Below are 144179 nucleotides of genomic sequence, written 5' to 3' on the forward strand. Positions count from 1 at the left end.
AAACATCAAAGACTAATCATCCCTCACTGCCGTAGATCCAAAACTATGGAAAGATTATAATATTAATCAGGCCCTTGGTAACCGTCTCTCGGGACTGGAATAGGTTGCAGAGCATCCTCTGGTAGCATATACTGTTAAATGCATGTTGAATATGGCCTTTATTCCCTTTACGAAAGTTACGATCAAAACAGCGCTTCTGTGAAATTGTATGAATGAATGAAATTCACCAGCAAATAGTAAACAATCTCATGATCCAGCTGCGGTAATTAGTTTAATATCCTTTATACTTTTATTCAGTGTATGTATCATTTCTAACTTATTTAAATCATATAGGTCTAGTATTTTTACTAACTTAAGAGGTGTTAGTCCTTTTATCTTTTAATTATGCAAATTGACCATACACACACTCTAATCCAAGTAGCAGCAAGCACTTAACAAATGTACAATTGATAAAATTGTGCACCACCATAGTGATAGAGCTTTGATATATGTAAGAACCGTGCTTTGGGATTCTAACGCCGCCTCAAATTGTGCTACTACGGATACTCAATAAAGAGGCTATTTTTGCTACTCACTGATTTCGGTCATTATTTGAAATACGATCCTACAGATATCTACGCAATTTGTGCCAGATCACACCACTCCATCTTGCTTCTCCAAGATGAAGTTATTGATGCATTCTGACAGTAAGGTTTACAAACAAAGGTGACATCTCCCAGGTACTGAGTGCTCTAGACTGCATTGAGAGTACAAGCATATGGACGTACATGGAATAGTGTAGGTTAGATGGGCTTGAGATCGGTATGACAGGTCGGCACAACATTGAGGGCCGAAGGGCCTGTACTGTGCTGTAATGTTCTATGTACCATAAGGCAGACTTCATTAACATTAAAGGGTTCCATTCCATAATATACAAGCCATTTGTGATAGCTCCTTGGAAGCTGCCATGATGCTTATATCCTTCAGAACGCACATTCCCGTCTTGTTTCAAGTTCCGAATACCTTACACAGGTAATGTGTGTAAAGTGATCCTTGTGGCCACAATTACAATGATTGTCAATTAGGCAGGTAATGATGTAAAATAGCAATGCATTTATGCATGAGAGCTAGTACTTGTGAAGTGCTACACCTGTCACTTTCTGTTAAAAGCTCATTTTCTTTTATTTTTCTCCTACAAAGTGTACTGTGAAGGGAAATTCCTGGCTGGCAGCATTCGGCCTGACGCACGACTGGGTTTTAAGTATGGAATCGATAGGTCCTGGCAGTGGTAAGTACTTTCACTGCATAGAGATATGGTACATATGAAGCAAAATGAATTGTGTAAACTTGCATGAGAAAATACTAGAGCTGACCGTCCATTAAACTTCTCTAAAATTATGCGTAGCCAACTTTTAGTATAATTAATGAACTCAATGGGTAGCAGTTACATTTACTGTATCCTTTGCCACACTGACACAATAATTGTTAATGTAGCGACCTCATTCAGAGTTTGTGTGTCTGACTACACATTAGAAAGCAGTATGTTCGAGTTGCCTTGAAGCCAGTTTCCTTCAGCAGACAGGTTCAAAGGGCTACAGACCTACTCCTATTAGTTCCCAAACATTGAGTGATTAGGTTTTTGGTTGCCCCTTCTCCCCAAAGACAGTCACTTTCTTTTTTTAAACCTCATTGTCTGGCCATATTTCATTGTGAACCAGTAAACGATCAAGCTGTAGAGGACAATAGAGCTAAAACTGAACCTATCTTTACCCAGTGTTTCATGTATAGATGCAGTCCTGTACGAATTGATGTGCAGTTATTAGCAACTACAGTTTGTATTTATATAGCACCTTTCACATTGATCATGCCTTGGGCATTTTACAAACAAAATTTGACACCTTGCCACAGAAGGGCATAGTTAGGATAGGTAAACAAAAGCGTGGTTAAACAAATAGGTTTTAAAAGTAATTTTTATTGTGAAAGGTGGAGAATTTTATGAAGGAAATTCCACAGCTTAGGGCTCAGGCTGCTCAAAACATGAACAATGATGCTCTCTCTATCAAAATTAGGAATGTGCAAGAGACCAGTACGTTTTCACTTTATTAATCGAGGATTCTATAAACAACATACTCATTTGGTATGAAACCTGTAATCTATTGGTCGACGCAACACTGAACTGACAATTTTACCTGTGAAGCACTTGATGATATTTGAACATTTAACAGAAGTATCAGAAGATTTACCCCATGTGAAATTCTGTGTTCAACTTGTATTGTTATACCTTTGAATTGTAATGTTAATTGTTCTCCTGTTTAAGGTTATGCCAATATATTACTGAATGGCTTTATCAAAATCCATCTATGTCCAATAAGAAAGCAGGTTAGTATTGAGCAAATTTATAAATGAGATTTTGATTTATTAGAAGCTTTTGAATAATGTTATAACTATTTTGACCATATACTACGCCTAAATATGGTTTTCTACTTGTCACAGCATTTCAATCTCAATATGAAGCTGATTCTCAATACTTTGGACAATATGCGACCAATTTTATGGTTCACTTAATCTGGCTTTGTATTGTACAGGCAGTCCCTGGGTTATGAATGTTCAGAAATTGATTTGTATGCAAGTCTGAACAAAATGCAGGACATTATAAAGTTGCTGCTCAAAAGTACAGGAAACGTTAAATTTGAGAGCCCTGTGCAGCAACCATCATAAATATCATATCACAATATCCAATTCTAATGCATTTAGTTTTGCAATGTACTTTATTGTTCTCCAAAGCTTTAATTAAATAAAATTAAATCAAATATCACAAATAACTTTGTAACAGATTGGCCAGATTTGCCAGCATCAGACTCAAATTAAAATCATACAAAACAGACATCTAATTTACCTAATAGTGAGATACAGAATTATGCATAATAGATTAACAATGATTAAACGTTAAAACTAAGTTAATAGAAATTTCAGGTTATAACAATTTTAAAAAGTTTGTGGTGATCCGAGAAGGCAGTGATTTATAGATCCTATGTTTTCATACATCGTCAGATGTTCTGATTAATAACTTCAATAGAAGCATAAGTATATTGTGATTCAAAGCCATTAGAAATATTTTGCAGACTAGCATCTTTGTCTGCCTACACTGTATCCTCACAATTAACAGTGCACAGAGTTGCATTGCATGATACACTTAAGTACAATTAACGCCATTAACAGGAAAGCACTTTGTTCAGACTGAAATACCAGATAGATTTACTCAGTATGAAACATTTCTGGTGTGAAATACGTAATTGGTTCATGGCACATTGTAAATATTTAACTCATGATTAACCATTACTAAACACATGACACAAACAATTATACAAGAATAACTCAATGCCATCGAGATAATAAGATTCAAATTAAGAATGCTAAATTGCATTTAGAAAGATGGGAAGTTTAGAAATTAATGTTTTTAAAATACCCGTTTGATTCTTAATGACAACTGACTTTTTAAAAATTCTTATCGGAGCAGAAATCCATCTTTCAGATCATCATCATCTTCCACATAAAAACTTGCTGTTCCTGTGTAATGTGCTTGTCCTGATATTTCCACTATAACAGCTTTAAAATCGCCACACTTAGCTTCCTAGGTGGGGATAGAGGGGAGAGAAAAAAAAACTATTCCTATCAGTCTTTTTTATAATATTGCTCATGGTTGGCAGGTAATACACAGCAGTTACCATATAAATAGAACAGGACAGGTTTTGCTGTATTTTGTGTTATACACAAGTATTTAATGTCATGTGGACTCTAATTCTCGTAACTATCAAAAAACCTTTGGTTTTGACCAGCTTTTAATATTTCTTAATAGTTACTTGTCCAAATTAATTCAAAATGCTTTGTTTTTGAAAGAAATAATGGTAGTTTTGTGTTTCTGAATGGAATAGTCTACTTACAATTCTTTAGCTTTTTAATATATAATTCAAGGGAGGTGGACTAAGTCAGAGCTTATTTCCCACTCCTAGCTGCCCTGATGAAAATGCCTTCTTGAACACCCCTGGGGCACAGGAAAGGGAGTTCCAGGATTTTCAGTTAGTGACAATGAAGGACCATTGATATAGTTCCAAGTCAGTGGTGAGTAACTTTAGAGGGCAACTTGCAGATGGTGGTGCTGCCATTCACCTGCATTTCTTGAGCTTCTTATTTGCAGAGGTTGCACAGTTGGAAGGTGCTTTCGAAGTAATTTTGAATTACTGTAGTGCATCTTGTAGATGATATACCCTGCTACCAGTGTACATCAGTGGTGAATGGGTTGGTTGGGCACCATTTGTTAACGCCTCTCTCCTCAGGTGTTATCCCTCTTTTTTTAATCTTCCATCAGCACCTCTTTCCTGAAAAAAACCCCCCTTTAATCCTTTGTTCTGCCATCCATCCCCAAACCCCCTTCTTCAGGCCCTTTTTGTTTCCATTCAGAAATGCTTTCATGCCCAACGGAAGTTTTTTTTTATTTCTCCCATCAGCTGTGTTATTTTTAACCTGTATCCAGTACTACTAAATGCCCGTGTTTTCCAGTTAAATTGCCACATTAATATGGAAAGCCTATCAAGGCCAGTGCAATAATCCAGAAGTGAGGGAAAGGAGGGATGGCAAAATCAAAATGGAATTGCACATATATTGAACCAATTTCAATAAAGAGGGATATTGGAGACACAAATTCTGCTGCATCCCCATTGCAGTGCCCTGACCAATGAGAATCAATAAGCCTGAATGTTAAGATTGACAGCTGTTTCTGCATTTCCTTGCCAATTGTGGCACAAACAATCTCCAACCTCTCTCATGCTGTATAAAATGTGTCTTTTTTATCCCCCAGTTTGTTTCTTGTGGGCTAATTCTGATTAGTGTATAATGGAATGCTTCAAGAAATGAACTTTCTCTCCTGTCCTAAGGCTATGCTATGTTATTCTAATAATGTAGACAGAATCTTACAGTGAAGCACACCATACGCAATAAATTAATAGGAAAAAGAATTTTCCTTTTTTTTAAATCCAAATGTATTTCTTGGTTATATATTAGGAATCAACTTAGACAGAATATCACCGTTAAGTGGTGGAGTGGAAAGACATGTTTTTAAAACTGGAGCTCAGTACAAGGGTGACTAAATGCTGATTAAATTTGAAGGGTTTTTTTTTGAAAAGCAGATATTTGAATTCTCTCTCAACTAATATTCCAAAAGTTAATACTGATAATGATTCTGGGTAGTGCAATGGAAAAGATTCAACCTGCTTGCAGAGCACACAGAGGACATGGAAGGAGACTAGCTCTGGGTGCCACACAGATGGAAACTGCATTTTGTTTAATACCTGAAAAATTGGATCAGTCTGCAAAATGTTTGTATACTTCCTTTACTGTTGATAGTTGAAACCATAGATTTTGAGGAACGTTTAAAATAATTTCAGAAATCAGAAGGATTAATTAGAAAAATTCACAAGCAATTAAAAATGGAATTTCCAATAAACATTATTTTCTGAAGCTCAAGTTAATTTCTACATTTTGTCGTGAATACCATATTGCTATAATTTCCAATTACAGTTGGTATAGATTATTGGCTTTTCATAATGATAGAAAAGGTAAGTAAAGCTAAGCATTATGGCTTGGGTCAAAATAGCTGCATTGGATTTCAGAAAGCAACATTATTTATGTTAATTACCTCTACAGCTTTTGCCGTGAACAGTGAGCTTGTTGGACCGCTCTGAAATGTCCTCGTTTGATTCAGAGGTATCAATCCTTTGTGGTACTGCAGTGAAACACGAGCTGTCACACCTGAGCCACAAGGACTTCTGTCAACCTATTAAAGATACACAAAAAATATTTGAACTGTTTTTTTATTAATGAATCTTATTTGATCGGGGATTGGTTAGCTCAGTTGATTGGACAGCTGGGTTTGCTATGCAGAGTGATGCCAACAGCATGGGTTCAATTCCTGTACTGGCTAAGGTTACCATGAAGAATTCTTCTTCGCCCACCCCTTCCCTTGCCTTAGGTTAAACCACTACTGAGAGAGCAGTCCTATGGTCCAGTAAGATTGCAACTTTTTATTTGATTTCAGCCATCCAACCTGTTGATTTTCCTCAGCTGAAATGATGGAGAGGTTATTTTGATTTTGTAAGCATTAAAAAGTATTTAATATTAGAAAACATTGCAAAGATAGGGGTGGAAGTTCCAACTATCGTCACCATTGTTTAGGTAGTACTCAGCTCATTTTTAATCATAGCTCTTAAAGTTTTCAAGAGTTACCCCAATGCATGTGAAAATTTGCCCTATAATGGATTTTCCTGGTGCTGCCCTCAGTGAGAAAAAATTCAACTGATAGCAAGAAAATGAGACATTTCCAAAATTATCACATTTCAAGAGATCTCATCAATTCCATTTATACAGAAAAGCAAGAACATTTTGAATAAGCCTGGAGGGACACTTTCTTTTTTCTTTATTGCACAAAGCATGTGAGGTACAATTTCATTAGTAAACTTTAATTGTAAGCTGATATTCCTAAAAATAAGAGATAACAAGGTGTTGAGCTCAATGAACACAGCAGGCCAAGCAGCATCAGATGAGCAGAAAAGCTGATGTTTCAGATCTGGATAATAAAATGTGAGGCTGGATGAACACAGCGGGCCAAGCAGCATCTCAGGAGCACAAAAGCTGACATTTCGGGCCTAGACCCTTCATCAGATCTGGACCCTTCTTCAGAAATCCATTTCTGAAGAAGGATCCAGACCAAAAACGTCAGCTTTCCTGCTCCTCGGATGCTGTTTGGACTGCTGTGTTAATCCAACTCTAGACTTTGCTATCTCAGATTCTCCTTCATAGGCAGTTCCTACTATCTCATTCGTAAAAATAGACACGTTTGAGAATTTCAAAACCAAGATTCAAAGATTTTTTTTCAATGCCACCTCATACAAGTTGGGCTAAATGAAATTACTGAAAATCATAATGTTTACTTTAATAAATTTTACTCTGATTTTACCTACCTGAGCATCTGCAAAAACACAAATATTTGCCGTTGGCTCTTCTGAAAATGCGTCTTTTCCATCAGTTAATATAGTCCCGTACAAGAAAGCAAGTTCTTCACTGTCAGGGTGGTGGAGCTTAACCTGTAAAAAAGAAAATTACTCAGCAAGGTTTGATATTAATGTATTGGATCAGCAGTAATAGTTATTAATAGCTGAAAATTTATTCTCAAAGTCAATTATTTTAAAATGTAATAGCTCGTCAGAATCTCAATTTGACAAACAAGCATTAATCAATGTACTATTTGACATGAAAATAGTTAAACTGATAAACAATTAACCTGACTGCAGGAAACGGAGTGTTCGTCACAAAGGGCAACAGTGAATTCTGAGCAAACCATTTGATGGGTAATGCCCACAGTATAAAACTTTTTTGCACGTTAGCTTACTGGATCAGAAGTAAACTAATCAAAGCCAAATAAGTGTCCCCTGTAATACTTATAACAAAGAAGAAAGATAGGTGATTTATTTTCTTAATTTTGGGTTCTCCACCCACCCTGGAGACAGAGGAGGAAAACAGCTGTTAGGGGTTGGAGATATATCCCTCCAGAACTGATTGCCAAAGATATAATCTGTTTACAGTATTGCTTGGTGTAGAAGGAGTTGCTTTATTTGGTGGTCCTCTACAGGGTATTGACGGACACATGTTCCAGTCAGTTGCGAAACAGAATGAATTTGTACAGAGCGGCTGAATTTTCACAAAAAGTACATATCAGTAATAGACTCCACCATCCGTTTTACAGGGTTTTGTTTGGAATTTGGTTTTCCTTGAATCTCAAAAGCACCAACAACTATGTTGTAACCTGTGATTTGATACAGTACAAAATAGATGTCCTGAGTTCTGGAGCTGTTCGAACAACATCTTGTACAAAGAGACACTACTGGCAACCCATACTATCTCACTTATTAGCCACAAAAGGTAAGTGATTATAAATGAAAGAGTACATCATAGAGTTAGATATGGATGCCAATTTGGAAGGGTGAAGGCTTGTCACAATTAAATTCCAGATGCTTGTATTCGTTTAACATGAAAGACATCAATACTGATACAGGAGTGTCACAGAGAAGTAAACTTTTACAGGTTGCAAAGGTTTGTCAGACGTTAGCAAATTATTGGTCAGGATTTTGCATTCTAAATAATGCAAGGGAACACTGACCAATATATTAACTAGGCCAAGGAGATCTGTGTAGAGAAGTTAAAATTAGCAGTTTGAGAAAACTGTTCTGAAATGATACACTGACCTTGAATTATTAATATCATCAACTTTATTTTTACACCTGCTGTGGCTTCAACTGTTATTAATTGGGAGACTGAAAAGAATTGGCAGTGAGAGGGCGGGGTGGGATGTCACTGACGGGGGAGAAGACAAGGGTGGCACGGTGGCTCAGTGATTACTACTGGTACCATACAGCGCCATGGACCCAGGTTCAATTACACCCTTGAGCGACTGTCTGTGTGGAACATTCTCCCCATGTCTGTGCGGGTTTCGTCTGGGTGCTCCGGTTTATTCCCACAGTCCAAAGATGTGCAGGTTAGGTGGAATGACCATGCTAAATGGCTCATAGTGTCCAAGGGTGTGTAAGGTAGGTGCATGAGCCATGGGAAATGCAGGGTTACAGGGAAAGAGTTCAAGGGTAGGTCTGGGCAGGATACTCTTCGGTGGGACAGTGTGGACTTGTTGGGCCAATTGGCCTGTTTTCACCTTGTAGGAAGCCTATGATTCGATGAATTAACCCTGATGCAAATAATGTAATGCACCCCAAACGTGTAAATACCTTCTCTCTTAAGGCTTCGTGGGATTTCAGGAAATATTTTAACCAAATCCTGGGTTATTATCCCAGGTTTGTAACGTTGCCTGCCTGGCAAGTTATGCCAACTCGAAACCAGGTGATAGGTCTGCAGCTGTCAGATCTTCATGTTGAGTTTCCACAACTTTCTGATCTGGGGAGGATGAGTATAAACAGCAGGTTTAAATCTTGTCCAAATGTTCATTAATATCAAAGGGTTTGCCCCTCAGTTAGGTTTGTACGGTATAATTTGCGTAAAATTGTCATCAGGAGCGCACAATGGTATTGTTTAATTTGTTGCACACAACTGGTTGACAAAGGAGGGATCTACTCCTAATCAAAAGAGCAGTATGGTCACATTTCCAGTTGAAATTTGCAGACCTTCCTAGCCTCGGGGGGAAAATGAAGGGACAAGTAGTATTTGAAGTCAGAATACAGAAAGGTGAAATACTGATCAGTCAAAACAATATTTGGCTCATTTACATACATGTGTTTTCACAGTATTAGTGACAGCTACTGCTGCATCTACAAGATCCCGGGTCCTGGAGGAACAAACGTCTAAACCAAAATGATCTGCGCTCACAAATGCATAAAAAGCACCTCCATATGCAATATCCACTGCAATCTTCCCATATCCTTGTACATCAACAGTAACATCTGAAAGAGATGAGTAAACTGGTATTGTATGCTGTTTGAATATACAGGTACAATAGCTCTGAAACTGTCGCACCAGTAAATGCAAAATGTGTGGCTAACGGCATGGAAATCTACAACAAAAAAGGCCCATCAGCCCATTGAGTCTGTGCTGGTCATAAAAACAGCACCTAACTATACTAGAGATAGTAGGAACTGCTGATGCTGGAGAATCTGAGACAACAAGGTGTAGAGCTGGATGAACACAGTAGGCCAAGCAGCATCGGGCTGAAACGTCAGCTGTCCTGCTCCTCTGAAGCTGCTTGGCCTACTGTGTTCGTCCAGCTCTACACCTTGTTGTCTCTCTCTCTCACCTAACTATACTAATCCAGTTTTCTAGCACTTAGCCCTAAGCATTGTATGATTTGACATTGCAAGTGCATATCTAAACACTTCAATGTTATGATGTGCTGGAAGTGTTTCTCAGCACCTTCAGCTAGCTATTTTCTGGGTCTGTAAATTGTTAAGGTGCAAAGCTGGCTTTCAGTAGAGAGATGTATCCTTCCTGTTGGATGTGGGGCATGAGAGAGAGTTTCCATGTTACTGACAATCATGACTGTGGGAAGTTTGTTTGATTGCAAATCCTATAGGATTGCATGGATTGGTTGGAGTGGCAGTTAATGTCAATGAGGAATTGAGAGGAGGTAGGGGGTACGATGGATGGCAGTTGCAGGGACGGAGATACACCAGAGATACAGTCAGGTAGATAGGTAGCCTCCAGGAAAGGTAAGGAAGGGAGGCAGATAGTACAGGAGTCTTCTGTGACTATCCCTATCTCAAATAAGTACACTGTTTTGGAAAACGTACAGGGTGATGGACTCTCCGGGGAATGGAGCACTGACAGCCTGGTTACTGATACTGAGACGGGCTCTTATGTAACGAGGGGTGTGTCAGGTTCCAAGCAATCAATCATGATAGGGGACTCTCTAGTCAGAGGCACAAACAGATGATTCCGTGGCCAACAGTGAGACATCAGAATGGTGTGTTGCCTCCCTGGAGCCAAGATCAAAGCTATTTCACAGCAGGTGCAGATTAGTCTCAAAGGGGAGAGGGACCAGAGGGAGGTCGTTGTGCACATTGGAACTAATGATAAAGGAAGCGAAAAGCATGAGATTCTGAGGAGAAAACTTGGGAAGTTAGGCAGGAATACAAAAAGTAGGTCCTTCATGGTAGTAGTAATATCTGGATTAGTCCCAGTGCCACGACCTACTGAGGGTAGGCATAAGAGGATAGAGGAGATGAATGCATGGCCGAGGAGCTGATACAGTGAACGATTCACATTTTTGGATCACTGGAATCCGTTCCAGGGTAGAGGTGAACTGTATAAGAACGCAACCATGGCAACACGGTGGCTTAGTGGCTTAATGGTTAGCACTATTGTCTTACAGTCACAGGGACCTGGGTTTAATTTCAGCCTGGGGTAACTGTCTGTGTGGAGTTTGTACGTTCTCTCTGTGACTATGTGGGTTTCGTCCAGCTGCTCCGGTTTCCCCCCACAGTCTAAAGATTGCAGGTTAGGTGGATTAGCCATGCTAAATTGCCCATAAAGTCCAGGGATGTGTAAATTAAGTGGATTAGCCTTTGGAAATGCAGGGTTAAAGGGGTAGGACAGGAGATGGGTCTGGGTGGGATGCTGTACGGGGGGGGTTGGTGCGGGCTTGTTGGGTTGAATGGCTTGTTTCTGCACTGTGGGGATTCTATGATGCTGACAGATTGCAGCAGAGTTGGAAAGTGACTAATATACTGGCAGGGAGATTTGCTAGAGCTGCTTGAGAGAATTTAAGCTAGTAAGGGGCGGAGGGGATGGATATAGTTGGGAAAAGGAGTAAGGGCAGGCAGAAAAAATAGACTGAGAGGTAGGACTGAGAAATTTAAACTGTAATTATTTTGATACAAGAGGCCTAATAGCTAAGGCAGATGAACTCAAGGTATGATTGGAAACATGGGACTGGGATATCATAGCAATTACAAATACGTAGCTCATGGATGGACAGTTCTGGCAGCTTAGCATTACAGGATACAGATGCTCTAGGAAGGATTGAAAGGGGAGTGAGAGAGAAGGGGTAGAGTCATTTTTGATTGGGGGTAATATTATGGCTGTGTTTGAGGAGGATATTCCTGCGAGTACATCTGACAGTTTGTTTCGGTGGAACTAAGAAATAAGAAAGGGATGATGACCTTATTGAGATTGTACTATAGACCCCCGAACAGTCAGCAGGAAATTGAGAAACACATTTGTAAGGAGACCGCAGTTATCTGTAAGATTGGTGGGTATGGTAGGAGATTTTAACTTTCTAAATAGATTGAGACTGCCATAGTGTTAAGGGCTTGTACGGACAGGGATTTTTGAGCGTGTACAAGAAAATTTTATGATTCAGTATGTGAATTTACCTACTCTTGGGACATAAGGCAAGGGCAGATGATTGTGATGTCAACGGGGGAGCATCCTGGAGCCAGTGACCATAATTCTATTTGGTTTAAAATAGTGATGGAAAAGGATAGACTGGATCTAAAAGTTAAAGTTCAAAATTGGACGAAGACCAATTTTGACCGTATTAGGCAAGAACATTCAAAAGTTGACGGGAGCAGGTGTTTGCAGGTAAAAGGATGACTGAAAAAATGACAAGCCTTCAAAAATGACATTAGGCAAGACCAGAGACAGTATGTTCCTGTTAGGGAGAAAAACAAGGCAGGTAAGTGCAGGGAATGCCAAATGACTAAAGAAATTGAGGCTTTGGTCAAGAACAAGAAAGAAGTATATCAGATGTAGCTAGCAGAAATCGAGTGATTCCCTGGAAAAGTATACACCAGCTGCCTTTATGCTTGAGGGAAATCGGGAGGGCAAAAAGGGAAGATAAGATAGCTTCGGCAAATAGGGTGAAGGAGAATCCGAAGGAATTCTATAAATATATTAAGGACAAGTGGGTAACTAAGGAGAGAAACAGGGTCCCTTAAAGATCAGCAAGGCCGCCCCTATGGAGAATCACTGGAGATGGGGTAGATACTAAATGAGTATTTCACATCAGGGCTTATTGTGGAGAAGGACATAGAAGACAGAGAACAGGGAGAAATAAGTAGCAACATCATGAAAAATGTCCTTTTTGCAGAAGTAGTGGTGCTGAATGTATTAAAAAGTATAACGGTGGATAGATTCCCGGGACTTGATCAGGTGTATCCTAGAACTCTGTGGGAAGCTAGGGAAGTGATTGCGGGGCTGGGGATTGGTCAATATGGCGCCACTCTTTAAGAAAGGTGATATGGAAAAGCCAGGGAACTATAAACTGGTGATATTAGTGGTGGGCAAGTTGTTGGAGGGAATCCTGAGGAGCAGGATTTACATGTATTTGGAAAGGCAAGGACTGCTTAGGGATAGTCAACATGGCTTTGTGTGGGAAATCAAGTCTCACTAACTTGATTTTCTTGAAGTAACAAACAGGATTGATTAGGGCAGAGTGGTGGACGTGACCTATATGGACTTTGACAAGGCTCCTCATGGTAGACTGGTTAGGAGGGTTAGATCACATGGAATACAGGGAGAACTAGCCATTTGGATACAGAATTTTGTTATCTCTGACTCCAGCATCTGAAGTTCTTGTTATCTTGGTGCCGAGTCCACTGCTTTTTGTGATTTGTATATGAACATAGGTAGTAGGGTTAGTATGTTTGCAGATGACACCAAAATTGGAGGAGTAGTGACAGTGAAAAGTACAATGGAACCTTGGTCAGATGGGCCAATAGGCTGAGCAGTGGCAGATAGAATTTAATTGAAATGAATGTGAAGTACTGCATTTTGGAATGGCAAGTCAAGGCAGGACTTATACACTTAATGGTAAGGTCTTGGGGAGTACTGCTGAACAAAGAGATCTTAATAGTTCATAGTTCCTTCAAAGTGAAGTCACAGGTCGATAGGACAGTGAAGATGATGTTTGGCATGCTTGCTTTAGTAGTTGGTGCACTGAGTATAGGAATTAGGAGGTCATGTTATCAGCTGTATAGGACAGTGGTTAGGCCACTACTGGAATGCTGTGTGCAATTCTGGTCTCCCTATTAATAGGAAGGATGTTATGAAATTGAATCACAGAATCCCTACAGTGTGGAAACAGGCCCCATGGCCCAGCAAGTCCACACCAACTCTCAGGCCATCCCACCCAGACCCATCCCCATATAACCCACCTAATCTACATATCCCTGAACACTATGGGCAATTTAGCATGTCCAATCCACCTGGCCTGCACATCTTTGGACTGTGGGAGGGAACCCACGCAGACACGGAGAATGTGCAAACTCCACACAGACAGTAGCCAGAGGGTGGAATCGAACGCTGGTCACTGGTGCGGTGAGGCAGCAGTGCTGCCCCAACTGAAAGAGTTCAGAAAAGGTTTAAGAATATTGCCAGGCTTGGAGGATTTGAGCTATAGAGAAAGGCTGAATAAAGTAGAGCTAATTTCCCTGGATTGCTGGAGGCTGAAGGGTAACCTTGTAGAGGTTTATAAAATCATAAGGTGCATGGATAGGGTAAATAGACGAGGTCTTTTTCCCAGGCTGGTAGAGGTGAAAATTAGAAGGCATAGGTTTAAAGTGAGGGGATTTAAAAAGGATCTAAGAAACAACTTCTTCATGCAGAGGGTGCTGCACGTACAGAATGAGTTGCTGGAGGAATTGGTGCGTTTACAACATTTAAGAGGCGCCTAGATGGACATGTCATCAATACAAGTCGAGGGGGATTCGGGCTACATGCTGATAAATGGGACTACATTAATTTAGGATATCTGCTTTGCTTCGACGAGTTGGACCAACGCGTTTGCTTCAGTGGTGTCTATCCCTGTGACTCTATAACAGTGCCAACTGGACGATTTCGTTAAAACGTTGAAGGTACGTTGCACGTTTGGAGGGACTGACAAGAGTTCAAGGTGTTTTGTACTGAAGGTCGTTCACCCGAAACGTCAAAACTTGTTCTTTCCGCACGAATACTGTTAGATCAGCTGAGTGTTCTCGGCATTTTTCTTTGTTTAAAACTATTTCAGAGTTGTACCAGAGTTTTTGTTTTGTTTAAATGTTAAACAAATGGATTTAATGTGGGACTTGCAAACCGGACTGACAGTGTAACTAAAGGTTAAAGTGCTGTACCTCAGTGCCCGGCTCCCATCTCTCTCTCACCTGTAGCGAAGACGAAGGCGGGGACGCTGTGGAAGCGGACCCGCCCGCTCTTGCCCTTGTGGTACTGGACGAAAGCCCGGACTAGGCCGCAGGGACAGTGGATATTGACCTGTGTTTCGGGGGAGCTGGGCTCTTTGATCAGCCCGTAGTCCAGGGCGTAGCGGCCGAGGGCCAGCACGGCATGCCCGCACATGGTGCTGTAGCCCTGGTTGTGCATGAAGAGGACTCCGAGGTGAGCGTCCGGCCGCTCGGAGCCCACCAGCAGCGCCCCGTACATGTCCCTGTGGCCGCGGGGCTCGAAGATCAGCCTCCGCCGCAGGCCGTCCAGCCGCTCCCGCACGTAGCGCCGTTTGCTGAGGAGGTCGCCCGCCGGCACCGGGGGGAAGCCGCCGGTGACGATCCGGAGCGGCTCACCACCCGTGTGCATATCCAGTACCGAAAGGACCGATCCTACCCCCGGGGGCCGTCTCGGCAGCTCCATCTCGACCGAGAGCAGTGGGGGCGGGGGTCAAAGCCAGTCCCCGCCCTAACCGGAAGTGAACTGGGAAGGAAGCGGAAGTGTCGTATGATTGGAATGGCGGCGGTTGTTGTTGGATGTGAGCATGGGTAAGGGGCCTAGTTCTTCACAATCTCTTGTGTATGTGCGCTCAGTGATGATGATTGTGAAGAAGATGAAATACTTTAGGAAGCAGAGGTGATCTCATAGGCATTTAAACCACACGGGGTCCTTTGGCAATCTCACCTTGGAGCCTTCGCCAAAGTATCAGGAAACACCAGTCTGGCTCTTGTGTCGCCAAATGTAAAGCAAACAATCCCCCAGGACCAACCCCCCCCTTCGTTTACTCTGTACTCGACTGACAACCGCCCAATCCTTTAGAGTTTATAAAAAAAATCCCCCCCACCCCCACCTTGCGTGCCCATTGGACAAAACAGTTAACCCACGGGGCCACCACTGGACGTTCAAGGCCTTAAATACAAATTTAACATGTATTTAGATAAAGGTAAATCGATAAGGTGTTTTCTTTAAATCTTTAAACATGCCGAAATAATTCCGTGCATCGTTGGTGTCAAAATCGAGCTATTTCTGCGTCAGTGAGAGCCACAACATATCACTGCAGATCTCTCCCAAGATAATAAAATGTGAGGCTGGATGAGCACAGCAGGCCAAGCAGCATCTCAGGAGCACAAAAGCTGACGTTTCGGGCCTAGACCCTTCCTCTCTGATGAAGGGTCTAGGCCCGAAACGTCAGCTTTTGTGCTCCTGAGATGCTGCTTGGCCTGCTGTGCTCATCCAGCCTCACATTTTATTATCTTGGAATTCTCCAGCATCTGCAGTTCCCATTATCTCAGATCTCTCCCAAGACTGGGTTTTCAAAACTGTTAGAAGCTGGTCGTAATTCTCACTTGCATAGTTATAGGCAGTTCTCCCTTAGACTCGTTGAAAATCCTCGTGGAATAATGGGAGTTTTTTTTAAATGTGCATTCTGTTTTCACGGTTACTAGTGATTCAGTGACCACGAATATACTGACAGTAAATGTATTTATATGCATTTCTAAAATTACACACAAATAATTGCTTCCAGTCAGAACATCCACGAAGTAAAGTGATTTGCTTTGTTCAGGACGTTATGTGAATTCAAACTGTTGGAAACAGACTGATTAGGAGATAAATGATCAGTTAATACACGGGCAAAACTCACATGATGTAGCAAATTCTGTTTTGAAGTCGATGTTGACAAAGATTTGCAACAATGCAGATATACTTCACTTTGTATATAATTTGTACTATGCCTGCCCTTGGAATGATTTATGGTGCCACTTATATTAGCTGTAAGAACTGGTGATATTTAGCTGATCACTCAAAAGTCATCAAAATTAAATGTAGCTCATTGGAGAAAGCTTTAGACTTTAAGTAAAATTCCAACTGCAATGACATTAGATTAATTAGAAGAATTTCATAAATACATTATTGTTGTTATTTAATAATTCTTATTTGTAAGAACAATGGAACAGGTTACTATTTTGTAATACCCATCAATGTCTGTATATATTAATTTGAATTGTTAATGTTCAAGTAGTTGCAACTCTCAGACAAGCACAACAACTTTTGCCACCTTAATCTCTTTGGCTTTGTATATTCAAATGATGACTCTTGTCCTTCTCAATGACTGAATTTGCAAAGTTGTGAAGTGCTCACAGTGACTTGGAGTGGATGCATTGCATTATGTACATTTTAGATATGTATGTGATGTCATGGTGATGAAGGGATTATATTAGATCAAGTAGCAGAAATGCTAATCAAACTAATTACTTTATCCTAGATGATGTTGAACCTGTCACATATTGATCTTGACCTCTGTGATATGTAATGCTTATTTGAGATTCAGTATTGGCAGAAATTGCTTCCAGTCAAACATTCGTAAGTTAGTAACGATTTCCTGAAGGTTTCACCATGTACACCATTTTCTGACTCCTTGGATTTTGAAGTTGAGCCAGACAGCTAGCATCCTTGCTATCTGTTTTGACTTCGAGCTAAGCATCCACATCCTCACTGCGTACTTTACTAACTAACCTATTTTCATAACATAATCCTATCTTTGATGCTGTATCATCTCAACTACTGCTGAAACCCATCTGTGACCATTTAACTGCTGGATTCACTCTAGGCTAGTTTCCTACCTTGCATTCTTGTTAAACTTACCTTCTCTTCCTAACTCCTACCAACTTATGTACACACTTCACCTCACTCTCTTACTCACCTATATTGGCTCCTGACTGTACAGCATCTATTTTTCAAATCTTCCTTGTTCTTACTGTCCATACCTCTGTAACCTTCTCCAACCCAACAGTCTTTTGCGATATCTGATTTCCTCCAGTTCTGAACTCTGTCATATTCCTCACTTTCTTCATGTTGCTCAGGATCCAAACACTGGCATTCTGGTATTGCAGAGTATTGTGTGTGCACATACACCAGATGGATTGCAGTAGTTCAAAAAGTTAACTTGCTATAATTTTCTCAAGGGTAACTAGGGATGGGTAATAAGTGCTGGCCCATCTGGCAACTCACATGCTCTGAATGAATAAAATATTTTCTTAGTAAGCTTTTCCACTGCTTTGCCTCTCCTCTTTTACGATACCACTTAAATCTTAACTTTTGATGACTTCTCTTCATATCTCTTTAGATAAATTCATCAGGACTAGGCTACTTGACCCTACTGTGCCGTTAAATAAGATCATGAATTATCTAACTGTGGCCTTACACCATTTTCTCGCCTACATCCTATAACCCTTGAATCCCTTTGATGAAATTTCACTGCAACTCAGCCTTGGATGTATTCAGTATTTTGGTCTCCAATCCTGTCTCTGGAAATAATTTTAAAGACTAAAACTGAGAGGAAAAATTCCTCCTCCTTCTTATTTTGAATGGGAGATCTCCAATTTTTATATTGTGCCTCCATGTTTTAGATTTCCCACAAGAGAAAACATCATCTCAGTAGCTACATTGATATGCACACAAGCAATCCTACAATTTCAGTAAATCACTCTGTCTTCGGAATGTAAACCTTTTCTCATAAGACAATCACTTCATCCCAGGATTCAGCGTATTGAACCTTCTCTCAATGCTAGTTACAATCATAAGCCTGTAAAACCTCCTGTATGTCTCAACATTTAGCTTGATCACCTTCCTTTTGACACTCTCGAGCATTTTACAATTAAAAATGCTACAAACATGCAAATTATTGCATGTGTACCCATCTGAACAAGTGGCTAGAATTCACTTGCACTCTTGACTTCATTCTTGTAAATGCTTTAACAGTTTTGGAGCGAATCGTTAATTGTGACTTGCCCACATCAAACATAACCCTGAATTACATACGTCTTTTACATTTTGTGTAAAACAGATTTTTTTGGGGGAAAAATAAGGCAAAGATGATGGGAATGAAAATTCTGAGAATATAAATTCAGTCACTGGAAAATTCCTGTGTAGATTATACTCTGTTCCAAGAGAAACAACAGAATATTGTCAAGCAACTTCAGACAAGGAAATTTCAAAGGAAGTGATGCAATACAGAAAGTGAATTCTAACCTTGTGTAGTTGCAGTGATAATGGAGGCCAATTACCACTTCAGCAGGAACCACCTTCTGTGACTTGTATCCCAGACTGTAGACAAGATGAGGTAAATAGTAGCAGATCTGGGTAACGAACATGTTTGTCTTTCCCCCTGCCAGGAATATATAAAAGAAGGCGTTTTTAAAAAAAAATTGTAACCTAGATCTGTGTGTGCTAGTCTGGTGTTCTAGTTTTACTGACTTGGTGTGTGCTGCAAAGATCATAGCTAGAGGATATCTATGGGACAGGCAAAAGAAGTAGTCTATCTCCCTCTCTCTCGATTGATTGCTGAAAGCAAGTTGCAAGTCAGCAGAGCCACTGTTGCAGAGGAAATAGGGCATTTTTCTTCAGTTAACTTGCAGAATCGAGAACCTGAGATTAGCAAGGCTGGAACTACTCAATTTAATGGCTCTAGTATCTCACCATTACTACTACTCATGAACAAGACAGACTGATTAGTACCTCATTCCCTTCTTTGACTTTTATGTATTTCCTCACTTCTCATTTCTAATCGTTTTGCATTTTATTACTCTTCCTTGCATTTTAGGAACTTATAAACTTGTTCCTTATTTTAAAACATAAATACGTTGAAATCGGGAGATGTATCTATGACGGAGGGGAACCCTTGTATAATAAAACAGATGTCAGAGCTGTGAAATAAACAGCAACAGAAAATTCTGGAGAAATCTAGCTGGTCTGGCAGTATTTGTGGAGAGGTTTCTGGTTTTGTTTGTTTATGTGATCCCTGCGTTAAGTTAACGTTGGTTTCACCAACTGGGGTGAAGGGTTTGAATAAAGGTGCCACTTACTCCCTCCTTATCCAGGATTGTAATGATTTGGTGATGTCTTATCTGGAATCTTAATGAGACAAAACAATAGTGCAGGAGCTGGAATCCAAGGTAGATAAATGGGCTGCAAGAACACAGTAAGTCAGGCAGCATCCGGAGGAAAGGAGAAGTCAAGGTTTCAGGTATTACCTGTCTTCAGCCCTGAAGATGAGTAATACCCATAACATTGACTTCTCCTTTCCTCCAGATGCTGCCTTGCTTGCTGTGTTCTTGGAATAAGAATTAATTTAGGAGCCTTGCCTGCGGATCAGTGGTAACAATAGTTAATATTGCTGGTCCTGTTCAGCATCTGACCAATAGTGATCCATGTTAGAAGTCTTAATAAAGGCCAAGGAAAGGTGGTTGAGTACTTTGAAATGGTTATTGTCTGCTAAATATTATCTACTATTTCTAAGCCCAAGCCTGAATTTTCAGAAGGTCCTAAAGCAGACCGGCATGGGATGCTTCAAGAAAAGAGTTAAATACTCTGGAAACCTCAGCAAACAACTTCAATCCTGAACTTTGGTGAAATAAGTATAGTGACTTGGCCAGAAACACTTTGCTGAGAAACTCTTGGCGAGATTACCTTGACTGTGATGAGAGTTCTCTGACTCCCAACTACCTTTCATTGTACCGGATGTGTCTTTACCATTAGAATTATTTTCCATTTGATTTTGTTCGGGTTCCATGATGTCACACTCTTGACACTTTGATATCTAGTTAGTTATAAATGGCTTATAATAATTGTTCATTCAAATATTTAAGTTATAATTACATTAAAATTAACTTAACAATCAAAATTTTTTAAATGTTATTCATTTCAGATATTAATTTATTATGTCCTGGTTTATACTGTGGAAAGCCAATAATAGAAAGCAGAAATGACAGTCATCCGCAGTTTGGAGACTGTGGGGTAAGATTTTTTTTATGTTTTTCACTTCTTGTGTAAAATTGACAATGATTAAAGGCAGAATTAGTCTTTGAAGATCGCTCCTTTTGACATGTAAAGGAAGATTCCTTGAGCACAGATTATTTGGTGTTGCATTGACTGGCAACATAGTACTTTGGTCATGCTGAGGGAGTATTAATAATTGTGTTGTGCTTTGATATGATTGCTTAGACATTAGCACTATGTGCGAAACCTTACTTGTACTAAAGAAAATATATAATGAAGTTATTTCCGAAATTGATTTTGAAGGGGATAAAGACTCTTGCTCCAAATTCTAAAGTTTGGGAGCTAGTTTTAGTTGAAATGGAATTGGGAATGTATGTCCGTGACTTCAGTCTGGAAAAATGTGGCACACCAAACGTAATGTAACTTGCTAATGAATATTTTTTTTCACTTTATCTAAAAACACCTCCTCTGTAGGTATGCCCAAGAGGTGAAAGAACAGATAATCTGAAGATTTGTCGTAAATGTGAGGATTCACCAGAACTCTATGACTGGTTGTACCTGGGCTTCATGGCAATGCTGCCTCTGGTTTTGCATTGGTTCTTTATCGAATGGTATTCAGGGAAAAAAAGGTTAGTGTTATTTCAGAACAGTAAACATAAATGGTGGTGTTACTGGGTACTGACTTTTAGATGTGGAGATGTCACGGTAGGTTAAACATTGAGTTTTCTTTGGTAGGAAATGGTTTGGTAGAGACTGAGGGTGTGAAAGTCATCTTTGGTTTCTGCAGGAGGCCCACGTGAAACACAACTGAATATTAGTTCTGTTTATAGTTGACAAAAGACACATTTTCTCAAAATTCTTTGTCTTGCACACATGGGGGTGATTTGTAAGAAACACCAATGTAAAGGTTAAACAACAGTTTATACTCTTAGGGTGCTAATCAATTAATGAGTCGATTTTGATGGGGGGAGGCATTGCTGTGCAGAATTATGTTAAAAAAATGACTCTCGGCTTTGTTTAAATTTTGAATCATGCAGCTTAACTCTGGTGTAGGTCTTGCCCTGAGAAATGAACCAAAGAATTGTTTTCATTTGGCTTTGCTGAAGCAACAGCAGCCATATGTGTGCATGTTCTTTCTGTCTACAGAGAGCAAGGCCCTGTGTATAAAGATATGCATCTTCCAAAATGCACCCATTGCAAGCTGACTAACAATTGTAAATTAGTTGTCATCTTAGCATATTCAGGATTATTTATCAAATGCTGTCCAAATCTTGATTCACATTTCACATTGGACACTGTGATTTGAATTTCTCAAGCACAGGCAGTTGTAAAAAAAAACTGATGGGACATGGTGGTTGTTGTTGGTTAGCCAGCATTTATTGCCTGAGAAGGTGGAAATGAGCTGCTTTCTTGAATAGCTGCAGCCCAGGTGCTTTAGGTTGACCCTCAGCGAAGGAATTCTAGGATTTTGACCCAGTCACAATGAATGAACAGTTTTTATAATTTCCAGGTCAGGATGATGAGTGAACTTGCAGGAGGTGGTGTTGCCATGTATCTGCTGCCCTTGTCCTTCTGAATGGAATTGGTTGTTGGTTTGGAAGGTGCAGTCTAAGGATCTTTAAATTTCTGCAGTGTATCTAGTAGATAGTACACACTTCTGCTACTGACAACTGCTGGTGGAGGGAATGTATGCTTTTAGATGTGGGGCCAGTCAAGTGTGTTGCTTTGTCCTGGATGGTGCCAAGCTTCTTGACTGTTGCTGAAGCTATACTCATTCAGACAAGTGGGGAGTATTCCATTGCACTGCTGATGTGTGCCATGCAGATGGTGGTAAGAATTTGGGGAGCCAGGTGTTGAGTTACCACAGTCTTTGAATCCTTTGACCTGCTCTTGTTGCTGCTTTGTTTATTCTATTGAGTTCAGGTCAATGATAACCTTCCAGGATATTGATAGTGGGTGATTCAGTGATCGTAACACCTTCAAAGGGGCGTGTCATTGCCTGTCATTTGTGAGCTGCAAATGTTACTTGTCAGCCCAAGCTTAGATATTGTTCAGATCTCATTGCATTTGAACACAGGCTGCTTCAGTATATGAGGAGTCGCAAATGATGCAGAATTTTGTGCGATCAATGGTGAACATCCTCACTTCTGACCTGATGATGGAGTGAAGATCATTGATGAAGTAGCTGAAGGTGGTAGGGCTTAGGATATTTTCCCTGAGGAACTCCTGCAGAGATGTCCTAGAGCTGAGATGACTGACCTCCAATAACCACAACTGTCTTCCTATGTCCAGGTATGGTGTGAGCCAGCAGAGAGCTTGCCCTTTGGTACCCATTGATTCCAGTTTTTCTTACAGAGCACACTCGGTTGAATGCAGCCTTGATGTTAAGGGGTATCACTATCACCTCACCTCTGCAGTTCAACTCATTTTTTGTCCATGTTTGCACCAATGCTGTAATGCGATCAGGAGCTGAGTGTTCAGGTGGAACACAAACTGGGCGTCTGCAAGCAAGTGCTACCTAATAGCGCTATGATGACAGCTTCACTTTACTGATAACTGAAAGTGGACGATGGAGGTGGTAATTGGCCAGGTTAGATTTGGCCTGCTTTTTTGTGTATGGGACATACTTGATCAATGTTTCACATTGTTGGGTAGATGCTTATGTTGTAAATGCGGTGCTGCAGCTTGGCTAGGAGCATGGCTTTCAGTATTACTGTTGTCAGAAGATGTAGATGTTGCACTGTCCAGTACTTCCATCCATTTCTTGACATTGTGGAGTGAATTCAATTGGCTGAAGACTGGTATCTTTGATGCTGAGGATCACTGGAGCATGCTGAACAGGATCATTCATTTGGCACATCTGGTTGCAGATTGCCCAAAATGCTTCAACCTTATCTTTTGTCCTGATGTGTTGGGCTCTTCCGTTGTTGAGGATGGAGATATTTGTGGAGCCTCTTCCTCCAGTGAGGCGTTTAATTGTCCACCACTGTTCAAGACTGGTCATGGCAGGACTGCTGAGCTTAGATCTCATTGCCAAGTTGTTGTGGAATCGCTTATGTTGTATGGCATGCAAGTTGTTCTGTTTTGTAACTTCAGGTTGACACCTGATGTTTAAATATGTCTGGTGTTATACCTACTGTGCCCTCCTGCACTCTCCATTGAGTCAGGGTTGAACTACTGCCTTGATAGTAATTGTTCTGTTGGGGACATGCCGGGTCATGAGGTTCCAGATTGTACTGAAGTACGATGCTGCTGTTGATGACTGACAGTGCACAATGGATGCCTAGTCAAATGAAGGCTCCAAAAATCAAAAGTAACCTTGAGAAAGCCCTTGAGTAAAAGCATTTTGATCCCTGAAAGGATTAGCCTATGAGGAAATACCGAATAAATTGCTATGACTTGTCACTTACCAGGTTGAAAGTTCAGAGGGGATTTGAAAGAGCAGATAAAAGCAAACATGAGAATAACCAGCAGTTAACATAAAAGGGAATTCAAAATCTTTGACAGGACTATGAATAGCAAAAACATATACCATAAGGAGTGGGTCTTATTAAGAACTATACATTGGATTTACCTATGGTAGCTGTGGTAGTGGTTGAGATAATAGTACTTTGCATTCATCATTACCAAGATGCTAACTATGTCATAATCAAAAAGAAAATGCTTAAATACTTCTAAAGTTTAACGTTGTCAAGGAAGTGTGTTGGACAGCTATAATGTAGAAGTTGATAAGACACCAGGACCAGATGAGATGCAACAAGGATGCCATAGACACTCGGAGTGAAATTACAAAAGCACTGACAATAATTTTACAGTCAGCAACCCAAGGGGAATGGTGAAGAATTGCAAATGCTTCACCTTTGTTCAAAAATTTATGTAAAGATAAACCCTGAACTGTAGCCAATTTAACCTAAATAGTAGGTGAGCTTTTAGAAGTTATAATTTGGGACAGAATTCAAAGCGACATCGGGAAATACATTTTCATTAAGGAAGGGGAGCAGAGATTTCTTGAGAGGACACACTGCCAAACTAAATTGTTTTGAGATGTTTTGATGTAGGATTAAAGAAGATTTTTCAGTAGAAGTGCTGTAAATGGACTACTAGAAGATATTTGCTAAAGTGGTGAACAACAGACATTTGAATAAAGTTATAGCTCAAGAATTAAAATGAAGAGTGGTAACATGGGATGTAAAATTTTGTCCTGTTACTGAGATAGAGTAGTGTGAGCTTCTAATTGCCTACCACTTCAACTTACTATATGATCATAAGATATAGGAGCATGTCAGAATGGGCACTTGTCTCATTTTCTCTCTGAGCATTGTCTTGTTTTACCTTGGGTTGCTCCTCTCGCACTCTCTATCTATTATTCCATGATCTAGAGCCAGCTCAGTCACTTAAAAAAGCCCATTTCTAATTGTTCCTTTGCATTCCCTCAATTTCTTTAAAATTTCCAGGGCCTAATGAGAGCAGCTTCTATTTGCATTTGCTTACACCATGAAGTAAAATCTTTCGGCAGTATTTGAAAGATCTAAACTTCACCTTAACAAATTCACTAATGTTTTTCCTATAGTTCTAGTGCACTTTTTCAGCATGTGACAGCATTATTGGAATGCACTGCTGCAGCCATTGTTACGTTACTGGTGAATGATCCAATTGGGCGACTGAAAATCCGGTCCTGCCGAGTGAAAATGCTTTCAGACTGGTATACAATGCTTTATAATCCAAGTCCTGATTACATCAACACATTGCACTGCACACAGGAAGCTGTGTTCCCTTTGTAAGTATATGATTTTCAATAAATAGTAACTTTAATTTACTCAATGGTTATGTTAATTTGCAAATTGCCATACATTTCAGACAGGTCAGAGCTCCATCTAGTGTACATTTAAAAGCCATAGTGGAGTGGTAATCTATTATTTGTGTTTAATAATATTCAGATAGTGGGCATTAACTAGGACTTCACTTCAGCACTGACCAATGAAGGCTGTTATGTCACAATTGTAGTGTCCCTACCTTTGCGTCAGGAGGCCTGGGTTCACCTGCTCCAGAGGTGTGTAATATCATTCCTGAAGAGGTTGACTTAAAAAAAAAAGTACTCTTGAGCACCCACCATGGAATCATGCCATTACATGACCAAACAGGTGGATTAAACAGTGGTCCAGATAAGAGTTGTACCAGGTGCACTACTTTTAGATGCGGAGATATCTGCTATGAGACAGGGGTATTGATTAACTTCTCATTATAGTTCACTATGAGGGAATTGTCTGAATGGAAGTACAGTTCTGCACTTCTTAAGGTACCTTGATTTGAATCTTGTGTCAGAACTGCGGAGCTCTAGTTTGTTTGTTAAAAAAAAAGGGTAGAGTGGCAATCTGCACGAGATCATTAATCCTCATAAAATCCTGCCTTTTTTTGTATGTAAAAAGCCACATCAGAATCTTGTGAGAGAGTTTAGTGCCTATACCTCTGAGCCAGAAGGCCAAGATTCAGGTCCCACTCCAGGATTGATGGCTGTGGTGTCATATCCAGATTGTTTTTTTAATAGTATGTTTTTCATTCACTTAGTAAAATGGTTACACTTGTAAAACATTAAAATATTCTAGTCTGTTATGCGAGCGACTGGATTTCAGTGCAGGTTTATTTTGAAAAAATTATCCAGATGTGAAACATTTCACCACTTAAATTACTGTCTTTTGCCCTTGACTGAAGAAAAAACAGGCTGTTTCAACAGATGATATGTTACTTGGTTTCCTCACCTCCCTACATAGTTTTCTTAAAAATAAATGAAAAATCATTTGCAGTGGTAACGTCCCTACCTCTACACAAGGTGTCTGGATTCAAATCGCATCTGTTCCAGAGGTGTGTAAGAACATAAGAACATCTCTGAACAAGTTGATTAGAAAATATTTATGAAGAGATACTCTCCTTCAAGGGTAGGTCTTTATTTAAAAAGCTAATTAGTTTATTTGTTTTCTTTTCCAAAAATATTAAAAGCTACTTATTAAATCTCTATAGAGTGGGGGAGTTAGGAGCTTGTAGTGCTAACTGTGTAAATAATTGAGAACAAAGATCATTCCTGTACTATGCTTCACCAACTGCTTTGCTGAAATGGAACAGTAAATGACATATGTTGCCACTTGTATTAACAAAGAAGAATATACTGTTTTTTGAGCTTATGCTATGCCTTTGACAAGCTGATGGCTAAAAGTAGCGAGTGAATACACACGTTAAGTTGGAAACCAGTGTTTTGAAAATGGGAATCTCAATTTCACTGCTGTTCTTTTTTAATGGTGTTTTCTTTTGATGGTCAGTTTTTTTTCATTTTCAGATACACTATTATCTTCATATACTATGCCTTTTGTCTGGTTTTTATGATGTTGCTTCGTCCACTCCTGGTTAAAAAGATTGCCTGTGGTCTTGGAAAATCTGATCGATTTAAAAGCATTTATGCAGCCCTATACTTCTTCCCAATTCTGACAGTACTTCAGGCAGTTGGTGGAGGCCTGCTTTGTAAGTACATTTTCATGTCTAGATGTTACCTGTGGATTTAGCTACAATTCAAAGCTTTTCTCACAAGGTTTTGCCACAACCTATTTGATTTCAGTGACTATCCAGCAGAATTTCGTTTTTAAAGCTTTTTACAACATGTTTTGAGATTTACAGTATTTAATGAGCATCACTGATCTGTAAAGGAGTTTTGTTTGCTATAATCAATTTTACGTTCTTTCATTACTGATTTCATATTACAAAAGACATTCTGTAAGTCTATAACCAGAGTATGTTATCCCTTCTCCTTATCTTTAACTGTTGCTTGGTGTTCATTGTGAATAATCGTGCCATGCTTTTTCTTTTCTTCTGTTGGTTTCACATATTGTCTAACATTGTACCATTGCAATGCTTTAATTCCTATTTATCTGAATACAACTAGCATCTGGCCAGCAAGGATTTAACCCTGGTTCATTACTTTTTAGTATCTATCTCTTAAATGACATCATCTATTAATATGGGAATCAGTGTCCACTGGTATGCTGTTACTTCCCACTTTGACTTTTCTGCACCTCATTTGATTTCTTGACTGTATTGTGTTGCCAACTGTTTGTTCGTCTAAAGGCCTAGCTTCTTCAAACTCAACTTTGGAAGGACTGAAGTCATTGTCTTTCATCCTTGCCATAAAATATACTCCTTTACCACTGCTCAAACTGTTCGATATTGGCTTTGAGAATTTTCACTTTTATTTTTACAGTACCTCCCGTGTGCAAATGCATGGGTTAGTGTTCTCTGCAAAAGTTTCCTGACTTTGAGCTAGAGTTAGAGATATTGAAGAGTGTTTCAGGACTTAATATTTCCTGGGTAACTGTCATGTTAAGACAGGAAATGACCTATAATTCCTGGGTAATGAATAGCTGCTTAGTAGTACAGAACTTAAACTGTATAAAAAGTTTTGTCTTGGATTCATCAGAACTTGAAACATTATTTACACAGTATGAGAAGAAGGTGCTGTTTGGTTGGAATGTAGTTGGTATTGGATATGTAGCAGGAACTAGTAACTGTCATTAGTTTGTTGAGACTTCAACTCAGACCAGACTGGTCGACTCTGATTGGTCAGGATGTTGCATGGGGCTTACAACAGGGATCAGGAGTCTCCGTAACCCTCATATCAAAGAAAAAGATGCAATGTATAGACAAATTCCTTTGGCCTACAAAGATCAGTGTCCTGTGAGAGAATATATGTAGTTTCTGGTATGCACAAATGAACCCTGCTGCAAACCTGACCCATGACCTTCAGTTGATTGTTGGTGTACTTCTTGGCAAAGTCAGAATTATTAAATAATTATGTCCACAGAATTATATTTAACATTGGGTATTTGCAAGCATGGGGCAGATTGAGTGGCTGGCACACTGCCTGTTGTGGTTGGTCAGAGACATCTGTCATTGCGCCATGTGGCCTACATATCTGGAATCATGAACTACAGGATTAACCTGTTGATAATCTTCTGAATAGGACACAGGCTATTTGCTCACTATATAAGTTTAATGTAACAATGGGGCATACTAAAACTATTCTGCATGAAGATGGATATTGTGATCAGATCATCATTTTGCATAATGCACAAACTCCTCAAAACGCCTATGACTGCCATTTGTGCCATGGAGGGATTCAAACCGAACACACATGTCAGAACATTATCCTGGGATTTTGGTTTATTCGTTTTGAATGACAGTATCAGAATGCTACCTCCCTGTGAGTAGAGCAGCAGGTGAAGTGAGCCACACTGTATGCTCCTTTACAGTGAACACAAGTAACATTCTTGAATATCAGGATGCTGCCATCAAGACAAAAAGACATTTTGGTTGCCATCAGACAACAGTAATATAGTGTGTGAGTTTCACTGGTGGTGTATTGCCAGATATTTTCCATTACAAGACCATGACCAGTCAATGACTACCTGCTGGTCTGAGGTTATTCACCTAACAACAGGGACTGTTAATTGTTAGTTATAGTATCTGTATGCTAATCAGCTCCTCCTCCCTGTGCTGTATAAATTGGTGTTCCATTTCTAAGTATGGTTTCTTGTATGTAAGATGAGTGTCAGTTTTTTGTCTCAATTTAGCAATATTAAAATCCTGGGTGACTACGTGACAGACCCCTCTCCCAAAATACCTCTTCAACCCCCCTCCAGACCTGATCTCCTGGCTACCCATTGTGACCATGCTATGGTGCTCAGGTTCTCCCCTCACCCCTAGCCCAAATCCTCAAACACATTAACCGCAACTTCCCCTCGACAATGCTTGACCATCTTTCTTAACAATGTTGTCCTGACCTGAGCCAGCTAACTCTAACCCACCTTGAGGCTGCAAACCCACTTAACTCACCCAACACTTTAAATTTCGGTTATGGCAGCCAGTACCTTAGAAGGGTGATGCAACCAGGTCCCTCCTCATTCAAAACCGCTGTGCTGAGCTCTTTGATTAAAGAGCAAGAAATTGTGGAGTGATGGTTGGATGGGTAGAAATTCAAATGAAATGTCAATGTGATTATTGCTCCATAATTACAAGTGCTGTTGTTCAATTCGTTTTTGTTTTTAACTTCTTTATTTCATGGAACCCATAAAATTGCATTTGTCTTAAAGTTTATATTTATTCTGCAAATTTATGATCTCTGGAATTTAGGTGAGGCCATGGTGACTCTTTCTACTGTCTTCATTTAGGCTGCTCTTGACCACAGCTCCAAAAGAAATCTTTCAAGGATCTTACATTTTAGCTCCTCCAAAGTAACCTCATTTAAATAAAATTAGCAATTTGCTAATAGCTCTTGCTTGCTATAACGGGTGTAATAGTGAGGAGATGGTGCTTACCCTGTCCTGCCTGATGTTTCCGGTGGTGGTGGCGGTGGCAGGCGGGGTTGGTGGATGTTACAATTGCACAATGACTATTCTTCAGTACCCGTGTATACATCCTTCTGTGCGTATGAGTTTGTTACTGAAAGTGAATTACTGCTGAGTATTTTACCCAAAATGAATTTAAGACCATTTAATGTAGCTGTTAGTTTGCTTGTTTTGCTCAGAAATAATTAAAAGGACAATACAATGCATAAGATTTAAAAAATTCTATTAAATTATAAATTCACCCTTGACGCTGTTTGTAGTTGGTTATAGTACAGCGTGCAGATAATTTTGTAGCCATTATTGACTGTTCCCCTAACTAGTTAGAAGTTATGGTTAAACATGAGAAAGGGACACCTCTAAAGATCAGTTGAAATTTTATCCCACATTTAAATTATTTCATATAGCTCTAGATTTTATCTAATGATCTACCATTTACTTACACCGATACACATGATTGCTTGAAACGTACACAATTTTAAGAATAAGTCAATCAATAATTTACCCTTTGTTTATATTTGCAAAATAAATTTAGTCAGCATTTTAATGTTAAGATATTGTAATGAGAAGCAATTAACTAACTTTTGGTCATTTGTTTTAGATTATGCTTTTCCATACATAATTCTAGTCTTGTCATTGGTAACTTTGGCAGTGTACATGTCTGCTTCAGAAATACAGGTAAGTCGGAATACTCTTAACAAAACAATGAGAGAATCTTTGTTAGAAATTCTGGAATAATGTAGATTTAATGCTGTATAAACCCTCAATGCACCATAGTTTCGGAAACATTTAGTATTTAAATATTTTTAGCTAAATGTGTAATAGAAAATAGTACTGTGACTTAAAACTGATTATCTGCTGCAAAGCTTTTTTGCAATATTTATTCAATTTGTGATAACTCGCTTATGATTCACATGATTCCCTAAAAGTATGTTCAGTTCTGCGCTGTTGGTGAAATCCTAAATTGGGATGGGAGGGATGTACAATGAAGGACCGTTTAAGGGTGTGCATCAGGTGTAGTGTTTTGTAACAGCAACAGGGAATGAATAAAATTTTAAAAATAACTAAAAAAAACCTGTTCTTCATTTATAGACATACAAGGATCTGATCACCAAAAAGAAGAGACTGGTTGTTCTGTTTAGTCATTGGATGTTGCATGCCTATGGAATAATCTCAATTTCAAGATTAGATAAACTGGATCAAGATCTGCCTCTGCTGGCTTTAGTACCAACTCCAGCACTTTTCTACTTGTTAACTGCTAAATATACCGAACCTTCAAAGATATTGTCGGAAGGTGGCAATGGACATTGAAAAGAAGCATGATACTATAGAACAAGGGATGTTTGAAACAGATTCTAGCCATTTGCATAGGAATCTGTATGATTACAGTATACTTACAATTGCTTGTTCAGTTGATGTGCTAACTGCTTTATTTGTATATAAAGTTCTGTTCACACGCTTTGTTTAAAATAGCATTAAAATGCAGATAAACTTTATTTCAATAAGTTGAATACATCTCATAACTTCAGTGGATTATATAAAGTATAGATTTCAGTTTCCTTGTCATCCTGTGGGGGAAAATATAAATGGTGAATCTTTTGCAATGATGCAACGTCCAAACCTAAATCAACATTAATTTTCATTACTGCGTTTCTAAGCTTTGGCTAATGACAGTGTATTGGAAGATATTTTTTGATCTCCCTGAACAGTCTGGTGGTAGTTCACTTCTTGAATATTATAGATTATATTTTAAGTTGCCACACTAATAATTAGTCCACATATTTTCACTGTTATTCTTACCTATCTATTTTCTAATGCAGCTCCTCTGTCTATATCCATTTAGCTTTCTATCATGAAAGGTTTGGAATTAATTTTTTCTTGAGGCAATTTTCTTACATGTAATTAAAACATATAGATTTTAAATGCAAAAACAGGACGAAGTATATTTTTTGTAAATTTCGATAAATGCTTTAAACAAAAAGATCTGGAGAGACTCACAAGGAGAAATGTGTGATATTGCTGGTTAAAAGTCACTAAATATTTTTCAAAACACATGGAATTCAAATTAAAATGTTATTAATGTGGCTTCATGGTATTTTCTTACCTATATAGTGTTAAGTCATTGAGGTGATGTGATTTGTTCCATCATGCATCTTCCCTTTTCTTCTGTGATTCAAAGATAAAATAAAATTTAAAATACGTTTAATCCAACTAAGGAAGTAATTTTAGTCAAAGCCCAAATATAGCCTACCAGTAGGACGTGTGGCTCCCACAAAGGATTGCAATTTACTTAAGTACTGTTTTAGCTGATTACTAATGTAGCCAACTGTTTGTATTCTGTGGTAGATTCTCTGCATCAGCTTCTGTATTGTGTTTAGTACATCCTGTTCACACTCTAAAGACTCCTGCAAAAGAACCATTTGTGAATTCTGCGATAAATATATGCATAAATACAAGTAAAGATCTTTATTACTCACTACCTTTTGAACACTAGAATCCAATGACCAGCTGTTCAGAAGATTATCTAAAAACAAGGGAAAAATAGTATTACATTGCTAGTGTGTGTTAATAGATATATTATTCCTGGTAGAATTAAGTGTAGGTAAACTTGCAGATAGTGACAGGATAGTGCATGCATACTGTTTGCACTTTCAGTGTCAACAATAATGATCGAATTATAGATGCCTTTTGCTTGAGATTGGTATGTAAATATAAAAGAGAAAAAGATGACCAAAAAACTTAAGCATTTAAATTTGAGATTATGTTTTGATTCATGATCACAAATTGAAATATTTTGGGAAATTCAAATCTATTTCGGACTTGGAAAAAATGTTTAACTTGCCATGTGTTAAAGAATATGATTTGACTATGAACACTGACATTTTGGGTCTAGACCCTTCTTCAGAAATGGGGGAGGGGAAAGGGGTTCTGAAATAAATAGGGAGAGGCGGATAGAAGAGAAGATAGGTGGAGAGGAAACAGACAGGTCAAAGAGGCAGGGATGGAGCCGGAGGTAATGGGAACTGCAGATGCTGGACAATCCAAGATAACAGTGTGGAGCTGGATGAACACAGCAGGCCAAACAGCATCTTAGGAGCACAAAAGCTGACGTTTTGGATGTAGACCCTTCATCAGCGAGGCGGATGGGGAGAGGATTCTGAAATAAGTAGGGAGAGAGATGCTGCTTGGCATGCTGTGTTCATCCAGCTCCACACTTTGTTATCTTGGATTCTCCAGCATCTGCAGTTCCCATTATCTCCGATCACAATTTTAACCTCACTGCGAAGCCTCTTCCAGGGATGCCTAACCTGAAGAAGTTACCCTCCTCCCTCCGGACCAACCTCAGGGAATCTCTCTCCCACTGCAACTCTCTTGTTCTCCCTGGACTGACCTATCCTCTCCCTACCTCCCCACCTATCTTCTCCTCTATCGATCTCTGGTTTGCCTCCCCCTCTCTGCGTATTTATTTCAGAACCCTCTCCCCATCCCCCTCTCTGATGAAGGATCTAGGCCCGAAACATCAGCTTTTGTGATCCTAAGGGATGGAGCCAGTAAAGCTGAGTGTAGGTAGGGAGGAGGAGGGTCAGTCCAGGGAGGACAGACAGGTCAAGGGGGTGGGATGAGGTTAGTAGGTAGGAGATGGGGGTGCGGCTTGAGGTGAGAGGAGGGGATAGGTGGGAGGAAGGACAGGTTAGGGAGGTGGGGATGAGCTGGGCTGGTTTTGGGATGCAGTAGGGCGGAGGGGAGAGTTTGAAGCTTGTGAAGTCCACATTGATACCATTGGCCTGCAGGGTTCCCAAGCGGAATATGAGTTGCTGTTCCTGCAGCCTGTGGGTGGCAACGTTGTGGCTCTGCAGGATGCCCAGGATGGACATGTCGTTAGAGGAATGGGAGGGGGAGTTGAAATGGTTCATGACTGGGAGGGGGAGTTGTTTAGTGCGAACTGAACGTAGGTGTTCTGCATAGCGGTCCCCAAGCCTCTGCCTGGTTTCCCCGATGCAGAGGAGGCCCCAACGGGAACAGCGGATGCAGTATATAGATGTGCAGGTGAACATTGCTTGATGTGGAAAGGCTTCTTGGGGCCTGGGATGGGGGTGAAGTGGAGGTGTAGAGGCAGGTGTAGCACTTCCTGCGGTTGCAGGGAAAAGTGCCAGGTGTGGTGGGGCTGGAGGGAAGTGTGGAGTGGACAATGGAGTCCTGGAAAGAGTGCTCCCTCAGGAAAGCGGATATGGGTGGGGAGGGTCAGGTTGCAGATGGTGAAATGTCAGAGGATGATGCATTGGATCCAGAGGTTGGTGGGGTGGTATGTAAGGATGAGGTGGATTCTGTTTTGCTTGTTATTGCGGGGAGGGGGCGTGAGGGATGAGTTGTGGGAAATGCGGGAGACACATTGGAGGGCATTCTCGACCACTGAGGTCAGGGGTGGGGTTGTGGTCCTCGAAATACGAGGACATCTGAAATGTATGGGAGTGGAATGCCTCATCTTGGGAGCAGATGTGGCATAGGCAAAGGAATTGGCAATAGGGGATGACATTTTTGTGGGAAGGTGGGTGGATACTTGGTTTGCATTAAACAACTGCTCTTCCCAGTCATGAACCATTTCAACTCCTCCCATTCCTCAGATGACATGTCCATCCTGGGCCTCCTGCAGAGCCACAACAATGCCAGGGTTGCAGGAACAGCACCTCATATTCCATTTGGCAACCTTGCAGCCCAATGGTATCAACGTGGACTTCACAAGCTTCAAAATCTCCCCTCCCCCTACCGTATCCCAAAACCAGCCCAGCTCATTCCCAACTCCCTAACCTGACTTTCCTCCCACCTATCCCCTCCTCCTACCTCCATCTCCTACCTACTAACCTCATCACGCCCCCTTGACCTGTCAGTCCTCCCTGGACTGACCTAACTCCCCACCTACACTCACCTTTACTGGCTCCAACCCCGCCTCTTTAAGCAGTCTGTCTCGTCTCCACCTATTTTCTCCTCTATCAATCTTCCATCCGCCTCGCCCTCTCTCCCTCTTTATTTCAGAACCTCTTTCCCCTCCCCCATTTCTGAAGAAGGGTCTAGGCCCAAAACGTCAGCCTTCCTGCTCCTCTGATGTTGCTTGGCCTGCTGTGTTCATCCAGCTCTACACCTCGTTATCACAGATTCTCCAGCCTCTGCAGTTCCTACTATCTCTGATTTGAATACGAATATGATCAACTTTGCATCCAAAATATCTGAGATGAGCCAAAGTTTGCACATATAGTAACTAATTTGTTGGTAAAATATTTTGGAGTAAGAACTCACTCAAAACTGTAAACTATATAAGAGATTTGATGTTTAAACATTGATACTAAAAATATTAACTTTTCAAGAAACAGTTTTGATTTCAGATGATGCACCATAGATGATTTGTAGTTCACTATCCTGTTGGTTCTTTGCTGTGTTTTGCTTTTCTCCATCTTCTTTGAGTGAGGCAATGACTCTCAACAGTTGGAATTTGCACTGTTAATGAAAGATGAGGAAAGATTATTTGAAGTACATCGTTATTAATATGGAACAATTTCAATCCAATTAGAGGTGACTGTAGTCCTGCACATTTTTGTAGCAAACTTGCTGAAAGTGTTTAAGAATGGAAATCCAGACCTGATAGCTAAAATTTCTAAGCTAACAGCATTAATAGTAACACCTGAATATCATAGCAGTTTTTGGTAATATTGTTGGTTGAGAAAGAGCAGTGGAGATGCTTTATTTTACTACATGATGCAGAAACATTTCTTCCTTGAAGAAATTCTGCCATATAGATACATGTACATTTGTTTTCAATAGAAGACACTGCATTGCTAAATGATACTTTACTCACCAGTTTCAGTTTGCAGTTTTCTATCTCAACCTGTTCAAGTCTTCTACTTGCTTCATATATATCTACCTCCATGAATTTTAATTGGTCAGCAGTACTTTTAACTTGGTTATAGAGGCTGTTTCGTAGTACAGCTAACAAACGCTTCAGTTGTGTCTGGTGAAAGAAATCAATGCATTTAATGTATTCTGGTATTGGTATTTGCTATTCTTCAATTATTCCAAAATTCACTTCACAAATGTGAGGCTGTTGGATGTGTGAATTGATCGTGGAATGGTGCATTTGGGACTTCCTGAGCATCAAATCCAACAAATTTATTTCTAAAACCATTTCAGTTTATGAATCACCAGTGAACAATGAAAATGGAAACAGAATGAGAAATAAAGGAAAAGAAAAATCCAGCAAACTTCTGGTGTGTAATTGTTCAAATGTTTCCTTGTTTGGTCTCCAGAATTGAGTAGTACAGGCTAAATTCTGGATGAAACTGGACAGTACAACATGAAATATCTGTAAGGAGCTGAATTTGTCTTAACTGCATAAATCAACTAATTCCATAACACAGGAAGGACTCTCTGGAATCAGAAATAACGGAGCTGGAGGAACACAGCAGGCCAGGCAGCATCAGAGGAGCAGGCAAGTTGACATTTTGATTCGGGTCCCTTCTTCAGAAACCTTTTAAACAAATTGGGGTAGCCTGATTTTATTCAGTTTTTGTCAGGCTAGAGTACTGAATGTCATAGCCCCCATTTGTCATAAATTACTGTTTTTGCTTTACATGCTAATGATGGCTGGCATAAGAAACTTGCCAATATTTTTGAGCAAGCTCTTGTTATAGCCTTTTTACCTAACTAGTATAAATGGTTGGCCATTAACTGATAAATTTGAATGATATTCAAACACATTCTCATTTGCTGTTCATTACTTACTTAATATTTTAGATTTGTTTCTTTTAACTAATTTTTATATTCTGTCATGTAATTTGCTCAAAGTTCTTTAAAATAAACCTATCTATTTTGAAAAGAGGATTAAGATCAAAAGAAGGCTAAGTTTCAAAGTATTTATAACTCACTTAGTCAATGTATAGATTTGATGTTGCATAGTTTATCCAATATCAAATGTTAAGATTTCCATGTGGGTTATCCTGAGCTGCTCCTATAATTTCAGCAGGGGGAATTTGTATTTACTGCTTTTCTGACATGTCTGCACTGAGGATAGGTTCAGATGGGAAAACACACACAAATTCTTAGCCATTGAGATTTGTAAATTGCTAAATTAACAACCTTCATGCTATCTAAAAGTCATTGCATCTGACTGGATGAAGTACAGCATCCTTTGGACCAACTTTCATTTATACAATTCTTCTGGAAGGATTTTGGTTTGTAATAATTCTCAGCTTCTGGTTTTGTTCATGGTAGCAGTGTGTATTCTTTCACGTCATGCATCTAAATGATTACAAAATCTACAAATAACATGGTGAATTCTTTGGTGCTGGTCATCAATTTGGATGTTTGATGATCTGTAGCCTGTTTTTCAAAGAAACTGCTCGGGGATTATTCAAATTGACTATGCCAAAAGCTTACACAGCTCTGTAGACTGCAAATTCCTAATCGCTAACAAATGGTACTTTTATTAAAATTGGGAGAGCTGCCTCATAGTTTGGTCAAATAACAATTTAGCACAGTGACACAGAAGCATGTCCGTAAGTTGCTGTATCTCAAAGAAAGTTGACATGCACAGAAAGCAAGCATTTAGGCAGATAAATGACATCAGGTTTTTTTTTATTGTCAGGAGATCAGCATTTGAGAAATTTATTCCAATTAAACAGTGTATTGATCAGGATACACCTGGAGTCCTATGTAGTTTTCATTATGCGCCTTAGAAGGAATACAATGAATGCCCTCTAGACTGGTTCATGGTATGAAGGGACTAATGAGCAGAGATTGAGTAAATTGGACCTGTGTTGACAGGGAAGATACTGAGAAAATGTTTCCTCTTGTTGGGGGAATCTAGAACACAGAGTCATGCTCAGAATATGGATTGGTTGTTCAGCACTACAGTTCTTCATTCAGTTTCTTGGCATGGAGGTTTACTTGTGCCACTGGGCCAGTTCAAATTAGTATGATTGTGAGAATGGTATCCTGAATGACAAGCAAGAAAATTGGAAATAGTGAAAGAAGTTCAAGAAATCAGAGGAAATACACAGTCATCAAAGGAGTTGCTTGGTGATTAGTGGTATATACTTCAGCGCAAGGAGTCGAGTGAATAGGGCAGATGAGCTGAAGGCACTGACGGAATTGCAAGCATGTTATACCTGTTACTGACATGTCACTTAAGGAAGGCCAGGAATGACAATTCGCTTTTTGGACAGAACAGAATGGCTGATTGTTTTTTTCCTAAACGGAAGGTGTTGCAATATTGGTTAAATATTGGGAAGGGATAATATGGCAGATCAAGCATTAACTATGAGCCACTTTGGCTGAATTGAGGAGCACAGCACAGCGGCTCAGTGGTTAGCACTGCTGCCTCACAGTATTAGGGACTCAGGTTCGATTCCAGGCTCAGGAGACTGTGGAGTTTGCACATTCTCCCTGTGTCTGTATGGATTTCTTCCTGGTGCTACAGTTTCCTCCCACATCCAAAAATGGGTTGGTTGGGTGGATTGTCTATGATAAATTGTCCGTCGTGCTCAGGCTGGGTGGATGAGTCATGGAAAATGCAGGGTGACAGGGAGAGGGTAGCGGGGTGGGTCTGAGTGGGATGCTCTTTGGAGGGCCAGTCTGGACTTGATGGTCTGAATGGCCTGCTTCCACACTAGGGATTTGATGAAAAGAATTGGTCATCACACTGCTGGGAGTGTACACTACAAATGTCCAAACATGAAAAAAAATTGTTAAAAAGATAGAAACGAATGGGCAGTAAATACAGGGGAGTTCTTAAAATATATTCAGCAAAGCTCTTTAGCCCGTACATGGCAAAACCAATGATGTAAACGGCACATCTGGTTTTAGTTTTACTTTGGGTAGGTTAAAGGGATGTCATACAGTGTGGAAATAGGCCCTTTGGCCCAACACAAAACCACACCAAACCCCACCCCACCCAATCTACACATCCCTGAACACTATGGGCAATTTAGCATGGCCAATCCACCTAGCATGCACAACTTTGGATTGTGGGAGGAAACCAGAGCACCCAGAGGAAAACCACGCAGACATGGGGAGAATGTGCAAATGCCAAACAGACAGTTGCTTGAGGGTGGAATCAAACCCGGGTCCCTGGTGCTGTGAGGCAGCAGTGCTAACCACTGAGCCACCATGCCGCCCCAAATGAGAGAGCCAAGTATCAATGAGAAAACATATTGGTCATAAGAACAATTCAGTTAGATTTAGACTGGTTATGGAAAAGACTAAGATTAAAGATAAAAGTTTTAAATTGAGGAAAAAACAATTTCATTATACTAAGACGTGAACAGGCAAAACGTGGACTTGAAAGAACTACTTGGAGGCAAACCAGCAGTCAGAGCTGTGGACTGTATTTGGGGATGGGGGGGGAAGTGAAAGAGGGTTAACAATAAATGTGTTCTCAAAATATAAAATGGCTTGACAGCAACATGATGGAAAGTTGCATCGATGGTGCTATTATGTGGCATTTGGCCATCAGTTGACTGCTCACTATTTCTCAGTTTGAGTTTGAACAAGTCTACTTAGTGTTAAAGGCTATTACAGCCTTAGTCCAAATATGGGTAGAAGAGATAAGTTACAGATGTGTGATTACCACTGACATCAAGGAAACCTGTCAAGTTGAAGCTGATAGGGTTGAATGTAAGAACTTTGTATTGGCTTCAGTCATAGCTAGCACAAAGGATGCTGCTTATATTTCTCGAAGGCTGAACGTTTTAACACGAGCATATCAATGTAGGAATCTCAAGGCAGTGCATTTGGTTTGACTATCCTTAGTTGCTTTATCAATAACCTTCCCTCTAACCTGAGTAGATATGCTTGATGATGACTGAACTGCTGTGTTCACTTTCATCAACAATGTTTCAAATAATTAGTACTGGTGAAACTGTTTGTTTACTGTGACTTGATGGTTCTCAGATTGTGGTATCATTCCAGACAAAAGACTCTAAATTTAAATTCTTGTATAAAAGGCATAATACTGATATTCTAGTAACTTAAACCTTTAAGTTAATGGCACATTTTCAATGCTACTCAACCTATATTTACAGTTGTAATATGAAAGTTACCTTAGATGAAAGGACCATTTCAGTTTTTGCCTTTATCTGAGTAATTGCTTTATCAAGTTCATGTTTCTCGTTTTTTTGAACTGTAAAATGAAGAAGTCATGTTTGGTTATAATATTTAATGGTTCAAATCAAGCCTTAATTTCAAGTTCTGGCTAAATATGCTAACTTATGCTCCAACTTGACAAGAATACTATTTTCCATGTTATATTTTCCTCTACGCAGTATGGATACAATATAATTCTTAGTGTATGGGATTTATGAAAGTACAAAATTCATTCTCTATTTCTGGCTCTCTATTGCATTCTATGAACACCTCACACATAGATAGAACATAGAACATTACAGCACAGTACAGGCCCTTCGGCCCTCAATGTTGTGCCGACCTGCCATACCAATCTGAAGCCCATCTAACCTACACTATTCCATGTATGTCCGTATGCTTGTCCAATGACGACTTAAATGTACTTAAGGTTGGCAAATCTACCACCGATTCTAAGATTTTGAATATGAAGTTTTTATTGAAACCATTTGTAAACTCAGTTTGGTTAGTGACTCCTCAAGAGGTCATTATATTAAAACAGGTAACAAGCATAATCTGAAGAGTGTCTGCTAGTATATTGAGAGCAACTAGAGAGAGTAGGCCGTACCTTAAAGATCAAAGAGGTTGTCTTTATGTTGAGCCTCAAGAGATGAAAGAGATATTAAATGAATATTTTGCATCAGATTTCACTGTGAAGAAAAGAAATGGAGGCTGGAGAACTCAGAGATAAATATTGATGTGTTGAAAACAGTTTACATTACAGGAAACGAAGTGTGGAAGTTTTGGAAATATAAATGTGGATAAATCTCCAGGGCCTTAGCTAGCATAACCCAGGAATTGTAGGGCCGCTTGCAGAAATATCTGTATCATCTATCTCTAATTCAGCGGCAGGAGTGGTGAGAGTGCAAGCTGGGGGCAGCTGGGCAAGTGAACTATTATATTCAGGCAGTGGTTAAACCCAAAACACTGCATGTTTAGTGTCTCCCACTCATTCTCCTCCTCTAACCAAAAAAGACTGTGTGGAAGGTCAGTAAGGTAAGCTTTATTTTCTTTAGGCAATCTTGAGTAGAGGGACTGGAATCTGGGGCAGTTGCATGTTCCTCTAGTAGGATGTGGGAGTTAAGGGCCACTACTAGTGTCCGTTGTGACTTCACCTGCAAGAAGTACACCCAACTCCAGCTCCTCACAGACTGCATTATGGAACTGGAGCTGGATGAACTCCGGGTCATTCGGGAGGCTGAGGGTGTGATAGATGAAGAGTTATAGGGAGGTTGTCACACCCAAGTTACAGGATAAAGATAGCTGGGTGACTGTTAGGAGGGGGAAAGGGAATAGGCAGACAGTGCAGGGATCCCCTGTGGCTGTTCCCCTCAATAATAAGAAGTGTACCACTTTGATAAGTATACTGTTGGTGGGGGGGGGTACCTACCAGGGGAAAGCCATAGCGGCCAGGTCTCTGGCTCTGTGGCTCAGAAGGGAAGGGGGAGAAGAATATTAGGGTGATATTGATAGGAGATTCGATTGTTAGGGGAACAGACAGGAAATTCTGTGGTCCCAAGCCAAACTCCTGAATGGTATGTTGCCTCCCGGGTGCCAGGGTCAGGGATGTCTTGGATCGAGTCGCCAGGATTCTTAAGGGTGATGGAGAGCAGCCAGAAGTTGTGGTACACATCGGTACCAATGACGCAGTTAGGAAAGGGATGAGGACCTGAAAAATAAATATCGGGAGTTAGGTTGAAAGGTAAGAGGCAGGACAAACAGAGTAGTAACCTTAGGATTACTACTGGTGCCACGGGCTAGTGAGGCTAGGAATAGAGAGCAACTGCAGCTGAAGATGTGGCTACAGAGCTAGTATAGGAGGGAGGGCTTCAGGTATGTGGATCATTGGGATACCTTTTGGGGAAGATGGGACTTGCGAAAGAAAGACGGCTTGCACCTGAATGGGTGGGGCACCAATATCTAATAGATTTGCTAGAGCTCTTCTGGAGGGCTTAAATTAGTTTGGCAGGGGGATGGGAACCAGAGCTATGGATCAGAGGATGGTATAGCTGGTGTGCAGGCAGGTACAGCATGCAGAGAGGGTTGAAGTGTCTCTATTTTAATGCAAGAAGCGTTAGGAATAAGTGTGACAATCATAGAGCATGGATCAGTACTTGGAGCTACGCTGCTGTGGCCATTACGGAAACTTAGATATCACAGGGGCAGGAATAGTTGTTGGACATGCCGGGATTTAGATGGGGGTGGGGGAGTGGCATTGCTAATTAGAGATGGTATCACAGCTGCAGAAAGGGAGGTTGCTGAGGAGGGTTTGTCTACTGAGTCAGTATGGGTGGAAGTCAGAAACAGGAAGGGAGCAGTCACTCTGTTGGGAGTTTTCTGTAGAAAACTGTGTCCAGGAATGATTTCTGACTCAATATGTGGATAGGCCGACTAAAGGGGAGGCCATATTGGGTTCGGTGCTTGGCAACGAACCAGCCCAGGTGTCAGATCTCTCAGTGGGAGAACATTTTGGTGACTTTTACTATAGTCACGGAGAAGAATAGCAGATGGTATGCGAAAGTATTTAATTGGGGGAGGGGGTATTACAGTGCTATCGGACAAGAACTGCGGAGCATAAATTGGGAACAGATGTTCTCAGGAAAATGCATGTCAGAAATGTGGAGGTTGTTTAGGGAGCACTTGCTATGAATACTGGAAAGGTTTATCCCACCTTGGCAAGGAAGGGATGGTAAAGATGAGGGAACCGTGGATGATGAGACATGTGGAATTTCTAGTCGAGAGGAGGAAGGAAGCTTACTTAAGGTTGAGGAAGCAAGGATCAGACAGAGCTCTAGATGGCTACAGGTAGCCAAGAAGGAACTGAAGAATTTTTTAAAAATTAATTAACAGGATGAGGATGTCAACCACAGAGCTGTGGGTCTCAAGTCAAATGTGGGCCACACCAGGTAAGAATGGCAGTTTTCTTCCCTAAAGGACATTAGTGAACCAGATGGGTTTTTCCGACAATCAACAAATCAATTCATGGTTATCATTAGACTCTTAATTCCAGCTATTTATTGAATTCAAATTCCACCATCTGCTATGATGGGATTTGAACCCAGGTCCCCAGATTAAAAGTCCAGCAATAATACCACTAGGCCATTGCCTCCCCTCAAATTAGGAGAGCTTGACAGGGGCATGTAAAAGCCTTGGCAGGTAGGATTAAGGAAAACCCGAAGGCATTCTGTACTTACGTGAGGAACAAGGGGATGGCCAGAGTGAGGGGAGGGCCGATCAGGGACAGTGGCAGGAAAATTAAGTATAAGAGCCGCAAGGTTATGCTGCAGCTCTATAAAACCCCGATTAGACCACACTTGGAATATTGTGTTCGGTTCTGGTCACCTCATTATAGGAAGGATGTGGAAGCTTCAGAGAGAGTGCAGAGTTTTATCAGGATGCTGCTGGACTGAAGGGCAGGTCTTATGAGGAAAGGTTGAGGGTGTTAGGGCTTTTCTCATTGGAGCGAAGAAAGACGAGCGGTGACGTGATAGAAATGTACAAGATGATGAGAGGCATAGATAGAGTGGATACCCAGAGACTTTTTCCCAGTGTGGAAATGACTATTACAAGGAGGCATAAATTTTAAGATGATTGGACGATTATATAGGGGAGATGTCAGAGGTAGGTTCTTTACACAGAGAGTGATGGTCGCATGGAATGAGCTGCTGGTGGAGGTGGTGAAATCAGGTACATCAGGGACATTTATGTGACTTTCAGATAGGCACATGGATGATAGTAAAATGTAGAGTCTGCGGGGTAGTTTGATCTTAGATTAGGATAATAGGTCAGCACAACATTGTGGGCCGAAGGGCCTGTACAGTGCTGTACTGTCCTCCGTTCCATGTTCTATAAATATGGGTGGGGTGTCAAATGACTGGAGAGTGACTGATATTGTGCCTTTGTTTAAGAAGGGATGTAAGGATAAGCTTGGGAATTATAGAACTGAGAGTCTAACTTTTGGTGGTGCGTAAGTTGTTGGAAGTGATTCTGAAAAATACGATTTATATGCATTTGGAGAGGCAAGGAATGATTAGGGATGGTCAGCATGCTTTAATGCAAGGGAAGTCATCAAACTCGATTAATTTTCTTTGAGGAAGTAACCAAGAAGATTGATGAGCACATAGTGGTAAACATTGTTTACTTGGACTTCAGTAAAGCCTTTGACAAGGTTCAACATGGTAGACTAATTAGTAAAGTTGGATCACATGGGATTCAGGGTGAGCTTGCCATTTGGATGCAAATTGGCTCAATGGCAGGAAAGAGAGTGTGATGGTGGAGGATTGTCTTTCTGATTGGAGGATTGCAACCACTGGTTTGAGGATTGGCACTGGGTCCATTTTTGTTTGTAATTTCTATAAATGACTTAGATGAGAATATTGAAGGTATGGTAAGTTTATAGATGACATAAAGATTGGTAGTATAGCAGACTGTGAAGAAGGTTATCTAATATTACAATATAGATCTTGATCAACTGGGTTTATGGGCTGAAGAGTAGCAAATGAAGTTTAATTTGGATACATGTGAGATATTGTATTTTGGTAAAACAAACAAAGGCAAGACTTATACAATTAAAAATAGGTCCTTGGTCAGTGTTGCAGAACATAGACATCTAGGGATTCAGTTTTAAAGTCTGCATCACATAAAGATAGGGTAGTTAAGAAGGTGTTTAACATGCTTGCTTTCATTGCTCAGACATGTGTAGGAGTGTAGGAGTTCAGACAACATATTAAGGATGTACAGGACTTCTGGAGCATAGTGTCCAGTTCTGTCTCCCTGTTATAGGAAAGAAATTACTGAGCTGGAGAAATTTCAGGAGAGGTTCACTAGGATGTTGCCGGGACTAGAGGATTGAATTATAAGGTGAGCTTGGATTGGCTGGGACTTCTTTCACTGGAGTGTAAGAGCTTGAGAGATGACCTTATAGAGGTTTATGAAGTAATGAGGGGTATAAATAAGGTGAGTGGCAGGTGTCTTTTACCTAGGATGGGAGATTTCTGCACCAGGGGGCATATTTTTAAGGTGAGAGGAGAAAGGCTTAAAAAAGACACGAGGGACAATTTCTTTACACAGAGTGGTTTGTGTGTGGAATGAACTTCCAGAGGAAGTGGTGGATCAGAGTCCAGTTATAACATTTAACAGACATTTAGATATGTACATGTGAAAGAAACAGTGAAAGAATCATCCAAAGGCAGCCTTTACTGAGAATACATGTATTTACAGAGTGAAACTTTACAGATAAATATTTCCTGACTCCACTAAACTCACCTCCGTGTCATTGTGTGTGTGTTCAACTAACTATTCAATCGATGCTCTTCACCTGTTTGTACCTAATTTCAACTAATTAATTCATACCCTTGGAAAAGTGATGAGCCATCTTCTTAAATCATCGTAGTCCATGTGGTGAAGAACTATATATGGAACTGTTAGTTCGAGAATTCTATGATTTTCACCCACTAACTACAGGAATGAAGATATACTGTAGTCAGGAATGGTATATGACTTCAAAGGGAAATTGTCTGCGGCCCTTGTTCTTATAGGGATAATAGTTTGAGGGTTTGGAACATATTGTTGAAGTAGCCTTGGAAATTCACTGCATTGTGTAATGGTACGAGTATAAAAATAGGCATGTTCTTAGGACTGTGTGCAGTTTTGACCTCTCTATGAAGGGATACTTGTGTTGGAAGCAAATCACAAAGTTCATTGCGTTGATTCCTAGGATGTAATGATTACCTCATGAGGAATGATTGAGTAGGTTGGGTTGCATTAATTGGAATTTTGAGGAAGGAGAGGTGATTTTAGTGAAACATGCAAGGTTCTGAAAGGGCTTGGCAGGACAGATGCAGATAGATGGGGGAATTTTGATCTGGAGGGCACAGTTTAAAAACCATGGTCTTCCATTTAAGACTGAGATAATGAGAAATTTCTTCTCTTAGATGCTCATTAATCTTTGGATTTCTTGTAGCAGAAAGCAGTGGAGCATGGACCATTGAACATAGTCAAGACTGAGTTAGAGATTTTTGAACTACAAGGGAGTCAAAGATTATGGTGATTTGGAGTTAAGGCTAAAATCTGATCAACTGTAAATTTACTGAGTGGCTCAGTGGACAGGAAGGGCTATATCTTCTCCTCTTTCCCATATTTTTTGTGATGATAAGCAAGTAGCCACAGTGCACTGATAGTGGAAAGCATGAAAGTTTAAGATGGTGGATAGAGTGCCAATTAAGCATGCTGCTTTCTTCCAGATGGTATAAAACTTTAAGTGTTGTTGGAGCTGTAATCATCCAAGTAAATGTACAATATTCTATCATGTTACTAATTTCTGTGTTATAAATGGTGGATATATTTTGGGGAGCTAGTATGTGAGTTGGCATTGCAAAATGGTCTCTGACCTACTCTTGTATCACTATATTTAAACACGAGTCTGGTTCAGTTTCCAGACAATGGTGACTCCCTTGGATGTTGATGGTGGCATATTCAGTAATGAAAAAGCCTGTGAATGCCATGAGGAGATGCTCAGTTTCTTTCTTGCATCACTTGATTGGTGTCCCATCTACCACCTGAAATCATTCACTCCATTTGGTGGAAACTGCGTGTACGTTATTCAACATGTACTGCAGCAACTACTCAAACCTCCTTCTTGACTCACAAACTTCACCATCCAGAGAACAAAGGCAACAGGTGCACAAAAATACCATATGCAAGTTTTCCTTTGAAGAAGCACACTATTCTGACTTAGAGTCATGGTCACAGAGATGTACAGCACAGAAACAGATGTTTCAGTCCAAACATCCATGCTGAGCATATATCCTAAATTTATCTAGTTCCATTTGCCAGCATTTGGCCCATATTCTTCCAAACCCTTTCTATTTGTGTATCCTTCCAGATGCTTTTCCAGTGTTGCAATTGCAGTAACGTCCACCACTTCCTCTGGCAGCTCATTCTACACACGAGCCTCTGCATGAAAAAGTCACCCCTTAGGGCCCTTTTAAAGTTTTCCCCTCTGACTTTAAACCTATGCCCTCTAGCTTTGGGCTCACCTACTCTGGGAAAGAAGACCTTGGCTATTTACCTTATCCAAGTGTACCACGATTTTATAAACCTCTATAAGGTTACCCCTCAGCCTCTAACGTTCCAGGGAAAATGGCCCCAGCCTATTCAGTCTCTCCCTATAGTTTAAGCACTCCAATTTCAGCAACAGCCTTGTAAATTTTTTATGAACTCTTTCAAGTTTCACAACGTCTTTCCTATAAGCGAGGAGACCAGAAATGAATGCAGTATTTCAAAAGTGGCTTAACCAAGTCTTGTACAGCCTTAATATCAGACCCCAACTTCTTTGCACTGACCAATAAAGGCAAGCTTACCAAATGTCGTCTTCACTGCTCTGTCTGCCTGAAACTCCACTTTCAAGGAACTATGAACTGGCATCCCGAGGTCTCTCCATTCAGCTACACTCCCCAGGATCTTATACACTCAATGGTAAGTCCTGTCCTAATTTTCCTTACCAAAATGTAATACCTCTTATTATCTAAATTAATCTCCATCTGCCAACCCTGAACCTATTGGCCAACTGATCACAAAGTCCTTTATACTCTCTAATAACGTTCCTCATTGTCCACTACTCCACTAATTTTGATGTCATCTGCAAACTTACTGACTATATCTCCTATATTCACATCCAATTCATTTATATAAATGTTAAAAAGCAGTGGACCCAGCATGGATCCTTGTGGCAGACTGCTGGTCACAGGCTTCCAATCCAAAAAACAACCCTCCACCATCTTGTCTCCACCTTTAAGCCAATTCTGTATCCAAATGGCTCTCCCTGGATTCCATGTGACTTAACTTCACTAACCAGTCTGAAATGTGAACCCTGCTGAAGTCCATATAAACAATGTCTACCACTCCGCTTTCTTCAATCCTCTTCATCACTTCTTCAAAAATCTCAAGTTAGTGAGATACAATTTCCCATGCACAAAGCCACGTTGGCTATCCCTAATCAGCCCTTGCCTTTCCAAGGCTTTCCCAGGCTTTTCCTGACCGCCTTTATTAAGTAATGGCACCTTACCACTAACTGCCAATGACGCAAATATCTCAGCAAGGCACCCAGCAATCACTTCCCTGGCTTCCCACAAAGTTCTAGTGTACACCTGATCAGGTCTCTTGGATTTAACCAATTTTATGCATTTTAAGCCATCCAGCATCACCTCCCCCTCTAATATGGACAAGATAGCACTATTTATTTCTCTAAGCTTCCAATTCCTTCTCTACAGTAAAAACTGATGCAAAGTACTCGATCAGTATCTCCTGCAATTCCACACATAGATGATCTAGTTGATTTTTAAGGAGCCTTACTCTCTCCCTAGTTACTCTTTTGTCCTTGATATATTTGTAGAATCTCTTTGGATTCTCCTTAAACCTATTTGCCTTCTTATTGTATCAACATTCTTTCACTGCTATTCAGTCAAAAACCTGGAACTTCCCATCTAACAGCACTGTGGGAGTACCTATACTAGATGGACTGTAATGATTCAAGAAGTCAACTCACCATTGCCTTCTCAAAGGCAAATAAGGATGGATAACAAATGCTGCCCTTGCCAGAAATGCTCAGTCCCATGAAAGAATAAAAACGAATTATTATTGATACTAGCAAAAGCCATAATTACCTTACCTTCACGTTCTTTATGTAGTTCATCACAAGCTGCTGACTCTTCAGCAAGCATGGATTCAAGAGTCTTTTGGGTGGATATTTTTTCCTGTAGTTCCTCTTTCACCTGATTTATAGTTCTATTTAAATTTTCAATTTCATTCTTTTGAAGTGAGAAATAGAAGTTCACAAACATTGCTTATGCTTGTGCTTTACGCACATGTAAGTATACAAACAGGTAAATGGGAACATAGTAAACTTACATTTCAATTGATAATATTGATATTTTAGAATACATTACCAACTGAATTTTTAAAACCAATTGGATTCAAATGTTCAACATGGCATATTTACAGTGGATATACTTGAGTACCAAATTACTGATCCTTGATGTTTCTAAATATATACAGTTACTTACGTCCTTGTGTTGATTTCTACAGGTAAATATTCACCATTTGATAGGTCACAGGTAATAATTCTATAATAGTAATTCTATAAGAATTCTCCTTTTTATTTGTTTAGAATCAGAGAAACATTAAAAAGAACACCAGATGCTAGTTTTTGCAGTCTGTCATGCCTTTCCCTGCTTGTATGAGTGTGCTTCCATTACTGTTTTGTTTTAATTAACAAGCAAAAATTAAAGATGCATACTTGAGTATCCTATGTACACTTTCAAAACATCTAAAAATTGCTAGCTATGTGAATGTATGCAAACCTAGACTGAAATATCCATTTAGAATATGTGGAATAATATGTCAAATAAATTGCAATCAGCAGCCATCAATAAGCACATCCTAAAATTACAAGCAAGATATATTTTACCTTCAGTTGTTTGAATTCTGCTAACAAATGTTCTTCCTTGCTGCTATATGCTGCTTTTTCTTCTGCCAGTTGCTGTTTAAGAGCCACAATCTTCTCAGTATATGTGTTAATCTCCAACTGTATTCTCTTAATCTGATGTTAAGAATAAAAGAGTGGTTAAAAAATAATCACTTTGTCCACAATGATCTTCTAAACAAAGATACATGTTTGTAAGGCACTATTGACCAAATATTGAACTGGAATGGCTATAAACAGGAACAGGTCAAAGGTTAGGGATCCTCTGGTGAGTAACTTGCCATCTGGCTCCTCAAGACCTGTCCACTGTCTATAATGGTAGAAGTCATGAGTGCGGTGGAATTTTCTCCACTTGTCTGGCTGAATACTGCTCCATGAGCACTCGAGGAACTTAGCACTATCACAGATATAGGATTTGTTTAATTGGCACGCTACCTAGTACCTGTAACATTCATCCATTCACCACTAAATTATTGTGGCAGCGCTGTCTACCAACTGCAAGATGCATCAGAGCAACTTAGTCAAGCTCCTTGATTGCATCTTCTTACTCGGTGACTGCTACCACCTTAGAAGGATAAGGGCAGCGTATACATTGGAATATCGCCAGTAAGTTCTCCTCCAAGCCACACACCATCCTGACTTATTACCATTCCTCACTGTTGTTGGGTCAAAATCCTGGAATTCTCTCCCACATCCCATGCACTGCTGTGGTTCAAGAATACAGATCATCACTACCTTCTCAAGGGCAATTAGGAATGGATATTAAATGCTTGCCCAGGCTGCAACCCCCAAATCACTCAATCCATTGCAAACTCTACAGCAAAAGTTGATAATTAATTCCAAGTAACATATTACCATATTCTCACTGCACAACAGTGCACAATTGGTGACAACTACACATGCAAAAACATCACATTGATAGACTTTGGTCTCATTTTTGTCTTCAAGAATAACTATCTTGGCCAAAAATCTGTGTTTTTCTCTTTTTCCTGAAAAGTGTGTGGATCTTTTGAGTATTTGGAGGCATAAACATTAACATAAATTGTATGTTAATCAATTCTGCATTTTTGTTTTAAAATAAATAGACATTTTTCTTTTATCAATGAAACCTCGTTGCTGGGATTTTTCATTCTAAGTCTCATACAAATAAACATATTGGAACTTCAGTACAATATCTATATGTTATGTTACAACCTGTGGAGTAGTGGGATTACAGTGATAGTGCAGTTCCCCCATTTCCCTCACAGCACTAACTAGTCATTTCAATACAATTATACCACTGACAGGTTCCTGAAAAAGTGAAAAATCGACTATGATCTGTCCATAAAAAAGCAGAAGAGATACAACTTTGCCAATTATTGCCCCATCATCATATTCTGATGGAAGGTGTTGTTATCCAGCAGCACTTTTCAACAAGTGCTCACTGAAATGTTCAGTTTGTGCTCTGCTAAGACCATGCAGCTCCAGAGCTCATTGTGGTTTTGGTCCAAAAGTGCAGCGAAGAGCAGAATCCCAGAGATGTGGCACCAGTAAAATTCAAGTCAATGGGAATCAAGGAAGAAGAAATTTCCACTGACTTCAGTCATGCCTAGTGCAAAGAAAGGCCTGAAACACTAACACTACTTATCTCCACAAATGCTGCCCAACTTGCTGAGTATTTCCAGCATTTTGAGTATAAATGTTGATGATTCCATTGTATTCAGTTCAGTTTAATTCAGAGATAGTAGGAACTGCAGATGCTGGATAATCTGAGATTACAAGGGGTAGAGCTGGATGAACACAGCAAGCCAAGCAGTATCAGAGAAGCATCTGAAGAACGGTCTAGGTCTGAAACGTCAGCTTTCCTGCTCCTCGGCCTGCTGTGTTCATCCAGCTCTACACCTCGTTATCTCAGTTTAATTCACAAGTCTTCAGGTAATGGAGTAGTCCTTTCATGCATGCAACAAGATCTAAATAATGTTCAAGCTAAATAATGTTCAAGCCAAATAAGTGGCAATAATATTTGCACCACAAATGCCAAGCAATGAACATCTCCAATAAGAAAGTGCCAAAACACCTTTTCTTGACATTAAACATTATCACCATCGTCCTAATTCTTATTTAACATCATTAGGGTTACCACTGACCAGCAACATAGTTGTAATAGCTACCTGACTCTTGTGGATGGGATTGAGTTTTCGGCAGCAGTATACTCCTCTATGGACTCCCCAAAACCTTTCTGTCATCCACAGTTAACACAAGTCAGGCAGACAATGGAATCTTTTCAACTTGTCTGGCTGAGTGTGGCTCCATCTTTATCTGTGATCTATATCACCTACAAGAGATATTACAATAACTCCTAAAGAAATTACCTCTACCACCCAGAAGGATAAAGGTAGCAGGCACTCCCATGCCCACTTCCAAGTGCCGCACCTTCATAAATCAGAAGTGTATCACCATTCTGCATTGTTGTTATGTTCGAACTCAATACTAAGCAGCACTTTGGGAGTACTTTCACTGCATGAACTGCAACAGATCATGAAGATGACTCAACACCACCTTCTCAAAGTGCAATAAATACCAGAAGATTCCATAGCTCATGAATAAATAAAAGAAAAATCCCATACTTCTGGAAGCAATCCTTCACGTTTCTTCTTCAAGGTCTTCATATGCATACTCAAGTGGGTTAGGTAATCCTCAGTAGTTGCTTTGATGTGCATAATACTTTTTGAGATCGATTCTTTTCTACTTTGGAGAGCTGCTCTATTTGTTAAACATAAAGGTAAATATAAGCGATTGTTCAATAAGAAATTATATTATTGCAGTTTCCTTAAATTAAGTAATTAAACCTACATTTTTCTATCATCCCTCTCAACATGAGTTTATAAACAATTAAGCAGATACACCCTGATTTTTAACCCCATGGGTACGTTATGGGCTGATGGTTCCATCTGCAGGTGGCAGGGGAATCTGTTGTGGGGCCACCTGCTGGAGGGAAAGGAGGTTGTGGAGGGAGGAGGAAAAGAAATGTAAAGGGGTTGAGAGAAGGCTGCAGAGGGGGCAAAGTAAGGGAGATTGCAGGCTCTGGGGGCGGGGAGGGAAAGCTGCAATGGCAGGAGAGGCAGGCTGCAAGAGGTGAGAGAGGGAGGATGTAAGGAGTGGGAGAAGGAGGCTGCAGCAAGGGATTTTGAGTCTCCCGTTGTGGGTCGTGAGGAAAAGGAGGATGCAACCAGGAGAAGCGGAAATCACGGATGGTGAAGGAAGAGGCTGCAAATGAGAGAAAGCAGTTTTCAAATTTTCAACAAGGCAACGCTCAGCCAACTGGAAGTCCAGAAAATTTGAAATCATTAAGAAAACAAATTCTTTGAAAATGACCATGGAGTCTCCAGTTTAAGAAAGCATAGGTTTGGGAGCTTGCCAAATGGAGAAAAATGTAATGAATGCTTATGTAATGAACACTACCAATTGTTAAATTTATACCTGGAATTAAGATCTGAGAAGCAATAAAAAGGGGTTGCAGCTACCTGATTAAAATGTTTTAACTAAATGCAGATGCAGTGGAAATGTATTAGTTGTGATCTCACCAGTCTTTGGAAGGTGAACTTAGGGCAAGGTGCATCATTTGTGTGGAAAGATTTGTATCAGTTACTTCAGGGAAAAAAAAAACGTTTTGTTGTCCCAATATAACAACTCCTTTGTCTTTATTCATTCATGGGATGAGGGCATCGCTGGGCAGGCAGCATGTATTGTCCATCCTTAATTGGCCCAGGGGCAGCTAAGAGTCAACCGCATTGCTGTGGGTCTGGAGTCACATGTAAGCCAGACCAGGTAAGGATGACACCTTCCTTCCCTAAAGGACATTAGTGAACCAGATGGGTTTTTCCAACAATCAACAATGGATTCAGTCATCATTAGATTCCTAATTCTAGATACTTCATTGAATTCAAATTCCACCATCTGCCGTGGCTGGATTCGAACCCAGGTCCCCAGAACATTACATGGGTCTCTGGATTAACAGTCCAATGATAATGCCACTAGGCCATCGCCTCCCCTCACTGTGTTGTCTTGGAAATTAACGCTTTCTTTGCATGGCTTCAAGATTAAAGATTGCTGATCAATGAAAATATTGATGACTTTTTCCAAAAATATGTCGTAGAATTTAAAAGCTTAATGACTTTGGAAGAAGAAATTCCTCCACATCTCCATGTTAAATGGCTGACCCTTTTAATTTTGAAACCAGACTTCTTAGTTCTAAATTGTACCACAAGGAGAAACATCCTCAAGCCTCCACCCTATCAAGCTCCCTCAGAACTGCATGTATTTTGATAAGATCATCTTTTGTCTAAACTATAGCCAGGAAGATCAGGTTCAATGTCATGCCCTGAATCGGACAGAGCTGTTGTTAACCTTTGATCCTGGTCCACAGCATCACTAGTCCTGATTGCCAGAGCTGTGCCTGTGGTGGGTGCATCATGATTCTCCATATTGTGAAGTGGGGTTTCACTGGGCCACTTATGATGCCCAATGTTTCTATATCACCCCCATGGCAATCTGGATGGAGTAGTTCCTGTCCACAGTTTTCACATCATGGGATTTTCCCATTTCCAGGAACTTTCAGGTAAGAAATATCGCAAAGGGCATTTTAGTTTCTCTCTTTGCTTCTTCCCATATGATGTGCAGAAGAAAGTCTAGATCCAGTGGGGTGGAGGTGTTGTATTGGTATAGAAGTGAAATCTGATAGGTCTCCTCACCCAGCCAAAGTCAATGTGCAGGTAGTTTGGAGCCCCCGTGTTTCTAAACCTTACCGTAGTTGTTCTTCTTTATCAAACTTGTGCATGTATTTTTGGAACTCCCCATGTAGAAACTCCATATTATCCCTAAATCAAAATTAATTTTTAATACTTCATTGAACATTCATTGTAACTATTAAAAAAGTATGTCATGTCAGATTATTTCCAATACATTATCAAAATAGTTAATGATTTAAATGCTGCATCAAGTTTAGACAATTTACAAATAGAATGGAATGCGAATGAAATCAAAAGGAAATTTTCATCTTTGGGGTTTTGATAAGTTTTAAAAAATTTATTCATGGGATGAGTGTGTTGCTGGCTATTTATATTTATTGTCCACCCCTTATTGCCCAGAAGGCAGTTAAGAGTCAACCACATTGCTGGGGGTCTGAAGTCACATGTAGACCACACCAGGTAAGGATGGCAGTTCTTCCACCATCTTCCGTGGTGAGTTTCGATCCCAGGTCCCTAGAGCATTATCTGGTCTCTGGATTAACAATCCAGGGATAATGCCACCAGGCTATCACCTCCAAGTGGAGGACTTGAGACTGTTGCCGGGGAACTGATGTAAAAGACTAAGAAATTCAAATGTTTATACAGTTACCAGATGAATTCATTATGAATGTTTGGCTTAGCTCCAAGAACTCTAATAAGCTCAGCCCAATAATGGTCTGTTTATGCAATTGTAAAGGAGCATACCAACTTTGTTTGATTGATATATTTCCTGATTGTTCATTGTAGAAGATTATCAATGCCTGTGTGTTTATTTGGCCAAGATTAAGAGGGGTAATGTGACTTTCTGTGCCTGTGTTTGATTGACAGGTTTATGAAAAGGTTAGAAATTCAATGTTTTGCCAAGGAATTTTTGAATGGCTCTTTATCATGAGAATTTTAAAGAGTTACAATTGCTGTTATAAGGCTCAGTTGTGTACCATATTCCCTCTTTATTTTGCAGTTATGCAATTGTACAGTTGCTGAGAGGGTCTGCACATGCCAACAGGTGTGCTAGTGCATCGAAACAACTGCTGCACATGGACCTCAGAAGTCCACACAGTGTAAATACAAACAGAGGGAATGCTGGTTGTGTATCATGTGCACTGACAGTGAAAGAGCATGGAAACGGCATGAGAGATTGGAAGGGCTATTGGAGTAATGAGGAGTATGGAGTGAATTTGGGGCACTGAGGTTTGGTGGGTGAAAGATGAGGGCTAGTGGGTCTAACAACAATGATTATGACTGACTAATGTCCCAGTAAATGGAGGTGGCAAGAAATGTTTGCCCATTTTCCTCTTCCTATTCAAAGGATCAGTAAAGTCTTGTAGTATCTCTCAGGTCACTTCAGGCTCTATGTATATAAGCAAATTTAAGAAAATTACGTGTTTGATTTTTGCAGAACTATGGATTCAAACAGAAATTCAATGTATATTAAATGTGCAGAACAACACTCATTTCTATTTAATTCAGGTAAATACAGAATATTTAATAACGATTTATCCTACTGTTATTCAGTACATTATCTTACTTGTGCTTCTCTTGAAGAGACAGTATCTCTTCTTCAAATTCTTGGTTTTGCTTTCTTATCTGTGACACATGTTCTTCTTTCACAGCAAGCAAATCTTTTACTACATCTAACCTGGAATATAAAGAAAGATATAAAACAATACTTTAGTGCAAATTATTGGGTATTGCTGGAAAAGAACACATACTGTCAAAACTTTTTGTCTGGTACTCAACAGGATTATTCGTAGGACATGCCAGCATAAAAGGAAAACAACATTTATACTGTTTGAAAGCAGAGTTTTGACTGGTTGGGAAATAGACTCTGATATTGCTTTAGAAAATGCACATTTTTGATGATAACTGACAGTTAACTGCTCAGCTTTATTTAAATTTTGAATAAAGCAGGTCAATGCATTGTCCCGAGAAATTGACTGATTTTTTTAAAAGTTAAAATAGGCCCATAATGCATATATGTTCTTTATGCCTGCGAAGAACAGGGGCCTGTAAATTAATATATAGCTTCCAGTACATACAAGTGTTTGCTGTGTTCTGTACAGGTTCTTGTACGCATTACTAAGGGAACTATACTATTTCACCTAGAGTATAATCTGATTTGAAAGAAAGGCCTGCGTTTCTACAAAGATTTTCATATCCACTGGACATCTCAAAATGGTACACGCAGTCAATGAAACACCTTTTGAAGAATCATTTTGTAATGTCAAAATGCGATAGCTGCAATTTGTTATTGTGAAAGTTTGCTGTAATGTAATAATAAATGGATAATGTAGCTTTGTAATGCTCAATGGGGGATAAATATTGCTCAGGACACACAGAATAATTCTGTTGTTCTGCTTCATAACAGTAAAGTAAGGGTAATGTCTCCACAGTCTAACCAGACTGTAGACTCGTTTCTCATCAGAGAGAAGACTGGTGGTAATTTAATCTGAGGATCATCACACCTCAGGTGAGGGGAGGGGGGAGGGGGAGGGGGAGGGGGGAGGGGGAGGGCCCTTCATGGTAACCTCAGCAGCTGTGTGAATTGATCCCATGCTGTTGGCATCACTCTGCATCGCAAAACAGCTTCCAGCCAACTGAGCTAACTTCTGCCCATTCAGATTAGTGCACTGGATCATTGATACCAAGCTGAACAGGCAAGTAAGCCCTGGTTTAATATCTCACACACAAGAGAACATTTCACTCCTTCTGCATTGTCCTGAAGTGTCGACCTTGGTTTTTGTGTTTAAGTCCTAGGGGTGAGACTTGAACACAGACACCACTCACAGGATGAGAGTGCAATCAACTGAGGCACAATTGACAGTTCTTGGATCTTGTAACAAGCACTTTTTAAATAAAATTTAAGATTCTGTCAAGGATTATGATGCTACACAAACTTACCGTTGTTTCATATTCTGAAGATTAGCTTTTGTTTCTAATTCATATTCCTTTGCTTTCTTCAATGCATCATGACGTGAATCACTTGTTTGTAAAAGTTCCTCATTTAGCATCTGAGCATCTGCTTTATTCTTTTTCGCCTGTAGAAAATATCATACTATTAGGAAGGATAACAAAGGAACATCATTGGGTTTTAAAAAAACTGACAAAATTATGCATTGTTTTGAAATAAGGTTTTCTGTTTAATTATTCTGATAATAAAAAATATAGCAAATGTCAGGATACAATCTCATCAGTCCAGTTAAAAGAATAACAAACTTCTTAATTCCTCAAGAATAAAAATGGCTGCTTAGGATTCAAATAAACATTAAAAATATGAGCTAGATTTTATCTTTTCCAAAAATGCTAAACTTGGTGTTGTATCATAAACTGGTGCAGATATGTTTTATTCCAAAGAGAAATACTTAGAATTTTGCAATTTATGTGTTAGTGAACATATCATATGAGTAACTGAGTCATATAAATAGGGGAGATCTCAAGCAAAAATGCACTGAAGGTGGGTCACTACAAATGTCTTCAAATTCCAGTGTTAAATGGCCAGGTTGAGAACATGAGCAGAACTCCAAGCCACCATATTATCTATGACCTTTGCTAAGTTTCATGTGTGCTCAGTGTCAAACAATTCATTTGAACTTAGGGCCAGCATATGAGTAATCAGAAAAGCATTCGAGGGTAGCTCGGAGCTATCAAACTGTACCACAACATTTACTCAGGAGAGGAGAGCGTTGCTCAGAGAAAATAATAGATCTTACTGGGGATATGAACAGAGTGGAGTTTTGGTGGAGTTACATCCAAAATTTATTTTCACATGCTTGTCAAGTTTAAATTGTACATAAGTGATGATTTTAAGCATCATAAGTATTATGATTTGCTGATCAGCAGTCTGTAAAAACACCTGTTATAAAGTTTAAATAAAACATTTCAGGAATTTTGTCTCAAATGCAATTGGAGTTCCAGCATATACTGGCCTCATTAAACATTTATATTAACTAGGCAGAGCCTCAGTCTGGATGCAGTGTGCTAGTGTTCTAAACAGTGGGATAGGACATGGGATTCTTGACTGATTGGTTAAATGGGATGCTGAGGCTGGAGATAAAACCCCAACTATCACAAAAGTGGCTCTACAAAATTCAAGGACTAGATGCCAATCGATTTTCAGAGTTATTGAGGCATCCACCTAACTGAGTAGCCCAAATGTGTTCAGTTCCATCAGCCAAAGCTCCCATAAAAAGAATGCTAACGGAGACATTTAAATTTGGTCTTTGAGATAATGGGAACTGCAGATGCTGGAGAATCCGAGATAACAAGGTATGGAGCTAGATGAACACAGCAGGCCAAGCAGCATCTTAGGAGCACAAAAGCTGACGTTTCGGGCTTAGATCCTTCATCAGAAAAGGGGGATGGTTCTAAAATAAATAGGGAGAGAGGGGGAGGCGGATCAAAGATGGATAGAGGAGAAGATAGGTGGAGAGGAGACAGACAAGTTAAAGGGGCGGGGATGGAGCCAGTACAGGTGAGTGTAGGTGGGGAGGTAGGGAGGGGATAGGTCAATCCGGGGAGGACGGACAGGTCAAGGGGGCGGGATGAGGTTAGTAGGTAGGAAATGGAGGTGCGGCATGAGGTGAGAGGAGGGGATAGGTCTGAGGAAGAACAGGTTAGGGAGGCAGGGACGAGCTGGGCTGACTCCCTTGTCCGCTCCACACTCCCCTCCAACCTCATCACATCCGGCACTTTCCCCTGCAACCACAGGAAGTGCTACACTTGCCCCCACACCTCCTCCCTCACCCCCATCCCAGGCCCCAAGAAGACTTTCCAAATCAAGCAGATGTTCATCTGCACATCTGCCAATGTCGTATACTGCATCTGCTGTACCCGTTGTGGCCTCCTCTACGTAGGGGAAACCAAGCGGAGGCCTGGGGACCGCTTTGCAGAACACCTACATTTGGTTCGCAATAAACAGCTGCACCTCCTGGTCGCGAACCATTTCAAATCTCCCTCCCATTCCTCAGATGACATGTCCATCATGGGCCTCCTGCAGTGCCACAATAATGCCACCCGAAGGCTGCAGGAACAGCAACTCATATTCCACTTGTGAACCCTGCAGCCCAATGGTATCAATGTGGATTTCACAAGCTTCAAAATCTCCCCTCCCCCAACTGCATCCCAAAAGCAGCCCAGCTCATCCCCCCCCCCAACCTGTTCTTCCTCTCACCTATCCCCTCCTCCCACCTCAAGCCGCACCTCCATTTCCTACCCACTAACCTCATCCCGCCCCCTTGACCTGTCCGTCCTCCCCAGAATAGCCTATCCCCTCCCTACCTTCCCACCTACACTCACTCCTACTGGGTCCATCCCCGCCCCTTTAACTTGTCTGTCTCCTCTCCACCTATCTTCTCCTCTATCCATCTTTGATCCGCCTCCCCCCTCTCCCTATTTATTTCAGAACCCGCTCCCCATCCCCCTTTTCTGATGAAGGGTCTAGGCCCGAAACATCAGTTTTTCTGCTCCTAAGATGCTGCTTGGCCTGCTGTGTTCATCCAGCTCCACACTTTGTTATCTTAAATTTGGTCTTTCCCCAGTCCTAATTAACAAAGAAACTTCAAATAATGCTGGTCAAGATGTTCATCATTATCTTTCAAAAACCTGCTGCTTACAGGTATACACTTCTTCAATGACAAGGTAGTACTGGTAGATGCTTCTGTTTGTAACATCAGTCTGTTTGTTCTCCCTGACATTGACATGGAAGTGGTAATCTTAAGGAGAGTTAATCCCCTCTTCCACTGGTTGCAGAAACCTGATAAATAGCTGAGGGAGATGAAGACTTTCTCCAAAATGTGAGAAGAATATAAAACATTTCCACACCAATAGGGGCCGTGATTTGTGCTTTGCTAAAAGCAAAATGGTCAAACTTTCAGTGAATCAGCACAAATTATGTTTTTAAATATCAGCCAGAACAGAAAGAAGAGTGTTTATAGAGTGTTCACAATTTCACATTTTGTGGAACAATTAACTGAAATGCAAGTGGGACTGCAATGCTTCGAATGCCGGAACTTAAGGCAAGTGAATCAAGTTAGTGTGAATGGCAGCTTTGTACGGCAACAGTACACACTTTTCACTGTATTTTATATTGAATACACATGACAATAAAGGATATTCTGTTCAAGTGAGGATATTGTTGAGCTGAGAGATACTACGAGTAGGTTCTTATGCAAATTATCACACCACCTCTTTTTTTCTTTGATACAAATAGAGAGTTGCACATTTGTGACAGGGCTCCTTCAGAAATACAGAGCAATACATTCTGTCTGAAAGTTCTTTCATTGCATGGAACTATTGGGGTAGACAAACTAGACCCCCAAGTCGTGCAGTCAGCTGGTGTACTCTGACATGTAAAGAATTACAGATGGCAGCCTACAAGTGGCAAGTTTAAAGGTCAATGTCAGCTTAGGATGCCAGGAGAGTGCTGAGTTCTGAGGAAGAGTCACCAGACCCGAAACATTAATTCTGTGTTTTCCTTCACAGATGCTGCCAGGCCTGCTGAGCTTTTCCAGCAGCTTTGTTTTTGATCCTGATTTACAGCACCTGCAGTTCTTTCGGTTTTTATTTAGTTTAGACCAAGTGATTTGGTCGTTTCATCTGGCATCAACCTTCTTCGGTATTGTTGAAGCTGCACTCATCCAAGCAAGTGTAGCATATTACATCACACACTTGACTTGAGCCTTTTAGATGGACAGGTTTAGGGAGCTGTAGGTAATTTATTTCTTGCAGAATTCTCAGTCTCTGACCTTTTTTCTTAAGCCAGTGTTTATATGACTCACCAGTTAATTTTATGGTCAATGGAAATCCCTGAATTCTGACAATGGGGATTCAGTGATGGTAATGCTGTTGAATATCAAGAGGAGGAGGAGGAGGATTCCTTCTGATTGAAGATGGTCATTGTAGCATGAATGCCAAGATCCACTTATCAGCTCAAGCCACTGTGCTGTCCAGATCCTGTTGTACATGCAAAGGATGGTGATTATGCCTACTTTCTGACCTTATGATTTGGTTGAGACAAGGTGAGGATTGTGGAAAAAGAGGAGGGGAGACTGGAAACGTCATTGATGACAAAGCTGAAGGCTTAGATATTATCCTGAGGAATTCATGCAGCAATGTCAAGGGTTGAGATAATTGGTCTTCAATAACCATGAGCTTCTTCGTCTGTGTGAGTATGACTCCAATCAATGGATGGGTTTTTGCTTTGTTCGCTTTTACTTCAATTTTGCTAGGATACCTTAGTGTTGATACAGTTCAAATAATGCCTTAATATCAAGGGCAATCACTATTGCCTCATACTTTTCTACAGGGTACAAAATTTGTGCAAGGCATTATTCATTTAACTGAATATATAAAATTAAAATTTTGGTATAATTCGAACATTTAATTTGAAAGCTTTACATCCTAAAATTTGTTTGCACTTTTACCTCTTATTACGATCTTCCGACTTGAATTTCCAGTCAGTTGATTTATTTAGATTGTTAAAACTCAGTGATGTGGTTTTTTTTTATATTTAGAGTATTCAAGGTAAATTTCAGATGCAGTCCTGCCATTTCAACTATAGCAGGGAGCAACTGGAAGTTACAAAATCAGAAATTGCTGGAAAAACTCAGCAGATCTAGCAGCATCTGTGAAGAGAAAGCAAGAGTTAATGTTTCAGGTCCAGTGATCCTCCTTCAGACTTGGAAGCAAGTGGAGGTTTCTGCATCTGAAGGATTTATCAAATTTCTGTACCTGAGAAAGAGAACTTTTTGTATTTCTTTCTGGCATTCTGTAAACAGAGGCCTTGAATCAATTCTCAATGCTTCCATCGATGTGAGATTTTTGGGAAATTTTCAGCCTCATACTTATGTTGAGAGCTTCTTGGGAAGAGGAATAACATTGTCTTGGAAGCATATTTTTATAAGCCTCTATCATGGAGGAGAAGGAAAATCTCGAAGAATAATGCGGTAGGCCAAGTAAGATAATAGGAACCTGATCAAATACCACATCCCGCAAAAATATATGGACAACCTGTGTAAGGCGATGTGTTTCAGATTGTTTAGGTTGTTTTAGGTGCTGATGTAAACAAATATATCAGTTTCTTTCTATTCATGTTTTATTATTTTTGTTCAGTTTTGGTTCTTCCTTTCTCAATCATTCTTTAGTGTTTCTGTTTGAAAGTGGCCAAATACAATTTTGTATTAGAATTCTATTGAGAAAAGGGAAGTCAAGCTAGATTTATCGCACATTTCGGACTTCAAAGATTAGTATATCAAATAGAAATTATGAACCAACTGACGTCCTGACCAATGTAAGTAAACAGAAACTAAGAATGTTGGAAATGTACAATGGTCTGTCTTGAAGTGAAAGGAAGAAGTGAACGTTTTGAATAGCGTTTAATAGGTCTGACAAAGAGTCCAGAAATTTTCTTCCTGCAAAGTAGCAGGAAGGGCAGATATTTGGGTGGGTTGGCACTGGAAATATACTCATGCTCTATACTCATCCTCAGAAATTAAATTCTGGGCAGCAAGGTCTGTGGTAGCCATTCCCAATGTGCTACCAGTTAAGGACCTTATGTGGTCAATTAACAACCACTTAAGAGCTTCAACCTGCCTAGGCTACAATTCCTTCAGCTTTGGTTGGAACCACATGTGAACCAATGTGGGTAGCTATCAATTAGGGGAAGGACAGGAGGTTCCCTTGATTGGCATTAAATTGTGCATGGTTGAGGGACAAGCAGGATGGCTTCAGGGTCAAATCACCACTCTGACCTCCCCCCCCCACCCCAACTCTGTGAACCTCAATCCCAGAAATCCCACAAAACATATATTTTGTGACTGTTCCTCCAACTGGGAGTTTAGCTGGTGGTGTCCTGGCACAGCCATGTCCTCTGCCATGGCACTCAGTGTTGGAGAAGCCAGATGTTGATTTGCCATCAATGCCAAGCAATGAAGATTTCTTGGTCGAGCTTTGGAATTCCAGTTAAAAAAATAGACCAGCGTCACTCATCACTTAGCTGCCTAATTTTGATCCAGAGGCTCTTTGGATAAGGTCAGTTGCACTTTTCTCTCCCTCAAACCTGAGTCTCCAGCTAAAACTTTAAATTGTTTATTGTTTCAAATACTGATGGAAGAAAGTATTGCCAAGTGTTACCCGTTGTAATTTCAGAATTTTGTTTTAATCTCAGAAGTATGGAATAATATTGATGCTATCAAAATACAATGGAATCTCTTTAGTTCTGACGCCTGCTTGGAAACACCAGAGGTCTGGAAATATTTCAAGCAGATCAAAGCATCATATTAGGGCAATACTCAGACAGAAGCATGAAAGATATGATCCAGTTATCCAAGGAGAGTATCAAACAATTTTAATTATTACTTCTTGGAAAAAAGAACAGCTTTTTAATGTTTCAGGTAAATATTTTTAGTGTTTTCCAGTTCAGACATTTACGTTTATGCATTCTCATGTCATTGATAAACCATAAAATTCTGAAATTCAGAAAGAACTTAATCCTAAACATTCTTAATTGGAGAATTTCAGCTATTTATTCTAATTAATCAAAAGTTTTAACCTTTAAGATCTGTCTGTGCAGAATTTCAGCTTCTTCTCTTATAATTTCCAGTAGGTTATTTAGTTCCTTAGTAATGTACTGCCTATTGAAAATAAAATACATAAGCAACATACCTCAAAAATTATTTAGGTAACAATAAAGTTAATAACATTTACAAAAGGTGGACAATTAAATTACCCCACATAATGATTTAATTATATAGAACTTATACTGAACTTACATAAAACACAGTCATGTCTTAAGTAGCAAATCCTATAGCCTTTATAAGAGCTAAGAAGGAATAACATTAGACGATTAATCACTGTATGCTCGAGATTGGATCGATACAAAGCGTGCAAACTTTGATTCAAATAAAAAAGCAGTTATCTTTTATAACATTAAAACAAAACTGTTCCTAATTAGACGTGGAAGTTCCAGGAATCCGTCCCTTATAATTTCAGACGTGTTTTGGGATTAAAATTGCAACATTCGAATTTCTCCCCAGACTGAAGCAAGCATGATCATATTTCCTTCCTACCTCTTCCTCCTAAGAAACCAACTCTTGCCTCTCCACCCTCACCTCTCAATTCGACTCCCCAGGAATGCACCCTCCAAATTCTGTTCTGGAGTCCCTCAGAAATTTATTTTAGCTAGCAATCCCTTTTGTGGGCTTATTCACATGAGCAAGGTAAAGGGAAAACTTGTGTGAGAACCTTCATAGTCATGTAGTTTAGAAAGAACATTACTCTTCACCCTTATCTCCTCTCTCCAACATCCTACCCTTAATTCTCCACCCTCCCATGTTCTCTCACTTTCTCATCCCTCACCATCCCTTCCTCATCCTTCTTTTGGTCACAAATCCATTTCACTCCATCCCCAGCAACAAAAAACTTTCAGCTATGACTAACTTTGTGCAAGCATCAGTATCATTCCATAATGAACTTTCTAATAATACTTCACGTAATGGCTCTGTATTATTACTTCTGAGCATTTAGTTGTTCAGCTAGTTCCAAATCTTCACTGTAATTTGTTTGAAGATTGAGTTCATTCTTATCCAAATTTTTTATTTGCATTTCCAGATTTTCATTCACCTGCAAAAAGTGGGAGATTGTACAGTTCATCTCAGTGATTTAAATTAAAGTTATTCTATCAAATACAAATGGAAATATAAATATGAAATTAATCATTCTAATGAGTATGAACCTATTCTCGAAAAAAAGAGTTTAAATTACAGCTTTCAGCCCATCTTTTCAGTTCGCTGTTCTTCACTTTTGAATTTAGATTAAACTGGATTCTCCCTTACATCTGCTCTATCACTGGTACGAAAGCCTTTAATTACCTTGACCTTGCTCAATACTCTTTCAGCGTGCTTCATCACCTTCAAAAGCTTCTACACAGCACAGTGTACTACACTTCTACACTGCTCCCAAGTTCACGCTTAGTAACATCAGTTTTCAGTCTCATACCCATATTTGTGGATATTTTCTGACATGAAAGATCTTATAATTATACATTTTTTTTAATACTAAAAATACATACATCTTTATTCTTACAGAAATAAAACACATGCCTGAAAGCTGTTGTCATCTAATCAGCAATAAATGATATTTGTAATACATTGTGATGTTTCTTGCTCAATTTTAAAAATTTCGACAGTAGTGGCCAGTCAGGATTAATTAACAAGATGAATCTTCATTTCTGCAGATAAGCTATGACTGAATATTCATGAAAGCCATTACCACAACTCTCGGCCAACGCTTCCTCACAGCCAACTTCCTGCAAATTCTCCAAGGCCCTTCATCTTCACAGCAACCATTTTTTACTTTGAAACCTCCACACCAGCACTTATGATATACTTTTCCTCTGTTTAATGAGCATTCAGCTGCATCATGGTTGGCAAGACCATGTTTGTCTCAATTCCCCTACTTCTGCTTGCAACACTTTCCCTCACTCATGGAACGATACTAGGTCTCTTCGTACCTTCAGTTTGCACTCATCAGCTTCTATATTCACAGGATCACCCCTGACCATTTCTGCCACCTCCAGCATGAAGCTAACAAACATTGTCTCTATTTTCTGATTAAGGATCTAGGTCCAAAGCATTAGCTTTCCTGCTCCTCGGCCTGCTGTGTTCATCCAGCTCTACACCTTGCTATCACGGTCTCCTTCTTTCCGTTTTCTGTATCCCCAAGAGCTGGTTCCCTCTAAAACACCATGTTTCAGTCCTCCGTTATAACTAACACGTGATTTGCATCTTAAGACAAAAGGTGGCAAATGGATAATCCATGTCAGTCTCCTTCCCAGATGCCAGCCTGCAGCCAACTTGATTCACTTCACATGACATTAAGAAATGGCTTAATGAACTAAACGTAGCAAACGCTATTGGGTCCTGACAACATTTCAATAGCATCGAACAGTTTAGTTATGCACCATAACCTCTTGCCGACAATGGGTAAAATTGTCCAGTTATGTCCTGTTCAGTCAATTACTTCACCATCAGATTGTGGCATTAAGGAGAGGTAGCAAAATTTAAGTCAATGGGAATTGGGGGTAAAAAGAAAGTCTTCAGAAAAGTAAAAAGTGAGATACTTCAGCATTGTTAGCAGAAAAGCTTTGAAGCTGTCAAGTGTGAGCAGAACAGTGCAGATTCAGAAATGCAACAAAAATTGAGGTGTAACATTGAAGCGAACCAGGTTGATGACTGACTAGTGAGTGATTCTTATTTATTGTATCTGAATTAAGGATAGATAGAACAAACACATGCAGAACTAAATACATTAATTAAAGTTTTGAAATAGCTAATTAAAATGTAATGAAGAATACTGGGCAGGTGATATGTTGTGGCTGCAGTATGTGTTATGCTAGTGTAATCCAAAGCAAACAACTCTGCAATAAGTGTCTGTGACTCAAAGGTCAACTCAGTATCACCAAGTGAGATGCAAAGCTTTAGGCACTGGAATGCTTCAGGGTCACTTGACCTGAAATGTTAACACTGATTTTCCTCCGCTGATGCTGTCAGACTTGCTGAGCCTTTCCACCAATTTCTGTTTTTGAGACTGTGTTGCTTTCCTGGTTCCAGGACTCAGGATAACTACTCAAGACTGGAGAGGAATGTAAATAGGAGAGGAAGAATCCAGTTGTGATCATGCACATACCAAATGACAATAATTAGGACGAGGTAAGATGTTTGGCATCAGAAGTATGAGCAGTTGGGGCTAAATTAAAAAGCATAACAACAAAGGTAAGAATTTCTACTAAAGCCATATGTTCTTTCAGTTATAATACTCTGCAATGTTTGCTGCCAAAGTGGATAACCTCACTTTTATCCACTATGTCGTCTACCATATATTTGCTCATTCCTCCAGCCTGTCCAAATGACACTACGATATCTCTGCATCCTCCTCACAGCTCATCCTTCTACTCAGCTTTGTGTCAACTACAAATTTTGAGATATTATATTTAGTTCCATCATCTAAATTATTAACATATATTGGAATAGTACCGCTCTCTGCAGTATCTCATTAGTCACTGCCGGTCATTCAAACAAAGGCCAATTTATTTATACTTGCTGTTTCCTGTCTGCTAACCAATGTTCTTTGCATCCCAATTCATGACCCCAAACTCCGTGTGCTTATTAGTCCAATCAATAGCTGGGGTGTAAAAAGAATCAAAAATTAATCTGATACATTTTGAAATACTTTGCATGAAAAAGACACAATATATGCATAGAAGTTACAACAGAAAAATAGTCCAAATCAGTATGCATTCTTCATACATTAAACATGGAGAAATGTTGTGTTACAAGCACATTATTCAAATGTAAAATATCGAAAAATATGCAACTTCATGGTAGGTTCATAACTACAAGTGTCTGAAGCTGAGGCCAAATGATTCAATTCAAATATCAGCATTTTGTGTATTTTATTTGTATATATGTAAGATTGATTCAAGAACTGCTTCTTCCCTGCTGCTATCAAACTCTCTAATTTCATAGGTACATGCCAACAATAAACCAATGATTGATAGCTTGAGATATTATCATTTCAAAATATTCCAGCTACAATTATTTTGTTGACATTTGATAATCTGTATCAAAACATCAGAGAAATAGTTCCGACTAGAGATACGTAGTGGAGGTGAGCTACACTTTGATTCAGTTCTCATGCATGAAGCCAAGCTTCTAGTCTCCTGTGCAAAGTTCTCCTCTCATTTCAATTCTGAACTTTGCCACTTACCATTCCAATGAAGTTCAATATGAGCCTGAGGAATAGCACCTCATCTTTCATTGGGGACTTCACAGCCTTTCAGATATGGCATGGAGTTCAACAATTTCGGATCATTACCTCTGCCCACTCACTTTTGTTTCTTTTTAATTTTAATGTGAAAGCTGCCAGCATTCTCTGTTAAGATTTCAGATTAAGGTTTCTAGCATCTACAATGCTTTGCTTTTTCACTGTGATGTTTAGTGTAACTGTAAATCTTACCTTTTCCTGGTATGTCAAGTTATCATTCAATTTTTGCAGTTCCATATTCATCTCATCAAGTTTTCTTCTCTTCTCAACAGTTGCTGCGTTCTGATTCTGAATCAGAAGTTGAACATTTTCAAGCTAAAATAATAAAAGAAAATCCAAACATTCTGTTTATAACAACCATGCTGAGTTTAACCATTTTGTTGAAAACTAAGTTCAAGTAACATCTATACTCAAGCAAACAAAAATCTCTCCTCTGGAGATTTTGACCTACAAAGCCAGCCTTAATATTCCTCTGTAGAGAGGATCAAGCAGTTAGATGCTTCCATTTTGAGACTTATTCTGTTGGCCATGTTTACCAACTTTCCTACAAATTTCAATAAAATTGATGGAAATTAGTGCACATAACTGGGGCCAATAAATGAACTAAACTCACCATAGGCTGAATTTTTATCTTCTGACACTGAAGAAAACCCTGTTAGAAGAATGAAATTGGAGGTGTTGCATTTTAAAATTTCAGCTCCACTTCCCGATATCTTCATTTTTGTTTGGAACATGATCTGCCATGATTCTTTACCTATGATTAAAATGGCATTCGTTTCACAATTTCAATCCCTGCTTGGAGCTCAAATTTTCATTCCCATGGATTTTTTTGTATAGGGTAGGTTCCTGAAGCTTGTAGGAACATCAACAGCGTCGGTCCATGAATTTTGAGGGATGCTTGCTGTAAAGTCTGATTAGCTTTTGACAGTTAAGTTTGAGATGTCCTATGAATGCCTTCTCCCATCATTGAGTCCTTCTCTTTCACCTCATATTCCTCTTGCCCCTTCAGACCAAATACCTCGCCCACTCTCATGCCCCCTTTCATTCCAAATGCCTGCTCCAACATTTTCTCACCGTTTGCATTACCCCCAAGCAATGATGCAACATCCACACCTATTTGGTTCAGTATCCAGTATGTACAGAACCTATAGCCACTAGCTGGTGTATGAAATGTTCATGCAACTGAGAATATAAGCAAACACACTTTGAAAATCCTCTTTAGGAAAAGAAAATAATGTTTATCTTACCATCACAAAGTACCATTCACATACAGGCATTTATTTTATCAATGACAAAAGCTTTCATTCTTTTAACATAGAATCTTGGGCATGTAAACAAATCAGCATTGGAAACACGATAAAGAATTTTATTACAACCTTATAACCCCTCCATTTGAAAAGAAAGCTTTAAAGAAAATTGGGAATTTTAGATCAGTCAGCCTGACGTCAGTATTGAGAAAAATGCTGGAGTCCATTGTAAAAAGCAGAGCACTTGGAAAAACATAGCAGGATAGGACAGGGTTAGTGTAGATTAGTGAAAGGGAAATTGTGCTTGACAAATCTACTGGAATTCTTTGAGATTATAACTAGCAGAGTTGATGATGGGAAACCAGTGAATGTTGTTCACTTGGACTTTGAGAAGGCTTTCGACAAACTCTTACATCAGAGCATGTAAAATTAAAGCTTGTGGTCAGTGTACCGAGATGGATAGAAAATTGGTTGGCAGGTAAGAAACATAATATAGGAATGAATCGGGTCCTTTTCCAAATGGTAGGCAGTGACTAGTGGGGTACCGTAGAGATTAGTTTTAGGATCCCAGCTATTCATAATATACATCTTAATGATTTTGATGAGAGAACTAAATATAATGTCTCCAAATTTGCAGGTGACACAAAGCTGGTTGGGAGAGCAAGCTGTGAGGAAGATGCAGAGTTGCTTCAGTATGATTTGGGCAAGTTGAGTGATGGACAAGGCAGATGCAATACAACGCAGATAAATGCGAGGTTATCCACTTTGACAGCAAAACAGGAAGCCAATTACCTGAATGGCTATAAATCGAAACACAGGAATGTGCAACAAGACCTGGGTGACCTCACAAACTACTAGGTGAAGATAAGCATGTAGATAAAGAAGTTAAATGGTATGTTGGCCTTCATAGCAAGAGGATTTTAATGCAGGAGCAGGGATGTCTTGCTGCAATTATACAGGGCCTTGGTGATAAAATATGGAATATTGTGTGCTGTTCTCGTTTCCTTGACTGAATAAGGATTTTCTTGCTGAAGGAGAAGTCCAGTGAAGATTAATCAGACTGATTCCTGAGACTACGGGAACGTATTAACTGGAGTTCTGGAGAATGGTACGGGGTGGGGGTGAGGGGTTGGAAGATCTTATACAAACATTTAAAATTTTAACAGGATTGGGCAGGATAGTTGCAGGAAGGATGTTCCTGATGGTGGGGGCAGGTACTGACATGAGGAGAAATTTCCTTACCCTGAAAGTGTTGAGCCTGTGCAATTTGCCATCACAGAAAGTGGTCAAGACCAAAACATTATATCAATTCAAGGAGGAGTTAGATTTAGCACTTGGGCTAAAGGGATCAAAGGACATGGCAAAATGTGGGAACGGGCCATTGCATTGGATGATCAGTCATGGCCATAATGAAACGTGGACCGGAATCGAGGGGCAGAATGGCCTAATTCTTGCTGCTGTTTTCTGTGTCCATCTGTCAAAGAAACGAAGAAAATTACAGCACAGGAACAGGTCATTTGGCCCTCCAAGCCTGCACTGACATGCTGCCCATTACAACCAAAACCCCCTGCCCTTCTGGGGACCGTATCCCCTCTGTTTACATCCTATTTGTGTATCTGTCAAGATGCCCTTTAAATGTCACTATAGTATCATCTTCCACTACCTCCCCTGGCAGTGAGTTCCAGGCACCCATCACCCTCTGTGTAAAAAAAAACTTGCTTCATACATCACTTTTAAACCTGGCCACTCACACCCTAAACCTATGGCCCCTAGTAACTGAGTCTTCCACCCTGAGAAAAAGCTTTTGTCTAGTCTGACCATGCCCTTCATAATCTTGTAGACCTAAATCAGGTTGCCCCTCAACCTCCATTGTTCCACTGAGAACAACCCAAGTTTCTCCAACCTCTCCTTGTAGCTAATACCCTCCTTAGCAAGCGACATCCTGGTAAATCTTTTCCGTACTCTCTCCAAAGGTACATTCTTCTCGTAGTGTGGCGACCAGAATTGAACACGATATTCCAAATGCGGCCTAACTAAGATTCTATAAAGATGCAACATTACCTGTCAACTTTTAAATGCCCCGGCCAATGAAGGCAAGCATGCCATTTGCCTTGTTGATGACCTTCTCCACCTGTGTTGCCACTTTCAGTGACCTGTGTACCTGTACACCCAGATCCCTCTGCCAATCAGTACTCTTAAGGGTTCTGCTATTTACTGTTTATTTTCCATCTGGATTAGACCTTCCAAAATGCATTACCTCACACTTTTCTGGATTAAACTCCATTTGCCATCTCACTGCCCAAGTCACCAACCGATCTATATCCAGCTGTATCCTTTGACGGTCCTCATCGCCGCCCGCAGTTCCACCAGCCTTTGTGTCACCAGCAAACTTACTAATCAGACCAGTTACATTTTCCTCCAAATCATTTGTATACACGACCAACAGCAAAGGTCCCATCACTGATCCCTGAGGAATGCCACTAGTCACAGCCCCACATTTAGAAATACAACCTTCCACTGCTACTCCCTGTCGTCTATGACCCAGCCTGTTGTTTTTTTAATCTATCTTGTGAGCTCACTTCTGACTCTGTGCAACTTTACCTTCTGTATCAGGCTGCCATGAGGGACCTCTTCAAAGGCCTTACTGAAGATGTAGACAACATCCGCTGCCCTACCCTCATTGATCATCTTTGTCACTTACTGAAAAAAACTCAACCATGTTAGTGAGACACGACCTCCTCTTCACAAAACCATGTTGCCTCTCGCTAATACGCCTACTGATTTCCAAATGGGAGTAAATCCTGTCTCGAAGAATCCTCTCCAATAATTTCCCTACCACTGACGTAAGGCTCACCAGCCTGTAATTAGCTGGATTATCCTTGCCACCCTTCTTAAACAAAGGAACAACTTGGCTATTCTCCAATCCTCAGGGACCTCCCCTGCAGCCAGTGAGGATACAAAGAATTTCCTCAAGGCCCCAGCAAGTTCCTCCCTTACCTCTCTCAGTCTTAATCAAGTAAATCTGTCAATCAAATAAAGCTAGCTCTTCTTTTTGCAAATGTGCAAACATACTCCTTTTGAATCAAATCCATTCGCAATCTTGTAGCTCAGCCAAGTAGCCACGATGAGGTCATTCGGAAATCCAGATATTTGGACATTTGTTCAACATGCTTATAATAATTTGGCAGATAGGTTCATTTTGAATGCCAGGCTAATTTCCAACAACTGTTAATAGACACGGCATAGCAGGAATCTACGTATAGTAAATGGAGTTTCTAAGTGTGTGCATTAAACTCATATAATCTTTTAGATTTGCATATAGATGGGGGGTACAAACACAAGGAAAATTAGAGGTGGCTGATACATAAAATGTCCAGAGAAACTTATTGAATTAAAATCAATTAATTTCTGCATTTAAATTTCTGGTTCAATACATTTTTGTTGATTTTCATTTTTCTTTAAACTATGATAAGAAATTACCTGTGCAGCCAAAAATTCTTTGTCTGCTTCAAATTTTCTCCGTTTCTCATCTAGCGCATATTTCAAACTTGTGATATCTTTCTTTGTAAAAATAACTTTCTGTTGAATATCTCGTATATTGTCATATGTTTCATTCAATGTAATTTGGCCACTGGTGCGCTTGTCCATCACATCATTCAATAAGTCAACAACATTGGCATGTTGTGCTCCTTCCTTTTGTCGTACAGGACTGAGAAAATAGCAATGAAAGATGAAAAAAAGTGGTTAATCCTAATGTAGTCAATGGCATAGAAAAAAAATTTGGTATTCTGATGGCCACATAGTCAATGGAGCAGAGCAGACTAGAGTTGTCTATCGGGGTCCTTTGATTCCCAATCACTGTGGCTCCTTGGGAATTGGCTATTGGAGGTTTTAAAGTGCAATCCCCCTGCATCTCAACCTTCTAAACATCTCCCTAACATCACAGAATTCAGGAGTGTTTGGATTCCATTAGTGGTTAGCCAGAATAAATTAAAGAATTAAAAACTTAGTTTAACTGCTGGATAATTATTAGGTTGTCCCCCACAACTTATCCCAAATTGCCTCATATCTTCAACTATACCTCTCCCTGATTCCTTCTACGTCAGGACCACTCAATTGCCTCCAGCCCTACTGATTTGAACCCACCAACTCAACAAAATTCAAATCCCAAATTCTTCCTAGGACCCAATAGCTTGATCCCTACCTCTGCCTTAGTCCTATCCACCAACCTCCCTTCACCCCTTTTTTTCTTCCAATTTCACCCAATTTCTTCCACTTTCAGTTCATCTATTAGCTTGGCACCCTACCACCATGAAACAACCCTCTCTCCCCCACTGGTCACTCCCTTTGCTCATCAGCCCCAAATCAATTCTCCACCTGCTGCAAGAGGACTGTACAGAAGAATTTCAGAATCCCTAAATGCAGATAGAGGTCATTCAGTCCATTGCATCCACACCAACCCTCTGAACAGCATCCCATCCAGACCCTATCCTCCCACCCCAACATTTATGCAGCTAACCTACCTCATCTGCACATCCCTGGACACTACGAGGCAATTTAATATGGCTGATCCACTTAACCTGCAGATCTTTGGACTGTGGGAGGAGACCACAGCACCCAGCAGAAGCCCTCGCAGATATGGGGAGAATGTGTAAACCCCACACAGTCAGTCACCCACTCAAGGCAGGAGTTGAACCCAGGTCACTGATGTTGTGAGGCATTCAGTGCTAACCACTATGCGAACCACGAACAGCTAAAATTGTGTAAATCACCAGTACCCCAAACCAATACAGCTGAAAGCGACTTGAATGCTCTTCACCTAAACCATATTTTCCATCACTGCTATACCAAATATACTGTATTTATCAATTATTTCTATCTTTAATGTAATTTTATTGCCTTCCTTCAGCCCTGCCTTGTCTACAACCATTAACACCTAAATTATATCGAAAAAAGGAAATAAGTTAGTCAAGTAACTTAATTTCAAGAGGAAGTAATATTCAACAGGGTTTTTAAAAAATTCCTAATGTCCATATCATGTACGTGATTCTGTAAATGCATTCCTACATGATGTATCCCCGATAGCTATTATTTTGATGATTGCCAACCAGTGCTGGCAATCTCCAGTACCTCTGGGCACCAAGGACAGATTGTTAATATGGCTCTGGGCAGTTTGGCACACTGGATTTTGTTGCACAGAGCAAGGCCTGAGCAGCAGAGGTTGCAAAGAAGTGCACATATTTCATCCTGGATGAGAACAACAGGTCGGTCACCCTGAAGCCAAGGTCGCCTTTAAGATTCTCAGCATTTCCACTGTGCTGTTCCAAAGGAGAATGCCGCAGTGATGTGATATGATGTCATGGAAACCTTAGCAAACATTGGAATTCAGACCAAAGAAGACACACTTCGAGCCTCCATGTTACTAGTAGGAGCTGCCGTATTAGCTACCCAAGTTGTCATCAGAGATTGCCTCATTGTCAATGTCATGTTCATAGAGATGACAAGTTGCTTCTTGTTGGATTGAACAGTCTCTATGCACTGTGTGATATGGCAGCAAAATCTGGAGCTGAACCTTTTCATGCTGAGCCATCAGCATACTGCGGCAAGAAATCCAATGTACCTCAGATTTAGAGACAGTAGGAACTGCAGATGCTGGAGAATCTGAGATAACAAGGTGCAGAGCTGGATGAACACAGTAGGCCATGGAGCATCACAGGATTAGGAAAGCTGATGTTTCGGGCCTATGGAGAAGGGTCTAGGCCCAAAACATCAGCTTTCCTGCTCCTCTGATGCTGCTTGGCCTGCTGTGTTCATCTAGCTCTACACCTTGTTACCTCGTTACCTCAGATTTACTTCTGTGTGTTCAGCAACTTTCCATGGTAGTGTGGGACCTTGAATTCTACACTGAATTCTTTTCTGCAGAGTTACTTGCTGCATCCTGAGCTGGCCCACTTTTTTTTTAAGCTCCCCTGTCTAAGTTCCTTCACAATTTGGCCAAGTGATTCACCACTTGGACCCCTCCTTTCCCCTACCCTTTAAAAGTATAAGTGGTTCTGATTTCTTAAGCTGGTGCTTGACACAGCTACAGTTTGCTAAGCACATTATGTCAGCTGAGAAGAAACAGGGGGAAAGAGAGAACAAAATATTAAAATTTCTGTGTAATATATGGTCCATATTGTGAATTGCCATGGCTATGAATCAACCTTTGAAGAGCAGGTGTGCATGCTGGAATGGATAGAGATAGAGGAAGCTGATGTGCTGAGAATTTTGTCAAACATTAAGATTGACAAGTCGCCAGGCCCGGACCAGATTTGTCCTTGGCTGCTTTGGGAAATAAGAAATGCAATTGCTTCGCCACTTGCGAGGATCTTTGTATCCTCGCTCTCCACTGGAGTCATACCTGAGGACTGGAGAGAGGCAAATGTAATTCCTCTCTTCAAGAATGGAAATAGGGAAATCCCCGGCAATTACAGACCAGTAAGTCTCACGTCTGTCGTCTGCAAGGTGTTAGAAAGGATTCTGAGGGATAGGATTTATGACCATCTGGAAGAGCATGGTTTGATCAAATGCAGTCAACACTGCTTTGAGGGGGGCAGGTCATACCTCACAAACCTTATCGAGTTCTTTGAGGATGTGACTAGAAAAGTTGATGAGGGTCGAGCTGTGGATGTGGTGTATATGGACTTCAGTAAGGCATTTGATAAGGTTCCCCATGGTAGGCTCATTCAGAAGGTCAGGAGGAATGGGATACAGGGGAACTTAGCTGTCTGGATACAGAATTGGCTGGCCAACAGAAGACAGCGAGTGGCAGTAGAAGGAAAATATTCTGCCTGGAAGTCAGTGGTGAGTGATGTTCCACAGGGCTCTGTCCTTGGGCCTCTACTGTTTTTAATTTTTATTAATGACTTGGATGAGGGGATTGAAGGATGGGTCAGCAAGTTTGCAGACGACACACAGGTTGGAGGTGTCGTTGACAATATAGAGGGCTGTTGTAGGCTGCAGCGGGACATTGGCAGGATGCAGAGATGGGCTGAGAGGTGGCAGATGGAGTTCAACCTGGATAAATGCGAGGTGATGCATTTTGGAAGGTCGAATTTGAAAGCTGAGTACAGGATTAAGGATAGGATTCTTGGCAGTATGGAGGAACAGAGGGATCTTGGTGTGTAGATACATAGATCCCTTAAAATGGCCACCCAAGTAGACAGGGTTGTTAAGAAAGCATATGGTGTTTTGGCTTTCATTAACAGGGGGATTGAGTTTAAGAGTCGTGAGATCTTGTTGCAGCTCTATAAAACTTTGGTTAGACCGCACTTGGAATACTGCGTCCAGTTCTGGTCGCTCTATTATAGGAAAGATGTGGATGCTTTGGAGAGGGTTCAGAGGAGGTTTACCAGGATGCTGCCTGGACTGGAGGGCTTATCTTATGAAGAGAGGTTGACTGAGCTCGGACTTTTTTCATTGGAGAAAAGGAGGAGGAGAGGGGGCCTAATTGAGGTATACAAGATAATGAGAGGCATAGATAGAGTTGATAGCCAGAGACTATTTCCCAGGGCAGAAATGGCTAACACGAGGGGTCATAGTTTTAAGCTGGTTGGTGGAAAGTATAGAGGGGATGTCAGAGGCGGGTTCTTTACACAGAGAGTTGTGAGAGCATGGAATGCGTTGCCAGCAGCAGTTGTGGAAGCAAGGTCATTGGGGACATTTAAGAGACTGCTGGACATGCATATGGTCACAGAAACTTGAGGTTGCATACATGAGGATCAATGGTCGGCACAACATCGTGGGCTGAAGGACCTGTTCTGTGCTGTACTGTTCTATGTTCTATGTTCTAACCCCTATCCATTTTCTTGAGGGCATACAGGCGATCCAATCTCCCCTTGTCAATACCTCCTGCCTCATTTTCTACATGTCCTTCTCCAGCAAGAAAGGAGTGAAACTGACAGTCTTGTAAACAGAGCATCTGATTTAGAGAAGTGAAGATTGCAATAGGGCTAAGATTGGAAAAGTACAGGGAATGGGAGTATGATAACAGGAAAGTGAGGGGAACTGAGGGCACAGAATATGAGAGCAGTGGAGCTGTAGATAAGAAGAGACAGTCACTGAAGTGCAAGCAAGATTCTTAACTTGATGACCTTACCTTGTTTAGGTAATGGAACTTTTACCAGCATGTTCTGGGATTTAATCCCATGGCATGGATGTCCCCTTTTGCAAGTGGTGACAAAATGCTTCCTGGCATCGCCATTTTTATCAACCTCCTCTCATCCTTAAAAGAATGTGATCATCTTCCTCACCACTGCTTGGACCAGAGGCCTGAATGCCACACCTAAAATCTTGGGTGACATCTTAGGGGCCACTCGTACTGAATTTCAACATCCAAAGCTTTTTTTACTGTGGTCATGGTGTTCCACGTTAAGATTCCTCCACTCCCCCATCAAACAAACACATCATAATTAGCCCATGATAATGAGCTTTCAGAATCGATTACTTTGTTCCGAATTTCCGTGTGATTTTTCATTAGTATTACCAAATATTAATGTCTGTACAATATCAAGTCAGGGTACAACACAGGTTTTATTGTGGGTGTGAATGCAGAATCTGGGGGATTATTGTGGGAGCTGCACTTTGTGACATCACAAGTTTAAAATGAATGTTATGGACAGACAGGGCCCTGATTGGTAAGAGCAAATTACTGCAAAAATGCTGGAAATTACAGCGGGACAGACAGCATCCATGGAGAGAGAGCAAGCTAACATTTCAAGTCGAGATGACTCTTCGTCAGAGCTAACGTGAAGTGTGGAGGAGGCAGCATTTGTGTAATATTGCGGGGTGGGGGGGGGGGAGGGGAGGGAAGGTGGTGGTTGTTGGAGTGCTGGGGGAAGAGAGGATGTTGATAGCTCAGAATAAGTGATCAGAATGTGAGAATGGCAGAACAATGGTATGTCGAACTGCCAGACTGGAAAGAATAGTGTCCCACTGGAGGGGAGAAAGGACATGGTGACAGAGAAGATAACAAGCAAAGTTGAAAGAATAAGTTTACATTCTGAAGGTGTTGAACTCAATATATTGAGATGAAAGGTCATGAAATGCCTAGTTTGAAGATGAGGTGTTGCTCCTCCAGAGCTTGCTGTGATTTGCTGCAGCATTGCAGAATGCCAAGGACAGACAAGTTGACATGAGAGCTGGATGCTGTGTTAAAATGACTGGCTACCGAAGGTCAGGGTCATGCTTGTACATAGACCAGAGGTGTTCCACAAACCAGTCACGTTTGGTGTCTCCAACGTGGAGTAGGCCACATTGGGTGTAACAAATGCAATAGATTGGAGGTGGTACAGGTAAAATGCTGTTTCACCAGGAAAGACTGTTTAGACTCTTGGATGGTGAGCAGGGTCGTAGTGAAGGGGCAAGTGTTTCTCCTTCCACTATTGCATAAATGCTGCCACTCCACACTTCACGCCAGCAGTTTTTGTTTTCACTCCTGATTGGTTAGTAGTGGTCAGGTGATTTTCTTTTATATTTGGCTTCAATTTCCATTCATTTTTTCATACTTGTAAGGGTTTAGAGTATTGGGATTTAGTCTAGTATGGTAGTACTGCACTGGGGATTTAGAGTAGCACCTAAACTGTTTACAGAATATAGCATATTTAATATTTGTAAAAGTGAAAATCTAACACTGGGAACCATCTAATTAGCCATAAATTAATTTGAATGAAAATTTACTTTTAATTAAAAATGGTTACTTGAGGTTAGTGTGCTTTCCCTGTGGAATATGAGAAATCGGAGACAGTTTGAACATCCCTGACCATACATCTCTGCAGAAAGTGTATCCAATGGCAGCTCCTTTGAGACCATGTGGAGGGGCAGTTGGACACATTTATGGGCATGCAGGAAGCGGAAAGTGTCATTGACTGGAGTTTTCGAGATGTGTTCACACTCAAGGGTCAAGCAAAAAGATGGTGTGATCACATGCTGGCTGCATTCACAATGGTTTCTTGAAGCAATATGTAAGTTGTCCAACTTGGTAAGGGACCATATTAGACCTGGTATTTGGGAATGATCCTAGCCAGGTGATCGAAGTTTCAGTGGGGGGGGGGCATTTTGGGAACAGTCACCATAATTCTGTAAGCTTTGAGTTACTTATGGATTTGGGTAGGAGTAGACCTCAGGTAAAATGGGATGGAAGGCTAACTATCACAATATAATGGGGAATGCAGATTGAGGGTAAATGCACAGCTGTCATGTGGGAATCTTTTAAAGGCCAGTTGATCAGAGTTCAGGGCCAGCATGCTTCTGTGAAAGCGAAGAACAAGGATGGCAACATTGGGAACCGATGGCTAAGAGAAGAGAAGAGAAGAGAAGAGAAATTGTGAGCTTAGAAAGAAAATAAAGGAAGCATACATAAGGTTTAGGAAACTGAAAACAGACCAAGCCCTTGAGGAATCTAAAGCAAGCATGAAAGAACATGAAAATGGAATTATGACGACTAATAGAGGCTAATAATTGGTAAATAGCATTAAGGAAAATCCCAGGTGTTTTTATACATACATATTGTATGTGGGAGCTTCAAAAGAAAAGTCTTTTTTTCCATTGGATGTGGGCATAGCTGGTTAGATCAGAATTTATTGCCCATCTCTAATCAGAGAAGGTGACGATGAGCTAGCTTTTACCCATTGTTGTTCAGGAGAGAGTTTCCTACTAGATTTTTAAATGACAAGAGAGCTAAAGGATGTGGGGAATAGACAAGAAAACAAAAGCCACAATCAAGTCAAACATGATCTTACCAAATGTCTTTGAATCCTGACAAGTGTGCAAACAGGCCCTTTGGCCCAACAAGCCGACACCGATTCTTAGAGCATTCCACCCAGACCCGTTCCCCTATAACCCGCCTAATCTACACTTCCCTGAACACTGTGGGCGATTTGGCATGGCCAATACACCTAACCGGCACATCTTTGGACTGGGAGAGGAAACCCATGCAGACAAGGGGAGAATGTGCAAACTCCGCACAGACAGTCCCTGAGGGTAGAATCGAACCCAGGTCCCTGGCGCTGTGAGGCAGCAGGGCTAACCACTGTGCCACCGTGCTGCCCAAATGGTTGAGCAGACTCAAAGGGCGAAATGGCCTGATTCTCATTCTAATTCAGATGTTCAATATTACATCGGTTTAGAATGTTAACTGAGAGGCTATGAAGGAAAGGCAATAAAGTTCCAAACGTATCTTCAAGGGAAAACATGTAATGAGCAGTATTCTCATGTATCCATTGCCTTCATCTTTCTAGGCAGCAGAGATTGCAGGTTTGGAAGGTGTTGTTAAAGCAGTCTTGCGTAGATGCTGCAGTGCATCTTGTAGATGGTACACACTGCTGCAACTGTGCATCAGTGGTGAAGGGAATAAATGTCTGAGGTGGTGAATGGGGTGCCAACCAAGTAGTTTCCTTTGTCCTAGATGGAGTCAAGCTTCTTGAGTAGTTTATGGGAGCTGCAATTATCCAAGCAAGTGTACAACACACTCCTGTGCCTTGCAGACAGTGGACAGACTTTGGAAAATTAGGTGGTGAGTTACTTGCTGCAGATTTCCTAGTTCCTGAAATGTTCTTGTAGCCATTGTACTTTACTAGCTGGCCCATTTCAGTTTCCGGTCATCAGGATAACGAATAGGAGACAGTGGGAGATTCAGCGATGGTAATGTCATTGAATGTAAAGGGAAGATTGGCGGATTCACTGTTCTCAGAGATGTTTATCGCCTGTCAATTGTGCACTACGAATGTCACTTGGCCAGGTCCAGCTGAATTTGGACTTGGACCTGGACTGCTTAACTATTTGAAAAGTCATGGCTGGTGTTAAATATTGTCTAATCATCAGTAATCACATCCCCACCTCTGACTTGATTTTGGAATGAAGATCACTATGAAACAGTTGAAGATATTTAGGCCCAGGACAATACTCTGAGGAACTCTTGCAGCAATGTCTTGGGACTGTGATGACTGACCTCGAACAACCACAGCCATTTTCATTTGTGCTAGATATAACTTTCACTAATGAAGAGGTTTCATTGTGGCTTTAATTTTGTTAGGGTTTCTTGATGTTATACTAAAATGCTGCCTTGATTTGAAGGACCGTTACTCTCTCCTCACCTCGAGTTCAACTGTTTTTCCACGTTTTTTAAATAAAATGTTGTAATTCAGGGGCTTTCAGCTCTGACAGAACTCTAAATGAGCTTCAGCAAACAAGCTATCATTGGTTATCTGCTATTTGATAACATTGTTGATGACTCATTCCACTGGTTTGCTTAAAATTGCAGTGCTTAGCACCATTCACAACACAGTGTCTCTCTTAAGGCAGGGGTGTTCATTCTGGGATTTCAGTAATTGGCTGGAGGATTTATTCAGGGCATCAAGATGTCTAGCTAATGGCACAGCAGAATGGAGCACAAGCTCCTAGCTGCAGTACTGGGGCTTTGATTACAGCAGTGAAAGAGACGTCTTTTGTCCATAGTGAGCTAGGAGGTTTCTCCAGATCATATCTAAGCAAACAGACAGCTGTTGCAGTCAAACCACGTAGAATAACTAGGCAGAAGACCTGGATGCAGCAGCACAGATTTATTGACCTCAAACAACTGATGACTATCGGTGAAACTGTCTCCAACTGCGAAAATTAAAACCACTGAACCATTGGCTATTGCTTTTGCTTAATTTACTATGCCACTTCACTCAAACAACAACAACCTCTCACAATAATAACCATACCTCTATTCATAGCTTCACTTTACATTCAAATGCAAGCATTGTTGCAAGATTTACATTCACATCTCACAGCATGCACATAATTATTGCTATTCATTCTATGACAGGCAAATCACCCAAATATTCACTGACATACTTCCATCACTCTCCTACAGGATAAAACTAGAAGCAACAGCATTTAACCAACAGGAGACATACAATGTGCATCCTTAATCCATGGAGAAAAGACTGTTCATTACTGCTGGAGCAGCTTTGACAGAGGCTGCTGTTATGCTCACATTCAATCCTTCTCTTCATGATATGTTCTAATTTAAAAGCTGTGCATTATGGAAGCACCTATTACTTGCTTTTCTTTACACCCATCAATGCAGATTTCCTACACTAAAGGACATTAGTGAGTTAGATGGGATTTTATGACAATTGATGGCAGTTTCATGGCCACCTACTGAGACATTGAGGAAAAAAAATACTTGAACCACCAAGATGCTGATGAATATGTTGTTCAATGCTGCATAATGCATGGCTCTGAGAGACATATCATGAATATATGCTTACCACAGAGAGGCATTTTCTTTTTCCAGCCTATTGTATTCCTTTTCCAATGATTCAATTTGTTGTGTCAAACTCTCAATTTTGGTCTGCAATTCTTTCACACGTGTTGCTTTTGATTGGCGGGCAGCCAGAATTGCAGCTAAACAAAAAGCAAACAGTTTTAGCCTTTAAGAGAGAGAATAATCTGAGTGAAACTTGAGGCAGTTCTGTATTTGAAAGCTTCCTTTTTTAAGCTCCTCGAAAAAAATTAGCAAAAAAAAACTGCTTGAACATTGAGGATATCTTTTAAAAAATTTCCTTTGGATGAAGTTAACGTGGCTCTGGAATCCCTAAGTACTGCAGAAAATGGTTAAGAATTACCTTTGATAATAAAGTGTGAAGCTGGATGATCACAGCAGGCCAAGCAGCATCTCAGGAGCACAAAAGCTGATGTTTTGAGCCTAGACCCTTCATCAGACGGCTCTGATGAAGGGTCTAGGCCCGAAGCGTCGGCTTTTGTGCTCCTGAGATGCTGCTTGGCCTCCTGTGTTCATCCAGCTTCACACTTTATGATCTTGGATTCTCCAGCATCTGCAGTTCCCATTATCTCTGAAGAATTTCCTTTGACCTAGTTCTGATGATGCTCATAACAAGAACTTTATTTCAATATATATTTACCAGCAAGATCACACGTGTGTAAGGGAGTTACGAGTAAGTAACACCTGAGATAACAAAATGTGAAGCTGGATGAACACAGCAGGCCAAGCAGCATCTTAGGAGCAGAAAAGTTGACGTTTCGGGCATGAAGGGTCTAGCTCCTAAGATGCTGCTTGACTTGCTGTGTTCATCCAGCTCGACACCTTGTTATCTCGGATTCTCCAGCATCTGCCGTTCCCATTATCTCTAAGTAAAACTTGAATTGGACATCGCATTAATGAAGTTAATATAGTTTACCATTTGGAATTTTGTCTGATATGCTATTACAACTCATTTTAAATAAAACTGCTGATGGTTGACAACCATCTCTTTTGACCAGAAAGTTATGGATTTAAGCACGTTACACAATTAACAAATATATCCTGATTTTACTGAGATATTTCACACTGAGAACATCAGAGAAAACTCAAAGTTCCTTCTGATCTCAATGTTCATAAAGAAAGTAAATGTAGTTTTAAGAAGTTTAAGGATATCCATAACTGAAAGAAACATCAGATAATAATATTCCTAAGAACAAAACTGCTTTAGGCGAATCCACAGGAATTATCAAGTGCATACTTCTTACGCTGTTCTACAAACTTCAAGTCCTCCTGATACATCTGTTTTTAGAAGCAACAGTATTTCTGTCTGTTGCATGAAGCCTGTTGTTGCGTGGCTGACATCCAAAACTGATCAAATGGTCAAAATATTTTTGTTTATTCCAACTTCAGCAATCTCTGAACATATAGATGTCAAATATGCTAGACAAGGATTCCTTTCACATCTGATCTATTCTTTGAAGATACTCCCAGTAGTTCAACACGATGGCAATTATATTAGATAATTACATTATAGAAATAATCCAAATTGATGTTAATTTGGTTATTGGTTTTCTCCTGGTCTGAAAAGACATTAACCTGGTCAAGCTTGAAACAAAACTTTTTGCAATTCTGGTATGACCTAATGTGAGGTGAATAGCCACCATCAGGAAGGTGGTAACTGAAATGGAGACTATCATTTAGCCTTGCTCAACCTCAGTCAGGATTTTGAAGAGATCTGCTTCAGATTTACCAGTCAAAAGAGTTGCACGACTGTGCTGACATTTCTTGGGCATCCAGTCATTTGAATCAATACTCGCCGGGTCTTGCAATTTGCTGAGTTACGTGCATTGATCAGGTTGTATAGTGATTGCTACAAGGTCAGCCAGCTGGACCTCAGAATATAAGTTCCCTAATTGGGGCTGTTAATTTGGTCCAATCAGGGAGCTTTGACTGACAGATATAGACAGGAGTCTCAGAGGTTCTGTTCACTCAGCTGGCTCATAGAAGTTGGATCAGTGTCAAGGACCTTGCTTGTGTAAATACGGGGTGACATGGTGACGGGATATCGGCCTCTGTGCAGTTATTTCAGGTTGACGAATGCAATGAAGAGTTTCTGGTGCTAAAGAAAAGTCACCGGACTTGGCTCTGTATCTCTCCCTCTTTCTATCTCTACAAATCTTGCAAGATCCACAGTTTCTTTGGCATTTTCTAGTTTTATTTTAGATTTCAGCACCTACAATATTTTGCTTTTATTAGAAGTTTTCTGATATTACTCTTGATATTTGTTTTGGATTTGCCTGGCAATGAAGGCCATGCCAGAGGTTAATCTGGAAGGTCAAAAGCCAAATTTAGCCTCTGGCAAGAGTTCTTCAGCCATTGGAAGAACATGATTCAAGAGAATCCCTGTCAGGATCTCTGCTATAGACAAGAGAGAGATTAAACTTGATAGTTTCCACAACAGAAGAACAGGATTAGGCCACTCAGTCAAACTGGCTTATAATTCTATCAAAAAGATTGCAGCTGATCGAACATTTCAATCTCTTTTATACATCATACCCATAACCTTGTATATCATTTGTAATTAGAAATCTCAACATACACAAAAAAACCTTCCACAGCCCTCTGTGATAGAGATTTCCAAATATTCACAATCCATCGTGTAATGAAGTCCTTATCTCAGGCCTAAGTGACACCGACCTTACTTTTAACTTGTGACCCCAGCTCTAGACTACCAAAACAGGGGAAAGATTTTTAGTTCATCTATCCCAACTACTCATTTAAGTACTTTTTAAGTTTCAAGAAGTTCATCCCAATATCCAATAACAACCTGCAAACATAAATGCCACATGGGGTTGGTGCAGTTTTGGCAAGGTGATTAAACTGGCATTAGGACTCAGTTTCAATGAGTTCCCATGACTTGGTTATTTTTAGGTTTCCAAAGGTTTGAAATAATCACATTTTAGGATTGGAAAGGTTGGACATTTTTTATTTAATTTTAACATGCTATGATGCTAGTCAGCAGTCCTGTCTCCAATGCAGCCATTTTGACCATTGGAATTCATAGATTTGGTCCGTGGCTAATTAGTTGCTCAATACAGGCAGATTGCGCTTATTTCAAATTGTAATGCCCTTTGTCACGATAAATGTTAGCATTATTAATGTTGTAAAGTGGAGGGTGACCCCCTTCTGAGAACTAAAGCAGAAACACCCAAAAAGGAGCACCTTGCCCTATAATCTGTAAAACGTGAGAGAAAAGTGTGTAACTTGCCTTTTAGCAACTTCTAGTGGTCAAATAAAATAATTCACTGATACTCACTTTAAAATCAATAGGTAACAATAGTTCTAACAGTGAACCATTTAACTAAACTATTAACAAACTGATTAAACCACTTCTAACTACTAACTATAACCGAATAAAAATAAGGTTCTAATGGTATGATGTTCAAATAAATATAAGTTCTGCTTATATTAAAAAAAAATAGAATTTAGCTTCTCGAAATTGCAGACAGGTTACATGTCTTCCGCATACTCTGTGCCTTCTTTTATTTCTTTAGTCAGGAATATTCACCAGTTGCACCATTGGTACCTTAGTTCTTTAGATAGTGCTTTCTCTAAGACTTAGAGCCAGCGATTCTTTCTTGAAAGCCAAGGGTTGTTAACTCTGGTGTTTGATAGTTCGCTCTCCAGACTTTGCCCAACTGTCCCTTCTTTTATACCCTCGATGACATATCAATTTCTTGCAATAGGATTCATCCTATGTTGTCAAAACCAGTTTTAAATTTAATTGGTCTTTGGTAGCTAAGGGCCTGGTTAAAATTGATTGGCTAAATTCAAAGACATGTTTTCTTAGTAAAATCTGCTGCCTGGCCCACTAACTGTATGGCCTTTTGATACAAATGTTTCAATTCTGGTGCTCTCTGTGTACTTGCAAACTTTCAATTTGCTGCTCATAGACATTCTTTTTAAATCTCTAAACATAGAAAAAGCACATCATCTTTTACAAGGACCACACAATGCTTTCTCCCCTACAATCTCACAAACACCAAATTCTAACTTACTACCTCCTCATCCATTAGTGCTGTACTAACTTTGTAACACCTCTCTCTGAAGAAAACAATGAATCATCATTGCAAAAAGATGGCTTCATTTTTTCTTTTTGTTTGAAACCTTAACTTCATTATGTTACGAGATCCATACTTGCAGTCCAGCTGTATTATTTCCAAAATCAAACCGTATAGCTGAATAGCTAATTTTTCCATCACTCCCACTATCACTTCCCAGGTCTTGATTGGGCTTTCTAGCCTTAATATAAACAGGGGAACACTAATCCTCTCTCCATTTATTCAACAGATGATCACTTTCTGGAGCAATATTACAGAAGGAGTGCAAACGTTTTCATCTCTTACTATGAGACACTGACTAACTCCCAAATCTCTCAATATTTTAACTTCTTTACCTACTCCCCTGTTCTGCCTGAGTAAATCTTACCCATACAGGAGAAGTCTTTGAAAAGATTGGCTGCTATCTTACTATCCAGCCCGTGGCTAGGTTATGCACTCTTCTGCAGCTCCTTTTGGAATTTTCTTCGTTACCTCAACTAACTCACTGGTTTGTGATAAATGGGAACTGCAGATGCTGGAGAATGCAAGATAACAAAGTGTGGAGCTGGATGAACACAGCAGGCCAAGCAGCATCTCAGGAGCACAAAATCAGAGATGATGAAGGGTCTAGGCTCGAAACGTCAGCTTTTGTGCTCCTGAGATGCCGCTTGGTCTGCTGTGTTCATCCAGCTTCACACTTTGTTATCTCTTATTCCACAGGCCTGATTGACCACCGCCCCCCCCCCCACCCCCACCTCCCCAACATCCTTCTAGAAAGCTCAGGTCACTGGTTTGCAACATGCTGTCAGAGGAAACTTGGTGCTTTGCTACGGTGCATGTTGTAGATATTACAGATTGCTGCCACTGTGCAGTGGTAAAACGAATGCACACTGAAGGAAGAGTCTTGGCCCAAAACGTCAGCTTTTGTGCTCCTGAGATGCTGCTTGGCCTGCTGTGTTCATCCAGCTTCACACTTTGTTAATTCACTGTTTTAGCCTCTTTTACCACATGCTTTTTCCCAGTGCCTTTCTTAACCCACCAGCACCATGACCTTTTTTGTGTCCCACCTTATTGCAGTGAACACACCTGAGATCTTAGACTTTTCTTCCATTCTCTTTTTGCACATGTGGTAAATTGTTCTCAGTGTGATTTTATTTTGTTTTTCATTGAAGGATCTCCCTCTTTCCCATTCTGTCTGTCATGGAATGAGATTGCTGTCGGATGTTAGATTTTGATTTAGGCACTGATGCGTATTCTTCCACCATCCCTGCGGCTCTTCTCGCTGTTTTAACTTTCTGTTCCATAACGTGAGTTCTTATTACTTTTGGAACTGAGTTTTTAAATTCCTCCAGGAGAATAACATCTCTAAGACTCTCATATGTCCTTTCTATCACTAATGCTTCATCCATATATCGAAGTTGCAGTTTAATACTTTCAAACTCGATACAAGTCTGACCTGGTTCATTTCTTACATTTCTGAACCATTGTCTATATGCTTCTGGTACCAATTTGTAGGCATTCAAAATAGCCTGTTTTACTATATGTTCTCCTGACGCCTCATCTGACAGTACTGCAAGCACCTCACTAGTGCTGTATTAACATTACCCACATGGTCTCTGGCCAGTTCATCTGTTTAGCCAATTTCTCAAAGAAAATGAAAAAGGCTTCGACACCTTTTTCATCAAATTTTGATAAGATTTTGATGTATTTGTGTATATCCCCACCAAGCCTTGTGCTACAATTGGCTTGCTCATCATCACTATTCTCCTCACTAAGCCCACCTTCTACCTTCATCTCCAATCCTGCAAAGTCAACATTCCCGTCTAACTGTCAACTTCTAAAGTTCTCTTTTTTGTTTTCTTATGCCAGAGCGATTTGTTCCCTTTCTTTTTCATCTGCTAGAGCAATTCTCTCTTTTTCTTTCTGTTCAGCTAGGATCCTTCTTTCCCTTTCTTTCTCTTCTGTATTGGGTCTTACTTTCCTTTCATTCTCTTTTAACTCCAGTTGTCTCATTTACAAATTAATTTTCTTCTAACTCCATTGCATTTGATTATTTCTCTGAACCTAAATGCTTTACTAACTGTCATAATTTCGACTTTCTTATTATCCCTAGTTAAACCCAACTTTTAACTTTAGCCTGCCCCCTTTCTCTGTCATTTTGAACTTTCTTGGCAAATTTGGGGAGCCTCTTCATCCCTCAAAAACTCTTTAGCAATGTTAAGAGCCAGTTACCCAATTTTGATTTAAACAGATTTTCCGCTTCTCACTTAAGTTGTATTTAAAGATCTAGGTCACTAATCTGCACGGTTGTCTAAATTTGCTGGGAGCTTTTGTACCACTAAATCTGTTCAAATCCGTCCAGTAACATCCCAGTCAATTTAGATCCATCCAAATCCATTTAGATCCATTCAAATCAAGGGCACGAACCGCCAATCTGTTGTAAAGCAGAGGTTGACTCTCTTCTGAGAACTAAAACTGAAACACTCAAAAAGAACCTCACCCTATAATCTGTAAAAGGAGTGTTAAAAGTGGTGTAACCCACCCTTCTGCAATGTCTAGTGGTTAAACAAAAAAAATTCTCTGATCTCACTTTAAAATCAACAGGTAACAATTTATTTATCAACTCTAACAGCCGACAAAGTAACTAAACTATTAACAAATTGAATAAACCTCTTCCAATTACTAACTATTCCTGGATAAAAACAAAATTCTAATGGAATACTGTTCCAATAAATACAAGTCCCACTCATATAAAAAAATGAATTTAGTCTCTCAAAATTACAGCCAGGTTACATATCTTCCTGCATGGCCTGTGCCTTCTCTGTTGAATCTTCTGTCAGGAATATTCATTAGTTATTCTATGGGTACTTTTGTTCTTTAGATGGTGCTTTCTCTAAGGCTTAGAGGAGGCTTTGAGAGTGATTCTCTGTCAAGAGCTGAGGGTTGTTAAGTCTGGCCGAAGGTAGTTAGCTCTCCAGTCTTTGCCCAACTGCCCTTTCTTTCATACCCTCGGTGACATATCAATTTCTGACTATAGGTTTGGTCCTATGTTGTCAAAGCCATTAGTTTCAAATTTAATTGGGGTTTTTGCTATCTAAAGGATTGGTTCAAATTGATTGGACAAATTCAAAAACTTGCTGCCTTGGTAAAAACCGCTGCTTGGCCTGCTAACTTTATAGCCTTTTGATATGAATGTTTCAATTCGGGTGCTCTGTGTACTTGCAAACTTTCAATCTACTGCTCACAGAAATTCTTTTTAAGTCTCCAAGTGTAGATAAAACACACCATCTTTTAAATAGACCACACAATGTGTCCCCCCAAGCATTTTACAAACACCAAATTCTAACTTCTTGTCTCCCAATCCGCAAATACTCTACCCAACTTTGCAACATTAACTTTTCTACACCAAACTTCACCAGTTAACATTTTTGGGAAAAAAATTGAACACTTTACAGCATGCATTCTTCTCTAAAAATATTATTCACAGTATGGTTTAGATGATCAGTTGTTGTGCCTCCATCTCGAAAATCTGCCATTCATTGTTGATAGTTGTGACTACAATATTTTGCACTTTGCCCCTGTCATTGTGGGAGTCATGCTTGCTGATGCTAATTGTGCCTTGCTCAATAGTGGTGTTTCCAACATCATTGTCAATAGTTTCTTCTGGTTTTCCAGCTTAAATATAGGTTGAATATAAACTAAGTTTGATCTCGATTATATATTACTTTGGGGTCTCAGATTCAGCAGCAGTTTGGATCTACATTTTCATTGTTGGGTCCTGTGCATGTAAAATGAATTCTTTCAAAAGCTCAAATAGTGATTTAACATTTTAAGTGCTGACATGCACTTTTCTGTGCTTCAGTAAGTTGTCTCACTTCTTCCTGGTCACTTGGAGCATATATTTTGTTTGTATTTTGTAGAATGTATGGGAATTTAGATTTAGAGGTAAATGAGTTATTGGTTTTTGTCCTGTGAATGTGATTTGTCTGTCTTAACAGGTCAGAAAAGCAGATCTATCACGTCTACAGGTTTAACATAATTGTTTACTTCAATTGTCTGTTCAGGGCGCTTGGATAGCCTTTCTCTTGAAGAAGTTCAGTTGTGTGAATAAGTTTTCACAGCCAAATAATCCTTTCAGGTTCTAACCAAATACTTTGGTATAGAATTTTCAAACCAAATCCCTTGTACTGTTGTAACCTATTTCCTAAATATTCCAAAATATTTCTAAAGCAGGAACTGCGTTTATGTCTAACCCCAGCCAGGCGTTCTGTGAACTAAAACTTTACAATGTTTTTTTTATAAATAAAAAAAACTTGATTCTTTTCAACTATGAGCAAGCTAATGCCTTTCAATGCTGGTGAGATGGTGAAACAGTCACAACACAAATTTACATTATTGCTAAAGAAGGACTTCCAGTCAGCTACTCTCTGACATGTACTGGCTTAAAATTATGGCTCCGGAAAACCTTACAAGTTAATTGTTAAACTCCCTAATACCCAGATAAAAACCCACAAGCCACCAGCTTAAAATCCAAACTCTGTACATACATAACATACCTCATAACACAAATGACACAGAAATATGGACTCAAGATCACAAGCGAGATTCAGCTAAGAACAGTGCCATACCAGGAAAAAAAAGCACAGTTTGAGGCAGTCCAGGTTTCCAGAGCTGGAAAGAAAGCTAAAAACTATTTTAACAGTTTATACAGACAGGACTTTTTAAAAGTTCAGTTCGCAAAGAAAAGTTACTGAACTACACAGTTGTTGTACACCTTAGAGAGAGACAGTGACAGAAATAGTCAAATTTGCTGAATGTGTAAGAAGTCGCCAAAAGGAACATGTTTCTAACCAACACATCCCTCACCTTCCTGGACACCTCAGTCTCCATCTCAGGTAACCAGCTAGAAACTGATGTCCATTTCAAGCCCACTGACTCCCACAGCTACCTAGAATACACCTCCTCCCACCCACCCTCTGCAAAAATTCCATCCCCTATTCCCAATTCTCTGCCTCCGCCGCATCTGCTCCCAGGATGAGGCATTCCACTCCCGCACATCCCAGATGTCCACGTTCTTCAAGAACCACAACATTCCCCCCACAGTGGTGGAGAACGCCCTTGACCGTGTCTCCCGCAACACATCTCTCACACCCCGCCCCCGCCACAACCGCTCCCAGAGGATCCCCCTCGTTCTCGCATACCACCCCGCCAACCTCCGGATACAACGCAACATCCTCTGACACTTCCGCCATCTACAATCCGGCCCCACCACCCAAGCTATTTTTCCAACCCCACCCTTGTCTGCCTTCCAGAGACACCACTCTCTTCATGACTCCCTTGTCCGCTCCACACTCCCCTCCAATGCCACCACACCTGGCACCTTCCCCTGCAACCGGAGGAAGTGCTACACTTGTCCCCACACCTCCTCCCTCACCCCTATCCCAGGCCCCAAGATGACCTTCCATATTAAGCAGATGTTCACCTGCACATCTGCCAACGTGGCATATTGTATCCATTGTACCCAGTGTGGCTTCCTCTACATTGGAGAAACCAAGCGGAGGCTTGGGGACCGCTTTGCAGAACACCTCCGCTCGCTTCACAACAAACAACTGCATCTCCCAGTCGCGAACCATTTTAACTCCCCCTCCCATTCCTCAGACGACTTGTCCATCATGGGCCTCCTGCAGTGCCACAATGACGCCACCCAAAGGTTGCAAGAACAGCAACTCATATTCCGCCTGGGAACCCTGCAGCCCAATGGTATCAATGTGGACTTCACAAGCTTCAAAATCTCTCCTTCCACCACTGCATCCCAAAACCAGCCCAGCTCATCCCCTCACCCCACTGCATCCCAAAACCAGCCCAGCCTGTCTCTGCTTCCCTAACCTGTTCTTCCTCTCACCCATCCCTTCCTCCCACCTCAAGCCACACCTCCATTTCCTACCTACCACCTCATCCCGCCTCCTTGACCTGCCCGTCTTCCCTGGACTGACCTATCCCTCCTTACCTCCTCACCTATACTCTCGTCTCTACCTATCTTCTTTTCTCTCCATCTTCGGTCCACCTCCCTCTCTGTCCCTATTTATTCCAGTTCCCTCTCCCCATCCCCCTCTCTGATGAAGGGTCTCGGCCCAAAATGTCAGCTTTTATGCTCCTGAGATGCTGCTTGGCCTGCTGTGTTCATCCAGCTTCACACTTTGTTATCCTGTTTCTAACCTCTCTGTAATGGACACTGAACAAGTCAGATCTCAGAACAAAACCTGATTTGATTAATAATAAATCTTTTATTTTCAGAATTTGGTTCTCATGGTAGTCACTTTTAACAAATGAACACAAGAAACAAAGCTATATTATTTATAAGACAATTTAGAAAGCTCTTATCATGGACAGCAAAAACAAAAAATCAAAATGTTTCAGAGCAATATCCTTTACAGGCACTCAATGTCACTCAGATCTTAAGCCATCAATTGTAGAGTGCAGCCACTGAAAGAAACCAAGGGAAGTAAACTCTGAATCCCATGCCCCCAAAGATTGGAGAGTCATGAATTGGCCTGTTCAATCATATGAAGATCCACTGAGTAGGCACCATTCTTGAAACAAGGGGCAGCCTACATTGTGTTAATGTAACTTTCAAAATGGTAAAGCAATCATTGGTAAACATATATTTACACTGATGAAGTTGTATACATTATAGAAACATAGAAAATAACACCAGGAATAGAGCATTCTGGTCTATGAGCTTAATGCTCTATTTAATTTGATCGTAGTTGATCATCCAACTAAGTGCATTGTTCCTGCTTTTCCCCATTCCCTTTGATCTGTACAGCCCTGAGAACTACATCTAACTGCTTCTTGAAAACAGACAATGTGGCATATTGGCCTCCACTGCTTCTGGTGACAATGAATTCCACAGGCTGTCCACAGTCTGGGAGAAGAAATTTCTCCGCATCTCAGTGCTGAGTGATCTACCCTGTGTTCTTCAAGCGTGACCCATGTTTTTGGAAACCCTGGTCATCCTTCCTGTGTGTACCCTGTCCAGTCTTATTAGAATTTTATATTTCTATGAGAACCCCTCCCCCCATTTCATTTTAGACTCCAGTAAATGTAGTCTTAACTGATCCAGTCTCTTTCTCACATGTCAATCCTACCATTCCAGGAATCAGTCTGGTAAACCTTTATTGCAGCCCCTCCATAACAAGAGCGTCCTTCCACAGATAAAGAGGTCAAAGGTGCACACAATATGCGAGACGTGGTTTCACCAAGGCCCTGTAGGAGGTGCAGCAAGACATCCCAGCTCCTGCACTCAAATCTTCTTGTTATTATGGCCAACACACAATTTTCCTTCTTTCCCGACTCCTACTCCTGCATTCTTGTTTTCGGCGACTGATGTACAAGGACACCCAGGTCTCATTGCACCTTTCCCAATCTACAGTCAGTCAGGTAATAATTTGCCTTTCTGCTTTTGCTACCAAAGTGGATAATGTTATATTTATCCACATTGTATTATATTTTAGTCTTGACTGCTTTCAATGGTAACAAATTCCATAGGTTCACCTCTCTCTGGGTGAAGAAATTGTACCTCACCCACACAAAAATAGAAATTTCTGGGAAAGCTCAACAGGTCTGGCAGCATTTGTGGGGTGAAAGCATATTCACTGGACCCGAAACGTTAACTCTGCTTTCTCTCCACACGTGCTGCCAGGTCAGCTGAGTTTTCCTAGCATTTCTCTTCATTTCTGATTTACAACATTCGTAGTTCTTTCGATTTTAACACAGTTAAATTCTGTTGCCTGTAAAAATTACACTCCATTTCTCTAACTTCTTGATCTCCATTGCACCTTTCTTCAAGACAATCTTCCACTGAAATACTTTCAAGAATGTACTTCAAACAGCATGTATTGCATTCAATGGATCATCATTCACCATCTCCAGTAAGATGTCAATTCTAAATGCATCAACTCATTTCTTTATAGAATTCCAGAGAAAACATTCTCTCTGCAATATCCTAGTCCACTCTTCTATCACTCCAATATGACCTCTCCAAAACAAGGATTCTCGTAAGAAAGTACAAGAGATATAATTCGAGCTCATTTAACTCCTCCCTTTCCATCAACTGGGATCCTAAACACTCCTTCCAATTGAATTCATTAAATTTAATCTACTAATGTATTTGCTGCTCACAGTATAGCATCCTCTATGTGAGGGTACTCCTGAGTTCAGTTAACAATACTGACACTGAATTTTCAGCTCATTCCCATTTCCTCTTGCATTGCATTGTTACTCCTTACATCAAATAAATTATCTGTTAAAATCTCTGTAAAATATCAATAACATTTTGAGAGAGGCAAGTTTCCCAACCACCAATGGAAATGACCAAAAGAGAAGACTTCACATTTTAAGACATTTACCAAACAAAATAGAATTACCATAGTTTAAACTATTAAGCTGGAGAGGGTCGGAAAAGATTTACCAGGATGTTAATGGGAATGGAGAGTTTGAGTTATAGTGAGAGGGTGGAATAGATGAAACTTTTTTCACTGGACCATAGGAGATTGAAGGTGACCTTATAGAAGTTTAGAAAATCATAAGGAGTATAGATAAGGTGAGTGGAAGATGTCTTTTCACTTGGGTGGGGGATTTCAAGACTAGGGGACATATTTTTAGGGAGAGAACAGAAAAGTTTAAAAAATATACTTTTTTTTAAACATAGAAGTGGTTCGTGTGTAGAATGAACTTACAGAGGAAGTGGTAAATGCAGGTACGGTTACAATGTTTAAAAGATGTTTAGATAAATACATGAATAAGAAATGTTTGGAGGGATATGGGCTGAGTGCAGGCAGGTGGGACCAGTTTATTTTGGGATTATGTTTATGGACTGGACCAAAGGGTCCAATTCTGTGTTCCATGCCTCAATGACTCTTTCTTAACAGACAACTAATACACTTGGCGAAAGAAAAGGCAACTTTGCTTAAACCAATGCAATCAAGTTACATCTAATATCAACCTTTGCATTTCTTGCAGATAAATGACAGGATTAGTTAGTTAATTAAAGAATTAGTTCCTCTGTAATGCCCCACTCTCCAGCAGGCTCATTATTCCCTAGCAAATTATATTGAAACTTGAAATGTCTTTCAAAAGTCATTCCAGTCAGTCTAAATGATCTAGATATAATTTTTTTTAACCTAAAATAAGACAAAGAACTGTGAATGCTGGCGATCTGAAGCAAAACAAAAATTGCCAGAGAAACTCAGTAGGTCTGGCAGTGTTTGTGGGGAGAAGGCACAGTTAATGTTTCAAATCCAGTGACTCTTTCCTGAACTTGACACATTAACTCTGCAGGAAGGGCCCGATGTCAGAATCACTACAGTATATTTCTGCTCATTAACGCGGAATCTTTTTCAATATATGCTGCTGATCTGCTTAAAACTTCCAGCATTACATGTCAGAATTCCAGCATCTGCATTGTTTAAAGTTTAATACCATGAGTTTTATTATTAAATTTGAAATACAGCTCCACGTCCATCAGTAGCTTTCGTATTTGCAAATTTGATGAATTATTACCAAATTATTTCCTAAAATATTCATGATGTGTTAAACGTCACAGAAATAATATTTCAAAGCAGCATCGCATCACCTTACCTGTCATTTGCTGTTTTAGATTATTAGGAAGATTATTCAATTTGTGACGCAGGTTACTGGCTTCAATCGTTTCCACTTCCAGTACTTCACGAATGTTCCTTCTAACTTCTTCCTAAAAAATGTCATTGTGCACCATTATTTAATTATATCTTTTAATATTTGAATAACGCTTGTACCAGTAGAGTTTAAAGTTACTGTGCGCATCATTGTTTCATATTTTAATAAAACATGCTACTTTTCCATGTAGAGTTAGTTTTCTGTTCTGGATGTTGTGTCCTACACAGTAAGATGTATTAAACATGTCTCCACTTAAGGCAATATCAGTATGAGCTTAGATGTTATCAGCCTGCATTTCAGGTACAGAGCTTTTATACACAGGTATTTGGAATTTGAGAATGGAGGCCAGGCACGTCACGGGATACTGGATGGATTAGTACAGTTCCAAAATGAAATGTCAGCTAAGCCTGAGGGCCATACCTGAACATCAATCATCTAATAGAGTCAAAGTGTCATACAGCATGGAAACAGACCCTTTGGTCCAACCAGTCCATACCAAACATAATCCCAAACTAAACTAGTCCCAACTGCCTGCTCCTGGCCCATATCCCTCCAAATCTTTCTATTCAAATATCTATCTAAATGTCTTTTAAATGTTGTAATTGTTCCTGCATCCACCACTTTCTCAGAAAGTTCATTCCACATGCAAACTACCCTCTGTGTAAAAAATTTGCCTCATATCTTTTTTAAATCTCTCTCCTCTCACCTTAAAAATGGGCCCCCTAGGCTTGAAATCCACCATTGTAGGGAAATGACAACTAACCATTAACTCTGTCTAAACATCTCATTATGTTTTAAACTGCAATACGGTCATCTCTCAACCTCCAATGCTCCAGTGAAAAAAAAGAGTCCTAGCCTCTCCAGCCTTTCTTTATAACTCAAACCTCCCACACTCAGCAACATCTTGGTAAATCCCTTCTGAACGCTATCCAGCTTGACAATATTCTTCCTATAACTGGGCAATCAGAACTGGGCACAGTATTCCAGAAGAGGCCTCACCAATGTCCTGAAAAACCTCAACGTGACTTCCCAAATCCAACACTCGAAGGACTGAGCAATGAAGACATGTGTGCTAAACCCTATTTTAACCATGTTGTTTATATGTGACTCAAACTTCAAAGAATCATGTACTTGCACCCCTAGGTTCTTCTGTTCTACAACACTACCCAAGACCCTACCATTAACAGTATAAGCCCTACCCTTAACTTGCTGTACCAAAGTGCAATACCTGGCATGTATCCATCTGCCATTTTTCAGCCCATTGGCCCATTTGATCAAGATCCTGTTGTAATCTTAAAAAACAGTGGCACTGTCTACAATGCCACCAATTTTGGTATCATCCACAAACTTACTAACCATGCCTTCTATATTCTGATCCAAATCATTTATGTAAATTACTCCATGCTGGGAGGTCTAGCATAATATTGGAAGAAGTCTTTGCTTCATATTAACACAAAATAACACACTGCTATCACTATAGAATTACATGTGAGACTAGGGCATCACGGTGGTTCATTGCTGCACAGGGAACCAGATTCGATTCCAGCCTCAGGCAACTGTGTGGAGTTTGCACGTTCTCCCATGTCTGCATGAATTTCCTCTGGTTGCTCTGGTTTCCTCTAAAATTGTGCAGGTTAGGTGGATTTGCAATGCTAAGTTGCCCATAGTGTCCAGGGATGTGCAGGCTAGGTGGATTAATCATGGGAAAATGCAGGATTACAGGGATAGGATCGGGGGGTGGGTCTGGGTGGATGTTCTTTGGTGTGGACTTGATAGGCTGAAGGGCTTGCTTCCTGACTGTAGGGATTCTATGGTTCTATTATATTTGTGAGATTACAAAATCAGTTCCAAATACAGGGCATTCTGCATCAGGAATGAATATCATGTAGGTGAGTAGGCTCTGCAGGATCTTCTGCCGATCAATTTTAATTGATGGAAATTCCAGCGAGGTGCAGTGACCTGGACATGCAAACCTTTATGATACAGTATACACAACTGACTGTCACAGCTCCTACATTGCAACTGAAACTACACTTTAAAGATAATTTGGGAAAATACTGTAAACCATCATGTCATCCATGAAATACTTGTTTCATATCTCACTCATCTCCTGTGGTTCCAGGGTGACAGCCTTCTTGAATTGTAAGGGGCCTTATTATCTCCCTAGTTACTCTTTTGCTCTTAACGCAGTTGTAGAATCTCTTTGCCCTCCTGATTTTGTCTCGTGTATACTCCTACTGCCCTCATACTCCTAGAGGGATTTACTTGATCCCAGCTGTCTGTCCCTGCCATATGCCTCCTTTTTTTACATGACCTGAACCTTAATTTCTCTAATCATCCAGCATTTCCTATATCTACTAGCCTTGCCCTTCAAACTAACAGGAACATACTGCCTCTGGACTCTTGCTATCTCACTTTTGAAGGTCTCCCGCTTTCCAATCATCCCATTACCTGCGAGTTGCCTCTCCCAATCAACTTTTTAAAAGTTCTTGCCTAATAACATTGGCCTTACCCCAATTTAGAGCTTTAACTTTTAGATCAGGTCCATCCTCTTCTAGAACTATTTTAAAATTCTGAATTATCACTGGTCCCAAAATGCTTCCTCACTGACATCTCAGTCTCTTGCCCTGACTTACTTCCCAAGAAAAGATCACGTTTTGCTTCTTCTCTTGTAGGTACATCCACATGTTGAATTTAAAAAAATCCTTGCACATGCTTAAATTCATCTCCATCCAAGCCCTTAACACCATGGCAGTCTTAGTCTACATTCAGAAAATTATAATTCCCTATCATTACAACACTATTATTCTCACAGATAACTGAGGTCTCCTTACAAACTTGCTTCTCAATTTCCCACTGACTACTGGGGGCCTTTAGTACAATCCCAGTAAGGTGATCATCCCTTTCTTATTTCTCAGTTCCACCCAAATCCACTTCACTGGATATACGCCCAGAAATATAGCCGTAATGTTATCCCCAACCAAAAACTTCCCTTCCTCTCTTGCTCCCCTTTCTACCCTTCAGATGGCATCTATACCTTACAACATTAAGCTGCCAGTCTTGTCCTTCCTTGAGCCACGTTTCTGTAATAGTCATGATATCCCAGTCCCATATTTCCAACCATGCCCTGAATCCATCTGTGTTACCTGTCAGGTGTCCAGCAATGAAATAATTTCAGTTTACTTTATCAGTCTTACCTCATTCTCTGCCTTGCTCTTGCCTACCTTGACTATTTGATTTGTTCCTCTTCTCAACTTCTCACCAGCCTTAGATTTCTCTCTTTGGGTCCCCTCTCTTACTAGTTTAAAGCCTCCTGAAGAGCATTAGCAAATTTTTCCAACAGGATATTGTCCCCTTCCAATTCAGGTGCAACCAATCCTTCTTATACAGATAACTTCTACCCTATGAGAGCTTCCAATGATCCAAATTCTTGCTCCCTGCACCAGCTTCCCAGACACCCACATCAACTCTAACCTCTATTCCTAATCTCAGCAGTATGTGGCACCAGGAGTAACCTAGATATTACTACCCTTCTACTTTTTAACCTCCTATCTAATTTTCTATATTCTATCTTCAGACTCCCCTCCCTTTCTTGTCCTATATTGTTGGTACCAACACACACATCCTGCTGGTCACTCTTCATTTTGAGAATACTCTGCACTGTCCCTGGGTCATCATTGACCCTGGCACTAGGGAGGCAACACACCAAACTGATGTTCCGCTGTCGGTCACAGAAACATCTATATGTGCATCTGACCTCAGAATCCCCCATCACCACTGACTGCCTGGATCTTGACATACTCCTAATTACAATAGAGCCAGTCTTGGTATCAGTAGATGCTGCTTGGCCTGCTGTGTTTCCTGAGATGCTGCTTGGCCTGCTGTGTTCATCCAGCCTCACAGCTCTCTGATGAAGGGTCTAGGCCCGAAACGTCAGCTTTTGTGCTCCTGAGATGCTGCTTGGCCTGCTGTGTTCATCCAGCCTCACATTTTATTATCTTGGTATCAGTAACCTGGCTGTCACTGTTCCATTTCCGAGAGAGTCCACAACCCCTGACATTGTCCAAAATAGCATACTTGATTGAGATGGTTATAGCCACAGGAGAATCCTGCACAACCTGTCTACCTCTCCTACCTTTCCTGGAGGTAACCCATCTGTCTGACTACATCTGCGGTTTTTCTCACCTTCCTGAAACTGGCACCCATCACACCCCTGGTTCCTGCAAATTCCTCATTGCCTCTAACTTCCAGTCCAATCAATATATGACTGTGAAGGAGGATACGGAAGCCAGAGAACTTAGAGAAATAAATAGTGATATCTCAAAAATTGCCCATATTATGGATGAGGATCATCACCCTATGGACCATCACTGAACAGCAAGCTGTTGTTCCTAAGACAGTCATTGACCTCACATCTTCTGGAGTTATCTCAATACCTCAACATTAGAAAGCTTGATTCTACTTCCTTCCCAAAATTCACAAACAGGACAGGAGCAGACAGACCCTCATTTCATCCTCTTCCTGCCCAGTTGAATGTACTTCTTTCTATCTTGACTAATTTTTTTTTTTCTCCCTTGTGCACTCTCTTCCCACTTTCATTCACTATTTTCTGATGCTTTTCATTGGGTCCACAATCTCCAGGTCCTTGACCATAGCTGCCTTCTCTTCAAAATGGATGCGCAATGCCTCTACACGTTCATGCGCAATCAGAATCATCTGAAGACACTCCGTTCCCACCCACTACCATTCGGCTTTGCCTGAATGAACTTATTCTCACTTTGAACAATTCTACCTTGAACTCATTTTCCTTTCCATAATTGTCAAATGTGTGGCTATAGGTATTCACATGGGTTGTCAATATGCCTGCCTCTTTGTGGAGTATGCAGAACATCCTGGTCACCTCTCTCAGCTCTTTCTCTGATAAATCAACAACATAATTGGTGCTGCTTCTTGCTCTTGTCCGGAATTGGAGAAAGTAATCTATTTTGCCTCAATTTCCATCCTTTTTTTGCCTTCACATGGTTCAGCTCTGAAATTTCCCTTCTCTCTCTAGACTTTTGTTTTCATTTCTGGGGATAGACTATCCTCTAATGTCGTGCACAAACACATTGACTCCAAGGTTACTTTGATTACACTTTCTCATGTTCTACTTCTGGTAAAGATTCCATTCTCCGAGTTACTCCACCTCAATTCTTACATGTCCTCCTTTATCATCAACAAAAAATTTCCGTCACTGTGGTTGACGGAGTGCACAGTCATATCTGATGCATTTACTCCATTTCTTCCCTCACCCCTTCCCCTCGTTCCGAGAAAAAAGAGAGGATTCCCCTTGTCTTTGCTTTTCTTTCAACTACGCATGACATTTAAATGATTATCCTCTGCCAATACTGCCACCTCATGCAAGGTACCACGAAACACATCTTCACCTCGGCTTCTTCGTCAGTGTTCAGAAACTGTTGTAACCTGGTCCACTCCTCTATTACTGCTTGCACATGCTCAACCCACCGTGGCACCTTACTCTGCAATTGCAGAAGATTTTAACACTTGCCCCTTCACTTCTTTTCTACACACTGTAACTGACATTCCAGGTGAAGCAGTGGTTTAATTGTATTTCTTCCAAGCTAGTCCACAGAATTCACTGCATATAATGCAGTCCCTATATGTCGGTAAGGCCAAATGCAGACTGGGTGACTATTTCGTAGAACTCCTCTGCTTTAACAGTAAATGTAACCCTGACTTTCCAGTTGCTTGCCATTGCAATGTACCACCACATGCTAACACCTCTGCAGTGCTTCAGTGATGTCCAACATAAGCTGGAGGTACAGCGTCTCATTTTTGCTTTAGTAATTTAACAACCTTCAGGACTCAGCACTAGTTCAACAACCTCAGCGTATGAATACTGCCCTCTGATATTGCTGCCACAGCTGCTACCATCTTTGTGAATATGTATACTGTGGAATCAGAGTAGCATTAATGAAAACTCTGCATCACACCACAGAATAGATCATTTCTACTACCTTGCTTCGACACAGTTTAGGAGGTAATGGCTGACCCATATCGAAAATACTGGATGCAACTGGAGTGGGAATATAAAGTTTTGAGAAACAGATGGCATATTTATGGAAAATATAATCAAATTGAGGTGTCACCTGTTTTTACAAGTTTTGTAAGAATGCTCAGGTGAGGGTTTTTTTTTGTTTCCAAATGTTTGAACGTGCCTGGTTAATAGACATGATGGATCATGAATTTCAGGAATATTTATATTAAAGTGAATTCCAAATATTTAATATGGACTCTATGATAAAGGTATCATTAGATTGCACTTTTAATCTCCAAAAACAAAATTTTAAACAATAAAGCATGCTGAAAACAGGGAAAAAGGTAGTAGAAAGAAGTGCTTATATACCTCTTATGAAATTGTCGTCCCAGATCTCTCAAGGTTGGAATGATAAAGGTTGTAAGCTTAATTAAGGCTAAAATAGAATGTCAACTCATTTTGTGGAATTGCTTTGTCTTTATTTACATCCAAAATAAAGTATTCACTGAGCAAAATCAAAATCATTCTCTTGCTACTTAACTCCTCGCCTCAGAAAGGTGCTGATTTGCATGTGCTTTTATTCTTTGGGGTTGTGGGATTCAGTGGCTTGATCAGTGTTTACTGACTGTCCCTAACTGCCCTAGAGAAGGTGTGGTGAGCTGACTATTTGAACCACCTGAATCCATTTATGGTAAGAACATCAACAGTGTTGATAGGGAGAGAGCTACAATAGAGGGAAGGTCATTAATGAAGCAGCTAAAGATGGTTCGGCCAAGGACATTACTGAGAATTTAAGGGCTCTTCTGGCATAGTGATAGTGTCTCTATCTCTCAGCCAGGAGGACCAGGTTAAAGTCCCACTTACTCCAGAGGTGTATCATAATATCTCTGAATGGATGATTAGGAAATTGTTTAAAACAAATACTGGGAATGTAAGGTCCCGTATGCTGTAGTGGTAGTGTCCCAATCTCTGAATTAGGAGGCTTGGGTTCAAGATACCATTGTTTCAGAGATGGGTTATATCAACTCTGAATAGATTGATTAGAAAATATCTACCCTGAGAACTAAAGGCCTCTTGTGGTGCAGTGCTAGTAGCCCTACCTTTGTACCAAGAGACTCAGGTTCAAGTCCCACCTGCTCCAGGACTGTGTAACAATATTGCTGAACAGATAGGTTAAAAATACCAAAATTCAAATGGTCACAGTGTCATAACCAGGGGCTGCTGAAACCTCAGGACTGGAGACGAGTGTCAAAAAGGTTTGAGGCACTGCTGCTGACAATGTGTAATTTGTTCAGAGGGCTGTTGTAGTACAGCAGTCGTATCCCTATCTCTAGACCAGGAGGCATGCATTCAAGGTCTTTCTGCCCCAGAGGCAGGGAAGAATAACTGAGTAGGTTGGTTTGAAAACACTATCAAAAAGACAACCACAGACAATAATACTATAGGGATCAGTTGAGTCTGCTCTGCCATTCAATCGTGATTGATACATTTCTTGACATCATTTTCCTGTCTTCTCCCATAACCCTTCATTCCCTTACAAATTCAGAACCTATCCATCGCTGTCTTAAATACTCCCAATGACTTGGCCTCCATAGCCTTCTGTGGCAATGACTTTCACAGATTCACCACCCTTTGGCTGAAGAAATTTCTCATTTCACTTCTAAACAGTCAGCCCTTCACTCTGAGGCTGTGTCCCTGGGTCCTAGCCTCTCCCACCAGTGGAAAGAACTTCTCCACAACCACTCTGTCCAGGCCTGTCAGTATTATGTAAGTTCTATTGAGATCCCCCCTTCTCTTTTTGAACTCCATCGAGAAAAGACCCAGGGTCCTCAACTACTCCTCACATGACAAGCTTGTCATCCCCAGGAACATGCTTATAAACCTCCTCTGGATTCTGTCCAGTACCAGCACAGGGCCTAAAATTGCTCACAGTATTCTAAATGTGGTTTGACCAGAGCCTTATACAGCCTCAGCAGTACATTTCTGTTCTTCTATTCTTGCCCTCTTGAAATGAATGATAACATTGCCTTTGCCTTCCTAAATGTCAAAATGAATCTGCATGTTAATCCAAAGAGAATTCTGAACTAGTATTCCCATCACTTTACGCTTCATATTTCTGAAGCCTTCCTCCTTTTAGTAAATAGTCTACACCGCTATTTTTCTACCAAAGCGTAGAATCTCAGTTTTCCACATAGTGTTCCATCTGCTACCTGTTGCCCACTCTCCTAGCATATCCAAGTCCTTCTGCAGCGTCCCTGCTTTCTCAGCACTACATGCCCCTCCAGCTTTGTAACATCTGCAAAATTAGCAACAATGTCCTCTGTTACTTCATCAGATCATTAAGGTATAACATAAATAGTTAGGTCCCAACACTGACCCATGTGCCTGGGTGCCACCCTGAATAAAGACCTCTTTATCCCCACTCTCTACCTTTTGCCAGTCAGCCAGTCCTTTATCCATACCAGCACCCTCCCCCCAAAATCTTAATTAGCTACCTCCTATGTGGCACCATGTCAAAGGCCCTTTGGAAATCCAAATAGATCAGGACCAGTGGCTCTTCTTTGTCTAACTTGCTGATTACTTTCTCAAAGATAATTCAAACAGATTTGTCAGACGTGGCCCCCTTCTTGTTGAAGCTGTGCAAAATCAGTCCTATTTTACCATGGACTTCCATGCACTCTGTAATCTCTTCCTTAATATCTGACTGAGGTCAGGCTAACCAGCATCCTTCCCTTCAAAAACAAAGGTGTAGCATTAGCCATTTTCAATTCCTCTGGGTTCCTCCCTGACTCCAGGGATTCCTAAATCATCACCATCAATGCCTCTACAATCTCCTCAGCTATGTCCTTCAGAGCTCTGGGATGAAATAAATCTGGTCTCAGTGACTGATCCACCTTTGGATCTTTCAGCTTTGTCAGAGATTTCAAATATAACTCGTGTGAACCAGGAGGCCCAGGTTCAAGTCTTAGCTACTCCAGGGGTGTGTAATAAGTCGCTAACCAGGCTGATTAAAAGTACCCTGCTCTTACGGTACAGTGCAGTGCCCCTACCTATGGACCAGGAGGCCTGGGTTCAAATCCCACCTGCTTCAGTGTTATCTAACAGTATCTCTGAATAGGTTGATTAGAAAATATCCGAGGATTTAAGGGGTCTTGTGGTGCAATGATAATGTCCCTTCCCATGAGTTAGGAGGCCCAGTTTGAAGTCCTACCCGCTCCAGAGGTGTGGCCTGACACATTTGAACAGATTAGCAAATATATACCCTGAGAATTCCAGCTGTGATGTCCTGATGCTAAGACTGAACTCCAACAACCACAACTTTCTAAAATTGTGCTAATTATGATTCTAACCAGAGGAAAGTTTTCCCCACTTGCCATCAACACCTGTTTTGCTGGGATGCTTGATGCTACACTCTGTCAAACATCCTTTACCTCACCACTGGAGTTCAGCTCTTTTGTCCATGGCTGTAATGAGGTAAAGAGCTAGGTGGGTCAGGTGTAACCCAAACTAAACGTCAGTGAGAGAGTTGCTGTTACTCAGTTGCTGCCTAATATTCCTGTTGATGGCTCTCCGTCACTTTTACTGGTGATTAGCAATAGACTAATCAGGCTTTGTCCTGTTTCGTATGTTCAGGATTTACTGGGGAATTTTTCAACCTTTGGGTATCTGCCAGTGTTGAGTCTGTACTAGACCAGCTTGGATAGGTGTGTAGCAAGTTTTGGAGTACAAGTCGTCAGAGCAATTGCCAGGGTGCCTAGCCTTTGCAATATCCAGTGCCTCCAGCTGTTTCTTGATATCAAGTGGCATGAATAGAATTTATTGAAGACTGTCATCTGTGGTGTTGGCAATATGCAAAGGAGACCAAGATGGATCATCCATCTTACATTTCTCACTGAAGGCTGTTTTGAGTGCTTCAGTCTTAACTTTTGTAGTCATGTGCTAAGCTCCCCTATTGTTAAGGATGGGGATGTTTGTGGAACTTCCTCCTTTAGAGAGTTGTTTAATTATCCACCACCATATTCGACTGGATATAGCAGGATGTAGGGCTTACACCTGATCTATTGGTTGTGGAATTGCTTAACACCATTGATCACTTGCTGTCCAGCATACAAGTAGTCATGAGTTTTAATTTCCCTAGATTGACACATCATTTTTAGATATGCCTGGTGCTACTCCTGGCATGTCCGTCTGCATTCTTCATAAAGCAGACTTCAGCCCTTTGATCTGGTGGTAATAGCAGAGTGGAGTTGCCATAAGATTGCAGATTGTGTCGGAGTACAATTCTGCTGCTGCTGGAGGCCCCCAGCATCCAGTTTTCAACTGCTGTCTCTGTTCGAAATCTCAATCCGCACAGTGAAAGCACCACATAAATTGATCTTGGGTATCCTCAATGATAAGATTATCTTTGTGCTCCATAGTTAGAATGTAGAGCATAGAACAGTACAGCACAGTGCAGGCCCTTCGGCCCACGATGCCGTACCCAACTTTTACCCTAAATCTAAGTGCCTCCACCTCTACCTTATACTATCATCCATATGCCTATCTAATAGCCACTTAAATGCCCCTAATGAGGCTAACTTCACTACCCTCTCCGGCAATGCATTCCACGCCCCTACCACTCTGACTAAACAACCTACCTCTGATGTCTTCCCTATATCTACCTCAACTCACTTTAAAACTACGCCCCCTTGTATTAGCTACCTCCAACCGAGGAATAAGTCTCTGGCTGTCCACTCTGTCTATACCTCTGATCATTTTGTACACTGAGTTCTCTCAGATGTACAAATATTTCCAAGAAAAAAGTAGGCCAGCCCATTATACTTCTTTGCATTCGTTTATAAATGGTTTGGCCATCACCATATCGTAAGCCTGGAGACTCAGCTAAATAGTTAATAATTGTCCTCACAGCCAGAAATAGCTGAGCTTGCAAAAAAGCAACCTTTAAGACAAGTTGAAATTTTCAATATGATCTCACTTTATGGAAAATTCAGATAACACCTTACCAGTTGACTAACTCCTTTTGTTATTTGTGCAAAATTTCGAATAGTTTCATGGTTGAAACAAAAATTGTCATGTTTCAGTCGCTTTTCTGAAAGAGAAACAATATCCAGTGAACCAGTTCATACATTTCAGCGAAATAAAACGGTATCTATGATGACAGTGCATAGATTTTCAACACTAACACATTACAGCTCTTTATGCTTGCAATAATTTTAATGCTTAGTGATTTGAAGGGGTGCTGGAACTAGGGAGATATTGTAGGGGGACAAGGGAGACAGAAGGAATTGACAGGCGGATAGGACAGAGGGAGGGGGGGTGTGTAGGCAGATGGGGTTGGGGTGTAAGAGGGGAGGGCGTTGTTCGGGGAGGGGTACAGAGGGGGAGGGCAGTGTTGAGGGTGGGGTACAGAGGGGGAGGGTGCAGAGGGGTTGTTGGTGGGGGTGGGGTACAGAGGGGGAGGGTGTTGTTGAGGGTGGGGTACAGAGTGGGAGGGTGTAGAGGGGGTGTTGGTGGGGATGGGGTCCAGAGGGGGAGGGTGTTGTTGAGGGTGGGGCAGTTGTATGTCTCCTGACGGACCCCAGTCAGCCCCAGCGTGAACCGGTCCCTGAATTACAGACAGAGCCTGGGACAGGGGAGCAGCAGGACCGGCTTCACTCACCCAGTTCCTGCAGACGCTCCATGACGACCCGTACCGTCCGTAGTTTTGTGTACCGCTTCATGGTGAGAGGCTGCTCCGGCTCCGGCACCGAGTCCCAGTGCGAGCCGCTCCTGCAGTAAACATCTCCATGGCAACCGCAAACCATTCACAAACTTCCGGGACAGCGATTCCAACTCCCAGACCCAGCACCCTCACTACACACCCACACACTCAGAAACTGCACCCTCACGACAGACACACACACACACCCAGACCCAGCACCCTCACTACACACCCACACACTCAGAAACTGCACCCTCACTACACACCCACACACTCAGAAACTGCACCCTCACGACAGACACACACACACCCAGAACCTGCACCCTCACCACACACACACACACCCAGACCCTGCACACTCACTACACACCCACCCACTCAGAAACTGCACCCTCACGACAGACACACACCCAGAACCTGCACCCTCACCACACACACACACACCCAGACCCTGCACACTCACCACACACACACACACTCCCAGACCCAGCACCCTCACTACACACCCACCCACTCAGAAACTGCACCCTCACTACACACCCACCCACTCAGAAACTGCACCCTCACTACACACCCACACACTCAGAAACTGCACCCTCACTACACACCCACCCACTCAGAAACTGCACCCTCACTACACACCCACACACTCAGAAACTGCACCCTCACGACAGACACACACACACCCAGAACCTGCACCCTCACCACACACACACACACCCAGACCCTGCACACTCACTACACACCCACCCACTCAGAAACTGCACCCTCACGACAGACACACACACACCCAGAACCTGCACCCTCACCACACACACACACACCCAGACCCTGCACACTCACCACACACACACACTCCCAGACCCAGCACCCTCACTACACACCCACCCACTCAGAAACTGCACCCTCACCACACACACACACACCCAGACCCTGCACACTCACCACACACACACACTCCCAGACCCAGCACCCTCACTACACACCCACCCACTCAGAAACTGCACCCTCACGACAGACACACACCCAGACCCTGCACACTCACCACACACACACCCACCCAGACCCTGCACACTCACCACACACACACACACTCCCAGACCCAGCACCCTCACTACACACCCACCCACTCAGAAACTGCACCCTCACCACAGACACACACACAGCCAGAACCTGCACCCTCACCCCACACACACACACACCCAGACCCTGCACCCTCACCACACACACACACACCCAGACCCTGCACACTCACCACACACACACACACCCAGACCCTGCACACTCACCACACACACACACACACTCCCAGACCCAGCACCCTCACTACACACCCACCCACTCAGAAACTGCACCCTCACCACACACACACACACCCAGACCCTGCACACTCACCACACACACACACACACTCCCAGACCCAGCACCCTCACTACACACCCACCCACTCAGAAACTGCACCCTCACCACAGACACACACACACCCAGAACCTGCACACTCACCACACACACACACACTCCCAGACCCAGCACCGTCACTACACACCCACCCACTCAGAAACTGCACCCTCACGACAGACACACACACCCAGACCCTGCACACTCACCACACACACACACACCCAGACCCTGCACACTCACTACACACCCACCCACTCAGAAACTGCACCCTCACGACAGACACACACACACCCAGAACCTGCACCCTCACCACACACACACACACCCAGACCCTGCACACTCACCACACACACACACTCCCAGACCCAGCACCCTCACTACACACCCACCCACTCAGAAACTGCACCCTCACCACACACACACACACCCAGACCCTGCACACTCACCACACACACACACTCCCAGACCCAGCACCCTCACTACACACCCACCCACTCAGAAACTGCACCCTCACGACAGACACACACCCAGACCCTGCACACTCACCACACACACACCCACCCAGACCCTGCACACTCACCACACACACACACACTCCCAGACCCAGCACCCTCACTACACACCCACCCACTCAGAAACTGCACCCTCACCACAGACACACACACAGCCAGAACCTGCACCCTCACCCCACACACACACACACCCAGACCCTGCACCCTCACCACACACACACACACCCAGACCCTGCACACTCACCACACACACACACACACTCCCAGACCCAGCACCCTCACTACACACCCACCCACTCAGAAACTGCACCCTCACCACACACACACACACCCAGACCCTGCACACTCACCACACACACACACACACACTCCCAGACCCAGCACCCTCACTACACACCCACCCACTCAGAAACTGCACCCTCACCACAGACACACACACACCCAGAACCTGCACACTCACCACACACACACACACTCCCAGACCCAGCACCGTCACTACACACCCACCCACTCAGAAACTGCACCCTCACGACAGACACACACACCCAGACCCTGCACACTCACCACACACACACACACACCCAGACCCTGCACACTCACCACACACACACACTCCCAGACCCTGCACACTCACCACACACACACACTCCCAGACCCTGCACACTCACCACACACACACACACACCCAGACCCTGCACACTCACCACACACACACACTCCCAGACCCTGCACACTCACCACACACACACACACAGCCAGAACCTGCACACTCACCCCACACACACACACCCAGACCCTGCACACTCACCACACACACACACTCCCAGACCCTGCACACTCACCACACACACACACACAGCCAGAACCTGCACACTCACCCCACACACACACACACCCAGACCCTGCACACTCACCACACACACACCCAGACCCCGCACACTCACCCCACACACACACACACCCAGACCCTGCACCCTCACCACACACACACACACCCAGACCCTGCACACTCACCACACACACACCCAGACCCCGCACCCTCAGCACACACACACACACCCACCCAGACCCTGCACACTCACTACACACACACACACACCCACCCACCGAGACCCTGCACCCTCACCACACACACCCACCCAGACACTGCGCGCGCACACACACACACACACACACACACACACCCAGACCCTGCACACTCACCACACACACCCACCCACCCAGACATTGCAACCTCACCCCACACGCGCACCCACCCACCCAGACCCTGCACCCTCACACACCACACACACACACACACACACACCCCCCCCAGGCCCTGCGCACTCATCCCACACACACACCCCCCCCAAGACAGTGCACACTCACCCCACACACACACACACCCCAAGACAGTGCACACTCACCCCACACACACACACCCCCAGACCCTGCACACTCAATACACACAGACACACACACACACACCCTGCACACTCACCCCACACACACACACACCCACCCAGACCCTGCACGTTCACCACACACACACACCCCCCCCAGGCCCTGCGCACTCATCCCACACACACACCCCCCCCAAGACAGTGCACACTCACCCCACACACACACACACCCCAAGACAGTGCACACTCACCCCACACACACACACCCCCAGACCCTGCACGCTCAATACACACAGACACACACACACACACCCTGCACACTCACCCCACACACACACACACCCACCCAGACCCTGCACGTTCACCACCCTCACACACCCACCCAGACCCTGCACGTTCACCACCCTCACACACCCACCCACACCCTGCACGTTCACCACCCTCACACACCCACCCAGACCCTGCACGCTCAACACCCTCACACACCCACCCAGACCCTGCACACTCACCCCACACACACCCACCCACACCCTGCACGCTCAACACCCTCACACACCCACCCAGACCCTGCACGTTCACCACCCTCACACACCCACCCAGACCCTGCACGCTCAACACCCTCACACACCCACCCAGACCCTGCACACTCACCACCCTCACACACCACCCAGACCCTGCACACTCACCACCCTCATACACCCACCCAGACCCTGCACGCTCACCCCACACACACACACACACACACACACACACCCGAGACCCTGCGCACTCACCGCACACACACAGACACACACACACACACACCAACGACCCTGGGCACTCACCCCATACACACACACAGCCCCCGAGACCCTGTACACTCACCCCACACACACACACACACCCAGACCCTGTACACTCACCCCACACACACACACACACCCAGACCCTGCACACTCACCCCACACACACACACACACCCAGACCCTGCACACTCACCGCACACACACCCAGACCCTGCACACTCACCCCACACACACACACCCCCAGGCCCTGCACACTCACCCCACACACACACACACCCCACCAGACCCTGCACACTCACCCCACACACACCCACCCCCAGACCCTTCCACACTCACCACACACACACACACCCAGACCCTGCACCCTCAACACACACACACCCGCGCACACACACACACCCACACCCTGCACACTCACCACACACACACAACCCCCAAGACCCTGCACACTCACCCCACACACACACCCCACCAGACCCTGCACACTCACCCCACACACACACACCCCCAGACCCTGCACACTCACCACACACACACACCCCCAGACCCTGCACACTCACCACACACACACAACCCCCAAGACCCTGCACACTCACCCCACAAACACACCCCACCAGACCCTGCACACTCACCCCACACACACACATCCCCAGACCCTGCACACTCACCACACACACACACCCCCCCAGACCTTGCACACTCACCACACACACACACACACACACACCCAGACCCTTCCACACTCACCACACACACACACCCCCCCAGACCTTGCACACTCACCACACACACACACACACACACACCCAGACCCTTCCACACTCACCACACACACACACCCCCCCAGACCTTGCACACTCACCACACACACACACACACACACACACACAGACCCTCCACACTCACCACACACACACACCCAGACCCTGCACCCCCAACACACACTCACCACACACACACACCACCACAGACCCTGCACACTCACCCTCCACACACACACCACACACACACACACCCCCAGACCCTGCACACTCACCACACACACACACTCAGACCCTCCACACTCACCACCCCGCCCCCAGTCCCTGCACACTCACCCCACACACACACACACCACCCTCACACACCCACCCCAGTCCCTGCACACTCACCCCACACACACACCACCACAGACCCTGCACACTCACCCCACACACACAAACTCCCACCCCCAGACCCTGCACACTCACCCCACACACACACACACACCCAGGCCCTGCACTCCCTCCACACACACACACACCCCCCAAGACCCTGCACACTCACCCCAAACACACACACCCCACCAGACCCTGCACACTCACCCCACAGACTCACACCCCACCAGACCCTGCACACTCACCCCACACACACACACCCCCAGACCCTGCACACTCACCACACACACACCCACACACACCCCCAGACCCTGCACACTCACCGCACACACACACACCCCCAGGCCCTGCACACTCACCACACACACACACACACACACCCCACCAGACCCTGCACACTCACCCCACACACACACACCCCCAGACCCTGCACACTCATCCCACACACACACACCCCCAGGCCCTGCACACTCACCCCACACACACACACACCCCACCAGACCCTGCACACTCACCCCACACACACCCCCAGACCCTGCACACTCATCCCACACACACACACCCCCAGGCCCTGCACACTCACCCCACACACACACACACCCCACCAGACCCTGCACACTCACCCCACACACACACCCAGACCCTTCCACACTCACCACACACACACACACACCCAGACCCTGCACCCTCAACACACACACACCCGCGCACACACACACACCCACACCCTGCACACTCACCACACACACACAACCCCCAAGACCATGCACACTCACCCCACACACACACCCCACCAGACCCTGCACACTCAGCCCACACACACACACCCCCAGACCCTGCACACTCACCACACACACACACCCAGACCCTTCCACACTCACCACACACACACACACCCAGACCCTGCACCCTCAACACACACACACCCGCGCACACACACACACCCACACCCTGCACACTCACCACACACACACAACCCCCAAGACCATGCACACTCACCCCACACACACACCCCACCAGACCCTGCACCTCACCCCACACACACACACCCCCAGACCCTGCACCCTCAACACACACACACCCGCGCACACACACACACCCACACCCTGCACACTCACCACACACACACGACCCCCAAGACCATGCACACTCACCCCACACACACACCCCACCAGACCCTGCACACTCAGCCCACACACACACACCCCCAGACCCTGCACACTCACCACAAACATACAAACACCCACCCCCAGACCCTGCACACTCACCACACACACACACCCAGACCCTTCCACACTCACCACACACACACACACCCAGACCCTGCACCCTCAACACACACACACCCGCGCACACACACACACCCACACCCTGCACACTCACCACACACACACAACCCCCAAGACCCTGCACACTCACCCCACACACACACCCCACCAGACCCTGCACCTCACCCCACACACACACACCCCCAGACCCTGCACACTCACCACACACACACACCCCCCAGACCCTGCACACTCACCACACACATACAAACACCCACCCCCAGATCCTGCACACTCACCACACACACACACACCCAGACCCTTCCACACTCACCACACACACACACACACACACACACACACACACACACACAGACCCTCCACACTCACCACACACACACACACCCAGACCCTGCACCCTCAACACACACACACCCGCGCACACACACACCCACCCCCTGCACACTCACCACACACACACAACCCCCAAGACGCTGCACACTCACCCCACACACACACCCTACCAGACCCTGCACACTCACCCCACACACACACACCCCCAGACCCTGCACACTCACCACACACACACCCCCCCAGACCCTGCACACTCACCCCACACACACACCACCACAGACCCTGCACACTCACCCTCCACACACACACACCACACACACACACTCCCCCAGTCCCAGCACACTCACCACACATACACACCCAGACCCAGCACACTCACCACACACACACACCCAGACCCTCCACACTCACCACCCCGCCCCCAGTCCCTGCACGCTCACCACACACACACACCACCCCAGACCCTGCACACTCACCCCACACACACACACCACACACACACACACCCCCAGACCCAGCACACTCACCACACACACACACCCAGACCCTCCACACTCACCACCCCGCCCCCAGTCCCTGCACGCTCACCACCCTCACACACCCACCCCAGACCCTGCACACTCACCCCACACACACACCACCACAGACCCTGCACACTCACCCCACACACACAAACTCCCACCCCCAGACCCTGCACACTCACCCCACACACACACCACCCCAGACCCTGCACACTTACCCCACACACACACACACACCCCCCCAGACCCAGCACACTCACCACACACACCCACTCACACCCTGCACGCTCACCACACACACACACACACCCCCAGACGCTGTACACTCACCACACACACACACACACACACACCCAGACCCTGCACACTCACCCCACACACACACACACACACCCAGACGCTGCACACTCACCACACACACACACACAGACCCCAGACCCTGCGCACTCACCCCACACACACACACACGCACACCCAGGCCCTGCACACCCTCCCCACACACACACACCCGCCAAGACCCTGCACACTCACCCCACAGACTCACACCCCACCAGACCCTGCACACTCTCCCCACACACACACACCCCCAGACCCTGCACACTCACCACACACACACCCACACACACCCCCAGACCCTGCACACTCACCGCACACACACCCACACACACCCCCAGACCCTGCACACGCACCACACACACACACCCACACACACCCCCAGATCCTGCACACTCACCACACACACACACACACACCCCCAGGCCCTGCACACTCACCCCACACACACCCCGCCAGACCCTGCACACTCACCCCACACACACACACCCCCAGACCCTGCACACTCACCCCACACACACACACCCCCAGGCCCTGCACACTCACCCCACACACACACACACCCCACCAGACCCTGCACACTCACCCCACACACACACACCCCCAGACCCTGCACACTCACCACACACATACAAACACCCACCCCCAGACCCTGCACACTCACCTCACACTCACACACCCAGACCCTTCCACACTCACCACACACACACACACACACACACACACACACAGACCCTCCACACTCACCACACACACACACACCCAGACCCTGCACCCTCAACACACACACACCCGCGCACACACACACCCACACCCTGCACACTCACCACACACACACAACCCCCAAGACCCTGCACACTCACCCCACACACACACCCCCAGACCCTGCACACTCACCGCACACACACAAACACCCACCCCCAGACCCTGCACACTCACCCTCCACACACACCACCACAGACCCTGCACACTCACCCTCCACACACACACACACACCCAGACCCTCCACACTCACCACCCCGCCCCCAGTCCCTGCACGCTCACCACACACACACACCCACCCCAGACCCTGCACACTCACCACACACACACACCACCACAGACCCTGCACACTCACCCTCCACACACACACACACACACACACACCCCCAGACCCTGCACACTCACCCTCCACACACACAAACTCCCACCCCCAGACCCTGCAGACTCACCCCACACACACACCACCCCAGACCCTGCACACTCACCCCACACACACACAAACTCCCACCCCCAGACCCTGCACACTCACCCCACACACACACCACCCCAGACCCTGCACACTCACCCCACACACACACACACCACACACACACACACCCCCAGACCCAGCACACTCACCACACACACACACCCAGACCCTCCACGCTCACCACACACACACACACACACACCCACCCAGACCCTGCACACTCACCCCACACACACACACCACACACACACACACCCCCAGACGCAGCACACTCACCACACACACACACCCAGACCCTCCACGCTCACCACACACACACACACACACACCCAGACCCTGCACACTCACCACACACACACAAACACCCACCCCCAGACCCTGCACACTCACCCCACACACACACCACCACAGACCCTGCACACTCACCCTCCACACACACACCACACACACACACACCCCCAGACCCAGCACACTCACCACACACACACACACAGACCCTCCACACTCACCACACACACACACCACCACAGACCCTGCACCCTCAACACACACACACCCGCGCACAAACACACCCACACCCTGCACACTCACCACACACACACAACCCCCAAGACGCTGCACACTCACCCCACACACACACCCTACCAGACCCTGCACACTCACCCCACACACACACACCCCCAGACCCTGCACACTCACCACACACACACACACACACACACCCCAGACCCTGCACACTCACCCCACACACACACACACCCAGACCCTGCACACTCACCCCACACACACACACACACACACACACACACACCCAGACCCTGCACACTCACCCCACACACACACACACACCCCAGACCCTGCGCACTCACCCCACACACACACACACCCAGACCCTGCACACTCACCACACACACACACCCCCAGACCCTGCACACTCACCCCACACACACACACCCCCAGACCCTGCACACTCACCACACACACACACCACCACAGACCCTGTACACTCACCACACACACACACACACACACACCCCAGACCCTGCACACTCACCCCACACACACACACACACACACACACACCCAGACCCTGCACACTCACCCCACACACACACACACCCCACCAGACCCTGCACACTCACCCCACAGACTCACACCCCACCAGACCCTGCACACTCACCCCACACACACACACCCCCAGACCCTGCACACTCACCACACACACACCCACACACACCCCCAGACCCTGCACACTCACCGCACACACACACACCCCCAGGCCCTGCACACTCACCCCACACACACCCCACCAGACCCTGCACACTCACCCCACACACACACACCCCCAGACCCTGCACACTCACCCCACACACACACACCCCCAGACCCTGCACACTCACCACACACATACAAACACCCACCCCCAGACCCTGCACACTCACCACACACACACACCCAGACCCTTCCACACTCACCACACACACACACACACACACACACACTAACACCCAGACCCTGCACCCTCAACACACACACACCCGCGCACACACACACACAACCACACCCTGCACACTCACCCCACACACACACCACCCCAGACCCTGCACACTCACCCTCCACACACACACCACACACACACACACCCCCAGACCCAGCACACTCACCACACACACACACCCAGACCCAGCACACTCACCACACACACACACCCAGACCCTCCACACTCACCACCCCGCCCCCAGTCCCTGCACACTCACCACCCTCACACACCCACCCAGACCCTGCACACTCACCCCACACACACACCACCACAGACCCTGCACCCTCAACACACACACACCCGCGCACAAACACACCCACACCCTGCACACTCACCACACACACACAACCCCCAAGACGCTGCACACTCACCCCACACACACACCCTACCAGACCCTGCACACTCACCCCACACACACACACCCCCAGACCCTGCACACTCACCACACACACACACCCCCAGACCCTGCACACTCACCACACACACACACCACCACAGACCCTGTACACTCACCACACACACACACACACCCCAGACCCTGCACACTCACCCCACACACACACACACACCCCAGACCCTGCGCACTCACCCCACACACACACACCCCCAGACCCTGCACACTCACCCCACACACACACACACACCCCAGACCCTGCGCACTCACCCCACACACACACACACCCAGACCCTGCACACTCACCACACACACACACCCCCAGACCCTGCACACTCACCCCACACACACACACCCCCAGACCCTGCACACTCACCACACACACACACCCCCAGACCCTGCACACTCACCACACACACACACCACCACAGACCCTGTACACTCACCACACACACACACACACACACACCCCAGACCCTGCACACTCACCCCACACACACACACACCCAGACCCTGCACACTCACCCCACACACACACACACACACACACACACACACCCAGACCCTGCACACTCACCCCACACACACACACACCCCACCAGACCCTGCACACTCACCCCACAGACTCACACCCCACCAGACCCTGCACACTCACCCCACACACACACACCCCCAGACCCTGCACACTCACCACACACACACCCACACACACCCCCAGACCCTGCACACTCACCGCACACACACACACCCCCAGGCCCTGCACACTCACCCCACACACACCCCACCAGACCCTGCACACTCACCCCACACACACACACCCCCAGACCCTGCACACTCACCCCACACACACACACCCCCAGACCCTGCACACTCACCCCACACACACACACACCCCACGAGACCCTGCACACTCACCCCACACACACACACCCCCAGACCCTGCACACTCACCACACACATACAAACACCCACCCCCAGACCCTGCACACTCACCACACACACACACCCAGACCCTTCCACACTCACCACACACACACACACACACACACACACACACACACACACTAACACCCAGACCCTGCACCCTCAACACACACACACCCGCGCACACACACACACAACCACACCCTGCACACTCACCCCACACACACACCACCCCAGACCCTGCACACTCACCCCACACACACACCCCACCAGACCCTGCACACTCAGCCCACACATACACACCCCCAGACCCTGCACACTCACCACACACATACAAACACCCACCCCCAGACCCTGCACACTCACCACACACACACACCCAGACCCTTCCACACTCACCACACACACACACACCCAGACCCTGCACCCTCAACACACACACACCCGCGCACACACACACACCCACACCCTGCACACTCACCACACACACACAACCCCCAAGACCCTGCACACTCACCCCACAAACACACCCCACCAGACCCTGCACACTCACCCCACACACACACACCCCCAGACCCTGCACACTCACCCCACACACACCCCCAGACCCTGCACACTCACCACACACACACACCCCCCCAGACCCTGCACACTCACCACACACACACACACACCCAGACCCTTCCACACTCACCACACACACACACACACACACCCACACCCTGCACACTCAGCACACACACACACCACCACAGACCCTGCACACTCACCACACACACACACCCAGACCCTCCACACTCACCACCCCGCCCCCAGACCCTGCACACTCACCACCCTCACACACCCACCCAGACCCTGCACACTCACCACCCTCACCCTGCACGCTCACACCAGACCCTGCACACTCACCACACACACACACACACACCCAGACCCTCCACACTCACCCCACACACACACCACCTCAGACCCTGCACACTCACCCCACACACACACCACCCCAGACCCTGCACACTCACCCCACACACACACACACCACCCCAGACCCTGCACACTCACCACACACACACACCACCCCAGACCCTGCACACTCACCACACACACACACACCCCCAGACCCTGCACACTCACCACACACACACACCCAGACCCTGCACACTTACCACACTCGCACACACACACCCACAACCTGCACACTCACCACACACACACACACACACACACACACACACACACCCTCACCATGCACACCCACCGACACCCTGCACCCTCACCATGCACACCCACCGACACCCTGCACCCTCACCATGCACACACACCCAGACCCTGCACACTCACCACACATACACCCAAAACCTGCACTCCCACCGCCCACTGTTCGAAACCTTGCATCCTGACCACAATACACCCATACCTTGCAACCTGAGGACACGCGTGCGTGTGCACACACAGGGACCTTGCAAACTTACTACAACCCCAGACTGTGCAAACTGACTGCAAGTACCAGACGTGCAAACTGACACCCACTGCCAGACCTTGCAAACTGACCATGTCCAACCTAAACTCTGCAAACTGGCCACAATCAACTAGATACTGCAAACTGACTAGTCACTGGACCCTGCAAGCTGACCAAAACCCCAGACCCCTGCAAACTGACCACATACCCCATTATTCATACTATCCAATCCTCAAATGATCTTACATGTTTCAGTGAAATCACCTTTCATTTTTCTAGTCTTCAATAGTTATAGATCCACCTATTCAACTTGTAAGAAAAGCCTTCAATCCCAGGAATGAGTCCTCTGAATTGCTTGAAATGCAATTTTATTCTTTTTTGAAGAAGGATGCTAACGCTTCACACACTACTCCAAATGTCATCTCACTAAGAGTGCAATATAACTTACTGTTTTCATTCTCCAAAGCATGCATTTTACATGTTATTGTATGATTTGATAGCCTTTCCAGGTTCGGAACTGTTAACACATCAACATTTTGAGAGATTCGAGCAACTCATTTAACCAAATTCGCATGGAAGTTGATCAGGGCACGGGTTGCACTCACTGTTATTTATGTCTGTTATTTAGCAGTCATGGTTAGTTTCCATAATTGCAAGACTTGTAGCAGAAAACAGCAGACAGTTGAAAGCAGTGCAGTACAATTACTTGAAGAGTAAAGCATAGGGTCGTTTCACTCTTGTACTGCTCAATTCTTCGTCATAATTTTACAGCAGTAATTGTTCTATTCTCGAAAGATAGATAGTGAAGGTCATGACTACTAACAATCTCCCCTTTTGTATCTATGGAGTTATATATTACAAACTTAATTTGGCTCCTTAGCATTTGCTCACTTACAACCAACCTGGATGCTCTGAGCTTTGCCTTGCCTACTAGTGCTGTCATATAATCAGCAAGATTGCCAAGTTGGTCCTCAGTCAAGGAGGTATACATCTTGCTATATGACATTGTTTAATGTGAATCACTCTGCTTCACCTGTGCCAGCAGCTTATGTTACTTAAGAACATAAGAAGTAGGAGCAAGAGTAGGCCATTCGGCCCTTCGAGCCTGCTCCACCATTCAATAAGATCATGGCTGATCTTTTTGTGGGCTCAGAGCCACTTACCCACATTCTCACTGTATTCCTTAATTCCTTCATTATTAAAAAAAAATCTACCTTAGCTTTAAAAAATTTTACTGAAGTAGCGTCAAGTACTTCACGAGGCAAGGAATTCCATAGATTGACAACCCTCTGAGTTAAGAAGTTCCTTCTCAATTCAGTCCTAAATCTGCTCCCTCTAATCTTGAGGCTATGCCCTCTTGTCCTAGCTTCACCTGCTGGTGGGAACTTCCTCTCTTATGTATTCCCTTCATAATTTTCTATGTATCTATAAGATTTCCCCCTCAATCTTCTGAATTCCAATGAATATAATCCCAAATCTACTCAGTCTCTCATAAGCCAAACCCCTCAACTCTGGAATCAACTTAGTGAACCTCCTCTGCACACAGTACTCCAGGTGTGGCCTCACCAGCACCTTCCCAAAGTTCCAAGCACATTACATGTGCAGGAAGCAAGTGGACACTTTCTCAAAATCTTATGATAATGGTCCTCACCAAAATCCATGGAAGCCCCCATCAGTTTGTGGGTCGTGGCCCAGTAAGAAAGGGGATCCTCTGATTCCACTCCAGGGGATTGGCCACTTTCAGGCTCTGGTGGGGAGTATTCTTGAATAGGGATCACTACAGAGCTTGGCCACTAAGCACCACGTCTGTGGTCTGGGCTAACAGACTCAAGAGAGGTACAACCATCAGTCAAGGGCCTGGGCACTTCTTATCCAGGGCTATCTGATGAGGTGGCTCAAGGTCCACAGTCTGTCCATTAGGTCTGTCCAGAACAACTATGTAAAAAAGGGAATCAGAGAGGAGAGGTGGGCGGCTGGGTTGGTGGATGTACAAGGTAGCCATCCTTAGAGCTCCCATTGCTTAGAGTTAATGTTGGCTTGCTTCTGTTCTTTGCCCCTCCTAGTGGTGAAATTCATTCTCTTTGTTAAAAGTGTCATTTGATCAAATCAAAATAGGATAGCAATTTATTGCCACGTGTGTTCATGAAAATACAGCAAGAGGTGTACAAGCCACCACAATTCAGTGGCATCTTACAGAAATTATAAAAAGAAATAATTGAGACAAGGTTAGAACAAAGTTGATCTTTAGTTCCCTCCAATGCTCCTGGGTTTGCAGAGTGGCTATGGGACGCGGCGGCCAAAGTCACCCGAGGCTGCCAAAGCAAGGATTTTCAGACTGCTACCGCCACTGATGCTGACGCCAAGTCACTGCATCACCAAGGAGGGACAGACTGGACCCACCAAGTCACTGTTCAAGCGTCACCACTTCAGTCATTCCCCAAAGCTGCCAGAGTGGCAAGCAGCGAACCGGAACCACCATGCTGCCACCACGACAGCCACTGCTGAAACTGCCACACCGCTGCCAGGAGGAACGGATCAGACCCACTGACGATGAAACCTTCGATAAAGCCATGGCTACTGTGGTCCCAGGGAAAGGACATTCAGATCCAGACCCTCACAACCACCTTCCTCCACCATAGCTGCAGTTACAGAAAAGTTGAACTTTGATACAAAACTGAAAGTGACAAAGTGAAGAAAACAAAACAAAAAGAACACAGACGGCCAGGGAGCTGGAGCATACGGGCACAGATTGTCAACACTTTCTTCACTGTCACTGCCACCGTCTTGGATTGGTGGTTTTCGGATTTTAAAATTTCCAGATATCCCGGTATCACCAACAGAACTCAAGAATGAAACTTTTGTCATTCCCTTCTTAACCCACACACTACAAATCAAATTTGAAGCTGCATATGGTTCTGTCTACGTGGAACCCAAGTTTCCAAACAATAATAAAAAATCATGAATATTCATCAGAACACAGGTCAAATAATTTAAAATGATACTGTTTCCGATGACTAAAGGAGCAGTAATTTGATCTTTGTCAAAAGATCCAATGGCGACTTGAAGGAAAATATTTTCACACAGAGGATGAATATACGGACTTAATAGGCCTTCAAAAGGAGATGTGACAAATACATGAAGGAGAAGTAGTTTCAGGAATATTGGGAAAGAATAAGGGATTACAGTTCCAGGTAACTGAATTGATCTTTGAAAGAGCCAGCAAAGATTCAGTGGGCTGCATGGCCTGTTTCTCTACAGTACAATCATTTTGATTCTGTGATTTCAGACTACTGCAGGTTCAGCACTGACGCACCAGTCAGATTAAATAATACCCTCCCAATCCTTCCAAAACCCTTCAGATATTTGTAGCCATTTATTAATACAACAATATTTTCTGTAACTAACTTCCTAAAATTAACCTTAACAAGTTTAAGTCTCATTTGTGAACTCCATTCTTTAATGTAAAGTAGCATTTCTGAATGAACCTTTACCACTCCTTTGGCTAGTTTACACATCACCTTTCCATGCTGAAAAGCACAGGTCTTTCCATTTTGCTTTGGAGTCTAAGATAAGGGATCAACCTTGTCACTTTCTGTGCATTTAGACCATAAGACCATTATACATAGGAGTGGACGTAAGGCCATTCGGCCCATCAAGTGCACTCCGCCATTTAAATCATGGCTGATGGGCATTTCAACACCACTTCCCTGCACTCTCCCCGTAGCCCTTGATTCCTTTTGAGATCAAGAATTTGTCGATCTCTGCCTTGAAGGCATCCAACGTCCCGGCCTCTACTGTGCTCTGCGGCAATGAATTCCACAAGCCCACTGCTCTCTGGCTGAAGAAATGTCATCTCATTTCAGTTTTAAATTTACCCCCTCTAATTTTAAGGCTTGCCCATGGGTCCTAGTCTCCCCGCCTAATGGGAAGAACTTCCTAGTGTCCACCCCTTCTAAACCATACATTATCTTGTAAGTTTCTATTAGATCTCCCCTCAACCAAATTTGTTGAATAGTTCCCATATATTGTATCAACCAGAAGTGAAAATTTTGTGCATTGACCATAGGAGTATGATTTGATTATAATTAAGTTTAAATTATAATTAATAACTAATTATAATGTAATTCATTAACTGTAATTCTCCTTATTTGATGACATGGCTCAACATTCTATTAATTTTGCTGATGGTTGCTGTGCATTCATTTTATGTATTACACATTAAGTCGACTAATGTACCTAGATCATTTCAATTTAGTCTTTAAATATGACAGTATTATTTACAGAGTACACTCACCACCCTTGTTTTCCTCCTATGCAGTGAAAGAAAATTGGCAATTAATTTACACTGGATCTATATGATGCATCTTGTAGCAGTGGAACACAGATTGGCATAAGTACATGAGTATGAGAAGGATACTTGCTTTCCCTCTGGGCCTAGGAATGATAAACAACATGGGACATGTTAAAAGTGAAACTTGGTTAACATAAATGTCACCTCAAAGTCCAGAGTGAATTATGTGGATTCAGGCTATGGTATAGTTGGAGTATTTTGTGAACTCAGCAAAACCTAAAAAGTGACAGAACTCATCTCAACTTTGTAGGACCTTGCTCAAACTATAAATGACCAAATCCTTATCAGCATATTGAATGACAAGGATGTTGGGGCAAATAGTTCATGAGTTGCCTGCTTAATGTATCTTAGCTGTAATTAATACTGATGCATGAGCAGAGTGATCACTTTCTTTTCCAATTATTATTGGCTAGGTATGTCTTTGATGTGGCATACTTTTCGCTCCAGTTATACAAAAAAGCTGTTACAATTCTCACAAAGTCAATAACCAAGGCATCAGCCCATCTTTTGTTTTACAGGTAGAGACACACACTTTGTATTTCTAATACATTATATTTATATTTCCAACTTTTTAAAAAATTTATCCTTATATGTTGACAGAGCAAGAACAACATGTCTGAAATACAGCATAAAGTAGCTTTCTTTGCATTTACTAGTTGGAACCCAGTATTATAATATTTTCACATTATTACCCCTTTCAAAACCTGTTTCTAGATTATTTCTAAAATGGAAAACATAAATTAATTAATGATTATTAAACACTAAATTGTGACATATTAATTATTCTTGTCCCTTAATGAGGAAGCGTGTTTCATGCAATGAAATTATTTTCAATTGAGCTAATTTATACTTGTAATGCAGTATTACACTCATTAAAATAATGAGTGTAGTTTTCTGCAAAATATTGAGATATTTTGCTTTAGTAGGGACGTACCACTAGATGTCATAACAAGTTTCTCTTTGCAAATTTCCACAAATTTTTATTGTGAGAAGTCATTAGCTGATAAAGCATGAGGTGGTTAGGACCCATTGGTTATTATCCAAATTCTAGCACTGATTTTCAAACGTGAGCTTCCTTTGCAGGTTTTAATCTGAATTGAATAACTCATTAAATTAACTTGAACATGACCAACAGTTCCATACCTAGAAATTCACATTTTTTCATTGAAAGAATTCTTGACTTTTAGAGTCTTTGACAGACATTTTCCAGCTTCAAATTTACAAATGCTATATTTGTACTGAAAGATGATTATTTTACTGATAATGAGGTGATCCCAAACCACTCTTGGAAAGGACGAAAAAGCAATTAAAATAATTGCGATTATCCCTAATATTTAAATGGACGGCCACCGAGCCGCACCATTGCTTTGAACAATTTTTTAAAACCAAAAAGTAGTTTCAATAAATTCAGTTCATTAAGGGCAGACCAAACATTAGAATTTAAATGTTATTATTTGAACAAAAGTTATCGCTTTGCTAATAATCTCCTGATTTACCTAGTCTGTTAACAATGCTTAGTGATTTGTTCCTTATGTTCCATTACATCAGTAAGAGGGAAGTGAGCTGCAAATTTAGCTTTAATGTGTGCTGCATCAGAATATCAAAGTTTGTAAAAGACTGTTAAAATATTTTCTATTAAATCATGAAAATTAATAGCCAAATAATGATATATGCTCAATTAAAAGTCAATGTTGCTGTATGAAATGTAAAGAAAAAAATAGACGTGCCCCTCCTCCCATTCAACAAGCAAACTCCCTCCACCTACCCCCACATCAGACATTCTAACTGACTTAAAAGAGAAGTTTTAATTCTGTTTATACCCAAATGCATAATAATGCATAGTTACTCAGGATTTTGTGTGATTGGTAAAGATTGGTTGTGAAATCATGATAATGTGTCAAGCAAGAGATATTTTAGGTATACGAGACTCAACGAGACAGACTGTGTATAGGAACGAATGGGGGTACTGGGTGAAATAACATGGGTAATAAAGTGTGAACCTGGATGAACACAGCAGGCCCAGCAGCATCTCAGGAGCACAAAAGCTGACGTTTCAGGCCTAGACCCTTCATCAGAGAGGGGGATGGGGTGAGGGTTCCGGAATAAATAGGGAGAGAGGGGGAGGCGGACCGAAGATGGAGAGAAAAGAAGATAGGTGGAGAGGAGAGTATAGGTGGGGAGGGGATAGGTCAGTCCAGGGAAGACTGACAGGTCAAGGAGGTAGGATGAGGTTAGTAGGTAGGAAATGGAGGTGCGGCTTGGGGTGGGAGGAAGGGATGGGTGAGAGGAAGAACAGGTGAGGGAGGCAGAGACAGGTTGGACTGGTTTTGGGATGCAGTGGGGGGAGGGGATGAGCTGGGCTGGTTTTGGGATGTGGTGGGGGAAGGGGAGATTTTGAAGCTGGTGAAGTCCACATTGATTCTATTGGGCTGCAGGGTTCCCAAGCAGAATATGAGTTGCTGTTCCTACAACCTTCGGGTGGCATCATTGTGGCACTGCAGGAGGCCCATGATGGGCATGTCATCTAAAGAATGGGAGGGGGAGTGGAAATGGCTCGCGACTGGGAGGTGCAGTTGTTTATTGCGAACCGAGCGGAGGTGTTCTGCAAAGCGGCCCCCAAGCCTCTGCTTGGTTTCCCCAATGTAGAAGGAGCCACACCGGGTACAATGGGTACAGTATACCACATTGGCAGATGTGCAGGTGAACCTCTGCTTAATATGGAAAGTCATCTTGGGGCCTGGGATAGGGTTGAGAGAGGAGGTGTGGGGGCAAGTGTAGCATTTCATGCGGTTGCAGGGGAAGGTGCCAGGTGTGGTGAGGTTGGAGGGCAGTGTGGAGCGAACAAGGGAGTCACGGACAGAGTGGTCTCTCCGGAAGGTAGACAAGGGTGGGGATGGAAAAATGTCTTGGGTGGTGGGGTCGGATTGTAGATGGTGGAAGTGTCGGAGGATGATGCGTTGTAACTGGAGGTTGGTGGGGTGGTGTGTGAGAACGAGGGGGATCCTCTTAGGGCGGTTGCGACGGGGGCGGGGTGTGAGGGATGTGTTGCGGGAAATGCGGGAGACGCAGTCAAACACGTTCTCGACCACTGTGGGGGGGAAAGTTGCGGTCCTTGAAGAATTTGGACATCTGGGATGTACGGGAGTGGAATGCCTCATCGTGGGAGCAGATGCGGCGGAGGCAGAGGAATTGGGAATAGGGGATGGAATTTTTGCCGGAGGGTGGGTGGGAGGAGGTGTATTCTAGGTAGCTGTGGGAGTCAGTGGGCTTGAAATGGACATCAGTTACAAGCTGGTTACCTGAGATGGAGACTGAGAGGTCCAGGAAGGTGAGGGATGTGCTGGAGATGGCCCAGGTGAACTGAAGGTTGGGGTGGAAGGTGTTGGTGAAGTGGATGAACTGTTCGAGCTCCTCTGGGGAGCAAGAGGCAGCGCCGATACAGTCAGTGTAACGGAGCTTCCCCCACCGCATCCCAAAACCAGCCCAGCCCGTCTCTGCCTCCCTAACCTGTTCTTCCTCTCACCCATCCCTTCCTCCCACCCCAAGCTGCACCTCCATTTCCTACTTACTAACCTCATCCCACCTCCTTGACCTGTCCGTCTTCCCTGGACTGACCTATCCCCTCCCTACCTCCCCACCTATCTTCTTTTCTCTCCATCTTCGGTCCGCCTCCCCCCTCTCCCTATTTATTCCAGAACCCTCACCCCATCCCCCTCTCTGATGAAGGGTCTAGGCCGGAAACGTCAGCTTTTGTGCTCCTGAGATGCTGCTTGTCCTGCTGTGTTCATCCAGCTTCACATTTTATTACCTTGGATTCTCCAGCATCTGCAGTTCCCATTATCACTGATAACAACGTGGGTGATCTGCAGTTAAAGAATATGATGCAACAGGGCTCGGAATATTTATATCACTGTGGAGATGAGAGACAGCTGGACTGAATGCTTTTTGAAAGAAAGTATAACTGAGCAGAGAACAAAGGTGACCGTTTTTCGTCACTTTTCCCGCCACTTTAATTCTGGCCAGCAATCTAAAATAACATTAGAGATTCAAATTGCTCTGTGCTGCTGCCTAACAGCATCTGAAAAATCTGTGCAATGCAGAGCAAACAAGGACACATTCTGCGCCTGAATTAGCATAAGGCCTAAATTTTCACTAGCTTTTCTGACAACGAAGTGTTGTGGTGAGTAGCACCTTTGATATTACTCCCATTCATGCACTCATTTTGCTATTTTTGTTTTACGTATAGATTATTTACAAATCTAATTTACAAGACTCAGGACACAAGTGAGTATAAATAAATAGAAATCAGTACACAATTGTGGCTTGAGGAAGGTACCAAATCAATCCATATATTCATTTTCTTACTGTTAAAATTGCACATTCAGCCATAATGATCCTTTATAGTCATGAAACACATCATATTTCAAAGAGGCTTATATTGATTACAATGATGTGAAATAGAGCACATCTTAGTGAGAATAAAATTAAACTGTAAAACAATTTCGCAGTGAAACACTAGCAAAATCATGCAGCCTGCGTCAAAAATTCTTGGTTCAATTTTGAACCTGTTTTGAACCACTAATTGGAGGAAACGCATGGTTCTTTAGCTTGAAAATTGCATCTTTATAAAGAGCTGAGATAAGTTTGGACACAGGGATCAATAAATCAATTCGAAGAACATGAAAATTTAGGTTTGCAAAATTATGTGCGTAGAGTACAGATAACTTGATTTGTCATCACAATCTAGAAGGTGCGTTATTTGGCTTTTTAACCTTCAGCAGGTTATTTGTAGCTGATGAGGCAATACATGTTACCCCAGTAACATAAGAACTGAACGTCATAATATTGAATATATTTATTAGATTCCTTGGTATTGATGTATATTATTGTCACAGGCACTTTAATAAGGAGCCCAATCATTGTGGGACTGCAGTAGTTTGGGACCTCAGCCAAGTGAAACAAAAGCCAAATGAGTTACTGACTAACATTAGACATTTGCTTCAAAGTGGAAATTTAGCACAAAGGAGAAGAGATGTGCTTTAACTAGGATTTATTGCAAGAAATAATCTCTCCAGAACATGAGGAAAATGGGAGGGGATAAAAGATGTGGGTCATAAGGCTGACCTGTAGAAAGTCAAGAACCACAGTGTGACATGAGTGCAGGGAAACAAGCCAGTGAGTAAAATTGGTGAATGTTTCTAACCTTTAAAAGTAAAGGTAAGGTCTTAAAAAGTTAAACACAAGCTTGGAGCATTTTCTTAATAACTGTTCACTTAGATCGATGCAGATGATATCATTTTATTCTTAGCTTATAAGGGCAGTATGTCAGCACATTCAAGTGTAAAGAATAGGGAATCATGAGAATTAATCTATAAATTAAATCAAATATTATAGTTTTCACAAGATGCTGCTGCTGCATATGGAAGCTGCTGGACACCAATGTGGTCCTGAACAAATGCACGTGTAGTAAACGTTTTATAGCTCCAGGAACTTTGGACCCAAGTTGGGGGGTATTGAGTCTGAAGTGCAACATTGCTCCATATTAGGGAAGAAGGGTAAAGTTACTTGAATCTTTTGCTCCAGAGGGTGGTCACACCCATCAGACTAGGTAATTCAAAATTGGTATACGATCAGAGGCAGGACAGTGTGACTGCTGGTGAGAAGACATGTTATGAGAATACAGGAGGTCACAAACGAAGAGCCTTAGCCCGAGCAAGTGTTTTAATCAGTTAAAAAGGAGCTTGGAGGCTGTGTGGATGAGAGTGGAGACAGCAGAGAGAATGAAAGAAAAACCTAACCATATCACCTTCATTCACAGAACTATTCAATTTTGAGGAAAAGAAATGAACGTAGTTCTGGTAGGGGACCATATAATGAGGATAGATTTTCCAAAACCCAGGAAGGACAGACTATCAGGTACTCCTCCCCATTGGGCTGCCATGGAGCCAACACTTCTGTGTCTGTATAGGGATGCATCGCATGTCAGCACTACATCTCGCTTCACAACATAGTGGGCCAACACCATAGATGGCAGTAGCTGCTTTTGTGCTTTGCTTAAGGTCGCTTCTTGTCTTTACTACTATTCCCAAGGCTGACCCTTTTTCAATAGCAGGAGTAAGGGTGCCAAGGTGGAGGCCAAGTTACATATGAATTTTCTGTAGTAATTCACTAATCCCAGGAAAGACCCAAGATCTAGTACAGATGTGGGAGCTGGGGCTCTTATGATCACTCATACTTTCTCTTCCAACAAGTGTAAGGTAAGCAGGTTTGGTTGGCTCTGTAACCCCAGTAGGTCACTTGGGACACCTGGAACACAATTTTTCCCCCTTCTAAGGCATACACCTGCCTGGGAGAAACATTTAGCCACTATCCAATTTCACTAAGCATTCCTCCCTGTTGTTATCAGGACATCATCCAGATAAATGACCATCTGGGGTAGTCCTTGTCCAAAAAAAAAAGTGTTTGCCATGGTCTGCTGCAAAAGGGCACAGGGTGATGATACCCCAAAAGGCAACCTTGCAAATTGATATAGACCCTTATGGGTATTAATTGTGGCATATTCCTGGGACTCCTCATCCAGTGGCAAGTGCAAGTTGGTTTGACTCATGTCAAACTTTGCAAAGGATGAAGCACCCCCTGCCAACTTTGCATACAAGTCCTCTGTGCAGAGGATTGAGTACTTATCCAGCTTTGAGAAGTGGTTTACCTCTTGGTTAAAATCCCCAGAGGCAAACTGAGCCATTAGGCTTCACAATTGGTATGATTGGTGCTGCCCATTCTGCAAACTGGACTGATTTGATAACACCTTTGCTCACCACCTCTACCATTGCCCACAAGGCAAATGGCACAAGGTGGTCCATGCAGAATTAAGTCCTGGTCTATGTGAAAAGTGGCTTTGGCCCTTAGATAGTCCCAAGCCCTTCTTGAAAAGCTTGTGTATTTCACAAAGACCTCAACAAAGTAGCCATTTTCTAGTCAAAAAATGTTAACCCAATCAAGGTGAATCTTTCTCTTCCAATTCCACCTCAACAGTCTTGGGCGCAAGCCTTTTACAACCAGTGATAACTGCACCAACTACTTCTCATATGTTCTTGGTCTGGCTGAGGTCTAATCCAAGTTTAGAGGTTGGAGTCCCAAGTGACTATTGTTAAAGGTAGTTTCTGCAACCCAAAGATACAGCTGCTCTAATACTGACTTCCATGGAAACTAGGTGACCATTTATCCAAGTGTTAATTTTAAACTGGCTCTGATTTAGAGGTCACAAAGCAATTTAATTGTTCTAACCCCCACATAGGGAAACTTTCCAAGGTATACAGTCCCTGGGTACTCACCTATAAAGTTTTCCCTACTCAAAATCAGACCTTATAGTACTCCTTTCCTGTCAAGTCTACAGGAAATTGGCAGCAATTAAATGGCTCACTGAGCCAGATCCTGAAGAATTGTTTGTCCACTTGACCAAGGCATGGCTTTGTTGTAGAGTTCTGCTATGAACTAGCCTAGAGTTCCTTTGCTCAGGACATACCCTGCATGAAGCCATGCAATTGCCTGCATGCAGATGGTGTTCCTTAAGTTCTGTTGGGCAGGAGAGGGGGTCCATTTTCATTGGGATACCATGTAGTTCCCATGCTCCATTTTCTAATGAGAAGGCCAACTGCAATGCTGGTTTGAAGTCAGCTAGTAGGCACTTCTGCATGGTTACATAATTAATCTCACATACCAGACACAGTCTCAGCATCATATTCAGGGTTAATACAAGTTGCCAGTCACTGCAACCTTGTCAAAAATTCAAAAGCAGATTCACCCAGTTCTCTAGCACTGGAATAAAACTGACAACATCGAGATTAGTGGTGATTCATAGTCATTATATGCCTCAATAAACTTAACTCTTGGAAGGTTTTAGTGTCTGGTGCCTCTAGAAAATTTAGCCCTATATAACCAAAACTGCTGTAAGTCCACACACACGTCAGAAGGATTACTCATTTGCTTTTCATCTGCTCTAATGTCAGTTGTCCAGAAAATAAATCACCTTCTTTCTGCATATTAAGCCCAGTCCTTTACAGCAATTTCAAATGAATTAAGTTTCACAAATAGAAGCATGATGTCAGAAATGCTTACTGCAAGATTACAGTTGCAAGCAAACATTCTTCAGGCACATCCTGTTTTCTCCCATCACTACAGAAACAACAACAACAACACAGAGCCAGGTACTGTCACCAAGCAACCCTTTACTTACTAGTGTCCAGTACACTAGCTACAACCAGCCAACCAAAAGTCAGTCCACAAATGAGGAGATTCTAATCTCCTGGTTATATAGGTCAGCCAAGGCTTTCCTGTTTGGCCCAGGTTAACAGCCCAATCAAGAACCTTATAATCAACAAGATCCACCTGGTCCCAATCACTACAATTAAGTTGGAGTCATAGAGAAACAGAACTTGCAATATATCCACTAAATAGAAGTCCCAGTTCAGACCCTGTTTGAGAGGCTTAAAAGGAAATGTAATTAAGCTTTGGCAGAACAAGGGAGAATTGTTTTGAGAGCAAAGCATGTTTCTGTGAGGATCCTGCATTTTTCCCATCTGCAATTTCTGCTGAGGGGTGGGCTTGCAATCAAGAAACACCCATCCGGACCCTTCTGCCTTTGTTACAAGTTAACAATTTGCCACCAGTTTGATGCAGTTGCAACTGATGTATCTGTGCAGTATAGATAGTCCATCTCCGGCACAATAGTGGCGTCCCTAGTCTTGGACCAGGAGGCCCGGGTTCAAATCCCACCTGCTCCAGGAATGTGTAATAACATCTCAGAAAAGTTTGATTCAGAAAAATAAGTTGATGGCCCATCCAAGGCAATGGGTCCATCCATAGGTTTTGGGACGAGTGTTGATAAAATTTTGATCTGCCATGTTGAAGCAATCAGCTCTGTCCTCACCCCATAGTTCCATATCCTTAGTTGTGTTTTACCAAGGACAAGTTACATGTGCATAATCATGAAGGAAGAATGAACTTTCAAGGATTTCAGGGAATGGATTACAATTTTAATTCACGCTACAATAAGGGAACATACTATTAATCTAACATATACTATAATTAAATCTTCCAATGTTTCCCCGGAAGAAGACTACTGAGCATTTTAAACGCTGTGGCTAGAAATCATGTTCAAAGTTCTGAGGCAGCTTTTGCATTTTCAGCAGATCATTTGGAGTTCCATTGATGCTCCCATCTGGAATAGCTACTGAGTTTAAGTTTTGACAGTCACTCAAGAAAACATCTGAGGAAATTCCTGCCACAAACAGCTTAACAGTTTTCATTACAGCCCTTTCGAATAAACATTTGTCCAACCAAGCTAATCAAATTCATGTTCAATGAATAAGAATTTCTTCTTTCCAGAAAATTGCTGCTGGTTTTCAAAGATAATCATGATAACTCCATGAAGGACTGCAGTCAGTGTATTATTCCACTGCACAGTTAAATTCTCTCTACATTATTGGAACCAGTGACTGTCATGTTTCCAATTACAGCTTTTAGTGTTAATTAAGCAGCACAAAAAATTGTTTAACTTTTTCAGGAAATCTTTATGGTTCTCATTTAAAAGCATGAAGCTTGTTGGCGTATGACACTTCAGCACAGTCAGTATTAGGTAGACTTTCTACTGAATCCTTCACCTTGACTATACTTTGTGCTGTAATTTGCTAGAAGAGAAAATTGATAATGACATACCAAGAATAACAGAGCAGCTGGGAGCTTATTGAATTGTCAGCCCTACAAAATGATTTGAGCATTGTAAAGCAATGGTGCAATGACTGAAAAGAAGGGTCAATAAACAATATTACAGATGTTGGAAACCTGAAATAAAAATGGAAAATGCTACTGGGAACACTGGTAAAAATTTGGGAATGTAACAGCTTTTCTCCCCCCACCTAGTTCTGATGAAAGGTCATCAATATGAAACACTAAACCTACTTCCCTTTCCTCACCAGCTGCTTGAATCACTGAGTACCACTGGATGCATTGCACATGAACAGAACCAGGATTGAGTTCCTTGCAGAGCACTTTACTCATGCTGTTGAGGAGGATTTAAAAGTAAATCAACAGGGGAATGGGAATCAGGAGGGAACATTAGAGAGTAATACCAGGGTATGTGAAATGTTGGGATAAGCAGATAGCAAGATGATAGAGAATAGCATATTAATTGGTGGAGTCAGACTAAGGGAGAAAGGAATAAAGTGTAAACCAGGATTGCAGTGCATTTATGTGAATGCATGGAGTATAGTTATAACTGAGACTTAGGTGTAAACAGGGCCAAGCCAGTGCTAATTATTCCTGGTTATAATGTTTTCAGAAAATATGGCAAGTGAAAAACAAAAAGAGGTATGCAGCATTTTTGGTTAAAGAGAGCTTTTCACAGTACTGGAGAAAGGAGATATTCAACGACAGGATTGATTTAGCCACAGCTAAGAAATGAAAATGGTGCAATTACTTTGCTAATTGTAATATATAGCAACCAGCTAATGGGAAGGATATAGAAAAACACATCGGCAAGGAAATTTCTGCAGTGTAACCGTCATGGAGTAGTTATAATGAGGGACTTTGGTTACTCGTATATTAACTGGGAGACTGGTAATGTGAGGGGCAGCAAGGGATTAGTGTTCCTGGGTTGTTTCCATGAGAACTTTTTGCAGCAGTGCAACAAGAAAGGATGTGCTGCTAGACCTGGTTCTTGGGAATAAGACAGGTGAAGTAGATCAAGTGACAATGGGAGAACATTATACCATAAGGTTTAGGATGATGGAAGCAAATGACATTGTTAATTCTGAGCAATGATAATCAGTTGTGGAGAACAGACTTCCATTGGGCAAAAACAGAACTGGGCTGCGTAGACTGAAACCAAATGTTGGTGGGAAATGTAGTCGCTGAAGATTGCGATACCTTTAAAGAGCAGATGATTTGGTCATAGTTACCATATATTCCCTCAAAAAGGAAGGGTGGGGTGAACAAACCCGGAGCTGTTTGGATGGTGAAGACAGTAAAAATTAAGTTGAGGAAGAAAACAAAAACATGCTTAAGAATATCAGGTAGTAAATGCAGTTGTGAACCATGCTGAACACAAAAGGTTCAGAGGCGAGGGGAAAAACAAATATGAGAATCATAGCATCTCTCTAGTGCAGAAAGAAATCTTTCAGTCCATTGAGTCTAGGCTGCGCCTCCAAAGAGCATCTCACCCAGAACCAAAACATTGAATGTATTGTCAAAACATTGAATGCATTCAAGAGGCAGTTAGATATGGCACTTGGATTGAATGGAACCAAAGGTTATGGAGAGAAAAGAGGATTCAGTTGGACAATCAGCCATGACCGTGATGAATGGCGGAGCTGGCTCAAGGGTCCAAATGGCCTCCTCCTGTTCCTATCTTCTATGTTTCTATCCCCATGACTCCCCCATTTCCCATGGTTAATCCACCTGGTTTACAAATCCTTGTACACCTGGGGCAATTTAGCATTGACAGCCCTCCTAAGCTGCAGATCTTTGGATTATGTCAGGAAACCTGAGTACCTGGAAGACACTCACGCAGACACAGGGACAATGTGTAAACTCCACACAAACTGGGTCCCTGGCACTGTGAGGCAGCGGTGCTAACTACTGAACCACTGCACCACCTGAGAACCAAGAGGAATTACGGAAATAATTCAGCTAACAATAAAAAATCTCAAATTCCCATCTGAACACATCAATTCTAAAAGGGTGCTAGGAAGATGAGTGAGGGAGATTTGCAACCAAAAAAGGGGCATAATAGAATACAGGCATGGACTATTTTCTAAATGGTGAGAAAATTCGCAAAGCAGAAGTACAAAGGGATCTGGGAGTGTTGGTCCAGGATTCTCTAAAGGTTAACTTGCAGGTAGAGTCTGTAATTAAGAAAGCAAATGTAATGTTGTCGTTTGTCTCAAGAGGGTTGGAATATAAAAGCAGCAATGTGCTTCTGAGGCTTTATAAAGCTCTAGTTAGGCCTCATTTAGAATACTGTCCCCTATTTTGGGCACCACACCTCAGGAAGGACATAATAGCCCTGGTGCGTGTCCAGCGGAGATTCACATGGATGATCCCTGGAATGGTAGGTTTAACGTATGATGAACGGCTAAGGATTCTGGGATTGTACTCATTAGAGTTTAGAAGGTTCAGGGAGATCTAATAGAAACCTACAAGATAATGTACGGTTTAGAAGGGGTGGATGCTAGGAAGTTGTTTCCGTTAGGTGGGGAGACTAGGACCCGTGGGCACAGCCTTAAAATTAGAGGGGGTAAATTTAAAACTGAAATGAGATGACATTTCTTCAGCCAGAGAGTGGTGCGCTTGTGGAATTCATCGCCATGGAGTGCAGTGGAGGCCAGGACGTTGGATGCCTAAAAGGCAGAGAGCGATAAATTCTTGATCTCAAAAGGAATCAAGGGCTAGGGGGAGAGTGCAGGGAAGTGGAGTTGAAATGCTCATCAGCCATGATTTAAATGGCGGAGTGGACTTGATGGGCCGAATGGCCTCACGTCCACTCCTATGTCTTATGGTCTTATGGTCTTATTACACTTCCAGGCAAGGGGCATGGCTCAGTTGTTAAATAAATTTCCACCATCTGTCTTTCTACAAAGCAGATGCTATCCAGGCCATGAATAACAAAGGAGCAGACTCAATCACAAGAAGGGATTAAAATTGATAAAAAGAGAACGTCTTAGGTAAACTATTGGTGCTTAAAGTTGGTAAGGTATCTGTACCAAATGACTTGCATGCAAAGACATTGAAGGAACTGAGAGTCAAACTTGCAGAGGCACTGACAATAATCCTTAGATATTTGCCTGATTCAGGAGTGCCGGAGGATTGGAAAATTGCAAACATTGCTCCATTGTTCACTGAAAGGTTGTACAGACTGGTCTGTAATTGCTGAGCCTATTATTTTAACTTTGCTGGTAGAAGCATTGCTGGAAGCAATGTTTTGGGTAGAATTAATAGTCGCATGGTCAAACATAGATTCTCTCAGAAGAGTCAGCGTTGATTTGTTAAGGGAAAATTGTGTCTAACTAATTGCTGGAGGTCATTGAAAAAATAACAGGAAGGCCTGATGAGGGGAAGGCTGTTGATGTGGTGTATGTTGATTTCAAAAAGGCATTTAGTACAGGGCCACACAACTTTGGTAAGGATGAGTTGTAGGCCATGGAATAAAGGGGATAGTAACAATGTGAATTCAGAATTGGCTGAGGGTTAGCAAACAAAGTGTTATGGTCAGTGAACATTCTTTGTGCTGACTGAAGGTTTTGTAGTAGGCGTACCTGGGAGCTAGGTTATAGGACTTCTGTTTTTCCAGAATAATATAAATGATCTAGACTTTGATGTGCAAGGGACAATTTCAAAATTTGCAAAACTTGGGAGGAATATGAACTGTGAGGAGGACAGTGTAAAACTTCAAAAGTATGTTGACATGTTGGGGAAATGGGCTGATAGGCCTCAGATGAAGGTCAGTTCAAAGAAGGGTGAGGTATTGTACTTGGTTACAGAGAACATGAAGAGGCAGTATGAAATAAAAAGGTACTATTCTGAAGAGCATGCAGGGGCAGGGACCAGGGTGTATATGTACATAAGCAATTAAAAGGTGGCAGGATAGGTAGGCTGAGCTGTTAATAAATTAATTGTCCACATTTCTTTTTAAGGGCATTATGTACAAGACGAGGGAGGTTGTGCTGAATTTAAGATACTGGTTAGATTTCAGTTGGGAGCATTGTGTGTAGTTACGGGCACTACACTATCAAAAGAATGTGAATGCACTGGAGAGAGTACAGAAGAAGTTTACAAGAATGGCTCCAGACAGATATATTTCAGTTATGAGGAATGATTGGAGGAGTTGGGGCTGTTTTCATTGAAGAGAAGTCTAAGAAGAGATGATACAGAAGTTGCCAACTCAAGAGGATCCAGACAGAGAGATTAGGGAGAAAGTAAATGGAAAATAAGAGCAGACAGCACAGTTTTAAAGCAATTTGCAAAATAAAAACAAATGTGAAGTAGGATCTTAAATTCAGTAAGTGGGCAGGCTACAGAATACTCTATCTAGGAGTGGGGGGAGACAAATTCAAGATATGAATTTAACAGGCTATTGGGTGATTGTTTACATAGAAACCAGTGTTATGGGGAAAAAAATCAGGAATTTGACTCAAAGTTAAAATGTTCAGAGGGCTGAATGGCCTCTTTCTGAACTATAATTCTATGATTATGAATATATGCAGCATTATCTTACATGGAATGAAGTCAGGTACACACGCAGATTAAATGAAAGGAATTAAAGGCTGATAAAGAGCGGGTGGGAAAAAAGGACAGGAGAAAAAGTGAACAAAATATTTTAAAAGATCCTCCCAAATATGTACCGTGAAGCAGTGAAACGGCTGCTTCAATTGTTCCCCTATCTGGTCAATAAGGTTCAGTGCAATAATGTTATTATATTGGTAATGTCAAAGCGTATTCACACTGTTGAGTGCAAACTTAACTCTCTGCCGTCAATCCAATTTGAGTTTAATGAGCAAATTGAGCAAGTAACAGTAGTTGAAGGTGAGATGCATTTTATGTGAAGTATGTCTACAGCATAAGAGAGTAAATCGACAAGAAACTTATGAATAATTGCATTCAGGATGCATCTGTTCTTTGCTTGAATTTGGCCTTGCACCTATGATATGCTGTGCACTCTAGCATTTCAAGCAAGGCTTAGACAATTGATTTTTGCAGATAGTTTGTCATCTTCATATGAATGCAATCCAGAGAAAAAATGATTCCGAGTTGATTTTTCAGCGGAGTACCTTTCAAAATGTTACAGTAGGGTTTCTTTTACTATGCATTTTGCCACATTAATTTCAACATCAAACATGGAAGAAATTTTAATGACTTTAAAAGCTTCTTGTTTTACTTCAGTGTTGAAAACATTTGATTGCAGGAAGATTACATCGACTCTTAAAAAAATCATAAACTTGCGGTTACAGCTGGTTATTTCTGTTGAAATCAATTCCACTCTCTAAGGAAAAGTTGACAAAGAGGTATTCTGGTGCAAATCAATCTGCTTTTTATTTCCAGCATTTGCTGTTATTGGTGCAGGAGATAGCTTGTACATTTAAAATCAAACCTATTTTTGAACTAAAGGTGCACAAGATGCATTAAGCTGAGGCGACCAGAAACATATATTACCATTCCTGTATTTACTAAATCTGCTGTACTACATTTAGAACACAATGACAAACTAGTAACATTTTTAGGAAGATATTAGCATGATATGCAGGTTATGCTAAAAATTAATTATTGATTTCATGTTACCCATACTGCAGACAGGTATTCATAGTGTAAAATAAAGACTTCCAAGGCAAATAAAGATTATACAATGAAGATTTTTTTCTGATCTGTGACAGGCATTTCTGCACGGGAGAAATTTGTTCTTAAAGTATAAACATATGAAAGTAACATGCAGGAAAATACCAGTTGGTACTTTCAGCCAGTCCTATTCAGCCATGTCGTAATGAAGAAATACAAATAAAATAGTAGAAGAACGCAATAGACACCTTCTTTCAACAACATAAAACCCATTCAATTGCTACCTCTCTTCCATTCTGAAAACAAAAACTATTAAACTCTGCTGAAAGGTCAGGACTGAATTCTGTCTCTCCACTGATGCTGCCAAACTGCTATTGTTTTTACCCCAGCATTTTCTGCTTTTATTCCAAATTTACAACATTTGCAGCATTTTTGTGTGAATGAAGCATTATAGACTCCCAGTGCGTCTAATCACCAACAGTACTAATGTGATTGGTTTTAAGTTAGGGGCAAGAATCAGGAGCACATGGTCTGAAATAAGCACAATTCGAGCACTTACCCTCCCAACCACAACCATTCCATCTCAGTGTGGGAGGCCTCAAAACTTTTAAACCTGCCAATGTGTAGTTCATTACCCCAAATGCACTCCTGCGCAAACCTTGTGGAATTGATGTTAAAAATCAGTGACCTTCTTGAGTGAAAAGTCAGAGGGTGTGAGGGGTGAGGTGGTGGACGTATAGTGGTGTTGTTCAGAATAGAACCAGAGACAGACAAAAATAACCTTCTAGGTTAGATAGAAAAGGTATAGTGATTGTAATGATGTCAGCCAGGTAGACCTCAGAATATGAGTTCCCTGATTGGGGCTGTTAATCTGGTCCAATCAGGGAACCCTGGCTGACAGATGTTAGCAGGAATGTCAGAGGTTCTGGTCACTCAGAGCTGCCTCTGAGGAAGCCTGACCAGTATCAAGTATTATGCATATGTAAATAAAGGGTGACTTGGTGACAGAATACCAGCCTCTGTGGATTTATTTCAGAAAGGTAGAGAATTTGCAAGTCAGTGAAGTTACAACAGATTTTCTCGTGGCAAAGAGGGATATTTTTCTTTACATTCCATTTCACTGAAATGAATAATGCAACATAAAAACATTTCTAGGATTAAATTCACCATCCTGTGCAAGTCCATTCCCCTGTTTACGAGTTACCGTATAATGGTCTTTAGGACCATTTTTACATTTTCCAAAACATTTGTTACACATTAACATTAATCTTTATCTGGAAAAACATTTTAGGATGATTGTGGTTTGATATTGTGTTTGATATTTGTGTTTTGATATTTGTGTTTTGATATGGGCATATTTAGGAATTTTCAGCATCACTACATTTCTTAGCTCCATATCTCTGACCTGGGAAAAATTACCCAGTGTAGCCAGATTTTAATTCTGGTATAAATAAGGGTACTGGGCAGAATGTTTGCCTAAGTTTCCCAGCACTTTGTTACAACTATGAAAAATAAATATAACATAAAAAGCTCCTTAAATACACGCCCCCCACACCAGTCTTCTGTCCTATCAATGCCCACTCATGGTACCTCATGATACCTACCTAAATGTTTATGCCTTCCATGCCAATCTATGCCCCCTCACCTATACTCTATTACCCTTCATAGCCTGCATGCTAACTCAGTCCTAATTTACTAATGCATGCTACTTAAGCATGCCCAACCATTCAGTAGCACTGTGGCTGATCTGGCATTAACCAGATCCACTTTCCTTCATTTTGCTCAGAACCCTTGATTCTCCTACTGATTAACAATCTATCTCAGTCTTAAGTATACACACGTGCTTTGCCCCCATAGGTGTCTGTATTCCAAAGGCACACAACCCACAGAGTAGAAATTCCTCCTCATCTCAGTCTTGAATTGGTGTCTGTTTATTGAGTCTATGTCCTCTGGTACTGGACTCTCCCATGATGGGGCACATTCTCTCAGCATTTTCACTGTCATGCTCCTTAAGAATCTTGTTTGTTCCAACAAGATCACTTCTCATTCTTCAGGACTCCAGTGAGCAGAGTCCCAACCTGTTTAATTTTTCCTCATAAGGCAATTCTTCCAACCGGGGATCATCCAAGTGAACCTTCTCTGAACTGCGTCCAGTGAAATGATATCGTTCCTTAAATAAGGGGACCAAAACTGTTCACAGTGCTCCAGATGTGGTCTCACCAGCACCTTGTACAGTTGCAGTAGATTTCCCTACTCTTTTTCTCCATCATCCTTGAAATAGGGGCCAACATTCCATTTGCTTCTGATTACCCGCTGCATCTGTGTGCTAGCTTTGTGTTTCATGCATAAGTACCCATGAGACCTTTTGTGTTGCAGCTACCTGCAGTTTCTCTCCACTTAAATAATACTATTATTTTGTTCTCTCTTCCAAAATAAGTAACATCATACTTTTTTCACAATACACTATTTCCCAACATTCTGCCCACTTAACATATCTAAACTATTTGTATTCCTCTGGCAACTTACCTCCAACTTTAGTAGCAGAGGCAGAGTGAGTGGAAGGTATCAGGGAGAAGGTGGTGACACTTATGCTAGCAGAGTGGAAAAGGAAATTGACTTCCTTCAATTGTGCAGGTATTTCTTTAGAGACCAACCTAACCCAGATGGCATCGTCTGACCAAGCTGGCATTGTCTGGCATCATGAGCTCCTCTGCCAGACCTTGTGGGGGTGGGGGAAGAAGAGGACTTCTTGCCTATGCATCACTCATTCCAGCAAGACTTCCAGGATGCTTCCTGTAAAGCAGGGCACTGGTATACCCCATCTGCCATGTACAGGGCAAATGCCAGCAACCAAGCAGAGCAGCTGGGGATTGACAGTATATGTCCAGTGCACAACAGACTTTAAAAGATAGCGAAAGTGGATGGGATATCTGCTGAATGGTAAGTTGTTCTGAAAATTACAGTTTGAAGATGTGACAAACAAGTCTGAAACCAGGTATGTAATATTACTTGGGCTTAGGAGGAACAGGGGGATACCACACTTACTACCTTATTTAGCATAGTGGCAATGCCAGGAGCAGT

General features: G+C 42.4%; 3 protein-coding genes across 4 annotated transcripts; 1 reads left to right on the forward strand and 2 right to left on the reverse strand.

The window, feature by feature from the left end:
• Nucleotides 1-1960: 1960 nt before the first annotated feature.
• LOC125455347 (trans-L-3-hydroxyproline dehydratase) lies at nt 1961-15189 on the reverse strand. Its single transcript, XM_048537136.1, has 5 exons — nt 14670-15189; nt 9307-9476; nt 6993-7115; nt 5672-5809; nt 1961-3610 (listed from the first exon to the last, which is right to left on the reverse strand). Exons 1-5 carry the CDS (start codon nt 15148-15150, stop codon nt 3485-3487), a joined length of 1038 nt encoding a protein of 345 aa, XP_048393093.1. The 5' UTR covers nt 15151-15189; the 3' UTR covers nt 1961-3484.
• Nucleotides 14881-31969, forward strand: jkamp (jnk1/mapk8 associated membrane protein). 2 transcript variants are annotated; one of them, XM_048537138.2, is made up of 7 exons: nt 14881-15275; nt 20432-20520; nt 20977-21131; nt 25073-25279; nt 26831-27012; nt 30487-30563; nt 30978-31969. In XM_048537138.2, the coding sequence occupies exons 1-7, from the start codon at nt 15272-15274 to the stop codon at nt 31194-31196; spliced, it is 933 nt and encodes a 310-aa protein (XP_048393095.1). In that variant the 5' UTR covers nt 14881-15271; the 3' UTR covers nt 31197-31969. The 2 variants fall into 2 exon arrangements, with proteins under 2 accessions (XP_048393095.1, XP_048393094.1); XM_048537137.2 differs by lacking the exon at nt 14881-15275 and adding an exon at nt 15300-15670.
• Nucleotides 30979-108289, reverse strand: ccdc175 (coiled-coil domain containing 175). The gene is made up of 21 exons (XM_048537131.2): nt 108145-108289; nt 107489-107574; nt 96392-96503; nt 82660-82795; nt 72845-73073; nt 68310-68432; nt 64807-64916; nt 63847-63928; nt 57201-57337; nt 55828-55938; nt 54318-54389; nt 52140-52275; nt 49519-49650; nt 48721-48859; nt 39974-40053; nt 35734-35886; nt 35273-35375; nt 32366-32409; nt 32137-32290; nt 31990-32051; nt 30979-31453 (listed from the first exon to the last, which is right to left on the reverse strand). The coding sequence occupies exons 1-20, from the start codon at nt 108287-108289 to the stop codon at nt 32005-32007; spliced, it is 2331 nt and encodes a 776-aa protein (XP_048393088.2). The 3' UTR covers nt 30979-31453; nt 31990-32004.
• Between the last annotated feature and the right edge of the window lie 35890 nt (nt 108290-144179).

The sequence above is a fragment of the Stegostoma tigrinum genome, chromosome 10 (genome assembly GCF_030684315.1).
Source record: "Stegostoma tigrinum isolate sSteTig4 chromosome 10, sSteTig4.hap1, whole genome shotgun sequence".
Taxonomy (NCBI): Eukaryota; Metazoa; Chordata; class Chondrichthyes; order Orectolobiformes; family Stegostomatidae; genus Stegostoma; species Stegostoma tigrinum.

What these genes read in the sequence shown, in the direction of transcription:
- jkamp (XM_048537137.2), top strand. An exon ending in CAGGAAGCTGTGTTCCCTTT is followed by an intron (nt 25,280 to 26,830) that starts GTAAGTATATGA and finishes TTTCATTTTCAG; the next exon opens with ATACACTATTATCTTCATAT. An exon ending in TGTCTGCTTCAGAAATACAG is followed by an intron (nt 30,564 to 30,977) that starts GTAAGTCGGAAT and finishes CTTCATTTATAG; the next exon opens with ACATACAAGGATCTGATCAC.
- LOC125455347 (XM_048537136.1), bottom strand. Translation starts at nt 15,150, where the DNA reads ATGGAGCTGCCGAGACGGCCCCCGGGGGTAGGATCGGTCCTTTCGGTA. An exon ending in GTGTTTTTGCAGATGCTCAG is followed by an intron (nt 5,810 to 6,992) that starts GTAGGTAAAATC and finishes TATCTTTAATAG; the next exon opens with GTTGACAGAAGTCCTTGTGG. An exon ending in TCACGGCAAAAGCTGTAGAG is followed by an intron (nt 3,611 to 5,671) that starts GTAATTAACATA and finishes ATCCCCACCTAG; the next exon opens with GAAGCTAAGTGTGGCGATTT.
- ccdc175 (XM_048537131.2), bottom strand. Translation starts at nt 108,289, where the DNA reads ATGGTTTGCGGTTGCCATGGAGATGTTTACTGCAGGAGCGGCTCGCAC. An exon ending in GTGAAGGATTGCTTCCAGAA is followed by an intron (nt 49,651 to 52,139) that starts GTATGGGATTTT and finishes TCTTAACATCAG; the next exon opens with ATTAAGAGAATACAGTTGGA. An exon ending in AAATGGTCCTTTCATCTAAG is followed by an intron (nt 35,887 to 39,973) that starts GTAACTTTCATA and finishes TTCTTTCACCAG; the next exon opens with ACACAACTGAAGCGTTTGTT.